The sequence below is a fragment of the Archocentrus centrarchus genome, chromosome 3, assembly GCF_007364275.1.
Source record: "Archocentrus centrarchus isolate MPI-CPG fArcCen1 chromosome 3, fArcCen1, whole genome shotgun sequence".
Lineage (NCBI taxonomy): Eukaryota > Metazoa > Chordata > Actinopteri > Cichliformes > Cichlidae > Archocentrus > Archocentrus centrarchus.
Window position 1 is genome coordinate 22,553,285 of NC_044348.1, and position 144,179 is coordinate 22,697,463.

The 144,179-nt window shown below is 39.9% G+C and overlaps 2 protein-coding genes across 5 annotated transcripts in view; both read right to left on the minus strand.

Annotated features, from left to right (window-relative positions):
• The window catches only part of ush2a (Usher syndrome 2A (autosomal recessive, mild)), a 233,943-nt gene extending 226,853 nt beyond the window's left edge, over positions 1–7,090 (minus strand). The window contains 4 exon segments of the mRNA XM_030720976.1: positions 433–598; positions 4,941–5,159; positions 5,394–5,608; positions 6,177–7,090. Of these exon segments, the coding sequence (XP_030576836.1) occupies positions 433–598; positions 4,941–5,159; positions 5,394–5,608; positions 6,177–6,893 (1,317 nt within the window). The 5' untranslated portion in view covers positions 6,894–7,090.
• A 17,084-nt stretch (positions 7,091–24,174) lies between these two features.
• Positions 24,175–103,300, minus strand: esrrga (estrogen-related receptor gamma a). 4 transcript variants are annotated; one of them, XM_030722465.1, is made up of 9 exons: positions 102,928–103,300; positions 91,836–91,994; positions 79,450–79,874; positions 72,917–73,033; positions 60,996–61,106; positions 57,925–58,086; positions 34,383–34,489; positions 34,051–34,213; positions 24,175–29,975 (listed from the first exon to the last, which is right to left on the minus strand). In XM_030722465.1, exons 1-9 carry the CDS (start codon positions 102,981–102,983, stop codon positions 29,731–29,733), a joined length of 1,545 nt encoding a protein of 514 aa, XP_030578325.1. In that variant the 5' UTR covers positions 102,984–103,300; the 3' UTR covers positions 24,175–29,730. The 4 variants fall into 4 exon arrangements, with proteins under 4 accessions (XP_030578325.1, XP_030578318.1, XP_030578324.1 ...); XM_030722458.1 differs by having other exon boundaries at positions 57,925–58,107; XM_030722464.1 differs by having other exon boundaries at positions 72,905–73,033.
• Between the last annotated feature and the right edge of the window lie 40,879 nt (positions 103,301–144,179).

Consider the following 144,179-nt stretch of genomic DNA (forward strand, 5'->3'; position numbering starts at 1 on the left):
CAAGCCATACATGCTTTTGAAATGTTGTGTTGAAAGTGTAAGGAAAGCATGTGTGTTTGTGTGTCTGAAGTAATGTGCATGCCCCTGGCCCCAGCAGCTGTTCCAAAACAGATGTTTTCCAGTATAATTACCACTAGCTCACAGAGTCGATGAGAAAAAGATGGACAGAGAATGAAAGAGTAAGACAGACACAGAGGATGACAGAGACAATATGACTATGATAAAAAAGAGGCCATTCTGCTTTCACAGCACTGCAGATAAAAACAAAGCCAGTGATAGAATGATTCAACTTTATGCACACAAACACACATGGTTGCATGCAAATACATGGTCAAAATCACGTGCCTGTGCCTCTGACAGTATCTGACCTTAGCATGGTTAACAGGACAATAGACCCACCGTGGGGATCCCCAAACTCTGGATATTACTTACCTGCAAAACAAAATGTGTCCACCTCTCCAGTCTTACTCTGGCTTCTGTTCTGAAGCTGTTCATGGAAGTCTGATTGCTGGACTGACTATACCGCAGAATAACAGCCTTCCCGGACACAGTGAGAGAAAAAACCAACCGCTGCCCTGAACTCTTCTCTAGCAGCATCCTGAGTGAAACAAAAACATACACATAAACAATAAGGATTCAATTATTTCAGCATCAGTTGACAGTCCAAAAGGGACCACATGAATATTTAGCAGTAAGAGTTTTAATGCTTTACCTCAGGAAACAAAGGGAAGAATGGACTAACACCCATGAAGTTGAGCACCACTACACACAGTCTCTCATTCTGACATTTTCACATGGATTATCAATATTTTACATGACTGTAAGGTTTCCGCTGCTACGCTGGGCACAGACAGACACACCCACCACGTGTCATATTAACCACCATCACTGACATTTTATGGGAAATCATGACTTTTATGAACCCAGAGCAGGATACCCTATAAATCATAGTTAGATGCATGCAAGAGAAAATGAGTATTTGAATGTATGTCTGCACAAGCATGTGGGTATAAATGTGCAACTCTGTAGAGAGATATAGACAGAAAGACAGGATAAAGGAAATAAATATAAAAAAGAAAATACTGTCAGCTACTAGTACTACCCCTCAGCCTCCTGGCAGTAGAATCTTTTAGTGGTACAAATCCTCTGGAAGTACAAGTTCTTGAACACATAATTACCAGGTCTCAGTAGATCTTAATGGGGTGTATATGAGCCTTAGTCACTTGCAAATGGCAAAATATATAAACTACTGACAATAATGTCACTTTCTGTGATTGGGATTATTATTGTAAGAACTACGTATGTCTGCTTTAATTCAAGAAGTTTATCAAAAATACTACATGAACTTACAGCCATTTGAATACACACACCCCCCATTTTCAGAAGTAAAATAATTGGTTCATATCCCTCGTTATTCCATGACAAATTAAGCAGATAAAATTTAAAAGTTCTGGAGTTGTGATGAACTTGCATTTGGTAGCTATTCACACAAACTCTCATTATGAGGTCCAAAGAAATGTCAGTGTAAGTGACATTAAGCTGAAAAACCAAACAAACCTATCAGAGAGATAACAAAACTTTAGGAGTGGACCTATCAGCATCCACATGTGGAACATATGGCTGCCAGTGGAATCGGGTGACTACTTTTTATTGATGTGATGCTGAAAGAAGTAGCAGGATGGATTCTGAGGTGTACAGGGCTATACTTCCTGCTCAGATTCAGCCAAACGCTACAAAAACTGACCAGACAGCACTTCACAGTTCAAATGGATAATGCAAAGCATACTGCAAAAGCAAACCAAGAGTTTATCAAGACATATAAACACTCTAGAATGGACAAGTCAATCATGTGATTGCAACCCAAGAGAGCATGTTTTTAGAGGCAAAACTGAAGGCAGAGAGATCCACAAACAAGTAGCACCTGAAGACAACTGCCGTTTCCCACCTTAAGATGGTCTTAAGGTGGGAAATGCAGCATTTGGGGATATCCATGGATTCTAGACTTCTAGGATTTTCATCCAAGTATTAAAAGCAATCCTTATATTTAAAACTGTTAATTTGTTCAATTCCTTTTGAGTCTCTGGAACAGGATGTCTAAAAATGGTTGTAATTTCTAAATAGTTAATGCAATACACCGTTAAAGCTGAAAGTCTGCATGTTAATTACATCTTGATTGTTTCATTTAATCCACTTTTATGGTGTACAGAGAAAATGTTTTTTGTTCTTTTAAAGTGTCGCTATCCAAATGTTTATGGACTTAACTGTATATGAGAATACTCAACATACACAACTACTACTAACATAATCAGTTTCTATAAAATGTTATAAAAACTATCGTTTGGAAGAACAGGTGGCTGGCTCTGTTCATTGTTCAGCGGGGAGGGATGTGAAATCACAGAGAAGGGGAGGGAAAAAGAGAGTGGGGTGAGGAAAGATGGACAGAGGTGAGGACAGAGACCTCCTTTCATCTGGCTTCTTTGATGGCAGCCATGATCATCTCTACAACAAAAGAATGACAGCCAACGACAGCAGCAGAAAGAGAGCAATGGAGAGAGAGAGAGACAGCGAGTGAGCGGGGGGAGATATTACTTCCATTCAAATGCATTCAGCCATACAGGTGTCATGTTCCACAGACCAAGACAAGACTTGTCTGTCATTTGAATCTCGAGACAGACAACTTTGCAAACAAAAATCACAGCGTGAAATTTAAAGGAAAGTATGATTCTCAATCTGAGTTCAACTTAACAGACGCTGACATTTAACTGAATATCCAGTGAGTTCCCAGAAAACGGATGTAACCTGTCTGGCGTTACACTAGTTTCCTTCAAACCTCTCACAACTGTAAAGATATCAGTCACACTTATCTTTTTGGTACATTGTTTAATATGTGAGTGTAGTGAATATCTCTTGAAAGCTCCAAAACTTCATAACAATCATATTAAAAGACAAAGAACAATGTAATGAAATTTTACTGGGTCATTTCATATGTCTTGATGAGCTAAATCAGTTCAGCTACATTACAGGTCTTAATGCAGGTGCTGAATTCTGACAAGTAAGCAAGTTTACTTTGATACTTTTTAAAACTTTTTTTTCTGTCCATTACTAGTCTGACAGTGTGAAAACAGTTAAGTGCTAAATCAGCTGAGTTCTGCTTTATCAGCTAAATTTCTAAATTCAGACCAAAATGTTAAGTTTTTTTTTGGATTACTTTCAATTTCTCAACATTCCATATTGTTCAAACCACCTGCCTTAAGTGTTGCTGTATGTAGGAAGAGATAGAGTTGCCAAGTAAAGCCACCGGATCTCTTTTAGTGTGGGCATGAGCCTTGTCTATGTGTGTGTGAATGTGTGTGCGATTGCAAGCTGATCTGAGAACATGTAACTCTGCACCATGCTAGCCTTGACTGGAACATACCAGCACACTCTCATCCACTCTCTCTCACACACACAACATGTCTATGACATGACAGACAATTGTTTCCTGATGGTGATACTGACCTGACCAGACCTGACCTGATGCTTATTACTGGATCAATATCACAGGCCTTTTACTTTCTTGTAAATATTTGAAAATCATATTTAAATGTTGCATCAGAACAGGCAATAAGATAGTGTAGGGATACTCTGAAACTCTACAACAGTAATAGTGACCATTACTAATAATACTTGATTATATTTAAATATAGTATGTAACACATTAAATGTTTATATCCATTGTATCTACTCTGCACTATTATCTCTTGTTGTTGTTGTTCTTTTCTTTCATAAAGCAGGTTTCTCATTTACCTGCTTTAAATGTATTTATTTATTTTAACTGAATAAATGACAGCTATTACGGTAATTATCACTGGTTGTGAATCTTTTTCACCTGTTGCAATTACACAAAGGGTACATGGGGCACAGACCTGCTTGTACTTTTCTTACTTACTGCTATGGTGATGGTGCTTTTCCTGAAACAAGTTTCACCATTTAGTTTTTTTGTTTGTTTGCTTTTTTAACTGGGTTTTTCAGGAAAATAGGTGCACCATGTTCTCCTGTTCTGCCTCTATTCCATGATTAGTTTCACTTTTTATTAACCAGCCTTTTCAATTACTTTTTTTCCACCTGATTTAATTGCCTTTTCTTTGCCAACTGTAAACATGCCTTTCAATCAAATAGAAAATATTTCAATCCAAATGTAATAAATTTTTGCTAAAGAAATGCTTTGTTTCCATCGATTACCAGCACTGCAGCACTTCACAGAAAAAGTAGTCGGTTTGAAGGGATGATGTACTTGAAAGAACACCAGCCAAACATGAAGCAGTGGAAAACATGGTGGAAATATGGCCTTCGTGTTTGCATTATTTAATAATTCAATAAAGGTTTTTGTCACTTCAGTGGTGCGAAAGAGTGACACATTACCTCCTCCACTGCAACTTGCAATTATTTATTTTAGATTATTATATTGTTGCCTTTATCTGTGTGGCTAAGTGACATTCCACCAAATTTTCAAAAAACATTTCTAATTGTGTGGTTTATAAAGAATCACAGATTAAGTCCTGCAAAAATCTAAGTAGTTGGAGATCAGTGACCTTCAACCAAAAATTGGATTTTGCCACTTTACAAAGTTACTATCATGAACTGCCATACACACAGAAAAGACTAAATAGGTGCCATGCACATTCACACACAGCTCTCATCTCTATCTGGCTCTTCCTTCATAGGAATTAGAATGTACAGCACATCTACTTATGTGAGCATGAAGTGTACCCACGAATCCTCTATTACTGTCAATCATCTAAACATTTTGTAATGCACAGTGTACTGTATAACACTAGTAATTAATTCATTTTAACAAGAGCAGCACTCAGCAGCTGATTATATTCAAAGCAGGATTCATCGCGCCAATTATGCAACAAAGATTATTCTGTATTCTTACAAATTACAAAATTCTAACTCACATCTCTCCAGTAGAGCTTGGTTTCATCCACAGTGCCAGCGTAAGGGAACCCATTGCTCCAAGTTTCTGTGAAGGGGGAGTGACCAGGCACCTATCCTGGCCTGGCTGAAACAGCACACTACCGAGTCCACTGGAAATCCCATCTGAACTGTTAGACGTTCCAGCTTCTGTTTGAGTACCAGGACGAGTGTCATTAGTGTCTTCAGTTACACAGGTACCCCTGGTGGAATGAAGTACAGGTATGTTAATATGTTCTCTCAAAGAAACCTTATAAGTCTTTTACATTTATCTATAAGTATTTTGCATTTATTAATAAGACACCAATTATATAAATATATTTTCATAAATCGGTAAATTTTCTTTTTTACATTTATTTATTTTGCTTGGACTTAAAGATCTCAAGAAAATTTTACTTCTAAAATACCCGACATTATTCTGAATTTAATGCAGCTACCTGTGTGCAGCCAGCAGCAGCGGTGCATATGGAGGTGTGGAGGATCTATAAGGACACTCTTGGACACAGAAGGCTTGATAGCACGTCAGCAGTTCAACCTGAGAAGAAGGTGACTGACAGTAGCTGCTCCGCTCTGGAAAGCCACAGGTGGAACGAGGTGGCGAGGTTGACACGGGTTTAAAGGCAGCAATGTTCTCCATTCGTGGGAAATGACCCTGTGAAAGATTTAGAAGGTCTGATAATTCCTTTAATCTGGGTGTCTTGCCATGTTTTTGTAGCTCTGGTGACTGCAGTGACAAACATTTGGATACAATATTAACTTGCAAGGTCATATACCGTATGTGAATGTCTTTCATAGAAATATTAAATAACATAAGATATAGTATAGCACAAAAACCTTTATACAGAAAACTTTTGCCATAAGGACCTCTACAAGTAAAAGAGCAAAAACATCTGGGCATTTTATTAGCATCAGTTCATTTTAGAAAAGCTTTTAATAGGCATTCTTTGCAGAAGATACAGTATTTATGAAGATTTTTTATGATACTTTTTTATGATACTCTGTAGGAAAAGCATAGGTCTATATAGTGTAATTAATAATGGTGGGGTTTTTTGGTTTCAGATTTATTTTGACTGCTGCCTAACTGCCACACTACCCCAACTTACTAGGACACTTGATTAGGACAGAGCCATTGCTAATGCCACTAGTTAACTGCTGAATATACTGGACTTCTCCACAGCCTCTGGATTAGAAACTAGAACTGACTCTCAAGCCACTCTTACCTGCGATGAAGCAGTTTTTGGACAGAGGCTGAGGAAGAGGAGCGGTAACCAGAGGAGGATACGATGCCACCTCATCCCCATGATGCTTTGACTTTTCATCTTTTGTTCATTGATGTTCTTCAGGGACAACAGCCACAGAAAGATAGGCCGGAGATTATTTTTCCTCTCTCTTTGTGTGATTCTACCCTCTCTTTCTGTAACTGACAACATCCCAGAGACATCTGTCTTGTTCTTCCCGTTTAACTTTTTCTTGCAACTTCCTTGCGTATCATTTCCATTTTCCCCTTTGCCCTCATTACAGAAGTTACAGAGTGCCTCTCTTCCTCCTTTCATTCTCTGTCTGTTGTCTCCTCTGCCCCATGTTTGCCTTTTCCTTTGCAGATTGTCTCCCTTCGCTCCTCCCTCTGTGTTCCAGTCTCCCTTCTCTTCAGTCGATCTCGGGCCTTTGACCCCATAACATTTCAGAATCAGTTTCTCTGAAGTATCCAGTGTAGTCCCGGGTTCTAGAATCTCAGGTCCAGACTCTGGAACATTCCTGGGGGCACAGAGATGTTTCAGAACTTGGATTTCTTTTGGACGAGTTCCAGAGGCGTTTGAATAAGTGATGACTGTCATGGTTCCAGGGTTACAAGAACATTTTTTACAGGCCAGTGCTCCTAGGCTGAAGCTACTAAGCTTTGCTCTGTTACACTGTCCCTCACAGGTGCACACACACATACACAAACCGCAACCAAAGCCCTCACAAGATAGGTAGGATTTTACAATCTAGAGAGGGAAAAGAGAGAAGGAGAGGGAAAAGAGAGAACTGGTCAGACCAAAATCCAACATGAGACAAATCTGGGGAGAGTGAAATGCCATGCAGGCTATTCCCTAGCCAAAGCCTACACTATCATGTACAGCTTGATGGAGGCACAGCTCAGCTGATACTGCTACATTGCTTTTTCCTTTTCTTCATTTCCCATTGAATTAAACATGCCCCTTTTCCTCTGACATCTGGCTCCCAGGTTTTATCCAACCAAACGGGTTTTCACACAAGTTTGTTGGAAATTGAAGCTTAGGGCAAAGCTCTCTTCATTACAATACTTAGCAGCTTCAATTTCGCATTTAGACGCACAAAAAGAGGCCAGCAGTGCAGTCATCGCTAGTGTTATATTCCTTGGTCCAGGCTTCAGCCTATGCTATCCGTAAGGAAATAGAAAAGCTTGCACTTTATCTAAAATCGGTAACAAGACTATGTGCTGTGCAAATTTGTAAACCTATGCAGATAACAGCCTAAAATATCTGCGTCTGTGAGATTTACCTGTCGCCGTGGACTCCCCGCACAAAGCTCTCGCCCCATCACAAGTGCACCGTCAACAAACATTCAACTTGTTGCTCTGACATGAGTCGAACAAAACAAGCTACCTGTTCCTCCACACACCTGTCTGTCAGCGGTAACAGACGCCGCTCCGGTAGAAAAAATAGTCCTTTCCAAACATGACTTGAATTATTTTTGCTCGTTACAGCCCAGAGCTCAGCAGAAAAACTGAATGACAGTACAACTGAACTTGACAGAGCTACTCTTTTTTTTTATCTCTCTCTCTCTCTGTCTTACCCTCTCATTCAGAACATGCGGCGCGGGCTGCTAAGGAGATTACAGCGAGCTGCCATCTGGCCAGCAGCGCCTGAGGCGGCAGGATACTGGGCAACAAGTAACGGCGGTGAAACGTTACACTGTTGAGGACCAAGTAACGGAAACTCGAGAGACCCGGAGGCGGCGTGAGAGCAAAAAGTGCGACATATCCGTTTTGCATTTATTACAGAACACCAAAGATTGTCTTTGACTGCAAGGCATTAATTTGCGATTTAAATAATTACCCCCTGCCTGGTAGTAATGCCCCCCCCCCCACACCTACGCGTGATGCGTCTGGGTTGCAGACAAGTGGCTCTCAGAGGAAAAGAGGAACGCTATCAAGGTCGCTAGGCAACGCTGATTGCTCCGGCCACTGAAAGAAATGTGGGATATCATTTTAAGACCTCATATAGTTCATATATTATTTATTTATTCATTTTTATTTAACCAAAGTACTAAATCACTATTTAAGTATGTAATGTGGTCTGTCACAGATAAACCAAGCAATCAAACCAATCAAACACGAGCCGTTAAAGATTGACTTGGAATCATAGCTCATTCATAACTTCTATAAAGGCCTGAGTGCAAAGAGTGTCAGCTACAGTTCACACAGCGTGGGGTGCTTTAAACAGGTTCATTAAGATTTTTACATGAAGACTACCAAGAGTCAAAATCTGAACAATGAAGTAGAGCGAAAGAAACGCAGAAACACTCTAAAAAAAAAAAAAGACAAGTCAACAAAATCAAGAAATAAAATAACAGAAGATAGTTCAATCAAATATATGTATTCCATCAGATTATAATGAAAACTAAAGTATGATCAATAGAAGATTGCTAGTAAACCTGTGTATGAATATGGACCGTTCAGTTCTAACTTTAGTATATTATTACTTACTGGTAGTCCCTGTCGTTTAAGTCACTGAGCTGAATCAACAGTTTTAATAAAGGAAGAAAATTATGAAGAACACTGAAAATTAGATGCAGTAATTGGCAAAAATTAGGCTGTTAAGGCGTTGTTCAGCAGTTTGATGTGAGTCAGCAGGGATGCACACTAACACTGAGTAACTCTTGATAAATATTAACAGAAATTACTTATTGCAGTAGGTCTGTCATGAAGCCATGTATGAAAAAGTAACCAAAGAGTGCAGTGTGTATTTTACTGTAAAAGCGCTATAACACACGTTAGTAATTTACATTCAAAAAATACATGTGCACGTGTGAAAAGCTGAGCGGACTAATGTTATTTTATACTATATCACAATTCAAATTTAAATAATCAAGTTGGATATGTAAAATGTGGATAAATTATTCCGACTCAATAATTGTATTTTTGTTTCTGGTTCAAATGCAAATACTGACAATGTGCACATATGACAATAAAAGAAGACCACTACAAGGCCTATAAAATAAATGTTGCAAAGCGCATTTTTACAGTTTTGTCCTATGGGCTAATCTAAGCCACTTATATGCAAAAATCCTCTAGTTCATCCACCAGCAAGCTATAAACAATCCCCTCAACACAGACACAGCAGAAGCCGCGACACAAGCTCAAGTATACAGTAGTTTATACTTGTGTACTCAAGAGCTCTGCATTTAAATTGTGTAAACATTTCCACCAAAAAAGAACCCTCTCTTATATTTTTCCCTGCCGACAAGTTTTTACGTTATCATACTAATCGCGTTTGAACAGCTGCAATTTGCTTTGGTTGAACAAAGGCATTCTAACTAGGTTTTAATTAAGTGTTCCTAATGACCTTAAGGAGATTAGAGGTTCGCCTTCTAATCAATACCAGGCAGAGAGGAGCAACGGGAGGGGAAAGGAGGAGAGGGGTGGTGGCTAGGGGCTATAGGATAGAGGTAGGGAGGAAAGGGGTGGGTAGGGAAAGAAGAGGAAAAGGAAGGAGGTAGAACAATGAAAAGTGAATGGAGGGAGGAAGGGGGAAAGAAATTGTGGGGGATGAGGGGGGGGGGGGGGGGGGGGGGGGGGGGGTGAGAGACTTGGTCAGATTTTTTAAAAAAAAAGAGGTTGACCATGATGGCAGATTTGTGGATTACCTGGCTTTCTCAAATAGCCTAGCAAACAAATAAATACATAAAATTATGCTTAAAGGCATTAAACCGAAATGGATTGCGTCATCCAGAAGTATTTTGTGCATCACTATACAAGCAAACAGTCACATATATGGTTTGGAACCTTGACTTTTTCCATCCCTCTTATTTTCCTCCTCTTTTTCATTTTCTTTTCCTTTGAGAGGGTGAAAATGACATTACACCACAGTGTCAGATAGACTGTGATCATCAAGAGCTTTGTTAGCCAAGAAGAGTTTCTCTTATCCTCTCTCATAAGACATTTGCATAGATTTGCACAGAGTGTGTCCACATGACAAAGAATCTAGTGATACATTGATTGCATTAATTTATTCAGCCAGGCGCATTCAGTTCGAGAGATTGAAGTGCTATCACACAGACGGGATTAAAACTGGATGACAGTCGCACAATTAATATTGCCTCATTTTCAAAATTATTTGTGTATGACTTATATTTCACTAAATTGTGTTTGCTGGTCTAATAACATTAAGGCTAATATGCTAAATGTAGGCTGTAAATGCATCATGTCTGTGAATCTTCAGAGGAGCATGAATATGTATGGAGACATCCCTGGCCTGGCTGCTGATTAGGAAAAGTGAAATAAATTGGTGGATGGGCTGCGTGTTTCATTTTAAGCAGAGCACAATATTAGGTTTTCCATATGGAAATTTTACATGTGCACACACACACACACACGCACACACAAGCAGATTCAGATACTTCTCTAACAGCATAGTGAGCATTACACAAGTCTTAATTTTGGTGTTGATCAAATAATTATTCAAAAATAAATAATTATTAGACAAACTTTAAGACCTCATGGGGGCATAGGAATCTACTAAACATGGTTTACATACATACATCTTTGTCCAAAGGTCCTCTGCCATAAACAGAGACAGAACTAGCATGGCTGTTTGGGAAAGACTGGATCGGGAAGAAGCTGGTTTGGAACTACACACTGTGTTCCTCAGAAAGGTAAACATTAACATATAGTCTCATATTTAGCTCCATGAATTTAGTTCTAAGAAACAACAAAAGACAAATAAGGCTCTTTCTGCTAAATTAAAAAAATAATAATCTCTGAAAAATTGTAATTTGAAAAAAATCCAAATAAAACAACAATACAGACTGGTTTACACATAACAAATACACAGTTAATATTATTCTGTGTCATACTGTATCCAGGAGACTATGACACAGGTTTATATTTTATTCATAGAAAATTATTTTCAAAATAAATTCCAATGTAGTTAAAAAAAGAAAAAAAAATCAACTTAAATGCCTTGTCAAACTGAAAAAAATAATGAATGAAATGTCCTGTATTTTTTCTAGCCTTCTATAATGACAATATTGTAGCTCCTGACTAATTTACCAACTGTAATTCACTAATGTAAATACTGTAAGTGGGCAAAACAAAAACCAATTTAAATTTCAAGATTAAATCTAAGTATTAAGTAATGAAAACTATACCACCAATAGTGCCATATAAATTTGAGTTCAGCTGGCAAGTTTAGATGTAGAACTCAGCACCAGGCGTGCTGATTTCACCTGAGGGCACAGTTGGTATTTAAATGTTTTATAACAATAAGACACTTTGCTGTTTTTGTCACATCTAGCACAAAGACAGAGTTCTCTAAAAGTCCACCAGTCTTCAAGAATGAATCATTTCTGGCTCTTAGAAAGTACATGTTAATAACTGTCATCTTTGGAGCATATGGTAGTGCAAAGCAGAAGACGTCATGATGAGAATCCAACTCCCTGGTCTTGCTCGAGAAGAGGCTGAAGAGGTGAAAATAAATAAATAAAAGCCTAAAAGCAGAATTAGATGCACAAGAAGAAAAGTCTCAAGAAATTACTAGAGAAAGAAGAAACCATTCAGGCAAACATCTGCATGGCCTGGAGAACTGGTGCAAAGAAGGTTCAAAGTAAATCCATGGTAAAAACCTGGAGGACTTTGAAGACCTTTCAGTTCTTATGAAATAAAATATAGAAGAAGATAAAGGAAAGCAGAAAAAGAATACCTGTAGAAGAATGCTTAAATAGCTGGATGAATGAATGATGAATCCATCCATGACTGTTACATAAAGAAAATATCTGAAACCAGCAGGTGAGACCAGGATGAGGAACATCAGTTTACCAAAGTAAGATAATCTTAAAAAAAGAACCTGTGCTATAATTCTTTGCTGTTGAAGTGATGTGAACTTTACACTGAGGGAGGAAAAAGGAATGGGCAGAAATGGGGAGCTGAACATGGTTTTGTCCTGAGCAAACCCAACAAGAAAATAAGCTTTTTAGAGAAGAAATTTCTAAAGTAGGGAGTCGCAAGGGACTTTAGAGAGTGAGAGCGCGAGAAAAAAGTGCTTTTGCGGGATCCTGAGTTACTTTTGTGAGATCCTGCAAAAGTTTTGTGAGATCCTACGAAACAGTTCTGGCCATTCAGGAATCAGAAGGGTCCACAGAACAGACACGAAGGAGGATTTAGAACTTTTCCTGCGGTCAAGAGAGGTTCCACAAGAGGACATTGTGCACATGCAATGAGATAAGGCATTAAAATTACCCGGAAGTGCGTGGCATTAAATAAAAAACTTATGCAAGATCTTGCAAAAGTACTTGTTTTTCTCCAATGTGTCTTGCGGGGCTCTGTACTTGCTGGGCTGCGCCTAAAGTAACCAGTCTACAACTGCCTGTAGCACTTTGGTCCAGACCAAACTATCTTTTTTCAAATATTAAAGAGCAGGTGGTGCCCCCCTCAGGTCAGCATTTGATTTATGACTAAATACTTGCAAAACTAATGACTTGTCCAGCCTCAGCTGTATGGTTGCTTTGTGTTTACTGCTGATCAGAACATCTTAGCACACAGAAAAATTCTATTTAGCTGGAAGAAAAAACTTGAATGAGTAATTCATCAACTGACTAACTGTTGCTATAATTAAGGGTCATTATGAAATAGTTAATATCTTTACAAACTATCTAATGGTCGGTTTCCACTGAATTTAACTTATTTTGACCCGAATATACAAATGTTGCATAAAGCATTTTCTAATATAATTTAACATTAGATCAAGATTTTTTTGTTGTTTTTTTTTAGAAAACAGATTAGGGGCATAATTTCTGGAGTATTTTGCTTCATCTGCCCTATAACCCATGAAATCTGCTTTTTTCACCACTACTGGGGTTTTTTTTGTTTTGCTTTTTTAACATGAGGGAAATTGTTTCTAAAATGTTACAAATCTACAGTTTTTCAGTGCAAAATGGCTCCTTTTACAATGAGCCAGCTCTGAAGCAATTGCATGAGCTTTAAATATTCCATGCTGGGCTCCCAGTAATTCCCAGACTAACAATTTTCGTTTTTAATCAACTTTTTGTTGTGGAAATTATTTTAACAATGGGTTTACCTTCAAGCAGAAATAATTCTTCAGCAGCTGCAAGTAAAAAAAAAAAGAATTTTAAAAATCGACACATTTGTCAAAACATCAACATGATATTAAGGAAAACAGATGAACACATATGTCACAGTAAACACAGTCATTCAATTCTGAAATCCCAGTTTCACACAGAATTAAGTATACTTTCTTTGGTCATCACATATTACATACACAGTGTAAATGGTACAAAGTATGCAATGTACCAAGTAGTGACTGAACAGGCTCAGGCAGTAGCAATGTTTATAAGTTTTATGCCCAACCTACATTCTTCTAATTAAAGCTACCCTTCAAAAGAGGAAAGAAGAAAAACAAACAACAACAAAATTATTCACCTTTGTAATGCTTCAAAATATCTTTGTAGACCATTCTTTTGAAAACCAAAATTGCCAAAAGTATTCACTCACCCATCTAAATCATTGAATTCAGGTCTTCCAATCACTTCCATGGCTACAGGTGCATAAAACCAAGCACCTAGGCATGCAGACTGTTTCTACAAGCATTCGTGAAAGAGTGGGTCGCTCTCAGGAGCTCAGTGGATTCCAGCGTGGTACTGTGATAGGATGCCACCTGTGCAACAATCCCAGTTGTGAAATGTCCTCACTACTAAATATTCCACAGTCAGCTGTTAGTGATATTATAACAAAGTGGAAGTGATTGGGAACGACAGCAATTTCATGCTCCCAACTTTGTGGGAACAGTTTGGGGATGGCCCCTCCCTGTTCCAACATGACTTTGCACTAGTGCACAAAGCAAGGTCCATAAAGACATAGATGAGTGAGTTTGGAGTGGAAGAACTTGACTGGCCTGCACAGAGTCCTGACCTCAATCTGATAGAACACCTTTGGGATGAATTGCAGCAGAGACTGTGAGCCAGGCCTTCTTGTCCAGCATCAGTGTCTGACCTCACAAATGGGCTTCTAGAAGAATGGTCACAAATTCCCATAAACATGAAAATTCCTAAACCTCGTGGAAAGCCTTCCCTGAAGAGTTGAAGCTGATAGAGCTGCAAAGGGTGGGCCGACGTCATATTAAACCCTATGGATTAAGAAAGGGATGTCACTCAACTTCATATGCCTGTGAAGGCAGATGAGCAATTACTTTTTCAATATAATATACAGTACCAGTCAAATGTTTGAACACTGTCCAAACTTTTGACTGGTATTGTATGTCAGCATCATGCCATAATTTAATCCCAATAATCAAAATAGACCTTCTTTTAATCTCTGTTTTTTTGTTGTTATTTATTTAGCTTTTTGTACAATGAAATTACAAATATCTCATCATATTTACATCATATTCTCATGCACTGAAAAAAGCTTTTGTACACAGTTTGGGAGTGACTTTGCTTTAAGGATTATTTGCATTATTTTAAAACAAACCAAATCATTAAACATCATGATTTGGGACTTTAGAAACAGTGGATCAGTGGGACTACAGTAACCAGCTTGGTAAATAATTTGCATTGCACTTTTTTTTGTAATAAAACTATAGAATTTATTGTCATTTTAAAGGCTGATCCTCACAGTTCCACACAGTAAGAAATTTAAGAAAGAAAGTGAATAATAAGTCATATAAAGGGATTTATAGTTTAATATGTCCCTTGTTTCATATAGAATAGCTACAGACTTGGAAATGTTTCCCTGAATATAGTCAGTTTGTTGTTGCCATGTTAATCTGTCATCAGTCACAACAACAGATTTTGCTGCATAAACCTTTTCAAATTTTGCATCACAGCACATTAGTTCAATATTCACTCCACTTTCTTTTTGATTTTGACTGCAGTGGCTCAAATGGTACCTCAAATCACTGGCTGTAGCCCTGTGATATTTACCAACTAGCCCAGTGATGACAAGATCATGAGAGTGGATTTTTATGGTAATTTACAAATATATCTAGAAATATTCTGGATAGGTTTATGAAAAAATGTGCTCTGTTTTCAATCATCATGTGCTTCTTTGTCCTCTGAGGTACACCAAATTGACAAAATTTTTGTTTTTGCAGTCCATGGTTGGGGCAAACCACCTTTTAACAATCCTCGCCAAATAGTAAGACCTCACTAAATAGAAGGGTCAACACCAAAAATTCTATCATGGCAATACCCCTTTCTTGAGGTCCTGTCAACATCAAACCATTTTAATTATAAATTTTGTTTTATTTCACTTATTTTATTCCAAGCATAAATGGTACTTCATGCAGTCTACAAAGGGACACCTATCGTTTCCTGACAGCAAGCACTGCGCTCATCATTTCGTAAAGTCATGTCCAATCTGCATCGTTGAGAATTAACTAACTACTTGTTACAGAATAGTGCATTGCAGAATAAATGTAAAAGTAAATGTAACTTCTGAAGAAAATGCAGTATTTACAAATATTTTCACCGTTTTTTGTAAAGCGTCTTTTTGCTTTCAGTATGATCAAAGTGGGGATGCTCTTCTCTTTTGTGTAGAAAAAGAAACCAAATTTGACTTATAAAGTTTCACGTCGACATTGGGGAATGTTTAATAAAACTGTGGCTCATAACTTAGTAGGTTTTAGGGTTTCTTGAGGAAAAAAAATATCCCCTAATATTAGATGTCAAGTATGACAGGTGATTGGTGACACTTATATTTTTGCTGCCACTATTCTATGCAGGGTCCACAGCGATAATCAAATTTGCAGTGTCTCTATAAGCAGTATTATTTCTCGATGCTGACATCCAAAAAGATTCCAGCTACAGAGTACTTCAGTGCCAGCACCATGTAATAGATTTTTTTTTAAACACATTCAAATTCTTGAGCAAATTTTGACTTGCCTTTTTAGTCCATCTGTCAAATGGTATTTACAGTAGCTGTCAACAAATACGCATATTCATCAAATCTCAGAAAAACCACAGCAACATGCATTGTTGTCACATTTGCTAGTGTGAGTAAAAATGTAGTTTGCTGTGCTGATGCATGGCTTATTTTTAGGTTATCTCTTCCATTTTCCTCTGACACTTGCGTCATCCTGCTGTCTATACTCTTTATTTCGGTCACTTCTCTCCTACTCCCATGCACCTATCCCACACATCCAACTCTCCACAGGCACCACTCATTCTTTCTTCATCTCTCCATTTCCCTCTCCCCTCCCCATGGCCTCAAACCCTCTTACTGCTCTCCATCACCGCTTCTCTCTAATGTCCTCTTCTTTCTTGTCCTTGTTTTATGCAGCATTTTCTATAAATAGATATATATTTTAATCCATGTTCATCATTTATCCTCCTAGGCTCCAAATGAAATGCACCAGAAACTAGATATAAAAACAATTTGGCTTTTCCCAGGCTTTTCACATTTCATACCCTCAAGTCACAATGTCCATATTGTGTGTCTGTGTGTGTGTGTGTGTGTGGACACGCTTTCTGTCCCCTATTGGGGTTAAGGCCAGTGACACCCTCAGGGCTGTGCTGTCCAATCCCCTCCATGCTGTGTTTCTATAGGATTGAATTAACCTCCTGCCTCTCTTGACAATGCACATACATATAATCATTCAGTCTCAGACACACATACACATACATGTGTGCACACACACACACAAACACACACACACTTTGTCACCTTTCCCCTGTCGAGGCTATATTATTAGCTTGAGGCACTTCAGAAACTATCATCACTTATATTCATCTATTAAAATCAACCTGCTGTGCTATAAATACACAGAATTTGTTTATTTCTTAAAAAGAATGAGGGGGACATGTAACCATTAAGCAGACAAAATGAACACATTCTTGATCAATCACTCATACATGAACAAACAGTGGCACTGGAACCAGTATGATTGATTTTTAAGAGAATTATTATTATTATTTTATTGTTAGTTCTGCTGTTTCAAAGAAAAATAGTCAAGCTATTGTCATAGCCTTAGTACTGGGGGCGACATCTGTTCCACAAAAACTTTAACCACTCAGTTGTTACTGGCTGTATCTGAACATCAATTGCTAACTTGTATTCAGACAGTTAGGCCCATAAATTTTGGGACAATAACACATTATTTATAGTTTTGCCTCTGCACACTACCAGAGTGGGTTTTCAAGTGAAACAACTAAGGTGTGACTGATTTAAGAGATTTTAACAAAAAATATTGGATTATCTGTTTAGGAATTACAAACATTTTTATCTATACTCCCCCATTCACAGAAGTTCAAAAGTAATTGGACAATTGATTGTCAAGTAGTTACATTGCCAGGTTGAGGCATGCTCCCTCTTTATTCCATGATTCTCCGTGACATAGTATTAACAGTTAAAAGATCTAGAGTTCACTGCAAGTGAAGCTTGAATTTTTAGCTGTTCAGTGTAATAGTATGAGCATGTAGGGGAGAGTGGGGTGAGTTGTGCCAGTTTTTACTTAAAGTTACTTTAAAGCAAGACCATGATAGTAATGCTTCCAACTCAAATATATATATATATTTCAGAATGTGGTGCATCCCTGGGAACAATCACTTTGGATCTGAAATATGGTATTTAAGAAATACAGCTTTCTGAAAAAAAGTGGTCTTGTGGCACAACTTGCCCCCGGTGCGGGGTAAGTTGTGCATTTGGAGATAATGCATTGGGGTAAATTGTGCCATTGATTATTCAAGTAAAACAGAATATTTTGATCTCAGAAACTGTAATGCTTTATAAAAGCTAGACAAATACAATACAAAATGACTCATTTAAGGTTTATTTAAAGTTATTTTACAACATCAAAGGCTACTTTTCTACAAGCCTATTGCACCACATGAGCACATCAAAGGTCAGATTTCTTAAACAAGGTCTAGCGCTTTATGAACACACCAGAACAAAGTTGAGTTCAAAATGAAAAAATGAAGAAAAAAATCAGCATCCATCACCTGCACATCCATCCATTGTACTGTTGAGGTAGGTTTTCATTGAGTAATAGTAATAGTTTTGTCTAAAAGTTGAAAGCTGTGTGTGATGGCAGGGTGAGCATAACACCATTTTCTTTAGGAGTTGTCAACGCCTTCAGTGAGATGTGAGATTCATGGTTGTCCAAAATGAGCAGAACTGGGTAATTGGTGGAGCAGTTGGTTGAACCCCTGCCTGTCTTCCTCTTATAATTCTGTGGCATTATGATCTATTTCTATTTTTGGTCTAAAATGAAGAATGTCACATAGTTTTAGTGATAAAAAAAAAATAAAACAGTGTACAATTACAATAAATAATAATGGAGGTGAGTTGTGCCACTGGCACAACTTAATCCAGGCCCTCTGGCACAAATCACCCCAACCCAAACTTTTTGGAAAAAATGCATCATCCAGCATTTTTTAGCTAACATAATGCTAGCTGTATAGACTTATAGCGTAGCATACCAAAGCAGTAAAACATTTGTAGAATGTTTTCGAACTTGTCTATAACTGTTCAGACACAACAATCAAAAATCCTTGATCATAGAAATTTTACTTTGTAGGGCAAAAAACATTTTTGAAGTTAAATGTGCTTACTTCTCATGCAATGAGGCTCTCATCTTTACAGGATGAGTAAAATGACTGACTCTTCAAAAATGTGTGGTCACATGACAAATTTCTTTTATGGTTCCCTAGAAACAGGGGGTGGCACAACTTCCCCACTGGCACAAATCACCCCACTTTCCCCTATAGCTGCCTGCAAAGCCAGGTCACTAGTGTTTATTGAGGATGTGAAGTGTTCTGAAGTGTACAGGGCCATAGTCTCTGCTCAGATTCAGCCAAATGCTGCAAAACTGATCAATCAGCGCTTCACATGACAAATGGATAATGACCCAAATCACACCACAAAAACAACCCAAGAGGTTCTAAAAGCAAAGAAATGGGATTTCCTTCAATGGCCAAGTCAGTCACATGATCTCAACGTTTATTGTCATTATACAGGATGTACAGTGAGATTGGAGGCAGAGAGATCAACAAACAAGCAGCAATTGAAGGTGACTGCTGTAAAGGCTTTCACTTTTTTTTTCTTACCAATTTGAAAAGAGACACCACACATTTGGGGTGTTACATCTCTTTGAGTTTGAAACGCATTCTCTGTAAACTCAAATGGGAGAGACTTGTTCTTTCCAAGACATATCCACTCTAAAGCAAACCCTGCTTTTTTTGTCTTTCTGGATGCTAATGAAAACCATAATTAACAAAGTTTTGAAACTTGCAACTGAGACCATAAACTCATCAGGAAATTGTTGGCATGGGGAGCTAAAGGGTTGTTTTCCCTGAGACTTCTATTCTAGCTTCTTTTTGCAGCTGCAGAAGTACCTCTCTGCTGTTCATTAAAAAGAATCCAGGTTTAAAGCACTCTGACATCCACTTATCAGCTAAATCCATCTTATATGTACAGAATATGGAATATGTACAGAATTTAGAATTTAGAAATGATGTTTCTATGAAATAATAAAGGTTTGTGCTTTTAATATTGACACAAGTTATTAATGTAAGTATTAACCCTTCTAAGGTCTAATTAGTTTTCTGAGAAAGAGTTACTGCTGTATATCAAACCTTCCAACTATCTATTGGCCACTGGTGGGGGATTTAAAGTGCCACTAATTCACTGGCCAGTGACACATCAGACTATTTATTAAAGTACACTAACTTAATGAATGGCCCATAGAATGGAGAGTTAAAACATTTACTGTCCTAAGAGAGAGATAGAGAGCAATAGACAGAGAAAGAGGCTGGGAATGGGACCAGAGAGAGGGAGTCAGAGAAATTAGAGTGAGAATAAATGGCCCATCGTATAGAGTTAAGACGTTAAAAGTGCAAATAGACAGCTGACCCTCTTATAGCTCGAACATGCAGCGCAAATGCACACAGCCACCAAGCCACTTTACACCCTGTGTGATTGAGGGATGGGGGAGAGAATAGGGAAAGAGAGGGGAAAGGATGGTGAATGGGATGACACAAGTGGATGGAATGTTGGGAAAAAAAACTGAAGAGGCGAGAGATAGAAGTGAGGTGAAGTGATTTATAGTGAGAGTGAATACAAGGCAAAAATAAAAGAATGAACGAAGGAGAGAGGCATGTGAAAAGAACGAAAGAGAAAGAACAGAGAAAAAGGACATTTTTGACAATTTGCACAAATATTGCAAGCAGAGTGGTCTGCTAATGTGAGTTCATGAAGAGAAGATGAAGGAGTAAAGAGAGAATTGTAAAAAGAGACAGAGGAGAAAAGACAGTAATTCTTCATTCCCTCTTGTTACATAACTCATTTAAAGCTTCTGGATTAACCAAAAGAAAATATGTTCCAGGGTTTGTTTGTTTTTTTACTATTTATTACACTCCAATATACAAATATTTGTTTGTTTTTTTGCTACCCATGCTCATATATGAGGGCTAGTAGAGTTGCGTCTGTGCACTTATTCTCCTTATCTGTCTCTGCTTGAGTGTATGTCAGGGGAGTTAGATTTTTTGAGAGGCCATTACCACCGTCAGTCTGTGTCACTAGGCCTGTGAAACCCGAGGGAACCCCACCACTGATACATGGGAATACAGGAATAAAACACGCACACATAGTGAAGCAATACACACACATTCACACATGCACATACATGTATGTGCGTGTGAGGTTAAGTAGCCCCAAAAACAGGCCTTTGAAACGCCATCAGTGTGATTAGTGCAAAGCTGCCACACATTAGCACTTTACAGGACCCATAGCCTAAAACAGATATGGCCACCCTTGGAGACTGACCCTGCTTGGCACTAGATTAAGAGGTGAAAATCACATCCAGGCTTCCTCTCAAATCCAATAAGAAGCCCTCCAAAATTTTATCAGAGCCCAGTATGAGGTCTACATGTAGAAGTCACTTTGTGTAACTTAAATATTTCCAGAAAATCTGAGAAAATAACAACAACAACAAAAAAAAGAATGTTTTTATACTTGAATTGATTGATATCACCACCACTTTCAAGCCATCTCCTTGATCATTAAATCCCAGTGTCCATTTATTCAAATGTACCCAGTTACAGTAAAATGTGCATTATGCAAATACTGGCAACTTTCAACACCACATATCTGCAAGGCACTTTCTACAGCTGTCTAGACTAATGGTGTCATTAGGTCTTATGGGCAGTTATATCTGTATGCCACTGGTATAACAGTGAAACTTTATGCAGGTAAATGGCAAATGAAATGGGTCTGAAAATGTATCTTAGTGGGCTCCCAAAAAATGTTTGCAATCACTTAGAATGACTGAGAAAGTCTTAACAGACAGGTGAGCTCTGAAAAAAAAAAAAAAGAAGCACTGCTTATCACAGTTATCAACAGTGACAGATCAGGGTTAGAGCCCCCTTTTAGCTTAAGCTCAACAGTCACAAAAAAACCCCCGTGTCATTTATTAGTCAGTTATGCTGAGTAGAGTAAAACAGACCAATGCTGAGTTTTATTTTCATGTAGGTAAAAAAAAGCAACCAATGTGAATACTAAACTGAGAAACTCGAAAAAATAGAGTTTGAAGCAAGTACAGCAGGAGTTTATGAGAGAAAAGAGGAGATGGTAAAGAAGAGCAGTGCTTTGAGAAGGGCAGAGAAGGCAGGAAAGATGTAGATGAAGCCAGAAGGTGGAGGAGGAGAAGAAAGGAGTTAAGTTGGCCATTAGCGATGCGCCGTGTGGAACTCACTCTTACATGCGTTCCACAAGGTTAACGATAAGAGCCCCTCGGCAGCTGAAATGCTCAAGTAGCTTTTATCGTATCATAATAATGAATCAAAGATAAAATAAAATAAATGAACTCCAAAATAAAAGCAAGTAAAATAAAACATATGTGCAGTGGGCTGAATGACCCGGCAGCAGCCCAAATGGAAAAGCACAAGAGGTACTGTAGAAAGAGAGAAGGAAAAAAAGGAATAAAATATTGGTCTCTTTCCACTAATATCTTCTTATGTCATCTGGTTGAAAAATATTTGCCTGCAGGTCAGGGCTCCCCCTGTTAGGAAAAGGCTTCTTAAAACGCTTCACGGCTCTTTGCTACATTAAATATCTGGCCTCTGCTTCCCATTTACTGCTGCTGGCTATTAGGGGGGGCCAAGAGAGCTAGAACGAGAAGACTAGGAGGTGTAAATGTGACAACAAGAAAGGGAATAAAAGGAAGTAACAGTGGACAAGAAAGGAAGCAGAATGTCTGAAAATAAGAAATTAAAAGGGCAGAAGCTAATGATTTAAAATACACACAAAAATGATTTGAACAGCCAACACTGTGTTGTTTTTTACTCTTACACAGCATGTCTTAATCCATGTATGTGTGTGTGTGTGTATGTGTGTGTCTGTTGGTGTGTTTAGTGCCCCTGGCAAGAGCAGATTTGGCCATTCAGAATGGACAGTAGTTAGCCACCCACAGAAGCAAGCTGTTACCACCTTCTCTTTTCTTCTCTCCTTCCCTACTCCTACTCTCTCTTTCTTTTCCCCTTCCTCTCACGCTTTATATCCTTTATTGCTCTCTTGCAGTGTTGTACTTGCTATCATGAAGCCTGTAATGATAATGTTATCATTTTCTGATTCTGATTAACAAACATTTTTGCTGTGATTACTGTTTTTGAGCTTGATTTCTAAAGCCAGTCTGCTAATCTATCCAGAAGATGGTTAAAGGGTGGATCAAAGTGGACTTCAAAGTGGAGGGCCGACTATGACCGATCCTGGCAACAATCATTCAATCAATCTCAATCATTTTTCTTAACTTAAAGTTAATTTAAACAACCTCACCCTATGGACGGAACCCACTGGCCACCTAATTAGTTAACCTTGCTAGTATCGGATTGCTTTCAGAACTGCTTTCATTGTTCATGGCATAGATTCAACAAGGAAAACGAAAGCATTCCTCAAAGGTTTTGGTCCTTATTGACATGACAGCTTCACACAGTTTCTGCAGGTTTGTCGGCTGCACATCCATGATGCAAATCTCCCGTTCCACTACATCCCAAAGCTGCTCTATTGGATTGTGACTGTGGAGGCCATTTGAGCACAGAGAACTCCTTGTCATGTTCAAGAAGCCAGCTGTGTGACATGGAGTGTTATCCTCCAGGAAGGAGCCATCAGGAGATGGGTACACTGTAGTCATGAAGGGATGGACATAGACAGCACATATTCAGCAGACTGTGGCATTTGAATGATGCTTAATTGGTACTAAGGTGCTCAGTGTGTAAAGAAAAGACCCCCCCCCCCCCCCCCCCCCCCCCCACACACACACACACACACCATTTTACCATCATCACCACCTGAACTGTTGAAACAAAGCAGGATGAATTTATGCTTTCATTTGTTTATACCAAATTCTGACCCTAAAGTCGCAGCAGACATCAATACTCACTGACCAGGTAATGTTTTATCCAATCTTCTGTGTCCAGTGTTGGTGAGTCTGTGTGAATTGTTTCCTATTCTTATTGCACCTGTGTGGTCTTCTGCTGCTGTAACCCATCTGCTTCAAGGTTGTAGATTCAGAGATGCTCTTCTGCATACTTTGGTTGTAATGAGTGTTTATTTGAGATACTTGAGCAGCTTGAAAGCAGTCTAGCCATTCTCCTCTGACCTCTGGCATCAACAAGATATTTTTGCCAAGAGAACTGCTGCGCTCTGCTTTGGAGCATTCTCTGTAAATCCTAGATGGCTTTGTGGTAAAATATACAGTTTCTGAATTACTCAGACTAGCCTGTCTGGTACCAACAACCATACCTAATTAAATTCACTTAAATCACCTTTCTTCACTATTCTAACTCTTGGTTAGAACTTGTCTACATGCCTAAATGCATTGAGTTGTTGCAATGTGATTGGCTGATTCGATATTTGTGTTAACAGGCAGTTGAACAGGTTGTACCTAATAAAATGGCTGGTGAGTGTACAATAAGGACTTAATGAAACACATGTTAGAAAACCCCCCCATTAAGAATCAGACACAAGACAGATTTCAAAACTGGAAGCCTGGTTTTTAATTGATATTGCTCTACTGTAATAATCCTGAAAGGCATAGTCTGGAGTAACACATGTAATGTTTTAACCCATAGTAGTTTAAGTTACAGAATCATAGGTCTCTCTTTTGCATTGAACATATATACAATGTGAAATAAATACATTTACACGAATGGACATTATTGTTTGAGCACACTTGTATGATACACATCACAAAAATATACAGGTAATTGTTTCTTTTTTTTTTTTCTCATTTACTGATGTGAAGCACATCTAAAAACCTACAGACATGTTTTTAATAACACTACAGGGACGTCTTTCATCAACTCTTCTTCCCCACTCAAGGGTCTTTTTGTCCTTAATTATGCCTTTTATCCAAGTGTTCCCAAACTTTCTCCCTTTCTTAAATATATTCTTCATATTTGCAAATTCAGGCTGCAAGGTAAGCTGCAGCACAGGTGGCAGTCACACCTGGGGATTAACTACAACTAAATAACCATACACTGTAGAGCTGTAGATAAACACTGCTTGGCCTTAGCAGTTTTCAGGGGCAGCCATGGAAAGTGGACAAACCTGCTTTGTTACTGAGGCTCAATAAGCCATCGTTCTGTTCCAGCTAAACTACTGTTACATGAAGAGTTTGCAGCTAATTGATCCAAATTATAGGAATAACATGATGCCCTAAGTGAAAACAGCTCAAACTATTTGCATCAGGGGCTCTGCAAAAACCCACACAATCCTTCATTTGCCTTTCCTTTAGTTTTGTACACTAAAGACAGAATCATTCCAAGAGATTATTTTAGTATTCGGATCAATGATCCAACAGAAACATGTGCAACACTTGCCTCATCATTGTACAGTCTTCAAAATATTGCTTTTTAACAAGAAAAAAAATGTGCATTTAAATAATATTGCGGCTATGAGCAGCAGGTTACATCAAAACCTCTGAAAGAAACATACAATCTCCTTTCCAGATTTTTGCTGGCCAAATTCAGCTTTATAGTCATCTGAAATGACAGCAGTGAGCAAAAATAAAGTGGCATCGTTGTGAACCATTTTCAGTTCCAATGTCAAACACGGCTATTAACCAGATTCAGCTCTGCACTGATCACTTGACAAGTCACACATCTTTCTTGGTGAATCGTTTCAGGAGTACACACAATTTTGGGGCAACTGACAAATAAATAAATAGTAATAGAAAACAGTAACAGAAAATAACAGTAAGAAAAGAGCACCTTTCTTCCATATGTTGTGTGTAGAATAATGTACAGCAGGCGGCAATGAATGCCATCCCTTTTACAGTGGGACACTGTCCTAAGTTACAATCAAGATACATATTCCATTATGCAATTGGAAGCTTGACCTAAAAATATGTATTCACCCGTGAAACCTTTTTTTTTCTCCTGTATATTCATCCTCTACAAAAGCTGTTAAAACCTTGGATGAACACTAGAATATTTGAAGTCGTGGTGCTTGTATCACAGCGTATGGATCCACAAATTTGTATTAACAGGTACAGCAATCACATGTTATTTAAAGTTGGGGAAAAGTTGAGTTTAAATATGAATTTTGCAGAACCAGGTCCCCGACAGTGTAATGAATATATGGCGTAGAGAAGCAGCAAGTGCAAATTAAACACGACCCGCATTTAAAAAAAACCAAAACATTTCTTTCCCATCAATCCACAAAAAGCTTTCACTGTTTATTGTAAAGCAAGATATTTTCCAGGAAACGGGGCCAAAAAAAAAAAAATCTGCCTAGTATTTTCTCTTTTCACCTGCTGAAACAGTAAAGATAATGACTGAGCTGAGCTGTATGGAAGGCAGTTATGTACAGCGAGTTTATCAAAAAAGAGTCACCTACAGTTCTGAAATACTCAAATGTCCTTTTCATTTCAGCTTTATTTAACCTAAAGATATACAATATACTGTTCAATCTACAGGAAAGTTACACAAATGATCCCTTTTTAAATACTTGTTAAGGTGTTTCTTCATTTAGATACTAAATATTTAATTATTTATGTATAGTTTGGTAAAGATGGATACTGTAATTTGATCCTGGTGGTCTAGTAAAATTTCTAGAAGAAGAGCCTTATATACGGTTCGGTTCATTGTGAGAGAATCCGGTGCCCAGACCCCCAGCGGACTGATCCGACAGACAGACAGACAACATGGCCTCTACTCTACTCTGTGTTGTCTAAAGAAGAAGCACACGGCACAAGAACGGGAATCACCACAAGAAAAAGTACACAGCAACGCCTCAGAGGACTCAACAGAGGAGGAAAAGTTCAAACATAAAAAAAAAAGACCTAAAAGAAAAAACAGATGAACTAAAGAGAGATTTTTTTCTTGATAGAAAAAACAGCAAACATGAAACACACAGGTTGAACTACATTTTTTCTTTTTTTTCCTTGATTTTTGTGTCCAATAAAATGTCTTATGTTAGAATTATAATCTGCATAATTTACAATATACAATGTTTAAGAAGGCTGAGAAAATACCCCTTACTAATAATACTGATGGTTGATACTGAGTGTGTGAAGTTAGAGATCAACTACATTTAAACTGCAGCACTCCTCCGCTGTGACAAGTTGCCATTTTATATTAGATTACACTGTCATCAGGAATACACATTTTGGCATCCTCACTCGGCTTTAGAAAGTGCATCAATACATATATATATTTAAAAAAAAATCCATCAACTTTTTACCTGTTAAAGCTGCAATAACTCAACCACACATAATGCAATTTTACTGTAACCGCAAAATCAGGGTCTCTTCATTTGACTCTAAAATGTAAGACGGCTGCCTGTCAGCTCAGCTTTTCCAATTTCTGTTCCTGGAGAAAGTATCTGAATTTTAACAAGCAACAGTACTGCTGTTGACAAATCAGTGTCAAATTATGTGAATTATTATTTTAAGCCTGTTAAAGCTACAGTTGAGCTGAGGTAATTAATGTCCCGTGATTAATTTCTACAGAAGTTGATTTTAATTGCACAATATGGTAATTGTACTACTTCAGATGGTGTGTGGTAGAATAGGATAAAAGCCTTAACAATTTCAACTCCTCAAAAAAAATAAAAAATAAAAAAATAAATCAAGTGTTTCAGGAAAGGGGACAGTGAGGTAACAGGACATTTTGATTTTTGCAAGCACCATTACCCCTCAGCACAGATTTTAAATTTAGTCAAGTTATTCTTATGGTCCCCACACTCAGTCACACGGCCAAAAGAAATGCACCTCAAGTTGCAAATGAGAGAAAGTTGTGTACTATTTAACAGTTTGTTTCAATAGAAGCATCGTCCTACTTCAATCAGATCAAATGTCACTGCAAAAAGAGCCTGGTACCATGGAAGGTGCAAACCTCAGAAAGTGATAACTGCAAACTGGATGCTGGATCTTTTTTGTTTTTAGTTCTCCCCGTTACCACATTTACACAGCTTTTATGTGAGAACACCAGTAACATTTGATCTCAACATTCCTGATTCATATTTTTCTGCCTAACTGTCATAAAAGGAAATGCCCAGTGACTGTTATCTAATAGCTTATGGCAAGTTACACAGAGAGAAGGAGAAGCTACACATTCTCCTGCAAATCCTCATCCTCTTTCTCCCTAATTTAAGACTGGCATGTAATGTTAATATTGCAGACTTAGTCCATATGCACAAACCCCTCCTTTAAAAACCACTATTGCTCAGAGTTTCTAAGATAAACGCTGATTTGTTAATACATTATTACTTGTTATATTTATATATATATGATAATTGCTGAAAGTGGTCAAGCTGATAGAAAAAAGGAAAGACATATTGATTGATTCAGTTTTAAGAAGACAATATTAATAACAAAAACAAAGCCATGTTATATGTCATATACAGGATGACAATTATTTACAACCCTAATATCTGTATCATCGCTAAGATTATTTTCAAAGTAGAAATTAAGAAAAAAAATTGAGGAAATTTAAAGTAACAATAGTTGTTCTTCAGTCAGTTTTGTCAGCACACCTTTCCTTCTGGTTTAAACTGCGTCGAGTGACTGAGGCTCCCCCTACGCTCCCTGAATGAGTCACAAAAATATTTCTGTACTGACGCAGGAGATGAGCTGAAAATTGCAAACACAACAGGGCAAAGAGGGTAATACAAAGGTGAAATTTGGAGGTTTTGGAAATTGGCTAATGAGCATGGGTTGGACTACTCCTAATGGCACATTGACAGACTTTAATCCCTACTGATTGGTATGTGAAGAGCTGCAAATCGGGGCCACAAAACTGCTAAAAATGGTTCAAATACAAATCTGAACACAAGAGGCGTTTTTGACAGAATATATACAGTATAACGCAGAATGTGAACTCAGCCCACATCTGTTTGTTAGCCAAGCATGGTTGCAGTCTTGACAGTATAGATCGAGTCTTATTTTGCTGTTAGTAAGTAAGAAGTCATATTTCTACTTATGAACTCTGTCAATCAGTCACACCTCATGTGGTTAGAATATCTGAAACCATTTTAAGCTTTGCCAAGTGTACAGACATTGATACTATGGCAAAACTGACAGGTCTGAGAGGCCAGGATGGCGAATCCTTAGCAAATACAGCAAACAGTAAAGGTACAGTTGAAGTAGGGGAGTCATGGGAAACCAGGAATTGAATTTAGGGAGAACCAGAAAGAGTTTAAAGCAGTTGTTTCCAATCCTGTTCCTTAAAACCCTAAGCCCTGCTGGTTTTGATAATACCCAGGAAAAAAAATGAAATAATTGTTGGAAGAGAGAACCAGCGATACTCTTGAGGCCCAGGACTGAAAACCACTGGCACATCAAAACAGAAACAGTTTTGGGTTATGACAGTAAAGTTTGCTGGCATCCTCTGAATGGATGATTCCATTCTTTGGCAGGGCAAATCTCCTCTTCTTTTCTTTCTGTCCATTGATTCAAATTTCATTGTACATGTACAAGGAAAATGTCATTAATACCTCCTAAGTGTTCATCTTTTCCACTCGTTGTCTTCTTGAACACTAAAAAACTCTGAGGGAAATAGGAGGGGGAAGGAGACACGAGTGCAGTCTTACAGTCTCTCAGAACTAAAATGAAGACTTTTCAGTTTCTTTTAAAGGTGTCCTCATTTAAGCGTTTGTCATTAATAACATCCCAATTGTTATTAACTGCATAAGTGTTTTGTCATCATCAGTGTTTGGAGTCACTGTGGGACCTTTTAAGCCACTGTTAGCAAATCTCTTCTTCTGTTGGTAAATGGGAATTACACAATCTGTCACCCTCTTTCCCCCAAAAGATCATCAAGTCAACACCCTTTTGTCAAAGACATGGTGTTTTGAGTTCAGGTAGAAGGTTTGGATATCTTCTTTATTTATAGCGAGATGTGTCAGCAGACAAACTTCATATTTCTGTGTGTGTGTGTGTGTGTGTGTGTGTGTGTGTGTATGTGTGTGCATGTGTGTGAGAGTGTGTGTAAAAGAGCAAGAGGTCATTCAAAGTTACTGTTCATAGTTCCAGTTGAAGCCCAGCTGGTTCAGACTCAAGTCATCCTTCCATCTAATCCCTGTTCTCAGACCTTGGCTTCCAGCAGCTCCAAGAATAGTTTGTGCATTGGGACTTTGCCATCCTGCTTGATGCTGTAGAAGTGCTGCACAGCCTTGGTGGAGGTCTGGCGAAGCAAGGGGAGGGTCATGAGCAGCTTGCCCGCCCGGCGGGGATCCTCCTGATGCTGGGAAGCCTCATAGTCCTGCAGAGCCTCATGGAGAACATCCTGGAGCTTCTGCACTGCATCCACATCTTCAATATGCATGGAGTCTGACGAAAGAGAACAGACAATGTATAAGTAAAATTCTAAAGAATGTATAGTAATAGCCACATCCACTGAGATTTAATTTCAGAACAGATCTCTCCCACAACTCTGTGAAATGTTTTAAGCAGTGTGTGTTTGTACCACTGCCACCATTGTCTGCTTTGAGTCAGAGTAGAGAAGTGTTAAAGATTAAACCAAACTTCCAAACAGGAACAATGTGTGGATGTTCCTGAGAACCATAAGTTTAGACTGAATATACTATAACTATAAATTCTACTGACCTTCTCATGCTTTTCATGCCTGCCGTAAAAATGTAAACACGCTTTGAGAATTTAGCAAAAAGCTCATTTAGTTGCATTAAAGGCTGTTTTGAACTATTTCTCAGTTCAAAACAGCACTCAGAGTTTTTTTTTTTTTTTTTTTTTAATACAGAAACAGGACTATATACAGAGTCTGCTTCATTTTCCGTCTTCAAAGCGTGGAGCTGTGGGAGTGATGAATGGCCAGGCAAAGAGACAAGTGGGTGGAGAAAAAAACAGACAGACTTGTAAAATGATCAAGAGATGAAGGAACACCTGAGAGTTTGTGTGTGTGTGTGTGTGTGTGTGTGTAGGGGTGGTGGTGGTGGTAGAGGTGCAGGAGCATCTGGCTGTACACATCTGTAATCTCTCTTTGAGCTAGTATGTAAGGTGTGTTTTAGCAGTGGCAGTAAAGTCTGACGATGTCCCTCAATAATAATGCTCCATATTGCCCCTGAGGGAGGCAAGGTCTTAATGTGAGCTGGCCTTTAGCTCCAAACCTCCGATCAATGTCTACGATCAATGACTACATGCATGTTAAATAATAATCACAAGACAACTATTGATAGTTTTCTCCCCCACTCACCTACCGCCACTCATCTACCCCCACCACTACCACGCACACACCTACAAAACATTTGATTTGCTTAGACATATGATTGCATGCATACAGTTAAATACACACACACAGACACTACAGGTGTGTACAGAAAGGACAATAATCTGATGTGCATTCACTATGTAAACTTTCTGTCAGCTGTGTGGATCTCTCAAATACATAATCTTTTGTTGTGACCTCCTATGGCCAGTACACATTATACACTTTAGATTTAGATCTTCACGTTTTACATCAGTTGTATCAACTGACTTAAAAGATGCATCAGCAACACATGTGTTTAATACTGAGTAGTAGAAATTCCTGGGCATTTTAGCTGTTTGGAGGTCTAGTGTTGTGTATGTGTGGTTGTTGCCTGCCACTGGTGGCAGCTTTTAGTGAAGGATACTGCAGTTCAACCAAATACTTCCCACTGGGTACTTGTTAAAGACAATATCTTTCCCAGACACACATGCTCACATCATCTAGGTGCACAGATGGGAATTAGAGCAAGTGTGAAATATATAAATTATATTGTTCAGACAAATAAAATCAACATAAAATGTGCCTGCAAAGCCACATACACACAGATGTGCACACAAATGGACAAGCACAATCAAATACGCTGAGCTGGATCTATCGAGGATAATGCATGTATCAGTATGCAGGACCAGGCCGGTTAGTGGGTTGGATTCTGTGAGAATCAATAGAAAATTCAGCTTCCATTGGTTCTCAAATATTCCACTTGTGGTCCACTGGTCTGAATTTTTTTTAGAAACTTTTCTCTGTGATGATATTTTCCTTAGTGGGTAACAGTATTGATGAGGGAGGGGAGGGAAGCTTAAGGTTAAGCTGATATTTATTTTTGTATATACAGAATATGACTATATATTTAACTTTCCCTTATACAGTACCACATTCATAGGGATTTTTTTTTATTGCATATGACATTAGGACTGAGTCCTAATGTCATATGCAATTGGATTGGGGGGCAAATCTTATCTTCTTTTTTCTTGAATTTGTAACAGGCTGTGTAGTGAATAGGCACAAGTTAAAGTGCAGTTTAATGAGTTTCACATTGTTTTTGATTAGCATTGTGTGTTTAGTATTTAAGCTGGTAGACACGGCTTCTGCCTGTTCTGTGACCCGCAGTAAACTCACAAGTAAAACAGCAGATGTTAATGAGCACAAGTACATAAGGCTGTTAAAACGTACATGTTAACATGGAACTCACAATTCGCACTCACACAAAAAGGAATACACACACACACATACATGCACGCATGCACGCACGCACACACAATCACATACCCACACATGTGCCTCCTGTTTCCCATGGCTAGTTTAGCTTTCTTTACATGTGGGGCACGTTTGCTAACATTTCTTAAGGCTTGGCTTCATTAATGCACAATTAGCATCCTGTGAATTAATTAGTGTCAGTGCCCTTCAAAATGCTAATGCTAGCATTCTGTTGTCTTGAAGAGCAGTTAGAGTGTCTGGGCAATGATACAAAGTTCTTATTTGGCCGTCAGCAATTTCGAATTCAATCAGTTAAAAGAATGATGACTTGAAATGTGAATTTTCTTGAGAGTGATTTTAGCTTTTGACAGAGTTTACTAACCTGACATTTCCATCATAATGAAGTGCATATTTTAGCTGGACATTTACATTGCCAGTGTCAAAATGGCATTTTTATACTAATGACACAGTACTCAGTATTGACAAAACTAAAAGGTAATTGTGAAAATAAACCAAATGTGTGCATTAATAAAATAATATGTAAACAATGAGTTTTTAAATATGGGTGAACCAACTATTGGAAACACAGTTCAACATACTGTAGTCCAATACAAAGCTATGCGATTTTGGCTCAGATGTGGATGGCAAGACTGTACCTCTTAAATTCATAATTCAATAGATGAAAGGATTAAATTAATCTGTAAAATAAAGATGCAGGCCAAGTTAAATCAATACATTTGAAACACTGACATTTAGCAGGTGTCCATGTACTTTACCTTTCAGTTAGGTGTATGTTTTTGAGAATGTTAACGAATGAGCCATTGTGTCTAATGTCAGGACCATTTCACTTTAAAAGATCATGAAATATTGCTACTATGAGATTTTCTTGTCAATGTACTGGATGTTTGCCAAATATTAATGATCCTTAATTCTGTTGTCCAGCTGAAATAACTAAAATGTTCTCTTTAACTTTCAGTCAGCAGCATTCATAGAATAACTGAAACACACACATGCATGGACACAAATGCGCACACAAGCAGAGGCAAGAGATTGATTGTCACACAAAGCCCACAGGAACAGCATGTCAATATTTTCTGCATGTGCATAGCAGAATCTAAGTATGTGTGTAAGCAAACATTTTCAAATGGTCCACATTTAGGTACATGCTAATGCTCTATGTTTCACTGCGTCTTAATATATGTACCAGATTTATGCTTTTTGATATTTGAGAAAATGTGTATGAGAATTTATTTGTGTAAACATGTGTATGTATGCCTTGATAGTGGCACAACCAGAACAAAAGGCCCCTCCCTCCTTATTCAAAGCTCTCCCATTGCATTCTCCCATTTAAACACATTGTATTGACAGCTCCCCCCTTGTAATTAAAGAGTACTGAAGAGCTGGCCGACTTCCAAGACAAAGTTCAAAAGACGGGTCATGGGAGGAAGAAGGCGTGTGTGTGTGAGAGAGTGCGTGTGTGCGTGCGTGTGTCAGTCAGCTGTCGATGCAGCTGGACACATCAGAGAGGGGGCCTTATCGACAGATTTTGGGTTCTAATGATTTCACCTTATTTAACAGGCATCTGAAGAGACGACTATGCTAATTGTAAAAAGGATCGGCACTTTGGTGGTTAGATTCGAATTAAAAATATGTGCGTGTGTTTTTGCAATGAGGGAGTGACTGTGTGATTATGTATGCATACGATATTTGTCGCTATGTGACAAATACTGTATGCATACATTTTGACACTTGATTAGAGTACGTTGAGGGAACTGTGTAAGCATGGGTATGTCACAGTTGTGTGTAGAGTACTGAAATCAGCCCTCTGATGGTTCAGCTTAAATGAGCCCCGTGGGACTGGGAATCCTAGGATTAACTGTCTTCCACCAGTACAACACAGATGTGCAGACAGACAAAAATATCAGCTGAGAGTGAAGAATTTCCAACCTGAGTTAGCCAAAGCAATGGCCTTGAGAGTGACAAATTCCTCCTTCTCTAGTTTCATAGTTTTGTATTTCTTAACCAGCTGAAGGATGGCATTGTTCAGGTCCAGAAGTCCAGCTAATTTTGACTGGTCCTCATCCATTATGTAGTCCTCGGCATACACCAACTACAGAGAGAAACAGAGATCACAGATAAAACATGTGGCAACCTCTGGACAGAAAAATTAAGTTCTTGAATGCCCACTTCAGGGTCGCTCCAAAAGTGAGTCATTCCCCATTGCATTAGGGTTTGAGGTATGCATTATGAGGGGTGACAAACACTGATGCAATACTTACCTTGTCTTCAAAGGGCAGTGAACGGTAGACAACGCGTAGGATCAGGATTTCCATCCATGCACTCTGTAGGAGACTCATCTGGTCTGCCAGAGACAGCGTGGAAAAACCTGGTAAACATTGAGACACAAAATAAAAGCAAGAGAAGGATTGTTAATTTGATTTATCACCCCAAACAAACCAAATTGTTAAGGGATTTGTCTTTCAGAAACAAAATAAAATTCAGTGCAATATTACCGCACAATATTAGAGGAAAATGCATCCTGTCTGTTTTTCTAAAGCAGAGTTTTTTGGGATTACTTTTTTGTGCTGGTGTCTAATAAAAAGCCACGCTTGTTAAGTAAACACAAAGTCATTTAAAAGTAGAATTAACAGGAAAGCAACAAAATGAAAAAAAAAAGAGAGCTTGTTTTAATGATAGTATGAGGGTCAAGACTCCCCTTCATTCCCTCCTTGCCCAACCTCAATCCATCCACTTGACTAGAGTCCTCCTCCTCCTCCTCTTCTTCTTCCTCCTTTTCCTTTCTCTCCTGTGCCCAGGGGTATTCTCTGGGGAAAGGGAGCCTTATCTTTCCCTGACACAACCTCCATGGATCAATGCTGGCCATCGCTGCTGCGCTGCTCAAATACACACACTAACCGCTGCCATGGCCTTAAAACTCCCGGTTTCTACGGTGTCAATCCATGTCTTTCTATTTGCCTATGTCTATATCTGTCTATCTCTTTAATCACAATCCATTCCTTTTTTATCTATCAGTGTCTGTCTATGACTGGCCATCTCTTTTCACCTTTCTTCCATTCACTTATTATTTTTCAGCTAGTGGGTTGTCTCTGCTTCAGTCAATTTGATTAACATTTTTGCATTTTTGCTTGATGCTTTTTGACTGCAATGTTTTCGATTCCTCGAGCCATATATTTTGATTACACTCTTACTTAAGTGCTTCACTTGTAGTCCATCCCTCTCAGTCTTTGTCTTTCTGTCTCTCTCTTTAATGGAACACCTGCCTGCTCACACCTTTCTTCACAGCTGTCCTCTCCTCACACACCTGTCCGTTCACACCTGCCTGTCTGCCTGTGTGTGTGTGTTTTTGAGTGTGAGCCTTCATAGGAAAGGCAGACAGTTTGCCATGCAAGCACACCTGTCAGACCTCGCTGCAGCCCTCCACTGTGTGTTTGTGTATGCGCGTTTGAGCGAAGCATCATGCCAGGAGAAGCAGGCAGATGCGAAGGAAGATATTTCTTTAACAACATCTGCTGCGATGCACCTCCTCTTGAGATGTTAGGTGCGCCAAAGAGTGTGTGTTGGTATTTCTGTGCATGCATGTGCAAAAGGGGCTCTTATCTCACTGTGTGTTGATGGGTAATGGCAGGCGTCTCATTATATCCAGGTTGCAGGCTATTGTTGTTTGTAATGTGCTCTAATTCATTCAATCTTCAACTGTTAACATTTCTAAACACACACACACACACGTAAAGATATGTGATATAATCTCACATATGCATAGACATAAATGCATAGGAACAAGCTGGAAAGAATCCAAATGTGTATGATTGATACACACGTGCGCGCACACACACACACACACACACACACACACACACACACACACACACACACACACACACGGCACAGTGAAGGGAGCAGTATCGTTGCCAACTGGCAGTGTCTTCTTCTACTTAATGAAATCATCAGAAGGGATTAGAGGTGAATTTCTTAAGGGGGTCTTCGTGCGTGCGTGCGCACACACACACACACACACACACACACACACACACACACACACACACACACACACACACGCACACACACACACACACACACACACACACACACACACCTTATTCACAGAGGCAGATGTCTTTAGGGGGTACTTAGGACTTTACCACTCATTGTGGGCTAGGGAAATATGCAATGGCATTGCTAAAATTAACCCACATTCACTTATTGAATCTGTTCAACCCTGGGGTCAAGTGAAGAGAAGATGACATGAGTGAGGGGTTAATATCATTTAATGGTGTCACTGGTTGTGTGTTTTAAATTGTCTTTGTGTGTGTTTTTGGTGCTCAGGTGTTCTGGGCATGACTAAGGTTTCGATCAATTTGCGCACATCCCTCTGGCAGAATCCGGTCCGGGACCAACAGGGGCACACAAGGCTCAAGAAGTGCACACACATACATACATGTGCAAGAATACACACTGAATTACATATACACAAATACATATGTACCATGAATGTAAACGCCACCTATAAAGTTTCTGTATATTAACAATGCTGTTTGTATATTTCCCTATTGCCCTCCTAGTAACACGTAAGGTGTGCAGACATGTGCAACACACACGCATGCACACACCCACACATACCCGGAGGACCCCCCCCCCTCCACACACACACACACACACACACACACACACACACACACACACACACACACACAGGAAACACCAATAATTAAAACCACAGTGATTAATTTATTGAGCTGAAAGTGCAGCTTTTCTTATTGAAGCACATCAATGATTTTTATCAGGATGGTCTGTGAGTGAACGGATGTGTGCAATATGTGAAACTATTTTGCATGCCTGTGTGAACGTGTGTGTACATAAATTGCACATTTAAACATATCTCTTGAGCTGCTGTATCATCAGCAGGTTTGCATTCTCTGTATATGCATACATTCCCATACATATGTTTGCATGTGTGTCTCTTTCTGTGTTTGTGTATGTGTGTGTGTGTGTGTGTGTGTGTGTGTGTGTGCGTGCACACGCGCACACTTCTCCCTCTTCCCTCCCCACCAGCTTGTCTGCGCCGTTCAGCCATCCAATGCCTCTTATCTGTCTGATTAATAGGCGGCCGGCTTCAGGACAAATTAATTAACAGATAACGCCATCTTTCCCTTCTTCCCTTCCTACATTCCTCCCCTCCTTCTCATGAAGCGATCGATACAACAGAAGAAAAGAAACATCAATGGGAATTTAGTGCTGATGATGGAGAGAGAGAGAGAGATATTGATGGAGAGAGAGAGTATCAGAAAGAGTGAGTTGGAGGAGAGAAGAAAGTAAACGGGGGAGAGTTGTTAGAAAGAGTGGTGGTGGTGGTGGTGGGAGGGGTGGAGACCTTTCTTTCATACCTGTGATTTCACTTGACAAAAGAAGGTTTCTTATTTGGCTCTAATTACATTTCCTTTCTGCCTATTGTTGATAAGGCATCTCATACTGTGTGAGTAAGTATGAATGTGTTTGTGTGGATGTTGTTTGCTGTGGTGTTGCGATGCCTATGCTGAATATATAGTAATGTACAACTAAACAAAGTTAAAATATTTGCTTGAAAATATTAGCAGGGACTTTAAAGTGTGCTGTAGGACATTATTATTGGATAAATGCTTGCATCTTTGGTAACAGCATGATTTGGGCTGGATATTAATCTTGCTGTGTTAAAATAGGAGGACGGTACAGATGCACGTAGGTATGTGCACTGACAGAAAGAGGCTACAGTGCAGTCATGCAAACTTAACCTCTACCTCTTGCTCGTGCACTCGCTTTCTTTTTCCTTTTCCCTTTTCTCTATCAGATAACCACATAAAAAACAAACACACCCACAAACACACGTCGATTCCCCAGCCACCCTGCGGCCTGTTTGTCTGCCAAATGAATCCTGACTGCACGTTTACACCCGAGACTGCACAACAGTCTAACACAGAGACACACACACACACACACACACACATACACACAGAATAGCCCTCTCTCACGCCCCAGTTGCTCCAAAGATGCACATGAACACACATATCTAGGAGGCCTATATTTGTTTTCGCATGGTTACAGGGCAAATGGGAACCAGCGAGAAGAGATTGTGATGCTTATGAGTGCCCATGTACTTGTGTATGTACACTGAGAAGTTCTTTGTGCGCGCACATAAGCCTGCGTGTTTGTATGATGGTGGAAATGTACATCTTCAACAACTGAAGCATCAAAGCCTAGTCTCGGCGTGTGCATGTGTGTCATCTAACAGGTGTGAAAACTGGTTGCGATGGTGATCTAGTAACTAGTTATTAATGCGTGACTAGTATCCACGTTCCATAACTCAGGTCTTTTTTTTGTGTCTTTTTTTCTGTGGGGACAAAAAAAAAAAAAAATGTCAACAATTTCAAGCTCTAATCAAGCACACTTAATAGCTTGAATATATAATGCAGTTTTGAAAGGTTCTCTGACAATTCTTTTAAATTTTTTTTTAAAGATCATTTTGTGTGGGGCTCCACTTTGAATAATATCTGCATAATTAATACAAAAAAAAATACATACAAAACAAGTTTATTGTTAAATTAACTTGATTTCATTTTCTAAATTGAGCATAAGAGAGTGTGTCTCCTGGTGAGAACAAGCAGATTTAACCCCTGGACAGATTAGGCCAAACTGCAGACCAACTGTATGTGTTAATTAAATATCCACCAGGTGGACCGGGTGTATTTTATACACATTTCACCAAAAAAAAAAAAAAATCTTCATCTGAGAATTATGGAATTATGGAAGATGGAAATAGATTAACTTATTTAATGCTTCTTATGAAGCTCCGGTGTCAGAGTAGCTCTTAAAAAGTCCCATTGGATTACAAATAGCTTGCAAATATTGCAACACATATGGCAGTCCTTCTGTAGTCTTGTAGTGGCCCTTGCATGTGTTTAACACTTGCTTGTTCTGTTAGCAGTGATAATGTGCTCTGTCCTTTTTGATCATGATCTCAGGACACATTTAGCAGGAAACTTCTCACTCTGTCTCAACAATGTTACAGCAACAGTTCACAGACTTATCAAGATTTACTGCCTTGAAGTTGTAAGAGTGTTTCACACACTGCCACTGATATATGTACCACTAGTGTAGACAAAGCATTATCCAACATTGCGGCAACAGTGTAAACCTGTGTAAAACAGAGAGAAGGCCACATATAAAACAGAGAATGTTAAATTATTAACTGCTGAAAATTGGAGAAATGACCGTTTCTTCTCAAAAGGATCACCAGATTTAGCAGTATATACCTGTAATTTTGAGTAGCAAATCTTTTTCTTAGGAAGCAATGAGGTGTGTGATGTTAACCGTTTTCTGTTACCAACAAGTTGTGCTTTTCTGGTGACAGGAGAATAGTGGATTGTCTATGTTCAGCGTGTGCATGTATTGTGTTCTGCAGGGGACAGATTTAAGTCTACTGGCCCACTGAGATAGAGATTGCATGAGGACACGTGAAGTTTCCAACAGTTACCAGCACCTCGCTACCCTGCGAGTGCGTGTTGTTCTGTATGCACACTGTGTTATGTGGCTCCCGTGCGCTCGCTGATTCCACTTTCTGTATGCGTTTGTGTTTAAATGTGTGCACATTGTTGCATGCTGTGCAATGCAAGTGCTCCCTTGTGGTGCTTTGTACGCGTGTGTTTGTGTGCGTGTGTGTGCGCACATCTCAAACTGTTCTGTACCATACGGCCAGACGCCGGCCAAAATGAACACGGACCCCCTGTGATGGCTTTGGCCAAGCTGAAACAACACACACAACATATACGCACAAGAGAAGCACACTGGCAAATGCTGCCTCACATACACACACAAATGAACACACATCCACCAGCTGACCCAATTACACAGAGATGCGCAACGAGATGGAAACAAATCTACCCAGAGAACCAGCTAATTTAGAGGGGCTTAAAGACACACTCCCACATAGGACACACACCCACCTACACACATATGTGTCTGGTTATCCGGACTATCAAAAGCATCATATATGGAAGTGCAAATCACAACTGAAGTCATATCTTATACTGTCAAAATTATTTCAGTGCATCAAACTCTAACAAATTCTAAGCTCATGGGCTAGTTTAAATCCATGCCTGGCCAGAATCATACTGTCTGTAATATAATGGAAATGAAGAATTTATGATTTCAAGGTGAATTTAACTTTTGACCTTTCAAATAATAAAATGTCATATTAGTGTATACATTCTCAAGTTATTGTCATGTCTTTTTTAGAAGTCACAGTGACCTTGACCTTTCACCTCCCAGTTCTAATCAGCTTGTGACGCCCAGGTGACGGTTCCTGCAAAATGTAAAAAATTCCCTGCAAGTGTTCCTGAAATGTCATATTTACAAGAAAGGGAAATATTCAGCAGTGACCAATGCAGATCCAATGAAATCATACTTGAGTCAAATTTGTCGGAAATGGGACAAAATTCAATTCGATTCAGTTAATTTCAATTCAATTCAGTTCTATAAATATTGCACCAAATCACAACACCCTACGAAAATAAAGAGAAAACCCCAAAAATCAGATGAAACCCTATGAGCAAGCATTCGGCAAGAGTGGGAAGGAAAAGCTCCCTTTTAAAATTAATAAATAAAAAAATTCACTCTGGTGAATGTATTTCAAGATAAACTTGCTATCTGCTGAACACTGCTCTCGCAGATCCAAACTGTCACAGCTGAAAAACAAAAATGGTAACATTTCTACACATGAACACTTTTAAAATGTGTTTAACAAAAAAGATGTGTGGGGGGATGTCAGCTTCAGTGCTATTGCTGCCTTCACAGATACACAAGTTACTCCTGGATTACCCATGTTCCCCAGGATTTCTAAAAAAAAAAAAAATCTAACGTTGGTTGATCGGTTAAATTGTTGAAGAATTTGCCGACTCCATGGTGCTCTTTTTTATACCCGGCCATGTTACTGTCCTGTTATGAATTAACATTGTGAGATGGTCCACCAAGGGAGTTTTTCTTTTTTAGAATACTGAAATTTTCCTTCATTTCTCGCTTTTCTCAAGCATGTTACTGGCATCGCAGTCAAACTGAGAATATATAATGGAAAAAGAAAATTAATATTTATTCTTTGTAGTATTTTCAATTTAATATACTGTTAAAGGGGGTTGCAGACTTTTATAAAGGATACTGCTGAAGTGACTATTATTTGCAGGGCTTCGCTGTTTATTTTATAATGCAAAGTTTTACTGAATATTGTTTGATACTGATTTTCTACTTTGTTACTAAAAATGAAAAATTAAATCTGCATCTATATTAGAGTCCAATATGCAACAAAAGAATAAAGGATATTTATTTATTTATTAGTTTTGAACAAATAAGGTATTAAGACACATATATTACACACAAAATCATATCACCTTTACTTTCAGCCCCCATCAGGCTGCTGGCTAAAATATCTTTTTCTGTTCCTTTCTCCTTCCTTACCCCCCCCTCCCACTTTCACCCTCCTTTCTCCGTGTGGCCTGGGGGAGAGAGTAGAGCAGTCATAGGGTTGCGGTAGCCTCTAATCAGTGTGAACAGCCAGCTAATTACCAAACCCTCAGCCCTGCCTGACTGTTAATTGCATACATTAGACACCATCAGCAGCACTGCAAGATTAACACTTAAAATCTTACCATTGCTGTAGTGGAGATGAGTGATCTGTGAGCATGTGTGTGTATGTGTGTGGTGTGTGCTGCCTCTGTGGTTGCGGGTGCTAATATTTAACACTTAATTAGACCCAAAATGGAAACGCTGCAACACAGGGATGGTTGTCGAGTGTTATAGCTGGGGTTGCTTGGGTGGGGGCAGCTGGTCGTCGAGGGCAACCCCAAGTCTCCGTGGAGACGACAGATGGAGTGACATTAAGAGCATTGCAGTGGAGCCATTTCAAATAATAAAATATCAATATTTACATTTTAATTACCCACTTCTAGCTCCACCAGGGCTATGTCAAGGAGTGTGTATGTGTGCACGTACACCGCAAGTTCCACGGGGGCCAAGTCTTCTTGATTTCAGAGGGAATGAAGAGCACTGCTCAAGAGACAGTGAGTGGCTCTATTTGAGAATTTCTCGGTGAAATAAACACTAAGAACTTTATACAGTATTGTCAAAGATTCTATTTCTTGTGTAGCTTTTTTTTTTTTTCAAAAAACTTTTTCTTCCACCGTCTCCATCCATCTTTTTCTCACCCTCTACCTTCCCTTCCTCCCATCAATATAATGCTGATGCAGGCAGGAATGACCACTCTGTGTGTGTCTGTGAGGATGTGCATGTGAGCACAAATCTGTCAGGGGAATTAACCATGTGTACACACAGCTGAGCAGCTTACACACCAACTCACTCTGTCTCTATATGGCACACAGAAATATAACCCACAAGTAACACTGCTGACAAACACTTTTAGGGACAAAAAACATTAAGAGCTTAAACTTGTAATGATATGTAAATATTTTGTGTGTATATATGTATGAATTTCTCAATTCTTCAATTAAAATGTACTAGGATACTGAATTTTTTGTTGTTTTATTTCGCTAATTGCCACCAACTTAAAATACACTATCTATCCATCGATCCATCTATCTCGGATGAATTTACTTTGTCAGCTTCTCCAATTATGTGACTTGTGACAGTCTATTGATCTCTTGGTGGATTATCTTTTCAAGACAATATCCTGAAACACTTCTGGAAAAATCCATAGTCCAACCAGCAAAAATGAATGCTTATTTAAAAAGTATGTATATGTAACAAATAACAACATATAGTTTAAAAGAAGTTAACTGTTTAACGGTCATGAAACACATCCAGTTTTTTTTTATGATATGCCCTATTGATGTATAAAGTAGAAACTTGCTGATTATGGCTTTAAAACAAAGCCCAATGGCCCCTGTCCACGCTTTGTGGCAGTATATGAGATTATAAGGCTGTGTTGATTCTATCTTCCTAATCCCCCTGTAGCTTTCCATAGAGAGAGGACCCCAGAAATTCCACAGGGATTAATTTAGCATTCACAGATTAGAGATATGGTCTCCAATATCATCATTGAGGACAAGCATCGAAAGGAAGGGCTCAACAATTTGAGCAATGAGGAGAGCGAGAACAGAGAATGAGAGAGAGAGAGACTTAAAAAGACTGAAAGAAAGACAAAGATGAAAACGAATGCACACAGGGCCTTCTTTCCTACAGCGCCATACCATAATGTTGTAGCTTGAAGACAAGAACATTAGACCTCATTCCACCTCCTCATCTGGGCCTGAAAAAGCCTGGGCTGAAAATCTTAATTAATTGTCCAATAGTGCTGCGGGGTCATTATGCATTGCAATAAAGAAGCGTGTAATTATGAGATTTAACAGCCATTACCAGGGCCAGGAACTCATATGTCATCATCAGCAACCAAGCCAATGGTTTGGTACGGCTATGTGTGTGGCTTGATTGACAGCACACATTCGCAATACACACACACATGTACACAATGCCTTGTTGGTCTATAGTGATTAGATATATAAAAGAGGAATGTGTTTACTCTTGAATAAGAAAACAAACAGTTGTTTATATGTATACACACCTGCATGCAGACTAACAGGGAAACGGAAACCGAAGAAAATGCATACAAGCAAGTGTATACACACAGACACGCACACACACACACACGCAGTCAATCAGTCTCACCCAGACAATAAGGCGGCCAGCTGTGATAGCAGACTGCAGATGAAACATCCCATCAAGATTAAATAGACACAAAAATACACATATTATTACTACTCTGTGTGTGTGTGTGTTCTGTGCATTTGTGCAGAGTGAAACACTGAGACCACAGGCTCCAGTCCATTGCCATACAGCAGGCTGATAAATGTATATCACTGAAAAAGTACTCAAGCAGTTCCACAACCAAAAAAAGGAAAAAAAAAGATAAAGTTCTTCGAAACTGGTCGGTGACCCCCTGGTTGTGTGTTCCCCGACCAGTTGGCAAGTTGTTGCTGTTGGTTGCCGGCTGTCGCTGGGTGAAATTGGTCACAAAGAGGGTGCTGCACCAAAAAAAACATCCTTGTAATTGCTTTGATCAGCAGCAGATTGCTGTGCTCATATGGAAGACGCTGTCTCGTCTGCAAACACTGGACGACTATTTGCTGAACATTAGTGAAACTTGATAAAGCGTGACACACACCAGAAATGAAGATACTTTGCCTTTGTTGTGTTTTACTGTTTTTGAAACCAGTGTATTTCAAAAGGCGCCACTTCTGCTCGGCAAGTAGCATGTCGAGTGTTTTCTGACAAGTCTGCATCTTCCTTGCAAATTATGGAAAACCATGGCTTTCAAGCAAGGAAATTACAAGGAGGTTTTTGGTGCAGTACCATATACCTCTTTATGACCAAATTAACCTAGAGCGACTGCGGCAAAGGCTTGCGAACTGGTTGCAAAATCCACATTTTTCCCTGGTGGTTGCCAGGGGGATTGCCCGGTGGTCTCTGGGCCTTCGTGACTGGGGCCTAACATGGCAGTCTGAACTTATTCATCCACTACATCTGATGTATTTACTTCATGGATGTATCAAAAGGCAAACAGAAATACAAGTTAATGAATCATCACAAAAACAAATGATTAAAAAAAATGAAACCAGTTGACCCACACTTTGGCAAAGGGACAGCCCTAAAATGGTGATTGTATGTGGGTGTGTTGTGTGCACAGGTCATAAGTTGTTCCCAGCTGGTGACAGGCACGCTCCAATTCTATTTTCCCACCTGCTTATTTTCTGATAGAAAGAATGAATCCTCCAGTCCTTTATTAAAGAACGATGGATGGAGGATGGAAGAGAGAAGGAACGAGGGAAAGGAAAAAAACAGGAGTGCAAGGGGAGACAAGAAGCAGAACAACAGTAAAACAAAGGGGGTAAGGAATACAAGAAACAAATAAAAAACATGAATGGGAGATAAGGAAAGTAGAGGAGAAAGAGAAGAAAGGAGGAGCAGTTGGAGTTGGAGAGGAAGGAAGTATTGAAGGAGCAATGATAGATGAGAAACATAGAATTAAGAGAGCAAACAGGAAAATAAGAAAAGAATGAAATGGAAGATGCAGACAGAAACCACAAGGAAAGGTGGACAGATAAGCAGAAAGAAAAGAGGAACTAGAGAATAACTATTTCAAGCCTGTCTGTGAACTTTGCATGAACCGACAGAAATAATGTGATGCCATGACAAGTCTGTCCCTCCTTCCACTAGATTTGTGGCAGGCATAGGTGTGTTATGTGTGTGTGGGTGTCACTGAATCCTCCTGTGTGTGTGAACTCTTTATATTGCTTTTGGTGTGTGCGTGTCTGTGTGTGTGTGTGTGTACATGTGCGCTCCAACAGATAGAATAGCACGATGATGATTTGAAATGGAGTTTGGCCTGTGCGTAATTATGATCATCTATCTTTATGCCCCGCCAGCATATCATATCATATCATATCACATCACATCATCTCTCTTTCTCTCGTTCTCGGACACACACACACACACACACACACACACACACACACACACACACACACACACACACACACACACACACACACACACACAAGCAAATTGAAAGTAGTAAAAGCTGACTGTTTGCTAATAATGACTTAGATGATGATGGGCTCAGATGGTGTGCTGATTTATTTGTTACTGTTCGTCTGATTTCACATAAAACCGGGCACGTCTGCATACTGTATGTGTGCATTTGTGTGCATTCACTATCTATAACTGCTTTCTTATAAATATGTGTATGTGTTTTTAGATGCGTATGTTTGTGTGGCCATGTAAGTGTTTGTGTATGCAGGCCGGTGTGTGCCAATGTATGCAGCTTCTTTCTCGTGTGTGTGTTGTGTGTGACAGATATTATTTGATGCAGATTAGTCAGTGTACTCAGATTGCGGGCTGTGTCTCAAAGGCTGATAGACAAATGAATTTGATTTGCAAATGTAATCAAACTAATAAGAAAAAAACAGCAATGGACCACTGAGCTTTTACTTGATCTGATACCCATCTATCCGCTGAAGAAATGTAAGAGTCTTTTTTTCTTTTAGAAATTAGAATCAAAATAATGAAAATTACTTGTAATGAGAGGCCGTTCGGACCCCCCCCCCCCGCCCCCCAAAAAACAAAACAAAAAAAAAACAAAAAAATAAAACAAAACAACAACAAAAAAAAAACCCAAAACATATTTTCATCAGACGACAGATTGACTTTAAAATCAGTGCAAATATTAATGGACAGCTATTAGTTTTCTTATTGTAGACTGCCATTACTCTTCAGGTAACATCTGTGCTTTTGATTTTCATTTTTAATTCAGGCCTTATTTTGAGTGACACATGCATAGATGTAGCCATCATGGTTTTAAAGCCATCCACTGGTTTTAAGGCCTCAATGTTAGCATTTTGCTAACACCAGAGGTGGGAAGTAACGAAGTACAAATACTTCGTTACTGTACTTAAGTAGATTTTTCAGGTATCTGTACTTTACTTAAGTATCTATTTTTCTGACTACTTTTTACTTTTACTCCCTACATTTTTACACAAGTATCTGTACTTTCTACTTCTTACATTTTCAAACAGACTCGTTACTTTTTAACACGTCAGAGAGAAGTTTGCATTTCCGGTCAGTGCGCCGTCAAACATCAAACGATCTGAGCCTAAACGGAGGAATAATAACACATAAGAGACAATCGTACTGGTGTATCCTCCATCACCGGGGCTGATCTCGTACAAAGGGATTAAATACGCAAACCCATATAATTAATGTATCATTTATAGCGCTATAATCGGGCCGGACCGAGTCCGTAAGTTGCGCTGCGGCACATAAACAGCTTAGCTAGCGCTACTGAAGAGGAGCGAGCATGAAGGGAGTAACGTGTGGCAGGTAAATGCAACGTTTCTGAATGCTCAAGAAATATGAGCAAACACACAAAGTGTGTGCAGTTTGTTACACAGCTAGCTAAAAGAAGAGCTGCTGTATTTCAGGGAGAGCAAAGAGAGAGAAGTTCACTCAGAGATGGAGAAAGAGGACAGGAGAGGAAGAAGAGAGGTTAGAATTAAAGGTAAGGACTGCAAAACAAACTGAAGTATGCAGACTTTGTGTAATTCAAAGATTGTATGAAAATACTGCACTTTAGTGTGTAATAAATAGGTTAGCTTGTTGTACTGTATTTACAGTAAAGCTCTGTGTTGGACTGGAGCACAGTGTTTGTGTTCATGGTCAGAGTTACAGGTTACATCAGTGCAGCAGAGATGAGTTTGAATCAAAGCTGCTGATGCTGAGATCACTGAATCCAACATTTCTACAGCCTGTATGCTGTCAGTGTAGGGGATGGAGATCAGCAGATAGCTGTGAAATACTGGGTTACATCTTTGAGTTCAGTTCATCCACACAGAGCAGTAAACCTCAGAGCAGCAGCAGCAGGTCAGCTGATCACAGCCTGCACACCAACATCATTTACTGCAGCTCACAATAGAAAGCTGTGATTCTTCTCCCCATGCAGAGCCGCTACAGCTGATCTTAGGGTTCCTCCACCTTCTGAATCCCACTGTAACCCCTGAGTATCCTCATGTTGGTGTTTAGGTGGAGGCACAGTCACCCTCTACTATGGAGGACACAGAGAATAGAGCTGTGCTTAAATTCCCTTTCGCAGTTTGTGTCCTACATAACAGTTTTAAGCTAAATGCATTCATTAGGATTAAAATTTAGATTGGAATAACATTTGTATTCTCATGTAATATTATTTTATGTTATTACAATAATATATAATGAGGTTCGGTTTGTTTTACACAAAAATAGCAGGTAGAAACATCCTCCAAAGAACTACTTTTACTTTCTTACTTTGAGTACATTTCAGAGCCTGTACTTTTTTACTTTTACTTAAGTAGAGAAGTTGAACCAGTACTTCGACTTTTACTAAAGTATTTTTTAACATAAGTACTTGTACTTCTACTTAAGTACAGAATGTCAGTACTTTTGCCACCTCTGGCTAACACTGAGGGTTTAAAACCACCAAGGTGGCTTCAGTCAAGGTGACCATGCCCCTAGCTTTAAGCTTGATAAATTTTAAACAGTGAGTTATTAACCACAATCTTCCCCCATGGGATTGTTATAAGGGGTGACATATCAATGGAGATTAGGGCTGCAACTATACTTGATTTTAGTAATCGAGTATTCCATCGATTAATTGAGTAATCAGATAAGAAATACTTTTGTCTCATTAACAGTTCATCTACATATTTTGACTTTCGTAGCTTAATTGCAGATTTTTCGCTAAGTGAAACAAACAGTGGTGGAAGGAGCAGCTACAAAGTTCTCTTTTCTTCACATTGCTGGTTGATGAAGGACCTCAAGCTGTTTCCCAATAATGGTTTTAATGGTGGTTACAGGAATAAGCGCTGGTGCTTTGGACAATAGAAAAACTTTTCCTTTTTCTCCACCTGAGCTCACCATCTCGATAATGGCTCCGCCTGTTTACGCTTGTCATGTGTGCAGCACCTAAGACTACTGCTGCTGTTGTGTTATCAGTGTTTTTGTTGAAAAACTGGGGGCTGCATGAGTTTAATGACACGCAACCGCCTAAATACGTTTCTATTGCAGGTCTATTTTAGCCCCTAATCAGGAATTAAAGCATAAAAAATATTTTGACGAAGCACCTTGGTACCAAACAGGTGACCGGGGGTTTCTGTCTTTACCAAACGATCGCTAGTGCTAATGGCGGCGCCCACTAGCAAACTATGGTTTTAGCGATCCGTTCTCGTAGCTAACAACTGAAATTCTCAGTACAGTGAGAACAACACACAAACACACACACACACACACACACACACACACACACACACACACACACACACACACACACACACACACACACACACACACACAATGTTGATCTATTCATTGACTGTAATTTAAACAAAGACTGCATCATTTAATACTACATCAGGATACTGTATTATATATAGTATATTTATATTTATACCTCTTACCCAAAGGTTCACCTTAAGATATTACACAATAACTTAAGAATGATTTTTTAACATATTATTTTGCCAAATGGTCTGATATTGGAGCATTTGTGGGATCAAATGGTGAGCTGCCTTTATCAAATAATTTGTTGGTTGATAATCTTACCACATAACTCAATCGACTGTATAATGACACATACAAAAGGAAAAAAAGTGAATAGAAGAAAAAGTGACAGCTAAGTAGACAAGAAAGAAAAAAGCAATGTACAAAGAAATGAAAATGCTTTCTCTCCTCTGATCTCTCCTATTGATGACATGCTTCCAATACCCACAGGCTTAATCCAATAAAGAAAGCCCAACTTAATCCAAACATTAAGCTCAGATATCAAATATTCTTTTCCTAATTTGATTTCATCAATATTTGTTTTCATCTGCAAACAGTGATGTGTTTGTTTGTATGGGCTGCAAGAGGAAATCATGGTGCTGGTGCAATAGAAAATAAGATATCTCTTTTGCATGAATGTGGACAACGAAACAGACAAACACACACGCTCACATAAGCAAACACATATACTTGAAACCAAGACCTCAGCCTCTAAATGTGTTATCTAGCTCAGGGATGAGCAGAAATGGAAATCAAACACGCCAAATAGAGCTCAGAGAAAATCAACAGAGACTGGAAACACACATAAAAATTGCGTACTAGAGACCCTTGATAACAATGACAACAGTGACCAAGGCAATGAACTAAATCAAATACAAAATCTAAATCAAACTCTAATAAAGTCATATTTATGAGTTTGACCCCATCAGAATATAGATTAGGAAGAGTCTTTATTGTCACTTTAAGTGAGTTTATAAGCACGGGAACAAAATCTAAAGATTAAATGTAAAATGTTTAATATCAACACCTCCTTTGTTTTCTGGCTAAAGGATGACTGGGGTTTACTTTCCTATCAGGCAAATCAAAGCATATTTTAATACATGCTAGTATCCACATCATATGATCAGAAAATCTATGCAAATCCCTCAAGATTCTTGGTAATTCACAGGGATTTTCTACCATAATACATTTTTTAAACAATTGCAGTTACAAATCAGGTTTTAACTTTCAGCATTTTCCCTACAAATGTTCAATTTTAACATGCAATGCCTATAAAGACTTGAAAGTTATTCTGGGAGTATATATGACAATGTAAGTTATGTATTGTCTGTGTTTATTTTTGCTTTTACACTGTCAAAAAAATTTAATGTCTCTATGGTATGCTATATGTGCATGACCATGTGAATGCACTGTATTTTTTGTTGTGTTGTGTTTGTGCTTAAGAAGGCACCCACCATGCTGTGGCTGTCAAGGTGAGCTAGCCTTAGCCGACAGAATGGGGGCACATTTACTTGTGCGTCTAGTTGTATCCATGTGTATTTCAGTGTGTTTATTTCATGCAATTTTAGGGGCAATATCTTCAAGAGGGAGAAATGCTGAAAAATTAAGTAGGGAACACACCATAATGAACACTTAGCAGGCAACAATAAAATTGTTTTAGAAGTTTTATGCCAACAGAGTTCACTTGTTTGTGTGAGTTGTTTTTCTTCTGATTTACCACTCTGTTACTAAGCAGAGCAACCTCTTTGCTGATTGATGACATCACCAGACTTAATCAGGAGGGCTATAGAGTGACATCATCACATCACCAGTCTGGGCTTTTACATCTGTCTCACTCTACTCATGCACACAGATGGGACCAAACCAACCACAACCACACACACACACACACACACACACACACACACACACACACACACACACACACACACACACACACACACACACACACACACTTGTTCTGCATCTTTTGGAGCTCACTGTGAAGTGTTAAAATGTATGCCAGTGTTAATTTAGTGAGCTGCACTTTCAGAGTCAAGCATCCTTGTGTGTGTGTGTGTGTGTGTGTGTGTGTACGTGTGTAAAGGTTCCCCATGACTGCTGAGACTCAACATTTGATTTGCTAAAAGGAGCAGGACACTTCTATTAATCAATATTTGCTGACTACTGGCTGCCTCTCTGGCTGATTGACTGGCTGTGTAGTTACTTGACTCACTGATTGGCTAACTAACAGACAGAAGGGCTAACTGCTTGACTGGTTGGCTAAATTTCTAAGTGAAAGCCGTTAAAAACATGTCCAAAAGAGAAAGGCAACAAGAGAAGAAGAATAGCTACAAAAAATTAGTTGCAGCTTTACTCTTTCAATGCTTTTTTGTGATATGCCAACGCTTGTACAGAGGCATATTGATGGCATATTGATGGATAAGGAGTCCATCAAACTGTTCCAATATCTAGAGCTCAATCTGGACTCACTAAATGCTGATTGTACACAGACAGACATAAGCAAAAAGAAAAAGAAATGGTCACTCCCTTCGAGGATGAGAGAAGAGGACTATGGGAGGGGATGGGGTTGAAAGATGAGGGTGACTTGATAATGAAGAGGTTAAGAATACCATAGAGAGAGAAGGTGGGAGGTCAGGTCATGGGAGGGGGAGAAAATGAGGGAGAAACAGAAAGAGACAGAGGGACAGCAAGAGAGAGAGAGAGAGAGCAAAAGGAGAAGGTCACAAAACAGTCTGGGGTGTGGGGGTGTGGGGGTATTTAGCCACTGGGTCAAAACAGTATTTGTTAAATGCGTTTTGGGAGTATCTAGGTTATACTACAGAGGGTTGAATTCAAAGACACCCCGAACTATTATGTGCCAATGTATTTGGCAACCCTGCTTTCCATTCTCATCCTATTTCCTGTTCTTTCCATGCATGTGTTATTTGGCACTTTTCTAGTCAGTTACTATAATATTTTTAGTATTTTTTAGAAGTTGGATGAAAAATATATTTTTTTCAATAATCACTGACACAGAACAACAGAAAAAAAAAACTAATTAAAAAATCAAAAATCTGTCAAGAATGAAATAAAGTCCATTAACACTTGCAATAAATTACAAAAGGGTAGGGTATAAGAATTAAAAATAACAAAAACAGTAAGACCTAACACTGATCCTTAAGGATCTTCATACGTAATATCTAGTAGAGATACCTAAAATATGTAAATAAGCCTAAAGAGGCTAATTTGCTGTAGTATTCATGTGTAAAACATAATTAATACTAAAAGAAAATTGTGTATGGTTGATATAGGTTGAACACCTTAACAAAAAAGAAGTAGAGGCACAAAGCACAGCTCAAGTACAACAGTGCAAAGACGCTATCACCTGGTAGCAAAAAATCTATGTTAAGTTTATGGGAATGTGATAAGAGTTGGACCTCAACTATGCTCGCGAAAGAGCATTCAACCCTTATGCTTATCTCCGAATCCATACAAGAGGAATAAACAGGAAAAAAGAGGAAAAAATAACAATGAAGAGACAGCAGTGAATGTTGAAGAAACAAAGAAAAGTATGCAGAAGAAGAAGCAAGAGGACTCCTCACCTGTTATCCCATCACCACCAGAGTCCAAACCCCTTCTCCTCTATCTCCATAAAGACCGATTAAATAAACGAACTGATGGCAAACCCCTCTTCACTTCCCATCCCCCATTTTTTTTAACAACTCAATCATGCTGTGTTACTGCTGGTACATAGACTGCTTATCCTGAGTGTCAAAATTGAAAGGGGAAAGAAAGAACGAGAGGGAGAAAGACTGTAAGAAAAGAAAGAGTAAGTTAGAGGAGATAGGGAACAAGAGAATAGTCGAGGGGACGTTGGGGGTGGCCCAAGAGCAATTTCTTTCTTGAATAAAGACAGAATAGGGGAGGTGGCTGTGGGAAAAAAAAAGCACTAATGGCAAGGCCTCTAGTTCTGTTAAAATAGACTGTGTTATAGGTTCTAGCTCTCATTCGTTGATTCATTCATTTGTTCCTTCCTTGCTCTTTCGTCAAGTCAAGTGCTCGCCTGTCTGTCTTGCTCTTTTGTGTTCGTGAGTCTAGATAAGAGCTGCTAGTATGACTGCCCGGTAGTCATTTAGCTATTATGGAAGGAGAGAGAGAGAGAGAGAAAGAAAAAGACAGAGAGAAAGAGAGTAAGAGGAAAGAAAAGAGGATGAAAAGACTAATTCTACTGACAGATAAATGGCTCATTTGAATGCCCTTTCTTTCTTTTAATTCACTCTCTCATTTGCTCCTGTTTAAATATTTGCTGTTCTTCTCCTGCTCTTCTCACCTGACTGCTCTTCGTTCCTTCTTCAAACACACACACACACACACACACACACACACACACACACACACTTGAAGATGACATGTAGCCTAATATGCAACTGGAGTTGTCTCTTTGAGAGCTATTAAAATGAGATCTTCTCTTTACTAATCCATATTATTGGACAGTAAGGCCTTTCACGCCCTCTGAATAATAACTTCTGATATTTCCACAAGCCCGCAGTTTTAGAGTGTGACGGTTTCCTGCTCATGTACTTTTGTGTGAAAATTTGTGCACACGTGGAGTCATTTGTCTGTGTGTTGTCACAGTTTGAATCAGCAAAAAGGCTTCTATTGCATGTCCGTGGTGATATATTTGCATCCATCTCTTTGAAACATGTGCATCTGTGAAGTACACATGTGTGATTCCTTGTGGGATAACCAGATACACGCAGTGTGTCTGAAACCTCATTTTCCTCTCCTAATGACATATCAAATGTTTGCATAAGGCCATATCAGTATGGAAATCAGCGTGCACACACACGTTAAGTCCTAGAATAAAAGAACCAATCAAAGAGATATGTGTGATATGTGTGTATATGTGTGTGTGTGTTGTCAAAAGTCTCTTAACATTGGGTGACTGTGTGTGTCAAACATGACACACACACTGACACACACAAACACACGTACCCTAGCCTTGTTATCCGGGGGCCTGTCTTGCAGGCAGCCTCTCTAACGCTGAGTGATGTTTAAATTAGTTTACAATTTAGGCTCCTCGCTATCCACAGACGGCTCTTAACTCAGTGTGTGTATGTGATGTGTTTTTCTGGGTGTGTTTGTGTGTGTGAGAGCGTAACAAATTGTTGCCAGTACGGCAGACATCTAATGACTTCAAATTAGCTGCCTGGCGCTCGCCTTGACACGTTGTTACCACTGTTAGCAGCCTTTGTGTGCGTGTACGGGTGTGTGCATGTGTGTGTGTGTGTATGCGGCACAGCGCAGCCATATCATGAAGCATAAATTGGCTTCACCTCCCCTCTCTCTGCCTCTGTCTTTTTTTTTCTTTGTCTCTCTGTCTCTCTCCATCAATTTGATTAAAAAAATTACTGTACCATGGAGAGCAAAGACTTGTGCATGTGTGTGTTTACATGTACAACCTGCACATAGTCTCTCACACACACACACACACACACACACACACACACACACACACACACACACACACACACACACACACACACACACACACACACACACAAAAGATGTGAAACAAGATGGCTGCAAAAAGGTTAACAGGTCTATCTGACTCTATTCTTTGCGTGCGTGTTTGTGTGTATGTGTGTGTAAAAGGCTGATAAAGAATGTTGAGGAGGCGTATTTCTTTCTGACAATCCTTTCCAACCTGAGTGAACAGTAGATCACGTTGTGTGTGGTCATGTATGCGCGTGCGTGTGAGTGTGAGTATTAGATAGGTGTTCAGCGTTGCAAACAGTGAGGATTTCATAAGGTGTTCACACACACACAGAAGATGAAGAGTTCTATCTTTCTCTGTGAGCAGTGGATTGCCTTCCTCGTTCATCTAATCACGCCATCTTCCCTCCTCCGCCAAGCAATCGTTGCGCTTCGCTCGCTTTATACAGAAAGATGCGCACACACACACACACGCACACACGCACACGCAAAGCACACATACACTAAACCCAGCAAAAAAAAACCTGCCTATCTTGGTCCACTCACTTGTAAAATGGGTAAGCAAAAATAAACACAAGCATGACTAAAAAACAACAAATTAAATCTACATTGCATACATGCCTGTGCCTACATTTGGGTTATTTTGTGCATGTATGCATTTTGTAGTATAGGCCCTGAGCACAGATCCTGCTACTGTATTGAAGCAGTACACAGCATAGTCCTGCTTGAAAACTTTCAAGCAAACTTTTCTTTGCTGAAACAAAAGCTAAATATTTTGTCCTAGTGCCTGTCTTGAATCATGTTTTAGTTCTAGTTTCATTTTCATTGTGAAAAACAGAATAAACGGATATCACTGTAGCTTTTGTTGACAAAATAATTGCTGGACCAGAGCTAAGGAATGAAGCAGAAAAGGGGAGGCAGTTTAGATGAAAGCATAGTATAGTGTTTAGGCTATATGCTGTTTTAAAAAAGAAACATGACATTTCAAAGACAAATACTTATTGCCCATACAGCAGCATATAGATTATTACACTAAAAAGAAGAGATGCATCTTTCCATTTCTCTTTCTCACTCTCTTCATCTTGTTTCACTCTTTCTCGCAGTTATTTTCACATTTATTGATATCATATACATATCATCTGAAGACTTAGAGATTGTTATTTAACACTGCTGACTTTATTGTTATAGATTTATGCAGCGTGACTGAGTGGTATTTATGTCTCTAATCTGTCTCTAATATGTCCCCCTCTATCCTTACAACTCCATATACTGAACAGAGACAACAGTAGTCTATTCTGTTACAATATTTCCTCTACAAGAATATTTCCGGCTGACAATGGGACTAGCCATCTCTCCTCTCTGCTTCACAGCTTTCTCACCAAGACCAAACAAGACTATAGTTTTTGTCTCTTTCCATCTTACAGCTTGTCTTCATTTTACCTTCTGTGGTTTGATGTATGCGTGATGTTTTGTTTTTTATTTACTATAGTTCTTGTTTTTGGCTCTGCCTTTATGTTAATTTTGTGATCTTGTAGCCCAGTTCCAAATTGTATCAGATTAAGTGAGAAAGGGGTTTAGTTTAAGAAGATTAAATTCTTAAATTCTTCACTTTTAGTAATGAAGCTGTGGATTCATACAGATGTTCTCTAGTCAAAGCAGAAATCACAGTGTAGACACATACTGACTATATGTGTACTGTATATGTATATATACTGCTCAAAGAAATTAAAGGAACACTTTGAAAACACAACAGATCTCAATGGGGGAAAAAAAAATATAAGAATGTGTTTGGAATAAAAGGATGCCACATCATTTGATGGAAATGAAAATATCAACCTACAGAGGGTTGAATTCAAAGCCACCCCGAACTATTATGTGCTGGGCTGCTTAATTTTGCTGAAAATTCATTGCAGCAACTCAAAATGGTACTCAGTAGTTTGTATCCCCCATGTGCTTGTATGCATGCCTGATGTTGGACATGCTCCTAATGAGACAACGGATGGTGTCCTGGGGGATCTCCTCCCACATTCAGACCAGGCCATCACTGAGCTCTTGGACAGTCTGAGGTGCAACCTAGGGGAGTCGGATGGAGTGAAACTTAATGTCCTATAGGTGGATGTAGGTCATGTGATGTAGGTCACGTGAGTCTGTGGGCCAGTGGTATCAATTCCTTCATCCTTCAGGTACTGCCTGCATACTCTCGCCACATGAGGCCAGGCATTATCATACACCAGGAGGAACCCAGGACCCATTGCACCAAGGATCTGACAGTGGGTCCATGGATTTCATCCCAATACTCGTTGCCTAGCCTATACAGGTCTGTGGGCCCTTCCACGGATATGCCTCTCCAGACCATCCCTGACCCACCACCAAACTGGTCATGCTGAGCAATGTTACAGGCAGCATAACATTCTCCACGGTTACTCCAGGCCCTTTCATGTCTGTCACCTGTGCTCAGGGTGAACCTGCTCTCACCTGTGAAAAGCACAAGGCACCAGTGGTGGACCTGCCAATTCTGGTATTCTATGGCAAATGCCAATCAGGCTCCACAGGGCCGGGCAGTGAGTACAGAGCCCACTAGAGGACTTCGGGCCGTCAAGCTGCCCTCATTAAATCTGTTTCTGATTGTTTGGTCAGAGACATTCACACCAGTTGCCTGCTATAGGTCATTTTGTAGGGCTCTGGCAATGCTCATCCCATTCCTCCTTCCACAAAGGAGCAGATACCAATCCTGCCAATGGGTTAAGGACCTTCGGAACTTCGATGGCCCTGTTCAGCTCTCCTAGAGTAACTGTCTGTCTCCTGGCATCTCCTTCATACTCTTGAGACTGTGCTGGAAAACACAGCAAACCTTCTGGCAACGGCACACATGAACGTGCCATCCTGGAAAAGTTTGATTACCTATGCAACCTCTGTAGGGTCCAGGTATCGCCTCATGTTACCAGTAGTGACACTGATCCTATCCAAAAAATGCAAAACTAGTGAAAAAACAGCGAGAAAAGATGAGGAGAAAAAAATGTCAGTGGCCTCCTTCTGTAAATTGATTAAAAAAGTGTTGCTTTTATTTATTTATTTTTTTGAGCAGTGTGTGTGTGTGTGTGTGTGTGTGTGTGTGTGTGTGTGTGTGTGTGTGTGTTGTGATGCTAGTGAGGCTTGGTCTTTCAGTAAAGTGATGAAGTCAATATTTCACACTGTGTGAGAGTAAGGACTAAGGGTAAATTCAGCACCTTTGCACCAAGTGTATTTACATGTACACAATGTAAGTGTGCTGAAACTACATCCAGAGAACCTGAGTCTAACCTCAGACTGTGCCAATTCACATGTGTGTTTGTTTATCTGTATGTATCTGTAGTGTATGTGCTGTATGTGTGTGTGTGAGTCTCAACATAGACTTAGGTCAAGTTTAGCGTGAGAGACAGGACTCAGCAGTTTTTTTTCTCCTACCTGGAATATGTTTAGCCCAACCAATGTTGACCACCAGTTCTCTGTCCGCCAAGTCACACAGCGTAGTCAGGGCCTTGATGTCGCTGTCTGGTACTGTTGGGTCAGGCATGGCATAAATCTTCTCTGGCTCGGCCACCAGCAGGTGAGAGACGATTTTGTTATCTGCAAGGCAGCCAAAGGCAACTGACATGACCACCAGACAAGGAGAAAGACACAGAGACAAAGAGATGGTGAATGTTTGCTGTGTTAGGCTACAAGCTATTCCACCCCAATCTGGTGCAAAAATATGAAACGTCATATGCAAATCTCTGATGATGGCCTGCTGGTAACACATATGTCTTAAGATATATCTAAGACAGACACACACAGTGGAGAAATTAAAGGAAAAATCTGAGCCTTTGCTACAATAAAGGAGATCCATTGGGTCTCTTATGCTAGGGGGTGCATTTTGCTGGCATTAGTTGGGTCAAATGCACCCACAGGGCACAAAAGGTCACTAAATTGTTCTATAAAATGATGTGACTCATATGCTGTGACCTTGCTGTCATGGGATTGGAACACAACTGAACACTTATTGACCAGCATGTTACATGGTGCTCTTTTTCCCTTTAATTTATCACCTGTCTGTATTCTCATATGCAGTAATAAGGCACCTGACATAAACACTAGACTAGGAGAAAGAAACAAAGATGCACTGCATGAAATTAACACACAGTTCTCAAATCGTCATGTTTGGAACTAAGAATTCTTTTAATAAAATTAAACCCATAAAGCTGTCAAACGGCACATTTCCTTCAAAAACACCAAAGACAGCAATGTACTGAGAACCAAAAGTCAAGTGCTCATCTGATCTGAAAAGCAGCTTTTACAGTTTAACATTTTAATGCTATTTCATAACAAACATGAAGTCACTATTTGGCAGGACCAAACATAAAAATGGATTATACAAAATAAAAGAAACAAGAAATGTTTACATATAGTTGATGCTCCAGCATATGGTTAAAGGCAATTACTGCCAGTTGATCCAAGATGCCCAAAACTGTTGTTTTGTAACACAGTCTTAAGAAGTTTCACTGACACATACAGCAGGGAAAGATAACACCGAAAGCCAAACAGCTCAGCCGGTAATGGTGACATGTGGTGATGAGACCTCTATGGCCCATTAGTAACAGACTGATACCCTGCTTCCAAATTAATCCACTGACTAATCAAGCATGGGAATAATAACAGAGGACAGAAGCGCAAGAATGAAGTGAAGGATAGAAAAAGAGAGCAAGATTAGCAATGAAAAAACAGGAGAAGATAGAAAGGTAGAAAGAGAGTCATGGACAGATTGCAAAAGACGGACAGGAGGAGTCCAGAGAGCGACAGCTAGATAGAGATAAACAGCAACAGAGAGTGAAACAGAGTTGTGGGGATGAGTTGTGTATTGATCTAATACTGTCCACCACCCCCAATTCTCTTACATACACCCACACATCCACAGTGTGTGTGTGTGTGTATACATATACTGCAGTATCTGTGGGTAAATCTTATTTAATGTTTCCCTAATTAGAATCAATGGAAGCCCATTTCCAAACCCTGGGCTATTGTTCTGTTCTCACACAATCAATGGGGACGCTGAAACTAGGGATTGGGCAACAGATAGATAGGCTGTGTGGGTGTATCTGTGAGAGAGACCGAGGGACAGAATGTGTGTGTATTGACTGTGTGTGTGTGAGAGAGAATGAACAAGAGAGATAAAGTACAAGTCTATATCAACCCTAATTTGTTTTTGTTTTTTTTGTTTTTTTAATGCGCAAATTTGTTTTTCAGTTGGACAGATTCATGTTAATAGAAATAATAGTAAATATTAAGTAAAAGATGTAAGGAATTTATACTGAATACATATTTTGTCCTGTATTTTCTTCCAAAATCTGATGTCTGATAAGAACAGTAACAAGACTAAAGAGTTAAATATAATTTAAACTGTTTTAGAAAAACTGGTGAGTAGCCTGCCAGGGAAGACAGATAGCTTTGTGTAAGCATACAGTACACACACACACACACACACACACACACACACACACACACACACACACACACACACACACACACACACACACACACACACATTATCCCATCATTTCAATGATTAGTAGTGCAAAAGTCCCAGTAAGCTGTCGTGCAGCCATTCAGCATATTGGCCTAGACCAGAATATGCTCCAGCTTTAAGCAAAATGGGCTTTGGGGACCAAGCTGCTAAACACTGCTCAATCTGCACTGCATGTGTGTGTGTGTGTGTGTGTGTGTGTGTCTTATGTGTGCAGGCAGACGGTTAGCTAGAGAGCTAACTCTAGTTTGATGTGGTTGCCAGATTGGATTTAATCCGGATTAGGGCTCTGGCTGGTCTCCCTCCCTCCTTCTCTCTCACCCCGCTTCCCTCCTCTCTCTCTGAGAAACTGCCTTATTGAGGTTCAGTCATTCTCCCTCTCTGTCTCTACCTGTCTCTCTGTCACTCTCACTCACTCTCTCCCTTGTTAATTCTAACTCATCAGGCTTTGGCTGTGGTTTTATTCTTTAAAAAGTGCAGCCAATCCAACCGGTGCTAAATGAATACCTTTATGGTGAAATATTACACATATAAAATGTTATGATCCCAAACTGGTAGCAGCAGAAACAGGGAAATAAACATGGTCCCAAACAGATGGGCTTCTCACTACTGTGTGTCTGCTGTGTATGTGTGAGTCTGTGTGCCTGCTGAAATGTTTTTACTGTCCAACTGTCTCCATTAGGACAGAAACTGATGGAAAAGCAGTTCTTTCCACTCTAAACAATGACTTCTGGTTCTTGCTTGAACAGTACCTGCTATGGTGACATATTTTGTTTAGGATTTCCCTTGTATGCTTGTCCACTGCACATCATTTTGTGTTTTTTTCCCATGTGCAACATCAGCTGCTCTGCACATGTATTTGTTAAAGACAGTGTGCACATGTCCTTGAGAATCACACATCAACCTTGTAGAGAAAAGCACTATTTTCCATGCTGTTAGTGGTCAGAGCTCATTTGTTTGCATGTGTGTGTTTTCTTACATGGTTTCTTGGGGGGTAGAGCCAGCTGCGGGTTCAGGTACGGGCTGTTGTCTGCATCTATCCGGCGTTTATACTTCTGCCTTCCACCACGAACCCTGTCCAGACGAACACCTGAGAATTGACAGAGGAAAGTATGTATCAACATAGTGTGCATTACGTAAAAACAAAGACTTGAACTTTTTTGACTAGTTAATGAATAAAAGCAGAGTAGCAATTAAAAGAGATGAGAAGCGTGGAATGAAAAAGGTCAGGGTGTGTGTGCATGTATGTGTTAAGTGTCCACTTGTTCACCCTTATGTTATTCTTAGGCTCAGTAAACTCACTTTTTCCTTTTCTTTTACAACAAGACTAATTTATAGATGTCATTTTAATAGAAGGCCTCTCTTGCTCACTTTGTCTATCAGGCTTTCTGATTCTTTTACTGTCTCTTGCCCAATCTTGGTCTCTCTGTATTGCTGTCTCCCTCTCTGTCTCGTTAATTAATTGACACAAAGGAGTCCTAATTTAATTAGACCTATCTCTCAGGGGATTGGATGTTACCGTGGTTACCACTTAAAGATGGATAAGAAAGACAGAGGTGTCATGTACCCTGGAGGAGGAGAGTGGAGGAAAGGAGAGGAGAAAAAAGGAAAGGAAAGGATAAGAGGGCTTAAGGGGATGTCAAATCTTTAGGTAAGCCAAAGCTACTGCTATTAAACAATGAAATCAGTAACTTTTGGAGGAAATGCAAAATTAATTACTAGAATGGCTACAGAATGAGATTAAAAAAATTAGCAATCAGACTTTTTATATAATAATTTTAATTCAAGATTTTAAAGCAACTACTATGTATACGTCTGTGTAGGTTCTCAGTTATCCAGGTCATAGTACTCTCTGGAGCTTGAAAAATATATATACAACTATATATACAACCTTCCATCCATCCAATTCAAGCTGCAGGTTCCAATGTCAGTAATACAAGACAAAATAATGTCAAGGCAATAATGCTTAAAAAAAAAAAAAGACATTTAAACCATCCACCACTGAGAAATCATCTTAACAAATAAACATTACATAGAAAAAAGTTATCCCAATGTGGAACTAAAAGACTGACTGCCAGGGTCATCTAAGACTTACAAACTAAAAACTGCCGGTGCTGACCATTTGTAATAACATCCACATGGAAAATGTAAAAATGAGAAGGTGGAGAAAGCATTTTAACATGTGTAATTTAAATAACTTAAAAAATGGTTTCTGGTTTTATGACCATTCAAAGCTAATTGTCATTTTCAAAGTTATGAAGTAGTGCATTTAAAGCAGCAAAGATTTGCTTCAGGTCCACAGTTGGAGGGAGAGAGAGAGAGAGAGAAGAAAAGATGGAAAGGAAGGCACTACGGGTGTGAAAGCAAGAGAGAGATTTGCTCACACAGAGAGGTTTAAATCCTCTGAAAAATGTGCTGACCAGATTCATGACAACAAACCTAAGAGATTTAACAGAAAGACTTCTATTGGCAGCAGGAGAAAAATGTCAGGGAGCATCTTTGTGCATTTGTAAGTAGATATGTTCTCATGTTTTCTTTGATTGTTTTAATGTGTACATTTTGAAGATTGCTTTTATTTCGAACATATTATAGTGGAGTGAAAGTACATGGAAATATATTCATTTAGCAATCTGTAAAGAGCTCAGGCAGTCATCAAACCAGTGAACTGAACGTTACACGCATCTGTGTGTATGTGTGAAAGTGCCTGAGACAGAGACAGGTAGACAGAAGGGCTGACAGTCCAGGTACAGTGGGGGGGCCAGTGTCAGCAAACGGTCAAGAGACTCTTAACACCAGGGGGTACAAACCACTCACACACCCACTATTTGCTTTTTCTAGCACATACACACTTACACTCCCTAACCCACACACCCATGTTGTGTTTAGGTAAGTCCAGACTAGCAGCTTTCTCAGTCGCTACCTGCATCAGTGGTTTGTCAGAAAATGGGGTGACAGAGAGAGAACAGAAACAGAGGACAGGGAAAATGGATATGATACGATGAGAGGGACAGCTAAAGACTAAATGAAACAAATGGGAAATAAAACAAGCATGTGGAGTCAGGGCTTTAAAGCTTAGAGGTTACAGATTCATAGTATAATGACATATATTCAAACAGACTCAAAGTAAATTATGTTTGATGCATCTCTATCTGTGTGTCTATTTATGATACACCCATAACTCCTGCCCAGTCAAATGTTATACCAATCTGTAAAGCAAGCCACCACAAAGTACAGCAGTGGCACAACTAGCCATGTTACTAATTTAAGAAGGCAGCATGATATCAAAACAGAAGAAAACAGTGCTAACCATAATGTTGCTCATGGGAGCAGTTAAACTGCTGGCAACTAATATGGCACCTTCCAAGTGAATCATGTCCTTTCTTGTCAAGAACGGTAACCAAAAGTAATAAGCCTTAATAATTTCTGCCCAGAATTGTGTCATTAGATAGTAAAGTTGGATTCTAAAAGATTAAAAATAAAAACACACACACACTGGGGCATTTTGCTTTGTGAATGTATTTACATCACAGTAATAAATGTTTTATTTTAATGTAAAACTACACTAAAAAAAAAAAAATACCAGGTTGCAAGTTCACATAATAAATTCCAATATTTGAAGCAAAGGAGGACTTTTTTTATGCTAAATGTAACACAGACTGGAAGAAGCTGCTAGTCTAGTCAGCGTCAATTACACAAAAATAAAAATGGCAATGACATTTACCTTAAAAAAGGCAGGACAAAAACCTACAAACATACACACCTTTTTTCAAACCCAAACTTTCACACCACTTTCTGAGGCTCACTGAGGCTTTTTCCTCTAGCACATAATATAAACTCTTACATGCAGACTCTTAAATTTACTCTTTCTCTTTCCCATATACCTAAAAGACCCAGTGCTGGGCTAAGCTCACTTCATAAAGAGCCCGCTCTAACTACCTCATCTATTTTCCACCAAATTAACTCTCTCTCAGCACTGATTAATGATCAAATCTAAATGAATCAAATTAAAAATTGAAAATTATATTTCCAAAGCCCACAAAAGAGAGACAGGAGGAAGCCAGGGGAAGAGTGAGAGTGGGCTACCTCCTTTTAACAAATGAGCCTTCAAATCATAAAGAATGGGCAAGAGGGAAGAAGAGGAAAGAAAATGTGGGGAGGGGACAAGAGGAAAAGAGCAGAGGGAAAAGAGGAAGAAAGGCAGAGCGAAAGTAAATTTAGGGATCAGAAAAATTTAATGCATAAAGAAGAAAAAGAAAGGGGCAAGGGCATGGAAGAACGGTGTAAGGGGAAGTGGGGGGGAAATGGAGTTAAACATCTGAATAAATAAATGATAAATACATTAAGAGAAGATTATTACAAAATAATGTAGCAAAGGGGGAACAGATAGAAAAGAGTAGATTACAGGCTGTGATATTGCAGGAGAAGGAGAGAGGTAAGCTTTAATATATTAACAGTGCACCTCAGTCAACTACTTCTACACAACTGCACACTCAAACACACAAATAAACATCTAGCAAATGCCACAATTTTTGTGCTTCAAAAAAAACACATCTTTTACGTATGTAAGAAACATATGAAACTGCATCGTTAATATTGTGTATTTTACCTGTTCAAAAATGTTAACATAGTGTTTTCTCACACCCTGATTGTACCCCTTTTGTCATATTCTGCGCACACAGTCATACATACACCCCCCCACTCACTGACAGTGATGAAGGTGAATCATTCCTATCGTGGGAATATTGCTGTCTGTCAATAGCACGATCTGCACTGATCACATCAGCATAGATTTTTACACTGCACCGGCGTCACTCTGTGTCAGCGAATGTGTGTGTGTTCTTGAACAGTTGAAGGATTACAAGGGAAATGCCTCTGACATCTAAGTGTGAATGCAAGAGGAAGACGGAGGAAAAGACAAAAGAGGATGGACGGAAAAACACAATGTGGATTGATTTCAGATGATCAATGTCATGATAAGAGAATGAAAGAAGGAAAAGAAGTGAGAGGTACAGGAGAGAGTGAAGAGAGGAGTAGATAGACAAATAAAATACATGGATTTTGGTTGGTCACAGCAAAGAGAAAGAGGCACGTGGGGGGGGCATAAAAATGGTTGAGGCAAGGAAACTGGGCAAGCATAGTATAGAGTGAGAGAGGGTGCAGTTAATTTAAAGCTGTAACCTTTCTCCCTGCTTAAACTAGTTTTATACAACATGTTCCTGTTCGGTTGTGTGTGTTAAACTAGATTTTCCTATGTAGGTTTAAGAACTAGTGGGTGAGTGGATTGGGAAAGACACCAGACCTGTTAGATCTAGTGTATGTTTCAAAATGCGATATATATGATCGGGGACCTGGCAAGTCCTCAAAATGTTTTAGGAATATAAACAGGTTTAAGCCTAAGCCTTAAACTCTATGAGATATGGCAAAACAAGTAGTGCTTATTATCAGGATAGCTTAAGTCCAAAGGAAATGAAAAAAACTGTCATCACACTATTTTTATTATCACTATACAAGCTACAGGTGAAAATTGGGTTACAATGTAATTTCACATTGCTGTCGGGGTCAAGATCTGTGATGTTTCTGGAGGTTATGACGCTCAAGTTAACAAACAAAAACAAAACAAAAAAAGCAAGAAAAGAACAATCAGAGTTAATGAAAGAAAAATAAAGAAGCAGTTTGGAGGGGGCGAAAAGCAGGAGGAAAGTGTGTGCAGTGATGTTTGTTTTGACCAGAACAGATCAGAAGAGCACCGCCCAAGGCAGTGGACAGGTGGCTGTCACTGGTGTGTGAATTTGTGAGTGCATTTGAGTTCGAGTGAGATCCCTAAAACAGGGTGCCTTTTTTTTGTTTTTTGTTTTTATCTGTTCACATCTTCTGTTATTAGTAGTAGTTTCTTACCTCCTCTTACATAAATAGCTTTTTCCTTGACAGTTGGACACTAAAACACACAACCACAGCCTTACTCTTTCGTGTCTTATTCATTGAATGTGTTTCTGGATTCAGTTTCTGCCTCCTCTCCTCTCCTCTCCTCTCCTCTCCTCTCCTCTCCTCTCCTCTCCTCTCCTCTCCTCTCCTCTCCTCTCCTCTCCTCTCTTAACCACATGCAAGAGCATTACTGCTTCATTACTGCACACAAGTGTGAGTAATTACAGTATTCGAAGGTGGTTGGTGAGTGTGTGGAGCTGCTGGGTGATTTTGAGACATTTGGATTGTGTTTTTCATATATTTTTTTATCTTTATATCCTGTCCTTGCTGAGAAGGTAAGAGAAGCTTATCTTTGATGATTTGTTTTTGCTTTGATTTAATTTTGCCTTCAATGCAAAACACCATATCTGGTGTCTCCCACTTCATCCCTAATGAACTTCCGGAAAAAGAGCATACCCTCTTTGAAATCATTGTTAGCAGGTTCAGAGCAGTTCATCTCGGCTGCAAAGATGCCAGATTACAGCGCTCAGTCTCTCTGGAGGCAGGTGTTCAAGTACCTGAATGACCCTTCACAGATTCTGGAGGTATCTTTCAAAGTTATATATGAAAATGCCTTATACATTGTTAATGCAACCTTGGGCAGCACGAAATGTTTTGAATGCGGTGATGTTGGACACAAATGTTCATCCTGTCTGCACAAAGAGTAGGGATTGGCAGTGGTACAGGTGAGCAACAAGTTCAGGCTAGTGGCTCAGGTGAGCAGCAGCAGGCTGTGGATGGTGGTGCCAGTGACAAGGCTGCAGGCAGTAAATGCAGATGAGCAGCAGGCTGTGGGTAGCAACCCAAATAAATGGTGGGGGATGCAATCGGCACCCAAAAACTGAAAAATGCTCAAAGTGGGGAACCTGTCCTTGATCTAAAAAGCACCAGGCAAGGATGTCCTCTACCTGGGATGCTGTATGCTCTGGCCATTGAACGCCTCCTTAAACTAACTAAGGTCTCACAGGATCAACCTTTGCAGGCGAAGTAATAAAGACAGTGAGCTTGTCAGCATAGATGACACGACAGTCTTTATAATGGGCAAAATGAACAGAAACTGGCACTACAAGAAAAATCATCTACAACTAAGGTCAACTGTCAACTGAATACTCAGTATTCAGAGAATCCTCATAACAGTTGGTCTAACAAAGCTGGTGGGTCTGAGGTCAGCAGGGCAGTGGAAAACTGCTGCCGGGCTGGAGTGAGATTTCTGCGACTTCTGCAGAAGCTGCTGAAAGAAGTTATGAATGGTCTTCCTGATCTCTTTGGGGAGGCAATGGGGACTTGTTCTTCAGGTGACCAATTGATCTCGTTGCCTGATTTTCCATTATTGGCCATTTGTTTTGCAGTGGAGGAACAGGATGAGGAAAAAAAGATCACTGCTATCTTTTCAAACACCTGAACTGTGTGAACTGTCTGAGATGTTGAAGAAGGCTCTGTACGCTGTGGCTGAGAAAGTCTTCAACAAAGCTTCATTGGCTGGTGTCCAGGAGTCGAGGTGGTTTGGTGTATTGGCACCAGGGTCATCTTTTCAAATCACCCATAGAGAAATGCAGTGCAAATCGCCAGTGGAGAGTGGTGAATGGAGCAGACATTCAGATCCAAGAGCAAGAAGTCAGACTAGCTCCCCTTTTATTTATTTTTTTATTTATTTTTTTGCTACAGCAGTGGCTCAATAGTTTAGGGGTAATTTTAGAAGACAGTCTTTTTATTTTTGGTCCAAAGTACTCTGCAGTGGAGTGTCGGAAGGTGTACCTGGTTAACTTTCTAATAGGTCAGGCTAAGATAAGCACGTGGCTCACTAGGAGAAATCAATGCCACACTTACATTCAGAGAATCTGTGTGTTATTAAGAATTTGTTTCTGTTTGGGGAGTCAGTGTTGTCCTGTGCACTGTAACTGGAAAAAAAAAGTCACACTATATGTCAAATATATATTATTTTTTCCTCTTGTAAATGAAAAGTTGAACCAATAAAGGATGGTTAAAGGTCTCTCCTCACCTCTCCCTCTCTTTTCCTCAGAAAGAAAGTGTATGTGAAAGAAAGCAGACCACTTAGGCAGATCTCTCGTCACACCATTTCCATTATCGCTCCTTTCTAGCTGGGATGCAACTAGATGCCACTTGCACACACAAGCACTCACACACACTCATGGAGGACAGACGCTTCAGGGCCAGATTTAGCTACAAGTTTCCCAAGGGGGAACACCAGACGCCACCAGTTGTCTGGCACTCCCCTCCTTTGTTTCCCCTCTCTTCTTGTTTCCTTCCCTCTCTCCCATCATCCACTCTCTGCATCTCTACTTATCCTCTACTTTCATTTTTTTCTCTTATATATAATATAATCCTATCTATTCACTGACCCTCAAACCGCTCATGGTCATTTCATAATTTTTTTTTAACCTTTTTAATCACTTGCATCTTTCAAGGAATGAGTCTTTGTTTTTTTAAAGAATGAAATGATCTTCATGTTTAGAATGTTTATCAGCGTATTGTCTTCATCACAGTGTGTATGAATGCACGTGTGTCGAGTGATGAAATTGGACAGCAGCAGTCAAGATCATTGAGCTGTGAGGGGAGTTATGATGCACACTACACCAGCTGCATATACACACCAAACACACCCTCACAGACTGGGGCCTTCCACCCGATCTCCCTCATTAGGTCTTAGGGGCCATGGGGAGCATGGCCAAAGTTGGCTCAGACTGTTAATGTGTGTGCATATATGTGCATGTGTGGGGCATTGTGCCAAGGTTTATATTTGCAGTCTGTGGACTTGTCCCTCTAGTAGTCTACCATCTGAATCCAGCTTGCTGTTAATGGCATTATAGAAATGGAGGCTTTCGTTTTGGATTCAACACATTCTGTCTGTTTAGCTGCGATTCATCAGATGTGGCATCATCAAAGCTGCTGTTGTAAGGGAGCAAACCTGTCAGTATGAGCATATGTACAGTATACACGCCTACTGAATATTGCTGGCTCCTGGGTTGTGTGTCTCTGCCAAAGCTTTTAATGTTCAAATGCTTGATCTGTGTTTTGTTGTCCGTGATAATTCTATGCATTACTGCTGACGTTGAATGTATTATTTCTGTCTTGCCTTGTGCACAGATGGTAAGAACTGACAGTGACATTGTTATTGCTGATGCTCGTTTATAGATTTATTTTTAAAATGGCATTTCAATAAAATAAAATCTTGTGAGATTGGCATTTGTTAAAAATCTCTTTCAACCCTCTCCAGTTTTTTATCTTTTTAATTATGAACTTTTTACCTGCTATCACACCTTCATTCTCACTACCCCTCCCTTCTTGCTAGGCAGATTTAAGTCCCGCCCCATGACCTTTTGGTCTTCAGCTGACGCATCATTATGACCTCATTAAAAATGGACAGACAGCCATTGCCAGAGGGGTAGTTCTCATAATATAACCAAGCCATTTAATTGCCTTGCTCCAGAAATTAGCTGCTACATATTGGTGGGTGGGTGCCCTGTATTTGTTCCTTCCTTCAGTTTATCCCCTGCTCGCTTACTCCTCTTGCCTCCTCTCGCCCTCACAGCAGTGGCTGAGAAAATCCAATATTTCAAATGGACAAGTGTGAGTGTATTCACATGACCAGGTGTGTGTTTAAGAGAACATGTAAAGAAAGAACTCAACTCTGAGTTGGTTTACTGACCCTCTGGCCTCTTGTTCTCCCCCTCTTTCTCAATCTCTCACAAACACACACACACTTCCTTCCTGCCTCACTTGCTCTTCATCTCACCCTCTCTGTCTCCCAAGGCGACAAAGCTAATTTGAGGCAGATCTTGCCCTAAGGGGTAAACTACAGCGTCCACACACACAGACAGACACACACTACTGCATGTTCTCCTGCCCACTCCACCCTTACCACTTTATCTTCACCTTTCTCCCGTGAGCTTGCCCCTGACAACCACAGTTAGCCCTGATACTAACTGATCTAGCCACTTACCATTATTATCTATGCAGTTTTGCACTAACACTGCTTACAACCAGAAGGGCAGTATGACACACAGTAGGTAATGTTTCTAAATTAGTGGGGGTGTTATTTGTGTGTAAACTAGATTGACTGTTCGATTTAGTGAGATGCTTAATCGGAGAGTTTGACAATCATTTGCACACTGGTCTGTACATATTTCTAGCCAATGTAAAATGATGAGAAGATGCACTAGACTTCTAAAAAATGTGCATCACTTAAGAAACTCTTTAACAAACTCAGCTTTTTTGGAAACAAAGCAAAAAATAACATAAATATTTACATATTCACAAGGTTTCACAAAAGGAAAAAAGTTTTCTTTTACAGTTTAGCAATCAAAAATATGACCTTTTTTTGTTTCTGATATTGTATGAGAAATATTTTATGGGAATGGGTCATGATGGGTTTAATTTCTCGGCCAAATTAGCAAAGAAAAAAAAATCAAGTGGATGTTGGCATGATTCATGGATTCTTTAAAATGACAATAATTTGTATATTTTAACTGAACACCTCCAGCAGAATAAAGCTAAGGTGGAAGGAAAATATTCAGTTCTTTTATACAGCTGTTGATCATTTCAAATTTCCCAAGGGTTCAAAAGGAATTAAAACATGGAAATAGAGGGAAATGGATGTATCAATTTTCCAAATGACTTTTAGTCATATGTAGACCGGGAACCCCTGTATTAAATTTACACATTGCACAACAAATGGGGTGGCTGTGGTCTGTCATGTTGATGTATAGATATGTGGGCCAATGTGTGTGTGCATGATATATATGTATAGAGTACAGAAGCAGAGGCAACAAAAGGCAGCTATCTGTTTGTCTGCTTGGGACAGAAAAACACAGACACAATGTCCCTCGGCTACTTATAGCACATTCCTTTACAATAAAATGAGCAGTTCTCTTTGAGACTTAAGTACTTGAGCATGTCAGCATCTCTAGTTTTGTTTCCTCCAGATTCAAATATCTACACAAAATCTGTGTTAAAAAAAATAAAAATGTTGTTTTAATAGTGAAATATTAATGTAAATACTCCCTTGCACATAAAGTGCTTTGTGCGACTTTTGAGACAAGGGTAATGCGGTTTCTGTGTCAAGCAGGAGGATGCAGTCTCAGCTGTGTAAACTGGTGAAGCTGCCAATAATACATGCTATTACACGTGTGTGTGTGTTTGTGGCCACATACACATACTCGAGACAAAACAGGAGATGAGACATAGGTTCTGCCTATGTCAGATCGACTGGGAGAACAAACGCTACGACAGCAGCTTGTTGGGAGAGTGTGTGTGTGTGTGTGTGTTTGTGTGTCTCTTTCTGTGAGTGTATGTGAGAGAAAGAAAGAGAGAGAGGCAGAGATAAGCATACTTCAACACTGAATAGAAACTTGGGTAGCTGGCAGTGAGTGAGAGAGACTCACTGTGAAAAGTTTTATTTATCTCTTTAGTTTGCAAAATTAAGAGAAATAATATATGTTTTACTTTTGCACTTTTACTACTTTATTATTTATGTGGGGTCTTTATATACAATAAAGACAATGTTCTTTTGAAGTACCACAATACACTCAAAGTCAGATTTTTATGTATGCAGTTATATTTTCATACTTCTTTAAATTTAGTGCCATGCCTGGTAATTTGATCTTCGGGCTGTCAAGATGTAAATCAACAGAACATTTGTACAGAAAGCTGAATGCTGTGTCATGCTTTTGTTTTCTTTCTAAAACAATTTACATCAAACTGTAACGGTTTCACATTATGATGTCTGAATTGATAAAAACCAGCAGATATGAACAATATGGTCCTGACAGGATACAAAAAAAAAAAAAAAGAACAGCGAATGAAGAGGACAATGGATGAAAGACATGAAAAAAGCATCAGAAAGAAAAGTACAGTAATAATGAGTGGGAGAATAGTAGAGACAGATGAAGACAGGAATGGATGGAGGAAGGGCTGGCAGGCATCAGCACAGGCATGCTCCCTGACCACTGTAAGGAAGGGGGCGTAGGCCAGGTCTCCCATCAATTACAACCTTGACCCTCCTCTCTTCTACTCTTTCTCTCACACACACTTTCTGCTTCATTCAACCATCCTCCCCCTGCCTCTCATCCTCCCTTGGTCCCTCTCCTGTGCTCCTATAAATCAATCTCTTACTCCCCCCATCCCTTCCTCGCTCTCCTCCCCTCGGTTTCTCCCGCCTTCCCCCCTTCCTCTATCCCTCTTTCTCTCTATCAGCCTTCCTCCTTAACGCTCACCACTCCTCTCTCTCCTTTCATCGTTGGAAGTGCAGTGGGAGTAAAAAGGTCAGAGGTGGGCAGACAAGAGGGAGAGAAAGAGGCAAAAGGCAACAAGGGAGTGTGAAAATGAGAGAGTGAATGTATTTAATCAAAGTGGTGTGGGGGCAGATAATACTGCTTGTTTTTTTTTAACCTTTCAACACCACCGAACAACTGCTCAGTGCTGTGGTTAACCTGAAATTTGGCTCTTTATTTGGGTAAACTAAAAGTAAAGACATGTTTGTAGGCAGCGTCAGTTAATGGGTCTCTGTGTGTACGTGCCCTCATAAACCTCTGTATGTAACTCGTGAATTTGGAAGCCAAAGGTAAACACACATGTGCACAGAAAGCAGGGAATAATGCAGCTCAATGATATGTGATAGAGAGGCAACAAGAAAGTTCAAATAGAAACAGATTCCAAATTATCATTTAGAAGTTACACGTTCAACATAAACACGGTCATACTAATGTGCACTTTTGATATATTTTATTTTAAAGAGTGAATAGGCAGCTTCCAAAATGCAGTATTAAAACTGCAGATCTTTTCAACAAAGGCCTGGTTTATTTAAAGTTAATACAATATGAAGTGAAAATGTGCTTAAGGTGCAGAATATCTAATTGATGTTAAAATACTACATGTAGCACATTTAGCTGAGAAATATAAAGAAGAGACCTTTTCCCTTACCCTCCCTCAGCATGCCGACAGTCAGACACTTCATGAAGCGGCAGGCCTGGCACGACTTGCGTCTCCTCTTGGTGATCTCGCACTCATTGGTGGCTGGACAGCTGTACTCAATGTTGCCTGTGGCATGTAGACATGTTGGAAAAAGATAGACAGAAAGGTTTCATTTCAGATAGATGCATCAACACACACAGAGGGAACACACACACACACACACGTATACAATAAATACAATACAATAATAATAAAATAAACATAAAATGATGAATACAGATTGGTCTGGTGGTGCACTGATTAGCACTGATGCATGACAGCAAAAAGTCCCCTGGTTCGGTCCTTCTTGATGGCTCTGGCCATTCTATGTGGACTGTGCATGTTCTTTTTGTGCCTGTATGGGTTTCCTCCAGGCACTCCAGTTTCCTTCCAGAGGTAAATTGCTGATTTTAAATTTTCCATAGGAATGGGTGGTTGTCTACCTTTCTGTGTTAGCCCTATGACTAGGGACCTGTCCAGGATGTACCCTGCCTCTTGCCCTGTAGCAACTGGGATATACTCCAGCATCCCTTTGACCCTAGCTGGATAAGCAGTTAAGAAAATAGATGGATGGATAGACGGATTGAGCTACCGCTGTCTTGAACTTTGACAGTTCTGCCATATTTTGATCTGAAAGTGTACAGACATTGCAGGCTGTGTCAGATAAAACTAGCATATAACCACTTGACAGGAGCAATGTGTCAACACATTCTGCACAGACTTACCCTGCAATGAAAGAAGGCTTTGATGCTTGCATTGCAAATGTTAGTCACAAACCATCTGATCTCATATGTGTGCAATGTCATGCAGAGCACCAAGTGATTTAAGTGATTGAAAAATACAGTTTGGAGTGGCTTTTAGATAGGCAAGGAGTCAGATAACTGTTTACCAGTGTTTATTAAACTGTGCTAAAGTTTGACTATTTTCTAAATATACTTTCAGTTGATTATTCAGCTTTTTTCCTCTGTCTTAATTTGCTAGAAAATTAGTTGCAAGGAACATTGCATGTATTGTTTAAAAGACAGACAGATAAGTGTATCTGTGTATGCGCAAAAGGTGATGTTACAATGTTACATGAGACTATAAAGCCAACTAAGACTGTGTGACTTAATGGCAGCACAGGCGGTGACAATTTGTATGCAATGTTAAAGGTAAGATTATTAACCTTGTTAAGTCTATTAACTTCACAGCCGTGGCTAACAAAAACATCAGCCTTAGTGTGAGTCTAATAGCACGTTTGCCTTAAATTCAAGAGTTTCTTAGATTTCCTTCTATATTTTTTGTGTGTAATTTACTTGCTTCTCTTTCTCAACATACTTCTTCACTGTCTTCCTATCACTATACTGTCATATCATTTTTCATCCTCTGCACTTTACTACAATATGTATCTAAACAAGACATTTTACCATATACTCAGGCTTCTGTGGCCATTCTCTCTCATTTTTTTCATTCTCGCTTGTGTTAGTCTTCTCATTTGCAGCTCAATTTCTGCTCATTTCCTCCACTTAGTGATTTGCTTACTCCCAGTTCAGAAGAAAACACAGTTATGGATTTGTTGGAACAGCTTGGATTGTTACAGACTGCCCAACTTGTTTCTATGTTCAGGTTTATTTAACAGTATTAAGGCCTGTGTTCAGATGTGAAAAGAAATATATCCTTTTCCTCTTTCGCCCACCTGACAGCTACAGTATTCCAGCAAGCCAATACATCTCCCTCAGAAACAGAGTAAACAGTGATTACTATTGACTGCTGCTGTGGAGAGGATGTTTTCTCATTACTGGCCTGATTAAGGGGCTAGTTAGCTTGGGAAAACGCTAAATGCACAAATACTTCTTAATGGGTAACAAGACACCCATTAATTGGCCTTGTTAGTTAAAGTAAAGGCTAAACATGCTAAATGCTGAGGGAACCCTTACAGTCTAATGGGCACTATTAGTGGGACTAGTTAGCTTATACGCAACCTTTACATGCTGATGATACATGAAGAGCTGAATAATTCAGCAATTAAGAAGGACACTTACTTAGCACTAAGGCTAAATGTGCTAATGAAATAGAATCTGAATGAGCTAATAGGGCTTGCCATTTCAAGGAAACACGCGAGGGCTGCTAAATTGATAACTGCAGTAAAGAGCCACTTATATAGCTGGTACCATTAAGAATAAATATTTTAAACCCTCGCTCTGATGAAAAATGTTGACAGCTACACATGCTGATTAGTACCATGGAGGTAATTATTAACAGGCAATAATAAAAACCCATATTATTTGTTGATTAAAGTGACAGCCATGACAGAAACAACATCTGTGAAACTTCAGGTTCAGTGGGTCAAAGAAAGATCAGTTTGCAAAAACCAATCAGTATTTTACCTCAACAGTACCTACTGTAACACAAATGTTGTGGAGTTTAATAACATGCAGTTTACGTAGGTCTAATTCATCTGTATTCAAATACTTTTTGGTAGTCTTACATTACGCCTATACATTTCACGGTGTACTAGTGAAACATACTGTGTGCATCATCTAGCTGTATACCTTTGCAGGCACATATACATGTATCAGAGTAGGTCTATAGGGCAGGAATTACATTTGAAAGGTTTAGAACCGAATCTCATAGCTCTCAGTACACGTGTCTTTATTTCTGTCTTTATGTGCCTTACTGTGCATAGGAATGAGCTCAGATCAGAGAGGTTCTTGGAGGATCCTGTGTAAAACCAGTGGGCTTGTATGTGTGTGTTTATGTGAATGACAGGGATATATGAGGGCCTTAAATCCCCTGCAATCTCCTTTGAGATGTGTGTATGTCCACCTGCTGCATGACAATTGACCGCTATTGTACTGATCATGTAATGTGAATGTTAGTGTGTGTTTTGGCTTGCCATCCTCTATGCTGTATCTCTTCTGTCTGTCCTAACATCACACCTATAACCCCCTTTCCCATATGCCTTTTGTCTTGGTACTTTGGCTTTTTATAGAATAAGCAACAAAAAAAATACAGGTAGGAGGCAGAGTAGAGCTGAAAAATGGATAAGGGTTCTCAGGCACATTTTTTTAAAATTAATTTATAAAATACAACCATACAAACATGCATTCATGCCTTCTGAACTATTGAGGTATGTGTTTATTAATGAATCAACATCTTTAAGTCCATATGAAAAGACTTCTGTTGATACCACCTTAACGGTTTCCTGAGTATCCCACCTACCATTTTCACTGCCCATTTTGACTGTTCTTTTTGTGAGTATCACTATCGCCTTTCCATTCCGCTCTTTTCTGCTCTCCACCACCTTTGGTTTTTTTTCACTCTTGTTGGCTCTATTTTTCCATTTCATTGCCCTATACCTCCCTTTTTCCATACTTTGCCCTCCTCTTCACTCCCCTTTATCCCCCTCTCTCAATAAGGGAGTGATAGATGCAGGTTGTCAGGTGTCGCTGGACTGACGCCACAGAAACAGCAGCTGCCAGAGCCACTTCCTCCACGCTGCGACACACACATGCACAAACGTGCCAGCACACACATACCTCTAATTCCTTCCTACATCCATGTGCCCAGTCCACCCTCCCCTTTCCCCCTTTTTCTCTCATTCCTTGTCTCAACTTATTGTTTATCTGTACCTCTTCTCTCCACTCTTCTCCTTTCCTCTCCCACCCCATGCTCTCCTCCCTGTCCAGCTGGAGGTGTTTTTTTGGTGATTACCTGTGGTTTTATTGGCTAATGGGTTGAAACATACCAATATGTCTGCTGCTGCCCATCTGAGGCTAGCCCTGCTTTCCTGCCAGGACACACACACTAACACACAACCATGCATAGGAATATGTGCACAGACGTGCACATAAACTTGCATTTGGATGAACAGAAGCCCCCACACAGACACTGAACATCCACAGTATCTGAGGATGAGTTGCCGTGTGTGGTAGCCAAAGATAATGTCATGACCCAATTGTTCCAGTGGATCAAAGAAAGCTCAGTTTGCAACAAATCATTAACAGTAGTGCTGCAGCACAATAAAAAGGTAAAAATCTTTTCCTAAAAATACAATGAATTAGTACATTTCCTTATTAAAATCGGAACAAAGTCATGTCTGTCCAAGCTTGGAAAGTGGCTAGTGTGAATTTATTGCAATAAATACTAAAACTCCAACCAAATCATTGGATAAACACAGACATTTAACATTGAAATTGATTTAAAAAAGTAAAATAACAATGATAGTAGTTTAGTCATGTGAACCATTCAAATATCAATATGGTGTCTTTAAGATGAGAAAAATTCTCATTTGAGCTTGTTTTAAATATGGCTTTCCATATTTTCCCTCATGAACAACTGTAGCCAGTGTTTCATCAAAACCTTTAATGATGGTCCTGATTTACTTTCCCAAAGATTTGACCCACAACCTCTAACTTCGACCTTCATAATGTGTTAGCTGCAACAGTAAAAGGTGTATTTCAAATACCGTAAAAAAAAAAAAAAAGCCAAAAAATTAAGTTAACAGAGAGCGGGATGTTGCATTGCTTTAGAGCTAATTAACGCCACACTTAAAAGCGGTTTTCCAGTCAACACGGCATCATTATCTATATGTTATCTGGGCTATAATAATCTTTAGCAAACTGCCTAAAAGAAAAAGATGCACACATTTGGTCGACTATTTGACACCACAGCAGTGACAGACCTATACACAGAAATATTACAAGGTCAAGTGTGTGTTGATGTCTATGTTTGAATGAGCTTCTGTGAGTTTGTGTGTGTATGCGTGTCTCTGCCTTTATCTCTGCATGTGTCTTCTCTAATCTATTTGTCAGGACTGCACTGTGTCCTGATCTCATCCCATAATAAACACATACAGGTCATTTCTAGGTAGTGGTGACCATCTTGTAAATGTAGGACTTCCACCCCCCTCACATCTTTCTGTCTCTCTGTCTCTGGGGCTTTACTGGGAAAGCTGCTTATCAGAGGCAAAAGAAAGCACCGACAGATAGGTGGATGGATGGAAAGGCAGATAGATGAATCCTGTCTGATATGACTGACTGACTCAATGGATCGATGATGGCTGGCTGACTAGAAGTTTGGTTATTGCGGTAGCAGACTGACTAACAAGAGGGCTGTCCTGCTGACAGATGGCGCCTATTAGTTATTTTATATTTATATAAAAAAAGAACAACATGGAAATCATCAGTCAAGTTGTAAATCTTCTCATATGTTTGTGAAATTACATAGAAATCATATTTCAACATTATTAAACAAATTCTTTAAGCCTTAATTCTCAGTTGTTGAACTTTTATGGGTGAACAAACAGCTGACTAACCGGTATGCTTGAGAGGAAACTCTTTTTTTTTTTTTTAGAATGAAGAATGCTGATCAAGATAAGAGTATAATTCATATATATCCAAAAAAAAAAACAAAAAACTGGAAAAGTAAAGTCCAAATACCTGTATACATCCCAGAAAAAGTTCTAGCAGAAGAGATGAACAAGGGATTACCTGCTTCCTTCCTGGTACTGCTCTCATCATGTGGATTATTCTCTATCCCTTCTCACCTCTACCTATGAACTCCTGACCTTTAGAAAATGACCCTTGACCTAACCCTGACACTACGTTATCTCACAGACAACAAGCTTATACGTAGCTAAACTGCTTCCTGTGATGCATAAGCAGCTAGAACTGGGAATGCAAACACTACTCCAAAATTATTCTTTGTTGCCGATGAAGAACAAATCAAGGTTGAGGGTATAAATGAGTGTGGCATCTGGGGGTTGTCTAACTTTGAGAGTGTGTGTGTGTGTGTGTGTGTGTGTTCCTGTGTGATGGAAAGAGAATTGGTGAAGGGAAAAAGAAGAAATGGGCTGTGTGGGTGTCCTGGTGGCTCACTTAGCAGAAGAGGAGGAGACATGTACCTTATAAAATCTGGGTTTACATCTGGCCTGAGGCTTTCATCATATGTCCTGAATTTAGTTCAGGTATGCGTGCATGTCTGAGAGTGTGTAATTTGATTAGTCTGCTCCTTTTTGTTAAAATAGCATAAATATTAATTTTTACCAAATCAAGGCTTTAGATAATCTATGTGGAGGATTTTTATGAAAGTTTTCAAGGAGCCCATTTAGGTCAATATAGAGAGCATTAAGCTTACCTTAAACATTTGACCTTGCCAACTTTGCAGTCAACCTATTTTGTTTACATTTTTAAGGTACTTACTTATGTATTATTAATGTGTATTATTTATATTTTTTACTGTTTTTAAGACATCAAATGGATCACATGTTAATGTTTCATCTACTTTTTAAAAAGACAAATATTCTAGTCTAATCTTAAACAATACGGACAACCATGATTTCACTAATTTTGATGAAAAGGCTGATGGGAGAAAACACCAATTATAAAAATAAAGCAAAATTGAAAAGGACAAAATAGTCTATTAGCCAATTGATGGCGGAGCTTAAACAGCAAGAGGCAAGACAATGAGAGTGAAATGTAAACAAGGATAATTGCAGACACAAACTTTAAATAGAAACTAACCTTGGATGGTACGTTTGAAGAAGGCCTTGCAGGCCTCACAGGATGCCACTCCGTAGTGGTACCCGGATGCAATGTCCCCGCACACGAGACACAACCTCTTGGGCATGGAATTCAACATGTATTCGCACTTAATTTGTGAATCTTCCCCAATAGTTGATGAACAGTCCTCGTAACGCTTTGACCCAGGGCCACCAGCAGGTCCTAGGGGCCCTGCGCTGGAGCCATAAAGGCTTGGGGAGTCTAAGCCATTGGGGTGACCGTTCATTGTGGACGAATATGAACCTGAGGCGTCACTGGAGCCACCAGGAGAGTGATGGTTTAGACTATCAGTCAGGGAGGCAGGACTAGACGGCTCAGTCTTTATATAAGAGGACGGACAACTGGACTCAAGGTGGCGCTCCTTACTGGACATTCTGCAGAGAAGCCTGAGAGAGTGAGACAGAACAAGAGAAAAAAAAAAAGCATTACAAGAAAATGTAAAATTGAGAGAATCACGGGTGCAGAAACTTAGAGGAATTCCATATGAGAAGGGAGAAGGTCATATTTAGCCATATTTAATGATACAAATACATTGTGGTTCATTGTCCTAAGGTGAGCTCGGAGAGGACAGAAACCTTCTGTGGAGCAGAGTTGATGTTGATTTTCAGTATGAATACAGTCGGTGAAAGCGGAGCCTCACGAACCTTCTGACTTTTTGGGTTATAAGTAGGAGGAGGAAAGTTACCACAGAGCTAACTGGTTTGTGGTGGCCGACGTCGATTTTTTTTTAATCCTTCAAAGTCGGCTCTTCCTATCATTGTGATGCAGAATTCCAAGCGTTGGATTGTTCACCCACTAATACAGAACGTGAGCGGGGCTTAGACCACCGTGAGACAGGTTAGTTTTACCCTATTGATGATGTGCTGTTGCAATAGTAACCCACACGCATGAGAGAAGTGGAGCGGCATCTATTGTACCGCAAACACATCCCCATGCTTGAGGCTGAGCTCATCCGTCACCCTCCAGTCAATAGCAGCTTGTTCTACATGAAGGTAATCAGTAAGCAGCTCCTCTACTGCTCAGTCATCCCAAAGACAGCACATACACAAAGATACACAGATTCATACACTGTCATATTCAAGCACAGTGACATTTATACCTTCAAAAGTTCCTCAAAGCCGTGCAATACAAAACAATACATTTATGTATATTTATATATGTATTAAATAAATCTCTAATCAGTACCTGGATATAACAGTAGTACTATTCTTACATTCTCCTTCCCTTCCTATCTCCCTCTTTTCTCTCTTGCTTTTCCTTCTTCCTCTCCCTAAGGAGGCTGGTGTCTTGTTAATGGCAGTTGTAATTAACGGCTATCTTCTCTCTGTCCATATCTCTCCATCCTTCCCTTTGTCTACCTTACTATCTATCTGCCTCTCTCCCTATCACTTTCTATTCACTGCCATCTCTGACTGTCTCTCTTTCTCTATCTCTGCCCACTCTTTCTCTTCCTCTACGCATTACTACTCTGTCTCTCTAACCCTGCCCTCCCTCCTTTCTCTCTCCCCTTTCATTGTTAAAAGCAGAAAGCACAAAAGGGGTTTTTAATTAAGGCAGGATGCTGCTAAACGAGGGGCTTCTAAAGTCCAGTCGGCCTGTAAAAGATCCCCGTTCTACAGGGACCCATAAAACACAGACAGTGCCTGGTTGGAGAATGGGGAGCTGTTCAGGTGGGGGGAATGAAGAATGGATATAGACAGGAAAACTGAAAGGCAGACAGGGAGACAGCTAATGCAAAAGACAGACAGAATGGGAAAGAAAAGAGTAGTTGCAGAACTGCAGCGACAGATGACTGTCAGCTGACAAACAGCAGTTTTTCTTTTAATTGCAGCTCAGCTTTAATGTGTCTGATATGCAGAAAGAAGGTTGATGAGGCTGACCTCTTCCTTTTGAAACACCTACAGATGTGCTGTGAGGTAGGAAACACTCTTTTCTCTTAAAATTTTCCCTTTCAAAAGAGTGAAATGACATTTATGATATTGAATGCTTTGGCCCTTTTCACCTTTTTCATCATATATTAAACCATTTCTGCAGGTTCTTCTAATTCAGTGACTCCATTTATTGTAGCTTTGTGGCATTCGCCAGTGTCTATAAATCCATTTATCTGATGCTAAGGTGGGCCTTCAGTTTGGAATGAGGCTGACACTGTGAGAAAGGTTTGGACACAAATCAAGAAAGAGAAAATTAGTTAAAAAAGGATAGGGAGAGAGTCTACGGAAGAATACAGAAGGAGAGACAGACGCACAGACAGTATCAGGTGCTAGAATAAGCGGGACAGCGAAAAATGTAAATGGGGAAAAGCATAATGGAAAGGAAAGAGATCACAAGAGGGTGTCTATGTTCTATGTCTATGGGAGAAAAAAACAGTGGTGACAGAAAAAGAGAGTAGAACCATTTAAGTAGATGATGTGATGGTGATGATTTAATCTCTCCTTTCTCACTCTTTATGCTCTTTTGTGGCCCCTCCTTTTGACCGTCAATCCCTCTGAGTACCATTAAGCGAAAGAGTTTAAGTGCCAAAAGATCTCAGCCGCTTTTTTCCTTCTCTCTCAATTTCTCATCTATCTTTCCATTCTCCATCCCAGTTTCTTCTCCCTTTTTTCCTCTATCTTGTCTTTTTTTCCCCCCTCTCTGCTCTCTCGCGCTCTCTAACTGTGCTTATAAATGAAAAATAATGGCAGTCGAAGGGGGAGGAATAAAAAGAATAAAAAGGAAGACACGCATGCAGAGGAGAGGAGAAGAGGAAAGAAGATTAAGAAATCACAGCCAGTGCGCTGTGCCGAGCGAGAGGTTGAATGCATTTATGTATGTATGTTATCAGTATAATTATGGTGCTATGTAGCGATGGCTCAGTGCTGAAAGAGCAGTCTTATTGTGCTTGTCTGCTCTTCAGATGAGTGTGAAGAGAGAGAGAAGGGGTTGGGTCTCTTTTTAATCAATTCTTTAGGTTTTTAGGTGTTTAAAGAAATGTATATAAAGTGGAAAGAGCTTGAATGTGTTTCCCCTGTTCTTTACGCTTATTCACAATGGGTTTAAAGATGTAAGCAGTGTGCTATGAGATGATTACAGTAAAACTCAAATAAGTGAAGTAATCACATTTTAGTATTAGCTGTTGTGCTTAGTTCTGTTAAAGAATATGATGTTAAATTTCATTTTCTTCTTGGCATCTTCAACATTTTGATGCTCTTCATAGAAATATCAGGATATTAAAACTTAATAGCATACTAATAAAGTCAAGTAATTAGCAAATAAGTTTATTGTTTCATGTTGAATAGCATAATGTATCACGTATTAAGTAGAAGAAAAGATATAAGTACTAAATCATCATTTGCACTAACAAACTTACTGAATGTCATGAAAAAGGTTTTTTTTTGTCTACTTGTTAGATATTTTGTATAATTTTAGGGAGAAATGGCTGAAGCTTCAGCTTTTTTCAACTGAAACTGTAAACAAAAAATCCATAGTAAATGAGGTTAAACACTTTACTGCAAATAATGTTAGCTGATATATTTAGGTTTATATTTTAGCAGTAATGCACATGATAAAACTGACCATTTGTGGCAAAAGTGGCTGTTTAGCTCCTGCAGACATCAAATATTCTATTTAGGTGTCTCTTACTGAGGGAGAATGCGCGCACACACACACACACACACACACACACACACACACACATGCGCGCACACACACGCACGCACGCAAAAATGACTGCCTTTGCTTGTATCCATTTCCAAGTCGATCCCTGTTATGTTCTCTTTCTTTTCAATCCTATTTTTTTCATTGCTCACTTCTTGAAGTGAGGCACAGATAAATATGTGGAGGCATGGCGAGAAGAGAAAGAAAGAAAGAAAGTCACTTTTTTCTTTGTGTTTTGAAAGAAGGTGGGCCACTTTAGTATGACAAGCTGTCATTACAGTGGTGGGCTGATGCAGTGGCCTGACAACTGGTAGGGACAAACATACAATCATCGTATTAGAGAAACTACCCTGCCTCACTCTATGCTGCTTTTGCCATGTGCTCCTTTAGTCTGTGTTTCTGTGTGCACTTGCACTGCTTTATTATATACAATCTTTGAACAACTACCTCGCTAGATGGCAGCCATAAACACAAACTGATCCTCAAACAACTCTAAACTGTTTTCACCCACCCCCTCTGGGCTGAGGAAGAGAAGAGAAGAGAAGAGAAGAGAAGAGAAGAGAAGAGAAGAGAAGAGAAGAGAAGAGAAGAGAAGAGAAGAGAAGAGAAGAGAAGAGTCCAACTTTGTCTTTTTAGTCATTTTAACATCAGCTCGTTGCTACCAAATCAGATATCTCTCAGTTTGTTGATAACTTCTCTGATTGTCTGATTGCTCCATTGGGCTCTTTTGTCAGCTTTAGCCCCGAATCTCAGAAATTGCACTGCTGAGCAAAAATGCTACCATAACAAATACAAATTTCAAACAACCAAAACACATATATTGTATGTAAAGATTTAAAAATGACAAAGCTGCATTTAATTATACCTTGCCAAACTTTGGTGCCTGTAGGTGTAAAGATATAATGCCTCTTATTGGCCTATTACCACTACTTTTATAACACATCTCCAATGACCCCCCCCCCCCCCCCCCCCAAAAAAAAAAGAAGCTAAAAATAAGAAGTGAAAAAGAAGAGGAGAGAGAAACAGAGAGGAAGGAGAAGTGGTCGCAACAGAGACAGACAAGGAAGAAGTGCTGACAATGTAGCTACCTCGGGTTGGCTAATACCTTTCCATCACACCAAGCATTGTGCTCTCAATGCTGATAAGAACACACAGTCCAATAAGCAAAAAGAAAAAAAAGAGAGAGAGAACCTTACACAATTCTATCTAGATGATACCAGAAATGCTCTGGGAGGGAGAGAAAGTGAAGGAAGGATGGAAGACATAAAAGAAAATACCCTGAATTAAAGAATGGAGTAAGGAGGGGGTTAGGAGCAAAATGCATTTACATTTCCATAGTCAAATGAATACAATGATTTCATCAATATATTGAATTGCTTTTTTAATGCTTACACTCCTCTGTTTGCTTTTCTTTCTTTCCTTATTTCTCTCTATTTTAAACAGTCTCCTATCTTTGGATGGTTGTTGAACTCTATGTCAGCTTGTTAGTTTGATACCGCAGTGGATGTACTTCTACAAAAACATATGCACACAACAACTACACCCAAGCAATTTTAAAGGAGCAAGTGACCACTGTTAATTACAGCACGAACACACGTACACTTTCGGTTTTCTGGTTGCTTGAATGACATATCAGTCACATTCAGCAAAATCCCATGTGTGTAACCTCTTTTGGATAAAAATTAATTTAACCTGTGTTTTATTGCATTGTGGAAGATAACTGCATAGTTTAAAAGCAGTGAATAAGAGCTCAGGAAAAAAAAAAAAAAGTCTGCATTGTGTCAGTGTGGGTTTACGTGTCTGGAATCGCAGTGTGTGGGTGATTATAGTTGTCTTCAGGGACAAAAATGAATAAAATAAAAAATAAAAACTCCAACAGCGACAGTCAATCTAAACCACTCTCCCTCCTACTGTGCTCTCTCTTGCCCTCTCTTTTCTTGCTCCCTTTAGGTCTCAATCTCTCTGTCGTCGTTTCTACTTCTCACACACAAACATCCCCTATCATTATTTCGCCGTCTCTCCATCCTGACACACACACACACACACACACACACCAGGGAGCAGATCAATTGTTACAGTGTTAGTCAGGGCAGGAAACCTGTAATTCACTTCATTGGCTGCAGAATAAACCCCTGATTACATACAATCAATTTGACAATGGCTAAAACACATTCTGCCCGATGGGCTGTTGGGCTGTAAAGACTGGCAGAGGAAAGGAGGTGCGAGTGTGTCTGTGGCTGTGTGTGTGAGAATTTAGACACTGTGACTCCTAGGTATGAATCTTAATGTGACAGATGCAAATACACTATCCACACACAGTTCATAAACTCACACACGTGAGAAAAAAAGTGGGGACGAGATAGAGAGATATTCTACTGGGTCCAAACACACACGCACGCACGCACGCACGCACGCACACACACACACACACACACACACACACACACACACTCTCCAGATGGGAATAGATAAACAGTGGGAGGCAACACATGCAGCGTATTCTCAGCCAAACTCCATTGATTAAGAATTATGTGCTTTTCAAACCGCAAGCTATTCAGGAACATCACGTTGCGTCTGCTGATATCAATACTTTTCATGTGTTTTCAATCATCAACGTCCTGCTTTTAAAAGAGTTTACCATTTGCCTTCTCTGCTTGTCCTTGTCTCTCGTCTGTTTCCTTGTTTAAAGAGAAAATTTCAGGGGATTTCATTCTTCTCTCAAAGTCCTATGTAGTCTGTATAAAGCATGATTTAGATCAGTTAGAGTCCAGCTGTGTCAGTGTAGTTATTACCAAAAAAAAAAAAAGTGAAGAGGGGGAGCATGTTCAGGGCAACAATGGAAGTCAGTGCGCCACTAACTCTTTGTGTGTGTATGTGTGCGTGCATGCGTGAGCGTGTGTCAGATGGGAATCTTGATGATTTAGGTCATTTTCTTGCGGAGCACTGGCTGATAAGTATGTTGCTGCCAGGCACTATCTTTGTCACCATGTCTCTCTTTCCCTCTCTCTTTCCTCACCTTTCTGTTTGCCTCTCTTTCTCCCTTTCCATCTCCTTTATCTTCTGTATGTCATTGTATTTGTAAGGATGGTTGTCTACTGTAAGAATGGCTCTTCAAATCTCTACAGCTTCATGCAGCGCCCAGAGTGTCAGTTAACACAAACAAAGAATTATAGTAACTATATCAATATATTTATTTGCCTTATATACAAATACATGAACTACTGAAAATTAGATTTCTACTTGAGTTCTATTCTTGGACTTCAGTTGATGAAATTGCATATTATGGGCTGTGAAAGCCGAAGATTGAAACTGACTACACATCGTCTTCTTGGGTAAATTCTATGCTGAATGTGGCAACTTACCAACCCTTCTTTTCATGAAAATACGTAACCAGCAATATATGCATAGATAACAATATACACGCTAAATTAAATACAATTAAGTACACAATCACACCGCTTATTCACATGATATTATTGGGAGTAGTTTATTTGGGAGCATAAGCTTTATAAAATATAGGCTGGCTCCTTTATAAAAGAAAGGTCATCGATCAAGGTTAGTGTTCTCGCTTTCTATGTGTGTATGTGTGGACTAGCAGTGTTATCACTTAGCATTAGGTGTGCAACAGCCCTTCCAAACACTTACTGACACTTGCTGTTGTCACCGACACGCATGCATTGTAGCACACGCCCAAACACACATATGCTCACGCTTAACTATAAGTGTACAGTGAGAAGTACAGCTCTCCTGCTCTTGCTCTCGTACGGAGACAGAAAGAGATCTGGGCAAGGCGCCACATCAAATCAAATTGTGGAAAAGTATAATAAAAAGTGTTTAAAAACAAAATATGTCCCAACGGATTAAAAGCACATTATATTAAGCAGATGGTGAAAGAGGATTTCCACTCTAGTAAATATGACAGGGCTTTCAAATGTGACACAGGAATGAGGCAGCGAGACAGGAAGGGGCGGAAGGGAGAAAGAGACAAGGAGGGGATGGGAAAAGAGCGCAATGCTGCAAAAGTAGAGAGAGAGTGTGTGTATGAAGTAAAATGGTCCTCAATCTGAGAGAATGACGGGAAAAAAGTGTAATAAAGGGAAAACGGAATGTGGGAGAGGAGAGGAAAGGGAAGGAGAGGAAAGGAGACACAAGTAAGTAGAGCGTCAAAGCTGCATTCTTTAAGCAGATCAGATTTGGGGAAATTGGGCTGTCACTACAGGATTGTGATGATTTACACCTATCCATCATAGGGAGAGGGAGAGAAGCAGAGCCAGAATATGTACAATAATCCACAGCAGCTGTGAAAATGGAGGAAATCAATCCTAAGCAGGCACCGTCCCCTGTGTACGTTTCAATTTTTAATTCAATATTCTACAAATAATATGTCTGGAAAATCGCATTTAACATTACATATGTAATACAGCTTCATATACAAACGCAACAATTGGTAAAGAGTCACCCAGTTCATTACTTTTACTTCTGTATCAAGTTATTTCACTGATACTGTAGGTGGAAAAAAAATAAAGTGACTGACCTAAAATACCATTCCGCCAACATCCCCTAAATACACTGAATAAAAACGTGAAACAAGATTAATTCCAATGGAAATACATTTCACAACTGCACATTTTGACCTGCCACAAGCTGCTGTTGACACTCGTCTTCACAGCCTCCTGGCCTCCCTCTCTCTCCCACCCATGCCCTCCATTCTCCCCCTCTTCCCCCACCCCACTGCTGGCTGATGCACCTTACAGTCTCGCTCCTGGACCATCTGTTAGGGAATCTAATTCACATCCAGTCATAATCAGGTTTGCTGCAGTGCCCACTGTCTTTGGCCATCTCCGTCTCTGTCTGTCCCTGACTGTTTCTTTCAGTCTGTTTTATATTGCGTGTTTTTGTTTGTTTTAATTTAATTTAGTGTATCTAGAACCTTCATAAAAATCTTCCCCTTAAGTTTCGTGTATTTCTATTCAGTAAATTAGGTACGCAAATCTTAAAACTGGCGTACATGTGTGAATTGTGACAAAAGGGAAATTTTCTGGTCTTGTCACTAAGAAGTTTTTTGTGTTTTTAAACAATGTAGCTGTATTATAATTAAGTGACTAACCCGATACTGGTTTTGTTGCAGTATTCTCTTAATTTCAAAAATTTTTACGTTTGTTCCTGGACTTTTACTGGAAGCTCACCTTTAAAACTTATTGCAAATGACTAAGATTTAAATACTGATTCAGCACATTATTGGTAAAATATAAAAAAAAAAAAATGAGCTGCTACACTTATACAAGATTTTAAATGTGCATATCTATGTGTGCATATTTGTCCGTGATTGAGAATAGGGCGAGTCGAGGTGAAGAGGGTGGAAGTTAATGAGAGGTGAGTGTCTGAACCCCCCCCCCCCTCTTCCCCTCTCTCGTGCTCTCTCTCTTTCCGCTCCTGCAGTAATCCTCTTCTATAAATCTGCAATCCAATCAGCGTTGTCCACACTTACGCACACATACACACACACACATACACACGCAGAGCTTTTGGGAAGCCCATCTGTGTGTTAAGGCAATCTGCTTTATCATTATGATTACATTGGGCTCAGTTTACAGCACAGTGTGTGTGTGTATTCAAGCGCAGTCTAGCTGCCTGACATTAATCACATTCCCATGGTTTGATGGCCTAAATAAAAAGAGGAATAATATTGTCGCTGTCCAATGAAAACTGCAGATCTCCAAAAGCACACAAGGAATTTCTTTAGAATTCAGAAAAGTTTTAATTCAGGAAAAGTCCCCTGAAAACAAAGCAAATTAAAGTTAGTTCTTTGTTATTTTATACAAAACAAGAGCTCTGTGATCTGAAAAAAAAGATAATTCTTGGAGATAAAATCAAATTAATGCTATAAATCTAAATTATTTTACATTCATTTCTAAATATTGTACCTTGTGAATCTGTATTTTTTTTTTCTCATTTCAGCTGTGTGTTTCTGTGCGTGTGTGTTTCTGTGCATGTGTGTGTGTGAGAGAGAATGTGTATAAATCACAACCAAATCCCATCAACACAGTTAGAGGTCAGATATCCTAAGGAAGTGTCCCTGTGATCTTACAGTGCTGGTGTGTGTAAGAACGTGTGTTCCTTTTACTGTGTGTGCAAGTGAACTTGTATGTATGTGTGTGTGTGTGTGTGTGTGTGTGTGTGGTCGTGTGTAGGGTTAGGGTTTAACTGAGGTTAGGTGACTTTTTCCTTAATATTTACTGTTTACCTTATTTAAGGCTTTTTTTTTAAGAATAAGCTATTTTTACTGGATGTGTTGCTTTGTTGTACATCGACACACACAAGTATAAATAATTCAGTTAAAGTGCTTCAGATTTAGGATCCTTGTATTGTGTATGTTGGCCCACTGTTACGTCATACTGGGACACTTTTCCAACAGTAAGCTAGACTGTCTACTGTGCTTCTGTGCTCAGTTTCAGGAGAAATAAATGAGGATTTCTTTTTTACTTTGATTACACATCCCCACATTGTAGAATTTCAGTATAAGTCTTGAGGTAAAACCATAAGTTATAAACTTCAGAATGCTGAAATTTTTCTTCTTTTTTTCAAACTAGGGGACACTGTTATGTCATCATGTAGGTCTGGCATATTTGCAGCAGTTGAATTCACAATAACAATATAATTTGCAGTTTGTTTTGAACCATAGAGGCGAAATAATGCTCCCCATTTCAGAGGGCAGTGTGGGTCTCTATCTGTTTGTACAAATGTACTATGTGACTTCAAGCCACGGAGTGACTCCCTAGCCCCTGGCAAACCTTTACACCTCTCATCACCAGACTTCACTGTCTGCCAACACACTCACATTGTGCTACTAACACTCCTCCTGGTGACTGGCCGAGGGTCTGCGTGAGAATGGCTTGCCAGACCTCTAATTGGCTTGACCCAGACTAACCCTGAAATCCTATTGGACTAAAACTTCCCAATCTACAGCGTATACAGGAACACACACATTTAAAATTAAAGGGCTTTGCAAGAGCCTAACAATGCACTAATCAATAATGTTCCGAGAGACTGTGCAATAATATAACAACAATAATAACATAATAAATGACAGTAACGTTCATTAAGATAATCATGTCAGTCAGTGGGATCTTGCAGCATTAATGTCCAACATCCAGAGAGAGAAAAAGCATATCATAACACATAGATAAAGTTTGAGAAACCCACTTTTAGTTACACTAAGATCTAATATAGTCTATTAAAATTATTATCTATGTTCAGCTGTTTCTGAGGTAAGGGAATGTACAACAAGTAACGGTAAGCACACTAGTAATATACTTATGTGCATACAGTAGTGCAATACCCCTGGATTATTAAAATTATATAGAAAACGCATACTTACAAAAATAAGTTCGTTTTCAGGACATGTGGTGCTATCTCCCGTCCTGAGAAACTTTTAACAGAGGAGGAGGGAGGATATGATAACGTTTGTCTACATTTCACGCGTCACACATTTCCTGTGTTTTAACATGAAACAAGCAGCGTATTTACAGTTTAAGCTCTAAAAATAAAGCAAGACAGCCCTCGGCAAAACCTTCCCCCGATCAACATAAAACTTAGAACTGATTTTATTGGAGAACTTTAAAGTGGAATTTCACTTCGGTTGAAGCTTTTCATGCTTCAGGTTTGATTGCACATACAGATGGCATGGAGAATAATTGTAATGGTAAAAGAGAATGTCCTTCAACAAAATGATGTGATTTAAAGCCTCTGCACTGCGGCGCATTTGCACTACTGAAGTGTCCTTGAGCCACAATTTGAATCCCAATTTCTTGTGATACTCTACATATTCTGTGAAAAAAATAAGAAAATGAAGATAGGGCTATAAATAAATGAAAAATAAATAAGGGTTACCCAGGTATGAGTACATTATTTTGAAATGTTTACATTTTTACAGTAAAACATAGGAACAGACTGTAGCAAACATAGCTCACAAATGCATTCGCATACATATACACATGCAAATACACAAACTAGCAGAAAATAAGGGATTTTCCTCTCAGCTTCGTTACACTCTTTAATTGTAACATACAGTTTGCATTGGATTTGTATATTCCTCTTTTCATGGTGTTTACATGAGAATTATTCCCTGAGTGTTTCCCAAAATTTGAAATAAATAAGAGCAGATGTTGAAGGCTTGGCCATATCATGGAAACATCCCCTCTTGATCCCAACTGACACCGATGATCACTCTTAACTTGCACTTACAGGATATTATTTAAAGCATTGAGTTGGGAAAACCATTGACAGGTTAAAAAAGAAACAGATGGGTATTTTTTAAAGACTTTGTAGAAATGTAGCTCCTTGCATACAGTGTCATGAACACCGGGAGCTGATTGAATTAGAACATTAACAAATAAGACATTATGAAAGAGTAAAAAAAAAAATACACAAAGAGACACACATGCACACAATCCTTCTCCTCACATTTGAATAGATTGTGGAGAAAAGTTAGTTCTCTCAGAATGGTCTCAAACACTCACACATGCTGACCAATAAAAACATTGGCTTTTTATGCCTTTTCTTCCTCTTCTTCCGAGGTTTATAGAGGTCAAGTGTGACTTTTGTAGAAAACTCAGCCCAGATTTATAGATTCACAGTTACTTTTGTTTTGCCCTTTTTAAGTCACTCCCCCTTCTCTCTTTTGTGTCTGTGGTGTTCTTGTCATTCTGTCTTACCTGGGGTTGTAGAGGGCATGTGCGTCTCTCATGTGGTTGGCCTCCAGTGGATCGTAGCTCTGGTGCATCCTCCAGGCGCCAGCGCCGCATTTACCAAAAGATGACTTGGGGTTATCTTCACTGCTGCTGTTCACCAATGGCCCCTTCGATAAGTTCATTCTGTGGGCAGGGGCAAAGCGAGAAAATTAAGGATGGCAGCGAAAATGCAGCCAATACAACAGAAAAAAAGAAGGAAAGGAGTAAGTGGGACAGTGAAGCTAAGACATGGTTTCTATAATGTCTTTCAGCATGCCTGATCATGTGTCATACAATTTCACTATCAAGTAAAAGACACAAAAAGTGTCTAAGGACACAAAAATCAGTTGTTCGGGGGCAATGTAATAGCACAAATAACAAAATGAAACTTAGAAAAAAAACAGAAAAAGTGGCAAATTACATTTTCCTGTTTCTTATCAACAGAGTCACATGGAAACAAAAAGTAAAAACAAAAAACAAAAAAAAAAACAAGCAATAATGCAAAAAAACAATGAAGTTAAATTTACAATTAATGCAACAGATGACAATCAACTACAGAAAGTTCTATAGCTATATGTAGTTCATTCACACATTTTTAAGTAAATAAATGTGTTTGCTCTCAGTCCATGCAAGAAAAAACTGCTTAGCACAGTTAGGACAGAGAGAGAGGCAGGTTCTCAAACAGAGAAGAAAAACCAAAAACATGAAGAAAGACGCAAGATTTATACAAAAGGGCAACCTCCTGAGGGCATCTCCAATTGGCAGAAAAATGGGCAGCTTTCAGACAGATTCACAGGGGACAGCGCAGAGCTTTAAACTAATACGCAACACTTTTGTTCCTGAATGCATTAACAAATTTTAATCAAATAGACTATCTGTGTATATATGCGTCATAGGCTGCGTCAGGGGACTAAATTAAGCACATTCCGACTGTGCTTAATGTCAGCGGAGTTTTACCAGTTTTAGCCTTGAAAAAGTTTTTTTTTTTTTTTTTAAATGGAGGGAATATAAAAGTAAAAGGAGTAAACGCCATCCTTCAGTCAAACCCAGTGCTGTCGTCAGAAGAAGAGCTGTCTTTAGGGTGATTAGGTCACCGCAGGCAACAGAATCAAAATCATTCATTACAAAAAGCAAATTAATTAAATGTCATGGAATGGCAAAAAAAATTAAAAAAGAATCATATGATGGCTGGGTGTGTAATAAAAGTATCCAGATCCCCTATATTTAAACTATCAGAAGAGGAAGTGGGGTTGGTGGACAAATGATAGCAAATACAGAAACCAACTCAGAGTTGGTCAAAGTTGCAAGAATGCATATGATAGGAAAGTGATGCTTCAAAAACAGCGCAAACATAAACGCATTTGAGCATTTATGTTTTTGCTTAATGAGAGATCATAATAATTATGTCTGTTTATACTAACCCAATTAACTGGAGAACTATCAATTTAACGTTAAAACTTTGCAAAGAAATTCTACAGCTGACGCAAACTAAGCTTCTCATGCTAAACATGTAAAAGTAGAAATCGTGAATCTAAGCTAAATGAATATGAATAAATGATCTTTTTCCTTTTTCTTATCTTTGTGTTGATTTTTACCATCACACTCCTGTGTGTGTGTTTCCTCCGACAAAGTGTATCGGTAAACAGTGCAGGATGTTGGTATGTGTCGCAAACTGATAGACACATGTTTACCACACAAACAACCACCACATACGCACGTGTGTCTGAGTGTGAGATGTTGTCCCGCTGCGGGTTCCTGTTTATGTGAGGGCTACGTAGACAGACAGGTAGACAGACCAATGACTTGTCTGACAGCCATCCCTCTATCCATCCACAGAGCTGGGTTGCCTCAGTGAGAGGTAGAGGACCAGGGTGAAATATGTAGGTTTTAGTTCCACTCTGGTGAATAGAAAGAATCGATATCTTTCTGCTGCTGCTGCTGCTTCAGACACTTATTGGCTTTGGTTGCAGTGTCACAATGCTATATAGACAGCCAACAGTTAATACTGCTGTTTTTTTGGGGGGGGGGGGGGGGGGGGGGGGGGGGGGGGTTGCACTAAGGACTTGGGTATGTCCTTAGTGTGCCCTAACAATTATAAATAATTAATTTATTCCCTTTGCCACCAATCAAAAACTTTCTGGCTGAACAAGTAAGTCAGGTTTGCGCCACGCTGTAACAACAAAACAACATCACTGCTTCCAGCTGGTGGACAGATCTGCCCTCTCAAATTCCGAATGAATATTTTTGTCCTTGCGCACCTGCGTGTGCTAACTCTAAACTTTTCATTTGTGGCTAAAATACTCCAAATACTCTGTTGTCGGTTGCAAGACCGAAGAAAAGATCCACTTCTGGCATCTGAAAAACAGAAGACCCAGCGGTTTACTGTTATTTTTGATGACAGTATCTCCACAACGATGGGAAAACCTTCAGCGGCATCAGTCACTCAAATGGTAACAACGATATTACCGTTACTCTTAATTGTATGCCCATAGGGACTATATTAAAATTGAAATACATGAGGGACGTATGATAAACAAACACTGGGTGTACGTCAGTTTTCATGTCGCCTTTTCTGCCACGGTGAAACATAAAGTCAGCTGGCTTTTTAATTAGCACTCCCTAACTGAATGAAAACACTGTACATTGTACAACACCACAAAAATACTGTGTTTTCATCTTGATTTGGGTTTAAATGGTACAGAATAGTTTAAGTCATGGGCAGCAGCTCAACCGCGTAAAAAGTTGTAGACCAGCTCTGAAAACAGGGAAATATAACCATCAGTGATATTGAGCTGAAAAAGTCTGGGTATATGCAAGATGGAAATTAACTTGTCAAACATACATATTTGTATTTTGTGATATTTAATTTATTAATATATCGTATGGGACCTTTAAATCAATCCAAAGGCCAACATAACATCTAGTGACTATGCTGTAACAATGAGTAAGGATGAAGGAGCGAGAGAACGATGTGATTTATTTATTTAGCTTTAAACCATAATAACCATGAACTATGAGAATTACATCTGAAAAGAAAATCTGAGTTGACAAAGTTCTAAAAGTCAATAATATAATATTTTAGGGAAACCACAAAAGACTTTGTCTGACATTTGTATTAACCTGGACAATAAAACTGCTAAGAATTACCAAAAGAGATTCTGCTTTATCACTTTATAACCACATAATCTGACATTTTCCTAGTCCTTTACTCATTTCAAAAGCATAAAATTCATTTGAAAGGCATCTTAAAGCCAGCAGACAAACCTTTACATCAGGCTTTCTTTACCAGCGTCTTTTGGTATTTAATTCAGTACATGTAAATTGTACAAGAGAAAAGTAAAATACACACACACACACACACACACACCGCTGGTAGAGTATATGTAGATGAAAAATGTAAAATTTTACACATGAAATATTTTTCTCTACTTAAAAATATTGCTCACTGAATAATGAGCCCGTCGATTTAAAAATTCAATCCCACAAGTGCATTTATATAAAAAAATAAAACGCTCACATCATAAATATTTATATACACATATAGAGTAAAGGAGAGAATTAACTATGTGATTCTACCTAACCTATTTCATGCTCCTGTCAGCACATGTAAGCAGCACAAGAACCAGCACATGCAGACACACGGTGGATGTGTGGCACTGTGTGTGTGAGTGTGTGTGTCTGTGTGTGTGTGTGTGTAAAGGTAGGGAGATCGTTGATGTCTTTCTGATGCTCAGTGACTCGCTCATGTGTTGCTGGCCCATCTGTGAACAGAATGACCATGCCATGGTATGTGTGTGTGTGCATATGTGTATATGTGTATGTGTGTGTGAGACATGGTGATGCAGTGATTGATGAGACAGTTGCCATTCTTGCTAATGCAAAACGCACCTATCCCTGAAGGGAGCAAATGCCACAGCGCGCGCGCGCGCGCGCGCGCACACACACACACACACACACACACACACACACACACACACACACACACACACACACACGAAGTAGCAACTGCCCTACCTAATTACTCCTTTAGTCAGGGTAGTGTGACGTCTTGCAGTTACACATACAATATATATCCATAAATATGGATGAACATACAGAATGCTAATAACTAAAGACTAATCAATCCCTTCTGCTACATAAAAAAAATCCCCATAATCCCCTTTTTTTCTCCCTTTCACCAGTAGAATTGTGGGTCTTGAGTATTCTCATTACTGGACTTCTTGAAAAGGTGTTACATTATGACTGCTGACTTTCTCTATTGTTTACTTGGTTTTTATAGTATGTACTTTATACTCCTGATAATGCTTTGCCATATACTCGCCTTAATGTGAAAGATCAAAAATGCACGTATCAAATCAACAAAAAAAGCTTGACACAGACTTTTTGATATTCGTACGTCATTAAAAATAATCATTAGATTATCACAAATACTGAGTGGATGCACACACTGATATACAAATATGTGTGACGATGTTGCTCTGCGCGTGTCTGCACGTGCATCAGGGCAGGTGGGGTTGAATGCAACCCTCTGTGTGTGACTGAGCGGATGTGGATGTGTGTGCACGTTAGCGTTAGCGACGGGAGCTGTTAGCGGGGCAGGCGGCAGATGGGCTGTCGGCCTTAATAGGGACTGAGCGGGTGCAGAAAGGTGACAGTTCCACAAGGGAGGGGGGTGTGGAGAGGGAGAAGAGGAGTGTGTGTGTGTGTGTGTGTGTGTGTGTGTGTGTGTGTGTGTGTGTGTGTGTGTGTGTGTGTGTGTGTGTGCATATGGGTGGGTGGAGGGGGCTGAATGGTGAAGGAAGATAGGGATAAAGGGAAAACGAATTATCTACGGCCATGAATAAAAGTGGGGATATGCTGCGCAGAGGAACACCCATCCTCAGGAAAAGAAGTGTTTTCACTGTTCAGAATTATATTAATATTTTATTAATTTAAACATAATTCACACAAATGGTCACATGTATAAATATTTTGACATCTGGTCTTTTCTGAAGTTGCCAGTGATCAAAGTGCGTTAATCTGTTTCTAAATAGAGTGATATTTTAGAAAATCAATAAACATATGTGAACTATTTTATTTCAGCTGCATTAAACTAAAAGTGAAAGTTTTTGCAATGCCAAGTACTATTTAACTATTTTAAGCCCACACTTGTGCAAACACAGTTAATATATGCACTCTCTCTCTCTCTCTCAAATACACACACACACACACACACACACACACACACACACACACACAAGGAAACAAAGTTTTAGTCACAAATGTAGTTTTCTTATTTTTACATACAAAATAACTGAACTGAATGTAAACACGTGGCATGTTGTCACACATGTCCGGGTGTGTGTGTCAAAGCTGAACCTTCGGGACAATTTGAGGAAACAAACAACGAGTAACATCGTTGGGCTTGCTTGTTTTGTCGAAACAAAACTAAAACAAAATAAAGATAAGAAATAAATAAATGTTTTGTGTGATTTGTAAGAGACATTTTCCTTTTCACAAAAACACCACAGACTGTAAATAATGCTCCAGATTTTGTGTTAGTATAATACAGTGGGGTGGGATAAACTTAATTAATGAAATCAAATAAGTTAGGGGCAAGATAAGAGAAAATGTAAAAATCCTTTCTTCAGTATTTTCCATGATAAAGTTGCTATAAGTGCACACACAGGAGACAGAAAGAAAAAGAGTGAAAAAAAACCCAACAAAAAAACCAGAGACCTAAACCAAGAGGTGGGGTGTGGGCTGGTCTGTCATTCTCTTTCCATCAGGCACACACATGAAGCATGATGGGAGGATGAGAGGAGGAATATTTCACTGTCAGTCGGAAGGCGGCACGGCCATTCATTTCTTTCTCTCTCTCTCAGCAGCTATCCCTTTCCTGTTCTACTGTATCTTTCCTTTTCCGTCTTTTTTGAACCCCTCTTGCAGCCTGTCGAAACAATGACAATTTAATCATACTCTCGGCTCGGGCACGTACAGGGAGAGAACAATCCAAGCACTGAAAACTATAGGGCTCTCCCAACGGACAGCACAACAGAAAAAGTGTACAAGACAGACAAGGGGTTTGAACCTTCACCATTCTCACGATCCTCTTTAACTCATGCGCACACCTTTACACTTTACACACATGTAGACACACACATAGACACATACACACACACCTCACCTCTCCATCTAAATCTGCTCTATTGTGGCCCGCTCTGTGCTGTCTCCTCCTATTAGGAGTGAGGAGCAGCATTAGAAGCCCTAAGCACAACACGATGGGCGCGCTCACACACACACACACACACACACACACACACACACACACACACACACACACACACACACACACACACACACACACACACACACACACCAGTTATCTCATCTAAAGCGCAGCTCAATAGTTCATCTAGTGAACTTGATAAAATTCACATTTTAGTGACTCCTTTACTGACACCCACCTAACTCATAGTGTCAATAGCAGTTCTAAATAACACACAAATTAGGTAAAAGCAAAGTTCCCTAAAATCAAACAGGCAGCTCTATAAAGAGACTTGAATGCTCTTGACACAGTTCATATTTGCAAAGGTACAGAACATCCTCTTTTTATTCTGCAGTTCCCTAAACTATATACTTCAAGGTAGCAGGTTAGAAAAGACAGAAAAGTCAGCACCAGTACGGAGAGTAATTCTCAGACGAAGCATAAATGATTTGATAGAATGTGGTAATAGTAATAATAATTGAATTCACATTTTGATGTATGGATGACGGAGATGTATGGATAATGGAATGTGGGGAATGAGAGGATGAGCGCTGTGGAGAGGAGAAGAGGAGATGAGCGACATTGCCTCTCACTATATATCACTCTCTCTCTTTTTTTGATCACCGCTTTGGCATTCAACCATGCATGGGGGCGCGGGTGCACACACACACACACACACACACACACACACACACCCACACCCACTGTGCAATTAGCCATTTCACCACACTGGTGGTGAATCTGTGTGTGTGTGTGTGTGTGTGTGTGTGTGTATGTATGTGTGTGTCACATCTGGTACAGCCTCCCTTACTGCTCCTTCAACACATAAAGGCCGGCACTGACCCGTGACATACTCTCACACACAGAGCACTGATGGATTGGGCATAAATCAGGCAAATTCACATCATCAAGGTTCATCCCATTTTGCGCTGTCATCTCTCTGTGGCGCTGTATACAAATGTGTGTGACATAATGTATTTTTAATATCTACATCCATATGTGAAGATGCATGTGTAAGTGTAAGAATAACTGCATTTTTTGTAAAATTTTGGTTACTTTTATCGACACATGCTTAAAACTGTGTGTTTATTGCTATGCATTTGTGTTGGGGTGTGTGTTACTATGGGCATTCATGCTTACATGTGTGTCCAGTGGACCTCCTGAGTGCTGGTGTCAGACAAACGCAAACCCCCTCCCTTCCTTCCCACTTCTCGCTCTGTCTCTCTCATTGCATCTCTCTCTCTCTCTCTCTTTATGGGACCAAATTACCACTGGAATGCCCGGACCCTTCACATGAGAGAGAGGCCGCCGTAAGCATGAGTGTATGTGTTTCTCTGTGTGTGCGTAGTAGGCCTATACAATGCAAAAAACTGACAGACAACAAATTCCATAGGGACAGACAGGCAGGCAAAGAGACAAAAAGAACAACACTTCCTCATACAGGCCATCAATAGGTCACACATACAAAATGGGAGCATGCAGGCACGAAAACCACGGATGGCAACAAACAGATGCAAATGCATGCTCACACACTCACAGACACACACACACGCGTGCAGCCAGCAAATCAGCACAGCACATATTGACATGCTTTGACAGATGAATTAAGTAAATGATTTTATAAGGAGATTAAAAGGATTTTAATTTACGCAATCTCTCTTTGGTCCCCCCGTCCCTCCCTCCAGCCAGCTTTACCTCTCTTTCTCTCTCGCTACTGCACATTCCCCCTCATGGGCTGAAAAACAAGGTACAGAAGTGACTAAGATAAAGGCGAAGAAAAAGATGAAAAAAAGCAATAAATGCTCTTCATTTTCTTTGATTAAAAGCAAGTAATATTTTCTCTTTATTCTCAATAACTCAACATAGGTGTATTTTGTTGTCACACATTTAAACAACGAAAAAAAGCACATTAACAAACGGCCAAAGTGTCAGCAGACGGTTGGCCTTCGAGCTTGATTTTTCTCCATTTAATTTCTTTCGCCATTTCGTCTAAAGTGGGTTATGTCACCAGGAAAATCCCAAAAAAGTGAATCACCGTATGATGGCCGGTGCATTTTTCCAAAAATGAACTCGAACAGTGGCACCTGTCATAGCTGAATAAGATGCAACACTCTGCAACACTACATGTGAAAATTCAGTGCCTGAATCGTGATTTATGCCCAAAGAGAAAATATATATTACAATAAGTAAATAATTTTTTCTGGCATGTGTAAATTTAGTCTGATGAACTACTTCCAATGCTACCTCAACCAGATTTTTTGTTTACTCACAATCACAAAAATAATTAATTTCATTTACATTTCCATGTTATTAAAAAAAAAAAAAAACGAATAAATGATTAAACTCAGATACATCAGATTGGAAAATAATTTCTAATGAAATGATTTGTGCTCCCTTGTGTTTCTCTTCATTATTGCACTGCAAAACCTTTGCCTGAATGATCGGCCACTGTGCAGTTCTCACCACCCGTCCGTTCTCGCTCACACCCAATGCTAAAAACACCAAATTCTCTAAAGTCACTGTGGGAAATATATTTTAATGATATGCAAATGTTATGTATATGGTGGCATGAGGGGAATGCAATTATGTTAACAGCTTAAGTGGTACTTGTTGTTATTATTATCAGTACGATCATCATTATCCCTAATATTTTAATTAGTATAGGAAAGCAGTGCCTGAGAGTAAAGAAGCAAAAGCCTGAGCCGGGAAAAAGGAACGGTGGATGGATGGATGGATGGATGGATGGATGGATGAAGGAGCAGACGGACAGATGACTGGACCGGAGGGCTCTCTAGAAAACGTTTGAGTGGCAACAGCTTACATACGCTTGCTGAATCACATGCAGGTAAAGCAGACACATCTCACTGCCAAACGTCTGGCAGGAAAGTGTGTTTTTCAGTGAGTTTATTGATGCTTAATTTCAAAACAGAATTTTCACACTTCTTGACCCAGTAAAGAGCAAATCAGGTTCAAAGTATTTGAATTCAGTCTAATTCTGAAGAGAAAGACTCTTACACCTGAGTCGTTATAGGTGCTTAAAATTCAGCAGACTGTTTTGCAGGTGAAAGACAAATGCAGAGAAAGCTTGTTCAGATGCAATGCACAGCGTTAAATCCTTGTAAAAGTGTCCTAAATTCAGTTATTCCCCCTAAAAAAGGAAATCAAAGTGCTTAACATTCTTGGCTTTAATCAAAAACCTCAGAGTCATTAAAAGCTTGATTTGTCATATTGCATGATAATAAAATGATCATTTAAAAAAAACTTTTAATCAGTGATCTTTAAGCATTTACTTGTTCAAAAGGGGTTATTCTGCAGATGCAGGCAATTTCTATTATTTGCTGAAATTGGCATTTTAACAGAAACAGATTTGAAAATTCTGTTTGAATTTTCAAACGAAAAATATAATAAAACACAAATTAAAATCAAGCAGTGGTATCATTTCTCTCAGGTTTATTCTCTTAAAGACGCCCCTCTCTATTCAACATGCTGCATAGGTGAGAAGATTTAAAAGACTGTGGGTGCGTGTCTTTTAAAACACAAAAGACAAGAAAGGTTGTAACCACATAAAAAATGGCCTATTCTCTTTAAAAATGATAAGGATATCATTTTGGGAAATACTACACTATATAATTTTGCATGAGCTTCTGCTCTGGCTTAGTTCTTTTAGTTTTCCAGTTCTGACTCTATCGTAAAGACACTTAAACTGTGGCTTTGATTTAGTGTCACTCATTCTAATTTATCTTAAGTGGCAATGGGTTAAATCTAAATTAATATTTTAAATCTATACTTATATATAAAACCATAAAATCTTTGCTTTGATTATAAGCTTTTCAAATCTGAAAGGATGAGTGTCAATAATTTCATACCTACCTATGTGCAAAAAAGATCTGTACAGCTACTTAATCACACATACAATTTCAGAGGAATGTTTTATCTTGTCATATTTAAGAAAAGAATTATGCAAATACTACTATATTTAATCCATTAGTTTGTTGGCTTTAATTTTGTATGTTTAATAAATGTGCACACAATAATGAAGCACACTGCTGTCCGCTCTGCCAATCAGTTAATCTGCATTTTGCAAATACATCTAAAAGAGCAAAGTGTTGGCGAAAGGAGCAGCTCAGCAGCACTCGCATGTTTGTGTGTGTGTGTGTGTCTCTGGGTGTGAGAGTGTGTGTGACTGTCTCTAATTCCTGTGCGGGGCCACACGCTGAGCTGCCCGTCTGAAATTCTACCTCCTCTGGCATTTAAGAGCGCAGCTCTCCCCCTTTTCTTTCTCCCTCCTCTCTTACGGGCCCTTTCCTACACGTTACTCCTGTAACCTTAATGCCCTGTTATCTCGCGGATTCTCTGCTTGGATGAACACGTACTTAAACCACACATGCATAAGCATAAACACATGCACAGGTACACACATGCGGACGTGTACTGAGAAAGTTTGTCCCATGAACAGTCTGACTCAAAGTAAAACAATTTCTTGATAACAGACAGAGTGAAATAGGATAAAGAACGTGTGTTTGCCTGCAGGTGTATTTGTGCATAGGTATGTCACTTTCAGGTGAAGGGACAGAAATTCCCCTACCCACTGAGTAAGAGCTGGTGTCCGGATACAGCAGCCACACACACACACACACACACACACACAAGAGTGAACGCGTGCTACCTGACAGCAGAAACAACCTTGACATGGTGCCGGCCACCTCCGCTGCATACCAGCACATACACTCACTTACTGAATCACACACAGTCACTTACAGTGGAAGACAATGGCAATGAGAAGTTGGATGATCAATAAAAGGGTAAGAATAAAAGGTAAAATTTACCTACTCTTGTTCAGAGTGCATTAAAAAACACTCAGATAACGGGTGTCCTACCGAATCCATCGGCGATACCGGGTCATTGTCATGTCAACCTCCTCAGGGGAAATGGCAAGAAATTAAAAAAACAAAAAAAACAAAAAACAAAAAATCAAAGTTTAGTTTTTTATATCTCTCCTCTCTCTCCTTTCCTCTTCTTTCTCTGATCTTCCTCTCTCTCGGTCCTTCCTTCCACTTGGAGGGAGCAATACAATTACCAGGCTCTGCGCTGCCTGCACTGATCAGCTCTGCGTGTGTGCGTAGAAGTGAGGGAGCATGTGTATGCTGTGTGTATGTGAGAGTGAGAGAGAGGGGGCTATAGGCACACACACAGCCAGCTAGTCAGGGAGTTGGGACAGAAAGCTGTGCTGCTGTCCTAATCAACGACTTAAAGCCCCGATAGCGGCTCATGAATATTAAGCAGCATTTTGCATATGTAGTCCCTCAGGTCCCGGTTGTACTGTGATTGGTGGGTACTTCACCAATAGCTGCAGGCAGAGGCGGAGAAAGAGGTGGAGACAAGAAGGGAGAGCGAGAGAGAGGGAGAAGAGCAGGGGGAGAGGGAGGGATCAGACAAAGAGCACAGAGGAAAAGAGAGAATGAGGGAATGAGGAAGGAAAGGAGGAAGCATAGAGGAGAATGAGACAGGTGCAAGAAAGGTTTAAAGCAAGACAACCTGCACACCTTCTTACTGTATTTCTTTCTTTCTCTCTTTATCAAGCCATTTTTCTGACCTCTCTTCACTAATCTTTCACTACCCTCCTTGCTCCTGCTCTCTTCATGTACCTCAATTCGTAATTACATTCTCACATAAACTGCAATGTTAAAAATTGACAATATTCTTCTTTCTAACAATGTAAAAAAAAAAAGCTTTAAACCAAAACTCTTGCAAGTTTTGGTAAGATGCAGGTTACATCACGTTGTTGCATTTTTCAGAAAGGAAATACTGATTTGTGCTCAAATGCAAAACACAAAACTGACCTAATCGAATCCAGTTCAAAGGAACAAGTGTAAGCCTGACCATGAACCCAAAGCCTGAATAATGTGTCACACCGTAAACACACAGGCACAGCACAGCAGAGACCATCACAGCTCAGCAGTAAAATATGAGATTATAGCAATTCCAGAGTGCTGTCCTTGTTGTGGAATGATTTGGGCATGATTGGAACAAGGTTTTCCCTGCTGCTTGCTGTTTTGTCAAGTTCCCTTTCATCTCAACACCAGCAGGCTGTGTATTCCCAATATTTCCAAAGCACCTTGGAATGTGAGTATAGGTGCTGCAATGGGATTCTCTAGGAAAAATTAGCTCACCGCTTCTCAGTTTTAGAGCAAGGAGGAGACGGAGGAAAAGAGAAAAGGGAATGCAAGGAGAGAGGAAAGGGACTTCTAAAAGGGAAAGTCGGAACCCTGTAGGGACACGCCGAATGATACATGCACTCTTCTTTCTTCCTTCCTTTCTTTTTTACTAATGTCTTCCTCCTTTCAATTTGACTTTTTCAACACTCGGGTACCCCTGCACATGGGATGGAGGGGAAGAGAGAAGTGTGGATGACAGTGAGAGATACAGAAAATGAAATCGGAGGGGTGGAAGGGGTGGTGGTGGTGGTTGGTGGTGGTTGGGGGGGGGGGGGGGGGGGGGGGGGGTGTGAAGATGAAAGAGAGTGGTTGTGATTAGCAGCTTTGGAATAGCACAGATAATAAAATATTTCCTGAAACCAATCTCAGCTTTGATGTACGTGTGCGTGTATGTGTGAGGGTGTGCAAGTGTAACTACAGCCTCGTTTTCTCTGTTTTTCTTTGACAAGCATTGAGTCCTATGTTTCAGCTGCTTAACAGAAAAATTATGTTAGTAAAATATCCAAGTGAGAGCACTAAATATTCTTCATAGTCTTCTTAGCACAGGATATGTGTATTGGTTTTGCTGATAAAGCATCACTGTGTAGTTACATGGAGAACCCAGTAGGGCCTGTTAACCATCGTGCTGTTTGGCCATTTCAAAGATACTATGGTTATTACTTGGTTATTACTTAATGTCTGTGACCTGAAGAAGTTGTGGCATTGTGGTGCTGAAATACCCTCTCACACTTGGCTTAATTGCCTTCATATGGGCAAAATCAGGGTCTTTACAAGAATTAATATATAATTATATATAATAAATATATAATTTAGAAGTTGTTGCAGAAACAGAGAAAGGAAAGATCCAAAGACCACACACAAACACACACTCACTGACACACACTACTAGCACAGATGTGTATTTTCCATTTACACAGTGGGAGATGAATTCAAATACATGTATATACAGATGCTGTTAGGTTCATATATACACACACACACATACACACACACGCACACACACATGCATGCAAACACACATACACACAGTTATGATGTATCCAGAGACTTATAAGCATCGACAAGATGAGTGTGAATCAATGCTGCCATCACTACTGTGCAAACAAATCCTTTACCAAAACCTCAGTGTCTAACACGCTTGTGCGTGCACAAGTGGACACACACACACACACACACACACACACACACACACACACACACACACACACACACACACACACACACGCGCATGCGCTATTTCTGTTTCAGTGCAGAAAGACCAAGATATTCTGCCTAACATAATATTATTTAAAATAAGAAATTGTTCTGAGGGAAAAACTTTGCAAAAAGTAAACTATAAGTCATACACTGAGTTAATTAAACAATTAGAAGCCTAAATGTCTACGCATCCTAACATATGACTACAAATATAAATATTTGAAGAACAGTGTTTCGACTTATACAGAAATAATTAATATTTGTCTATGATGAACTGATTGTGTTTATAGAGGCGTATTTTTGAGTTAGTTTACTTCAGAAAATCTCCAGTGATTATTTTTTCTCTGCATTCTGTAATTTATGCGATGTTTGTGAGAAAATGATTTTTAGGACACTGACTGACAGTTTAAGTACAGGCAGCCATGTGTTAAAACACAAGAATGTAGTCTAAGAAACAGGTTTCACTGTGTATGTGTGGTGAGTGATGCCTTACAAAGCTTTGTCTTTTATGTAAATATGGAAAAATTGTTATGTGAGACACTAAAGTCCTATCACGCACACAATCCCATAAACAGAGCTGTATTCTTTAAAATGCATCAACATGCGCACACACAAAAGGCCCATATGGTCCTAAAGCTTCTGAATCTTCTTTGCAGATCACAAAATTAATTTTATTTTGGTTGAACCCTAAAACAGCTATTATTCTTTCAGTCTTTCTGCCTCACTCCCCTTTTCCTTCTCTGACCCTTACCCACCCCCACAGACTATTGATTGACTCTCAGTCAGTGTGTATGTTGACAGTGACCCCTTTAGGACACTTCTCTCTATAACTGGACAACCATAAACATCTTGAGCACAAACCCAAAACTGGAAAAGCCAAGAAGATACCTTGCATGTCCACATGAATGTGTGATTGCTGACTTCCTGGCAATATTTCCATGATTTGCACAATGCTGCAGATAAAATAACTACAAAATAACATAATAAAGAAATAAATAATAAAACAAAAACATATGTAACCCAGTCACAGCACCCTGCAATAACAACATTTTATCATAATTAATAATCATATGCATGTGTAAATGGGCTTGTTGGCATAATTTTTGCAGCTAATTTACAATGTAAAACCTATTGAGCTCAATAACTGCTGGCATCTCACTCTTTTCTCGTCTGCCAGCGTGTGCGAATCTGTGTGTGGGTGTGTTTGTGTGTGTGTGTGTGTGTTTTGACCCTGCAGTGGCAGCCTGTTGACATCTATGGAAGAATTATCCATTGCAACTCTCACTGACATCAATCACACTACTCAATAGGCCACAGCAAGTTCATTCAGAGCCTTGTATTGTGAGTGTGTATATGTGTCTTTGCTGGTCAAAACAATCTTTAACAAATTCAAGACGTGGCCACTTAGGAAGCTGACCCCAGGCCTCACATTGACACATGCGCCAGTCATGAACAAAGCACTAGTCTGGGGCAACAACTGCAAACAAAGCACTTTCAACAATAATAAAATATGGCATTTGTCATGAAAATTTAAGAACATTTGCTGTTTTTATAAATATTCAATGATAGGTATTTTAATTAAATAAGTAGTACTCTGGGCACAAACATTTGATATTTTAATATTAGAATCAGGACTAAAAAGTTAAGCTGTACCAAAACTGAAATGAAGCAATTTGGAAATTTCATGCATTATTGAACTTTGCTTTAGTAGAAGAAGAGAGGATGAGGCAGAGAGAGAGAGAGAGTGAGAAATTGTACTTCACTACAAGCCAACAGAGGGAGCTATGGACTCTGGTCAGTTTACAGCCCACGGCAGCACAAAGACAAGTTGTGTGTGCATGAGTGTTTGTGTGTGTTCTGTATGCAAAATTAAGTCACAATATCATTCACTGTGAAATTCAACAATCTCAATTAATAAAACAAACAAACATATATCAAAGAATATAAATCTCAAAAAACACACACTATGCAAAGCTACACTGACAACAGAAGCAGGAGAGATGGAGCTAAGTTATTTGATAGCTTTGTCAGCAGGTACAGCAGAACACAGTGTGGATATGGACAATTTGAACAGAGACCCCTGCCTTTTCCTCCAACCTGAACCCAAAGAGAGAGCAAAAGGCAGTGAGCAATGGACAGTGAGAAGCAGACAGGGAGCAAGACAGAGCAAGAAAAGCCAGAAGGAAAAAAGTGAGATGTAGACCTGAAAAGACATCTCTGTCACTAACATGACTGATAGCTATAATAGCAATGAAAGGTTCTGAAGTCACAAGGTGTTATTAGATAAACAATGAGCTTAAGCTGCACTTCATTTCAGGGTGTGTGTGTGAGTGTAAAACAGTAAAGCAAGATACTTTCCTTCAGGGTTATATATTTTATGTTCGTTGTATTACAGGATAAATCCCTTTAGGATAATCAGGTTGTTTTAAAAGCAGAAAATAAAATATTGTAGCAGTCATAAAGAATTTAAATTAAAAAGCACAGCAAGATAGCTATAATAGGGATTAATAATATAGAATAAATATAGGAAATTATTTTTAAAAATATGTTAAAGCACGTCTATGTGAAATTATTATTATTACTTAATAGGCAAAATTTTTAGATTTGCCCAAATTACTATGCTACATCCTTCTTACTTCGTAGTCCTTAACTGAAACTTATACAACTTATCAAAGTAAACCTATTCCTAAATCTGTAGTCAGGAAATAACCAACTACAAATGTCTTAACATTACGCAGCTTTCTTTACAGTTATTGTGATAATATCTGCTCCTCACAAAGGCAGCAGGTACAGACGCACACAGACATATTGGACAAATGTATAGCTCGCTCATAAAGCCACATTATTTCAGTATATTCACACACTTGGTAGATATGGCAGCACAAGTCTGAGGATTTAGCTTTACATCTACTATGATCACACCAAGTCAGTTTGGCAGAGGTTTGGATTTCCTTCACTTTGCAGATCACTTGTTTGTAAATGAGGGGATGCTGAGGTGGAACAATTTGGCTTGGTCAAATAATCAACATTTTACAGGACTACATCAACACTGCCACATAGCAGCCACATGCTGGTAAAATGAATAATTTGATGAAAATTAATTACCTGACAAACTGAGTGAACTTTTCAAAAGTCAAGGCTTTGGTCGCTAAATCATTCTGTGTGTGTGAAGGGAAGGAGCAGTGATGGTGATCGAGGCCAAGGAGAGAGCACCAGCTGCTGGGAAAAGCTGCTGGGTTTAGGGGGCTTTCTGGAGCCTGTCACCAAAAGTCTGTCTGGGTAACCTTTGGAGAAGGGTACATGAAAGTTACAAACACACACACATGCACGCACATACATAAAACACACTAAAGCTTATGTAACCACGACAGTGTAGTGAAGTGCCATTGCAACACATACTACATATACAGTACAGGTAACAGATTTGTGTGGAAGTGTTCAGGCAGTTTCGAGAATGCAAACACACTAAAGACATGACGCATACACAGCCTTCTCACTTGTTTGCACAGTTACACATGCTTACAAACTTAGGGGTTGTACACTGTGGTAGTCAGGATTTAAACAGGCAGTCATATGACAGCCCTGTTATTCCACACAAAGGTCACGCAGGCTTCACACCTACAGTACAAAGACAGAGGTTAGATTAAGTCTTCAGGAAATGAATGTAAGTCAAAGTAATGTCCTTTGAAGCCATGAAAACACAACTGCACATCTATGTGTGTAACACAGTAATATACACACAGATACTACACAGACAGGGGAGTAGATAAAGAGAGAGATATGTAGAATAAAAAAAACTGAGTTTAAGAAAGAGAGTGATAGATATAAAAAGGAAGTATTATCAGCACTTTCAGTACACGCATGGGCCCCAAGTGTCCCTTTTTTCAAGTTAAGTTTACATGGAGTACAGAAGATTTTTTTCATATAGATAGAAACGTACTAACAAAGGCTAGGTGAGCTGTGGTCATCATCCTGTCACTGGTCAGATTGAAGGTTGGGTGGACAGTACCTCATTGCAGACTTAAAGGAGTGACCTCAACAAGTGAGGACAGACAAAAGGGGAAGACTTTGGATTGGACTGAGGTGTAACCTTGTGAAACATAAACAGACAGGGCAGACATGAAGAATATGTGTGTTAGTGTATCTCTGTGGGCACATATATTCCATTCAATCAGCGTGCCTGCCTCCTGCTGTGAGCATACAGAGACACGCATATCCTCCGAAGCCAAGGGAGACTTCCAGTCCAACTCACATTTTAGACCCAAGATGTCTCCTGCACAAGCACACTAGAGACTGTCACTGCCTTTTTTCCTCTGTCAAATGAAAGCAAAATACTATCTTGCTACAAAGATCAATTGTGTGTATTCATCCACATGTTTCATACTCAATTTCTTTGGAAAGGAAAACTGAAAGAGAAAGGGAAAGGGGCTATGAGAACTTTTTAATGGGGCAGAAGTAGGGGAAAAAAATTAAATGAAATATATAGGCAGACAGATGGGCAAACACAATAGGAAACAACAAACTGTTTATGCACCTAAAAATAAAACATAAATATTTCAGTTACTTTATCATATTGTTTTCTTTCAAGTTTTGACCTTATAATCTCTCCAAAACATCACTGCTACCATTTCATTCTCTTTTTCTCCTCCCTACCTCCTGAAACATCCTGAGGTTTTGATATATTCCCAGGGATAAATTAGCAGAGGGATGTAATTATATACAGAGTGAATTTTGCCTGGGTAAGAAAGCACTGAGAGCGTGTGTATCTGTGTGTGCGTACATGTTTCTCACTGCCTGCATGTCTGTATAAAGCAGTGTTTTGTATTGAAATAGGTGACTTCGGAGAGGTGCGCTCCTTTAATTACGCCGCTCTCAAACAGAACATGAGTGGGCTATTCCACTGGGATTAGTTGTCTCTCAATGCAGTCTCTTTGTTAACGCAGAACACACATAACACACATGTACTCTCGGGCACAAATGTATGCCTGCCAAAAAAGACCATCTCTCCAATAGTTCCACACTCAATTTATTCAAACTGAGGTGTAAGCCAAGTGAATAATTCCACTACTAATAAAGACGGTAAGAGAGAGTGTGTACAGGCGAGATGAAGGGGGAAAGGGGATAAAACAGCATAGAAGAGGGGGGAACAAAGGGTTGAGAGGAATGGTAAGCCTACAGAATAAATGTGATGTTCAAGGACAACAAAACATGAAAGCTAACATCAACATCACTTGCAAGTTTCAAACTTGGGAGTGTGGATATTTAAAATGTACCAGTTTCGTTTATGTATATTTGTCCATAGTAAATATTTATTCTGGATATAAATGCCAGTATGTAACTTTTCTTCATAGTTTTCAGTCAAAATGTACTTCAAAACATAGCTTATTTGGCACTAGATTTATTTCAGAAGTTAACATGGCCAAAAAATAAAAATAAAAAAGTCACTACCTAGGAGTCAAACTGCCAACCTTATGGTTTTAAAGCACCTACTGCTCAATGTTAGGCATTTAATAATGAGGAAACAGCATGATGTGAAATGGTATGTGAAAAGCTCAAAATATGTTCACACAACACACGATGTGAAATGTCCCCTTAATAAACAGGCATGCTGTGATTTAAAAGTTAAAAGAAAACATTCACAAACTACCTGCCAAGTGGTGGTGAAACTGTGAAAAGTGTGATCCAAACTGGAAACTGAGGATGTCCAACTTCAAAGTAAAAAAGTTGCACTTTTTGAAATGTGCTGGTTGCACCGGTAAGGCACAACTTTTACTCTGAAAAAGAACATTCTTCATTTCCAGTTTGTGTTGCACTACAGCTTGGAGAGTAAATGGCAAACGTTTGCACACAAGTCAGCATCTTCCAAACAATCAAAATGAGGTTGTTGGTACAGCACCCTCTTTACAACCAATTTGACCTGCTGGCTGCCAATAACCACTTGTTAGCTGGTCAGGGAATACACATTTTTCCCTAGTGATCAGAGGTGATCAGAGGTCTCTAGATCATAAATGTTTTTGAGACTCAAGAGTCTGAATGAAGAATTGAGATCTCTGTTTCACCACTGTTGATACAGATATGCCCATGATCATTACTTAATTTGTAAAATAAAAAGTAAGTCCAAAGATTCTGTTTTATGCTTGCTTAGTTTATATCTCCAAGTTCCTTGAGTAAATGGGAATTTACTACTAATGCCACTCCTACAAAGAAAAGGAAACAAAAACATTATCCCAGACAAGCCCTGTGAGAGTACTTGGCAGCGTTGCACATAAACTAGAGGCAAACTTTGTGTTTCAAAGTGTAAAACTCTTTCTGTACAGTGGCTTAACTTTATGTGTTGCTTATACTCATGCATACTGCTGAACATGAGATTGTGAATGTTTAAGGCATGATACAAGTAGTGCTTAAAATACAAATATCTGACTGGCTCTTTTTTTCTTTACATGTAAATAAAGCCCACATCAGTAACAGCGTTGTAACCAAACCTTCAAAGTGCAAAGGCAAAATTGGGTTACTATTTCAAGCTCCACTTAAAGGTTATTCCAATCATCGACCAGCATGCGACTGAACAGCAGTTATACATCAGATCTGACACACTTGCTTAATGGAAAAGAACAAGATGACAATGTGAGAAAAGAGAAAGGGAAAGTGATAGCAGGCTTCACTGTCAGGGTAGAACAAAAATGTTAAAAGTTATTGATTATATATTTTTTTTCTCATCTTAGCCTCAAATTCATACATCTGGTGTATCTCTGTGTAGATTTCAAAATGGGGAGATGCAGGACAGAAATGGTGAGTGCAAGGCAATGGCCATAACTAACTAACTAACTATTTGAATATTCCAGACCACCTCAACACAGAGCAACTAAGGAAAAAATGTTATAACAGGAATCACTCTAAAATATTAATTTCCACATTTTTCTCTGTTGTTCTTAATCATTTTTAGAACACGTTAATTGCCCATTTCTTTCTAACTATATTTAGTAAACTATGCTGAAAGAGATCCCTCTCTGTATTTCAATTGAATTGAATTCAATTTTATTTACCAAGCACCAAATCACAACAACCAGTCACCTCAAGGAGCTTAATTTATCAGTTGATATTTGTAGTTCAGATACTTGCCTGGTGCTACTAATTTTACTATCTGTGCTGTACGATGGTAAAAAAGCAGTTGATTTGTTCAACTAGACGGACGATAATACGGTATCCAAAGAGAAAAGGGGACTACAGTGCAAGATACACAGAACATAAACACACTCCACTTCATCTGCGTCTGTGTCTAATGACGTGTGTGAGTAATTACTTTAAGCCCAATGTGTGCGGGTGTTTAAGTGTCTCTGCTCATGTATGTTTTTATCTAGGCTTTTGTCTATGTCTGTGCCTGCAATAAGTATGTTTAATGGTGTGTGTGAAAATAATCACTTAATCGTCGCTTCCTCCATTTAAGAGGTGTGTGTGTGTATGTGTGTCTGTCCAATGGTTTCACTGTAAAATAAGCTGAAAGATGAAGACATAAATGGGAAGGTCTGGAGATGTAAAATAGTGAGAATGATTGCAGAGAGGAGGTGAAGAGAGAGATTTCAATGGGAGAAAAGAGAAAGGCAAAGAGAAAACAGAGGAAAGGACTGAGGGAGTACATAGGTAAAAAGGCACCCCCTACCCTTTATCTCGCTCTCTCTAATTCTCCACAATAAGCCTTCCTTCCAATGTTGCTCTCCAAACCGTCGGCCTGTGAATTTATAGTTGGCCCAATGATTGCTTCTCGGGCCATGATGGCTGTAAATTGCTTTGCCATTTGGTAAATGTTGGCAGTTAGAAGGTATACAAGTAATTATTTCCGCTTGTGCTGATTGAGACATAATTCCAAGACGAGGCCCTGGAAAAATGACAGCATTTCGAAACAACTCTGTTTTAATTTCCCAGCATTCCTAATTAGAATCTGTATGAACATGGGGAGTTTTTTTTATGTGGTTTCCTCCAATGGGGCCAGAAATAATTAAACTGTCAAGGGGAAATAAATACGTATAAACAAGGCATAATTTTTACAGCGCGCAGCACCTTGTCAGGCCATGACTTTTTGTGAAGAAAAACAATGTGGGGAACAATACAGGGGCATAGAGGACACACTGATGCCAGACACAAGAACACACACACAGCAAAACACATACAATATTGGTGCATTAGATAGAAATCTACTCTTATTTCGGATGAATTTGACCATACCCCTTGATTGATTTGTGCCACAAACTCCTGCTAACTTTTACATTTTGGGAATTTAAAATAAATAGACTTGAAATAGACTTGTGGAGGTACATCGTAACATATATAGGGCACTTCCAAGTCCAACTAAAAGCAGTTTTACAAGTTTTAGACAGTAACTGAATATTTTTAAACATACTGGTAAACATACTGGTAAGGCCAGTTGTAGTTTTGATAGTCTGACTTGGAATATATTTACTTTTAAAATTATAACTCCTCATTGATTACTGCAGTATTTTGTATATAGGCTTATTAAATAGTTGTGAATACCTGCAGAGAATCAGTTAGGTTCTTTCAAGCAGTGAGTAGGTCTTAATTTCGCAATTGTTTGAAAAACAATTGCGAAATGGCTCCAAGTTCATTTGGCCCTGATAAAAGGTGAGAACCAAGGTTATTATCGTTAACGAAAATGAATGAAATAACGAAAACTGAAATTGAAAAAACATTTTCGTTAACTGAAATAAATATTAACAATAATTAAAAGGAAAAAATAATTTTTTTCCCGCTCTGGCAGTTTAAGCTGGGAGCACCACAACAGCAACAGTCTCCCATAGAAGCGAGTGTCTTGTTGTGGATTATGAAAAAATGTGCGGGACACTTCCCAAGCGGAAAAAAAATACCAACATCAAAGGTCACCTGAGAAGCATGCACAAAGTGGCTAAGGAAACCCAAAGAGGGGAGAAAGTGTGCTGTGTGTAAATTAACACACATAATCCAGCTCACACAAGAATAACACGATGTCAGCCACTTGCAGAAGTTGTGTACAGAGGCCGCAAAGACCCAACTGAAGTCTAATTAGCGAGCATTTAACCAAGCTAGCTCTCTGAGCAGCTCCAAAACAGAACCAGGTTCATGTGGTGGATAACATCAGGATGCAGCTGGATTTGAGCTTTGACTCCTAAAAGAGTTCAGTTTGTTTTTGTCAAACATTTGCTGCATTCTGATGTTATACACCACATGTAGGTGTTGTTAATCTACTGCACTCACCCTGCAGTTTATTGCAGATTTTATTATGTTTCGGGTTTGTTTTGTGTTTCTCCCTGTTGATGCTCATGTGTGTCAATATTAGTTGGCTGTTGAATACAATTTTTAAACGGTATCTTTTATTACACACTAGTCACTCTTGCGCCTTGAATCTTGCACCTGACAAAGTATGAAAAAAGTAAAACTAATACTAAAACTAATGAAAACGAAACTAAAACTAAGCATTAAACCAAAAATAAAAACTAACTAGAAGCACTCAGAGAGTGCTTCTAGTTAGTTTTTCCCAGACAACAATAACCCCTTATCCTGCAATAGTGAAGAATCCTTAAAAAAATTCCTGGATCCAGATCGTGATCCGGATCACCGCCAAAATTTAATCACTTCTTCCTCTTGTTATTTCCAACCACTCCACAAAATTTCATCAAAATCCGTTCATAACTTTTGGAATAATCCTGCTGACAAACAGACAAACAAACCAACGCGACCGAAAACATAACCTCTTTGGCGGAGGTAATAAAAATGACCAAAACCACTCTGGAAACGAACTAAAATTACCTGAATTAGAGGGGAAAAAAGTAAAAGCGAACTAAAACTAAACTATAATGTAAATTCCAAAACTATGATAACCCTGGTGAGAACACGCTGTTTAAGGATGTGCATGACAGAAGAGATACTGTATGAGGACTTTAAGATGACAGGTAGTACAGTCTGTCTATTCGAAAATTTCTTATAAAAGTTACAGTGGTAGACAAGAAAGCCAATCAAATCTTCCTTAGCATACTCCTCCGGTGCTGTTCTATACTTCTCCATTATCTTCCAGTAATCTTTTTTTTTTTCTTTGGTAATTCAATTATGTCATATTACTCTTGCTGTTTAACATCTTGTCAGGGCTGAAAGAAGCTACAATTTAATGAAATTGCAATATAACTAGCTTGATAGAAATTTTGTTTAGCAGATCTTTTAAAAGTCTTAAAAGTTTTAAAAACACACAAGCACCCATAAACTTGTTTCAAATCTCACAGTTGAACTTCTGCAGTTTCCCAGCCAGTTCTTGAGAATTAGACACAGTAGGTGAATTAGATCCTCAGCGTGAGCTCACACTGATAGGGAGCGCTAATGGAGATGCATTTGAACTAGAGTTACTCAATTACAATCTGACATCAGATTGTGGACCCAAGCTTTGCCCGAATACACACACACACACACACACACACACACACACACACTGAGGAATCACCACACTAAAGGCTAAATGGATCTTGTAACACAGCAGATATCACAGGTTTCATCAGGCTCTCAATGAAAGAGGTATCAGACAGAAAGTGTATATTCTGCTGTAACCTGGTAATTCCATTTACAACTGCGCATTTAAGTGACATTTTTATCTAGTGGGCAACAATAAATTACAAATACAAATTGTTTAAAATTATTATTTTTTCCTGCCACAAACAGAAGCCTCATACGGAAGGCAGAAAGTAGAAATACACACGTTCTTATTTTATTGTCTCATTTTTGTCTTGGGTAGGCGTGATAATCTAGAGTTTTAGGATGGAAGGGCTTAATAAGGACATTTTGTTAGCTAGCAGAGTTCAAAGTGTGTTTTACATAATTTAGTGACAAACATCAGTATGTTTACAAGTTTCCCTATACTGGTTACGTTTTTAATACTGAACTTTCTGGTTGATTTGTAATGTAGTCACATTATTCTTCTCAATCACCTTCATTGCTTAGCTGAAAGAATGATTATAAGAAATATTTTTAGGCACTGGTTGCACATGCGTGATTTTTTTTTTTATTTTAATTTTATTGACTAAGGTGAACAGATTTCTCTACTAATGTGGTAACATACACAATTGCAAATTCTGAGAGCAGGGGCTTGAGTGTGCAGACATACACATGTACTCTACATGCCTCTGCAGACTAAGGTCAATGGTGCGCTCAGATACAAATGATTCTCATCTAATATTAATAGGATATGCTAAGAGGTAACACCACAGCAGCTCAGAACAGAGCAGCATCTCTGACTGAGTGTGGATACATACATCTATTTTTCTTGCCAAGCACTGAGATAAATCCCACTGGAATGGGAATAAATGGGAATAAAATTCAAGAATATTAGAACTCACTAAGATAACATTCCTTTAAAATATAAGTAACACTGCCCTAAAAGATACTTTCAGTTGCTCCCTTATTTACAAGAGGCTGCCATAGCTGGTAGTTCCACATATTTGCTTTGGCAGATTGTTTTGTACTTTATTTTATACCAAATGTCCGTCCTGATGCGACCCAGAAGGAACTTGTGTCTCCTCCTAAAATCCAACTGAATATCTTTTGCTTGTTTGGCAAATGTGGAAACCACCACACTATGAAGCCATAACAGTAACATTGTCCTTACCAGAAAAAAAAAAAATAAATAACAATAGCAATTAGGACTCAAACACAAAGTCTGTGATTTTTATCTATCATCATCTTGAAGGCAATGGTAGTAAGTGGATGTTGTTATGGGGATGGAATAGTTCTTAAAGGAGATGGTCAGGGTGGATGCGTCAAATTTGCACTTGCAATCTGTACGTACTGCATGTAGTGCTCTTCCAATAGTTGTGAATAGGCACTTTAAACAACGAATATGCTCCTTCTATAGCCCTAATATAGTTTTAGTTCCCCATACCTAACAAAATATTAACAATATCGGTTCCAAAAAAAAGTCTTAATAATATTTACAGTGTATAAATGTTAAATTGTACCAATTCTAGAAAAAAAGGTGTTCTGCAGATACAAAAAGTTGCCAGAGTAAAGTATTCAATCAAAGAAACAGCTGCACTGATACTAATAGCAGTACTGTGTGGTTCAATACTGTGCTATTCATATTCACAAAACTACTCCAACACAAATGCACCTAATAAGGTAACATAATGTTGACCTCTTGTTAGCTGAGGAGTGACAATGTCAGAAAGCTGAAGTATTTTATGATTAGCATTAGATAACAAAACCACTGAAGAAATAATGAGTACTATTCTAGAGTATGTATTTGAGACCAATTAAAAAAACAAAGCAAAAATGAAACATTCTTATTGCATAGGAATGAAATCATGGCTATGGTTAGGTGGTTAGGGCTGAGGTTGTCATCGATGATGACTCAGACCTTACAGGGTTAATACAACCAACCAACTTTTTAAAACATTAGAAAAAAAAATAATACAAGAGCAGAATTAAAGGTGTGCTAATTCTAGGAATGGAACTGAACAACCAACTCTGCAGCCAACAAGAAAACTAAAAAACTAAAACAACAGAAGCTCTTGATGACCCCCCCATTATCAGTTGTAGATAATACAGGATTTTTAAAAAATCTTTTCAGGATCCTGGAACCAAACTAAAAGATCCCCAGGACTCATCAAATCCCAAAAGGTAACTGCTACAACTTTATGAAAACTTTATCAACAACCTGTTGCAGGAAATTTGGAAATGAGGTTTTAAAAGACTAAGACCTATAACTTTTCATATCTTCTTACTTAACTTTCCATATAATTAACTTTAATGTCTAGATTTCACAAAAATAAAGTAAGAAATATTCATCTTGCATTTGGAAATTACAATTCTTACAATACTAAACCTCTCCAAGCACTCAAGAGGGATAGTTTGTGTTTGAAAGTGCAGGTGCTTACATACAGAGTGAACTCTGTTGTCTAATATGCTCATGATCACAATATGAGACACTAACATGACAGGGGTGCACTTTAAGTATGCATACATATTTCCCATTTAAGAAAAGATATACATCACATTTCTGGTACCAATTACACAGTTTTCTACCAGCAAAACTGATGTAAGCACATGTAATCAGGAAAGGAAAGCATGCATGTGCCTACCCATCTTTCTGTGTCTTTATGCATCTAGTATCTGCAAATGTGTGAAACAGTCACCCGTTCTTTGAAACAAAAACAACCACTTAGGAATGAACAGCAGCGCTTGGGAGACATCAATATTTCAGTCAGGTGTGTCGAGAAAGAGAGAGACAGAGAGAGAGAGAGAAACATGAAAGCAGGAGTGCGGGGAGGGGGAGGGGGGGGGGGGGGGGGGGGGGGGGGGGGGGGTTACCATTCTAAGGCATTCCCATGACTGACGGAAAGTAAGGCTGTGTGTGTGTGTGTGTGTGTCACTGTTAGCGCATGTGCCTTTCCCCCATACTCACCCCACCCCAACACTCACCATTGTGTGTACCACCTCTGTCACCTTTCCTCTAATCAGGAGTTTAAATCAATGACTTTGTCCAAAACTATAATTGCCACTCCTTAAACTGCTTCTCTCGCAATATGCTTTCACCAAGAAACCACTCGGCAGCAGAAATACGCCTCTGTGTGTCGTTGTGTGTGTATGTGTGAGCTGGATTAAGAGTATTTTCTCATTACGCCAGTGTCTGAATGAGTAGAAAGTGCTTCTCACATTGTTTTACAGCATCCTGAAACCTCAAAGCTCAGCACTAAGCAGTATAATACCCGATAGTCCTACACAGATGCCTTGGCCTAGAACTCTGTCACGTCACAAATTGTTTATAAGCCAGAGTCATTGAACATAATTTATCATGCCATTCACCACCCTGCGCCATGCTATGACACCAAAAATGACGTATTCCTTTGGAGCTCCACTTACTCAAAAAATGTTCTCAGGACACCAGTTTGTTTGAATACTGTGCTCAAATTCACTGTTTGTCTCTGTGAGTCTAGAGTAGTGGCTCTCAAACTTTTTCTACCATGGTCCACTTCAGAAGCTGAAAAAAGGTCACATCTCCCACATTAAATCTCTCCACAATTGTTAACAACAATGAGAAGCCAATATTAATTCTAGTAAAACAAAGGTCAGCACATGAGCATCAGGAAGCTTTTGTTTATTTGGTTTCCCAACATAAATTATAACTAAATTTCCCTTCATATTTTTCCCATTTTTTTCACAACCTCCTTGCAGACACAAGCTCATACAGGTGATCATTTCTCTCCACGACTCACATTCATAGGCATGTTTTGGAATTTACCTTTCATTTACCATTCGTGTTATTGCACACACACTCAGACACACCCACTGATGGTATCCAGCTACCATGTACGGCACTGGCTTGACCATCAGGAGAAAGTGAGGTTCAATATCTCACTCAAGGACAGTTAAAAGCTAAGCCAGCCTTGGCAGTCCTCTTGCCATTCTAAGAAATCCAACTGTGAAATGCAACACAGGCCTCCACTGTGAAATCTAGAGTATGAGACAAGTGTGTGTGTGCTTTAGCTGCCACTCTCTGTTAACCTTGGTTGATGTTCCATTAACCAGAGACAAAAGTTTCCTTAACCTGACAATGCATTAGCAAGGGGAAAACACACATACACACAAAATGTTGATCAAGAAAAGGAAACATCAGTACTATATATACTGCTGCAGACACAGATCTCTACAGGTAGATAGATAGGTAGATCATTGGCTGATTTGCCTGATTCTTTTTGTGTGTCTAAGGAAAAAGAGGGGTAGATAGCAGAAAGTGACAGAGATGAGAAAGCAGGGTGGAAAGAGAGATGGAAATAGAGATGGAAAGAGAGATGTCTGGTTAACAAGGTGCTGAGCACGACAAGCCCTGGGGAGTCCACGCTCCCTTACCCTCTAAGATTAGACATCTCTCTCTCTGTCGATCCCACTCTCTCTCTTGTTTCGACACAAGGGGAACATGCCACTATCACAGGGGGGGACGCCCCGGGAACCATGTCTGCCTCTCTTTTCTCTGATATAAAATTGCTAGCTTTCTTCTTACTTCACAGTTTCCACTGTCTATTTTATTTTATTTATTTTCTAACATGTCATCATGGTTCATTTGCATAAAAAAAATATGTGTATATGCAAATGGAACATATTTGTGCTTTCATTTGTGCTGCTGCTGTAGTGTTAAAAAAATGTCAATACAAAACATGAATGTAAAAGATTTCATGACATACAGAGATGTCTTCATGATGCTACGCATTTGCATATGCATCTGAATCAAAAAACGGGTTGACTCCAAACTAGCTGAGTAACTGGATCATGGTGGAAATTAACTGTTCTTAAAGTTTGTACCCTTGCCTTTTTTGTTTGAAATTTGAAAAGTGTTCTTCTTTAAATCTATTTTAGTTGATTAAGCATCATTAAAAAACCCCCATATATATATATATATATATATATATATATATATATATATATATATATATATATATATATATGTCCAGAAGAGCGCAGTCCTGGGAACAGCTAAGATACTGTACAGGACCCTGTGGGAGTCACTGCTCTGAGTGTTCGAATTACCACAGGGTCCACTGTTACCTTCACCTTCCACATCCTTTCTAGCTCCTCTCTGAGCCCTTGGTATTTATCAAGCTTCTCGTGTTCCTTCTTCTTGATGTTGCCATCACTTGGTACTGCAATGTATTCATGGATCTTTGTTGTTTCATCTCAGATAGTAGTTCTGATACTCACTAGTCCTCAGCCTCCTTCCTTCCACTTAGCGTACAGTCTCAGGGTGCTGGATTTGGGGTGAAACGCTTCATGTATGATAAGGAGTTTTCTTGTCTTGACATCAGTGGCTTCTATTTCTTCCTTTGGGCAGCTTATTATCCCAGAAGGGAATCTGACAACTTTCAGAGTGTAGGTGTTGATTGCGCAGATCTTGCCTTTCCCATTCAGCTGACTCTTCATGACTTTCCTAGTGGTCTCTTTATGGTTCCCATTTGCCTGTGGGATTCCAAGGTATTTGTAGCTGTCTTCAATCTCTGGAATGTTACCTTCTGGTAGAGCAATCCCCTCAGTTTTGACTACCTTCCCTTCCCTCTCTTTGTTACCATCCGACTACACTTCGCCAGTCCGAATGACATTCCAATGTCATTGTTGTAGGTCCTAGTGGTGTGGATCAGTGAATTGATATCTCCTTCACTCCTGGCATACAGCTTGATATCATCCATGTACAGGAGATGGCTGTAGAGTCGGTATCTGTAGCCAGTCTTATTGATGATCTGGCTGAGGGGGTTCAGGCCTATGCAGAACAGCAGCCAGGACAGAGCATCTCCTTGGTGAATTCCGCACTTGATGGTGACTTGTGCAATTGGCTTCCCATTGAGTTCCTGAATGAAGGCTCTTAGGATCCTGTTGATCTTGTATAGTTTTAGGCATTCCAGGATCCATGTGTGCGGCATCGAGTCATAGGCTTTCTTGTAATCAATCCACTTAGCTTCTTTAGCCAGTAGTTTGCTGTGGTCTGCTCTTAGATCCACTAGCCATTGAGCATTGCTGTTATGTGTTATATGTTGAATCCTTATCTCACATTGGATTTAATTATCCTTGCCTCTATTTTGGATCTAGTCTGACGATTCTCACCGAATAGACACCAAAGTTTTTCTTTCTTAAGTTTTTAAAGAACCAATTTTACATTCAAATCTTAACACACGTAATTTCCTTTCAGTGTACCAATATGCATTATGTATAAGATCTTCCTCTACTTTCTTCTGCCATTCTGTACCCTCCGATTCTTGTCTGTCCTCTTTCTTACATCCGCTCTCTCTCAGCTACCTACAAACCTGTCTAGCTCCCTCTCCTAGTTGTTTGACACCTCTCTCCCACCTGAGCATCTCTATGTGTCAGGACAAATTGGCCGAGACTCACATCTTTCTCTCTTCCTCGCTGTCTCTCCCTCGCCCCTTGTCTGCTCACCACTCAAGCGGAGAGAGAGAAAGAGCAAGCAAGAGACAAAAAGAAAGAGATTGATAATGTGTGGAGAGTGGGGGAGGAGGAACAATATGCATCAGAGGAAGGCTGGGATGGTGAAGGAAAAGATGTTATGATGAAACACAAAAGAACAGGAGGGGAAGACTCTCCAAAAGATGCAGAATATGTTTTTCTTCTAAAATAAAAGTACAATTGATTCAAAATTAAAGTTACTTCTGCACTTGTTCCAAAATAGCCAGTTTCCAATGACAGTTTTTTATTTATTTCTAAAACACTGTCATCATTATTTTGTATTTGGCTCACCAGCCATCACCAGATAAATGAGAAAATGTGAATTATCTGAAACTTCTTAAGTTTAGAGGGGACTTTCAAGGTGTCTTACCAACAGGTACACGCCAAATTTCATCTGGACAAAACTGGGTAGACCTTCATCCAAGAGAGACTTGTGATGTGAGGTGGCATTAATTTATATCAATATATATTTCTTTTCCCACCAATATTGTTGTGCATTTTATTTATTTATTCAATAGCTGGGTTTATCAATTTAAAATAAATAAATTCACATTTTGAAATTCACCTACTTTAATGCTCTCCCTCAAAACTCTGACCTCACACGTAAATCCCTACTTGTGTGTAAATTTACTTTAGTCTTGCTCAGAATGGTAAATCTGTACACACATATACTTTTCCTTGCACAGAATTCCTAGGCTCCACTGCATTCAATTACTTCTGTCAGCTCATAAAACTTTTGCTCTTGTATTTCAGCTCTTGCTTTTGGACTTTTGTGACAGTTGGAAAAAACCAGTATCCTAGTATTCATGCCATGTGGGTGCTGGTCACTATTTCCGGATGACTGGACCTTTGCTGCACGTCATTCCCATGTCCTCTTGCAGTCCACTGTAGACCTATTAGACTGCTATAGTCCACATTAGACACTGCATGCTCACATGCTAATACAGAGAAGAAAATGACATAACACTGATATAGACATAGGTCTACTATATGTAGTCACTGATGAAACATCCATAAGAGATGCATAGATCTGCCAGACCAACTTTTGGTATTTGTGCCCATGTGGTATATGCCCTAGTCACTCAGCCATCTGAAATTCCACCTGTTAGTTGATACGAGGAGCAGAGATTAGAGAGCATATGAGGGGAGTTAAGTTGGAGCTCAGGAAATCTACACAGGCCACAGTACATCTGAGCATGCACGTAGTTTGAGCAAAGGCAGAGCAAGTCTGTCCATGCACAGAGAGAACTGGAGTGCAAGGGCATTGGGAGAACATTGCAGTATCATTATATGATAACAAGAAATCAAGTTCTCAAAGAGCATGCTCTTAAATAAGAGCTCTTACTCTTTACATGTTCTCACCCCAAATATTTAGGGCAGAGGCCCACATATTTCTGGTTCTTAATAACACTGACATTTTTGATGAAACAGAGCAGAACAGGATCTCAATAGAAGATGCATACAAGGATGTGTCTTATTTTACAGGCAGTCAAGCTACGTTTTACAGTAAGCAGAGCAGTTTGCAGTGTTTCAGGTTTTTAGTCACATTTCTACATAGAATACACAATGAAATGTCTCTGTTCGTTCTTTCTTTTTTTGACTTCTCTCTGTTGGAGCTATTGTATAACTGTCTGTCAAAATCAGTGATTGGGACCATGGCAGTGTGACAGGAAAATGTCAGAATTTTACCATATGGAATATTGACATTAATAAGTAACTACAGCCTCACAAATGCTCAGCGTAAAGCAGATAATCCATAAGTTGGAGAACAAATGGCGTCTCACTAATTCAGCAGATCTTCATTCATGAAGCTAGGACAGCTTACTATCATCACTGATTGAAGAAAATAAGAACAACCCCAAGTTTCTTTTCTCTTCTTTTCCATGTTAGGACCAATTCTATTTACATTATACATGCTTCCCTTAGACAGTATTGTTAGAAGGCACAGCATAGATTTTTATTGCTATGCAGATGATACAGGGCAGCACGGTGGTGTGGTGGTTAGCACTGCTGCCTCACAGTTGGAATAACATCTAGAAGGCCTGGGTTCAATTCCACCTTCTCCCCTCCGGGTACTCCGGTTTCCATCTACAGTCCAAAGACATGCACTTACTGGGGTTAGATTAATTGGTCACTCTAAATTGTCCAGAGGTATGAATGTGAGTGTGAATGGTTGTCTGTCTCTCTGTGTTGGTCCTTCAACAGGCTGGTGACCTATACAGGGTGTACCCTTCCTCTTGCCCTGTGTCAGCTGAACACGACCCTGAACAGAATAAGCAGATGAGAATGGATGGACGGATGCAGATGATACTCACCTTTATCCATCCATGAAACCAGGTGACACATACTACCGTATTTTTCGGACTATAAGTCGCTCCGGAGTATAGGTCGCACCAGCCAAAAAATGCATAATAAAAAAAAAAAAAACATATATAAGTCGCACTGGACTATAAGTCACACTTTTTTTGGGGGGGGGGGGTTATTTGATAGAATCCGAGACTCAGAGCGGAAATTCCATCTTGAAAGGCAATTTAAAATAATAATGGATTAAAGAACAGGGCGAACACGGTTACGCCTACGTTATGCTAACGTAACACATTCAGCTACATGACGCACAACGAACAGAGTACGTGTCTGGTATGTTAACGTAACATTAACAGTTATTCAGATAACCATAGCATAAAGAACATGCTAACAAGTTAACCAAACCATCAATCCATTGAATTCTTCATCCTCGGTGTCACTTCTAAACAACTCCGCACACTCCGTACGTAGACGAAGCGCCGCTTCCTCTTCTGTGTCGCTTTCGTCAGACTCGTCGTCAGCTGCAGTTCCAATTATTCCAGCCTTTCTGAATCCCAACAGGATGGTTTGGTTGTCACTGAAGCCCATGTTTTCTTGATCCATCCAGTGACTTCCAGGAAAGTTGGGTGGCGCATTCTCCTAGTTGCCGTTAAGCTGTGCTTTCCGTCCATCATTCCCCTGCGCCCACAGGTTACGCAAGACTGCCTTAAAGCTGCAGTTCACGGAGATGTCAAGTGGCTGGAGTATTCTGGTTCATGTGTTATAAATTTCACATATAAGTCGCTCCGGAGTATAGGTCGCACCCCCAGCCAAACTATGAAAAAAAGTGCGACTTATACTCCGGAAAATACGGTAATTGATTGCAAAAACACCAAAGACCGCAGGAATGTCATAAAGACCTGGATTACCTCTATAATTTCCTGCTTCTAAATTCAGATAAAACTGAGGTTATTGTACTTGGCCCTACAAATCTTAGAAACATTTCGTGGGACTCGGCTAGCTTTAGAGGGTCATGGTAGAAAGTGTGGACCATACTTTGCAGGTCCCAGTTTGTCAGCTACTTCCTCCATCTGCCATGGGTTACCTGCCTGGCCCTGCTTTCTCCAACTCCTCTAAGAGAAGGCAAGGACCTTGGCGACACTACTCTTCAACTTCACAGCAGCAGTAGCACCAGCAGCTCCACACACAAACCTTGTAGCAACAGTCCGGCACCCAAGCCAGCTCCTCCCCAGCCTTCCCGCCTGAAGGAATGAACATGAAGGCATGTATAAAGAGTGGAAAAACTAGAGGGACAAATATGTTCGCACCTGAAATAAAGTTGACCACAGCAAAGAGCGAGGACCTAGGAGGCAAAAAAGTCCCAGCATGTTTTTTGTTTCTGTCAGCCAGCACTGCATGTAAAACACTGGGACACAATCACACAGTAAGTAAATGAGGCCTAAGACTGCTCACTGTGTTTTCCAGCCAGCACAGCTTAAGACTGCTAGTTCTCCTGAGCCAATCACAAATAAAACTCTGTAGTGTTTCTGAGCTGGCAGAGTTAGCATCTTTGATTTCTGTTTTTAAGACAAAAGATTCAGAGACTATATTTTGCTTCCCTGAGCCAGCCCTCCCAGAGCCAATTTATGTTTCACAGCCTGCACCACAAGAGACGATTAATGGTGCAGGTGTGCTAGTCCCTCCAAAGACTGTTGGTGTTTCACTGCCTGCATTTCAAGAGACTGTTGCTCCATGGCCTCCGGGGCCTCCCTAAAGACTGTGTACCTTGCACCCATTCCTGTTTCCAGGGTGAGGGTGTCCTGGGCCCAGCCTGTCCTTGTACCTGTTTCTGTTCCCAAATTGGGGGTGGCCAAGACCCAGCCTGTTTCTGCACCTATTTCTGTTCCCAGGGTGAGAACACCCAGCCCCCAGCCTCAGATTCAGCCCTGGAGTCAGCTGTGTGCCCTGCACAGCCTCAACCTGTGCAACCTGAGCATCTGGTGCAATCTGAGTATCCTGTGGATCCCAAGTATACTGTGCAACTTATGAATCCTGAGAGAATACTGTGCATTCTGAGCCTGGGCTAAACCTGCTGCTGTCTGAGCTGTCAGAGGAGACTTCCTTCACTGATGAGATGACTGTGTGCCCTGCTGAGCAGCTGTGGAGAATCCATAGGAGACTGTGTCCCCTGCTGAGCAGCCCTAGAGAATCTATAAGAGACTATGCCTCCAGAGCAAGTGGGCCCCATTTTGCCTGAGCCTGTGCATGAGGCCGAACCTGTCCAAGTGTTCAGCGCTGCCTAAGTTAGAGGGTCTTACCCATTGATGTTGGCCTCCTCCCAGGCATCCTGAGGTGTTCTGCCACTATCACCAATGCCAGCCTCCATTCTAGCCATCAAAGGGTCCTTGCCACCACTGCCTGGCCCCCAGAGAGTCTCCTTCACTGTTGGCCTATGGCCAAGCTACCAGAAGTGTCCTGTCACCTCCATTGACATCAGTCGATGTCAGTCGTCTCTGTTGCTTGCAAACCTGGAGTTTGCAACAGTGTCCATGCAAACTATGGGTAACAGCAGCATTATGCTAGAGACCAAAACATTCACAGTGAGTTTTTTGGTCCAATTCACTCTTCGAGGTCAAATTCACTCCGGGACATCCAGCAGCCTACAACAACCAACTGGTCAGGGAAAAAACATTTGTCCCTTGCTACTAGAGGTTGCCAGGGGTCACCAACCGGTCTGTATACCTGTGTGACTGAGACCTGAATTATCATGTTTTCAGAGAGAAACTCATGAATAAAACTTTTGCTTATACTGTATTTTTTCTGCTGGTACATTACTCACTCCCTCTATGACCCACTAATTTTGCACTGCTCTTGGTAGAATGCTGGTCATTATTGAAAAGAACTGACTGCATTCTTGTTTACAAATTAGCACACACTTCGTAGATTGACCACAGAACTTTACACTCTCATCAGTGCATTTTTGTGATTGTGGCATAACACTAATTTGCCCCAGTTAGTAAACAACGCCTTAATTGAGTGTGTAGCTGTGTGAATATGATAATGTGCAATATATGTGCATATGTTGAGATGCAAGATGCTGTTGAGATTTCACAAAACAAGAAAAAAAATTTATTATGAAGTCCTTCACTTTCACACACACACAGACCCTGAAGTCCATTGCACATGTTGTCAAGCAAATGCTTTCACTCACACTAGCATTGTTACAAAACATCAACAACAAATATGCTCTTTCTGTCACAGACCTGTACTTTCTCTTCCGTACTTCAAACACACACACTGGTACACACAAACACACGCGCACACAGGCCTATAGCATTGCGACAAAGAGATCAGAGAAACGGGCAGAAAATAATAGAATCTTCATCCCAGTAATCCATATTCATTCTTCTCATCCCTCCTCGCCTCATTCCTCCCTCCCTGCACGCCACGCTTCCCCGTATCTGACATTCAAATGAGTTGTCTTTTCTCCCTTGTTAGACACATACACACTCACACACGCATAAATGCATAAACACTCACTCACAGTCTCTCTCTCTCTTACACACACACCCAAACATACACATACGCATACTCATCCTCTTTCTTGGATACTTTCTGCCCCGTTGCACCCGTGATGGCAAATTGAGCGCCTCCCATCTCTCTCTCTTCCTCTCACTCACCCCCTCTCTGTTGACTCCTCTCATCTTTCCTCCATCTTATCCTCTGCCCCCCAACCCCTCAGACCCTCTCTGCCTTGTGGTGATTTTACTACAGTGGCAGGTAGGGTTGGATCACAAGCCAATGAAGGGAGGGAAAAAACCCTTTATGTGGTGAAGGGGTGCGTGTCTGACACACACTTAATACATCTCACTCACTGCTATACATTTTCAGAAGAACACCAAGGAAAGTGAAAGAGTTTCTTTAAGGGACAAACCTTCCTGGAAATTTTTATATAGCAAAGATGGGGATTTTTTTTTCTATCTCTCAATCTATCTATCTTCCTTTCCTCTCCATCTGTCTGTCGTGGTCCTATTAGTGGAAGATGAAGGTGTGATCATGGTTACTGTGTGCTAACAGGGAGCGTGCTGCCATGGATGACAAATATCACACACACACACACACACACACACACACACACACACACACACACACACACACACACACACACACACACACACACACACACACACACACAGGGAGAAAACACTTGGTAGATTTCATCACTGCTTGTAATTATGATCCTGTCAAGTCCACAATGTGGCAATCCATAACGACACATGCACTTGTGGACACGCTCATATTCTCTCAGACACACGCACACGCAAAACACATACACACAGAAACAAAGAGTCACTTAACATATCTATTCATAAGTTCTCATATTCACACTCTGATAACATACTTATTATTCAGTCCTAAGTATAACTATATAGACAGTCATAGACAAACAGAAGCTGGCACAAAGACACCAAAACATAGTGCAGCCTGTAAGAGTTGATTGTCCTGTTATAAAAGATGAAACACATACCAGGAAAGTGCAAAATATAGAAACGTAAGAAGAAAAACACACAAAACAGACAACTTTAATCAAATCTGCACTTATACGGGTGTATAGTGCAGTGGCTGTGTGTAATGACAGTTCTTGTGTAATCTTATTAATTTATACTATTGTCTTTGCATGAAATTACATCAGGACATGGAGTCATGGCTGGCTCTGTGTGTGTTTGTTTTTGTGTGCCCATGTGTGAGTGTGATGACATCTCTGTCTCTAGTGTTGACACTCCATGTGTCAGGGGAACCTATTAGAGACCCTCACAGCATAACCCCACACCTGACCCCCACCCTGATGTTTGTGTGTGTGCATGTGTGTGTGTTTCTGCTTTTTCTTCTAGCCACAAATGTTGCTATTGCGTTGTCTATTTTTTTTAGTTTTCTTCAAAAAAAAAAAAAAAAAAAAAAAAGACCAGTTAGTGATATTTTATTAATTTAATTGTAAAACAATTCCTAAGTGCAGCATATTTTACAGTTGAAGTTTTCTGTCCAACAGACGTGTTAAAAATGTGTGTGTAAGCATGTGTGTGTGTATGCACGCCCCTGAACTTTTAAACAAGCCTGGTGTCTGGGGTCAGGTCTCTGGTTACCCCTGGATATCTGAACCAAAGACCCTACTGCCACATATAAATCTATTGGGGAATGCTGTGAGTGTACTGGTGTGTATGGCCCTTGTGTAAGTACACGCTTTTGTCTAAATGTAGGTGTGAGAGAGTGTGAGTGAAAGACAGAAAGAAAGAAACACAAATAAGAGTCTACTGAGTGTATATTTAAGTGTATGTGTTGTTATACATTTCTATTCCTTGCATTTCCTTCACTGCATGTTCTTCTCTTGAAGGTCACTGAAGAATAAATATCAGTTAGGGAAAGGCTTCTTGCTTGTATTCTTAAGCAGCCGGCAAAGGAGAATAAACAGCACTTTTACCACATGTAGATAGTGTACAGGGCTTAATGTGTTGAATGTCAGTGGATATCAGTTGGCAGGTCTTGTGCTTCACTCTGCTCTACACAGTCAACACTGCGTTTAACCCCTAGATGACATTAAGAACTCATAAACTCACAGGTGCCCTGCTGTATATGCTGCTATGAACTATGCAGACACAGAAAATCTTGACTTCAGAGCCCCCTTATCTGATGTAGGGAACAGAGAGACTGAATTGAAATCAACACATGAACTGTATTAAATATTGTTATTAAAATAACATTTTACCACCATAAAGGGATGCAATTCAATTCAATTATTTATATAGTGCCAAATCACAACAACAGTTCCCTCAAGGCACTTCCAACACAACAGGGGTGAAAAACATGATAAAGATGAACTGGGGGCACTGTCATGTAAACATAACCCTGTTTCCACATCCACGTGGTGTCACATCCCTGCTAATATACAAATATTTGCATCAAAATAAAACTGGTCCTCCTTATTCACCTAAATCCAGTGCACCCCTTAGAAGAACAATAAAAAAATATTAATAAATACAAAGTGTAAAGTGTTTATTCACATGACCTAATTGTATCTCTTAGAAGCAAAATATAAAGTCGTTCACTGCATTCATTGTACCTGCATAATGGATGTGAACAGAACTTGTAGCAAAGCACTCAACAGCTGTGAGATGTTTTTTCCTCTGCAATGTTCTGCATACAGAGCAGGTTTTGCCACTTAGGAAAAATAATTTTGCAAGGGTATAACAAATCTTTTGTCCAGTAAGTCCAGTGTGTTAACCATTTTCCTGAAGCCATTTTCCTGTTTCACACTGTTTAATGGACACTTATCTTTGGCCAAATGAAATGTGACTGCTGTGGTGATTTCAGTTCATCTTTGTGAGTTTGATGGATACACTGACGAGCTGTACAGGCTCGCTTTGGTGGAAGTCTGAGTCGATGCTGGACAGTTCACACATTCATGCATTAATTACACGACAGTTTGTGGTGTGTTTTCAGGCAACTGAATAAGTTAGTTGTGTTGCTTTGTGGTGCAGACACAACTCTACACTTTTTGCATATTATTTCTTCTTAGTTAACCGATCCTGAGCGCTTCCAAACAACTGATGATCTGCTTCGATGGACAAGCTCTTCACGTCCTTCAAACTGTGTAATGCAGGGAACAGCTGTGACTGGCACATGGAGTCATGTGGTCAGGCGGTGATTTAGGCTGTATTTGATTTGCTTTTGCATTGCATTCTGTTGGTGAAGAACACATTTTCAATATCGCTCAATCTTGTTGTGGGAAGACAAAATCATTAATTAAAAATTAAAATTAATTAAAATCCAATTAACTGTGCAGCCCTAGTTTAAATGACCAGCTTTAAAATGTGAATTTACAGTTCCTTTCAGGATGAAGTGATAGAGAAAAAAACTCACAGAATTAATGTAATCTTACTACTACAAAAGTAAATTAAGTCACACATCAACTTATGGCACGTAGCCCCTTAACTGGCAAGGGCCCGGTGACGGGCCGTTTGTAGTCCCTTTTATATGGCAGGCTAGACCCTCCCATTTTTATTGACACGTCATTCGGCCAATCATGTAACTGGCTGCACCAAATCACCTGACAAAGCTACGTGACGCCCTCTGAGTATTATTGGCTCTGGGAAACCCATTTCTTAACATGATTGGCCGAATGAGGTGTCAGTCAAAATGGGCGGGTCTAGCCTGCCATATAAATGCACTTCATTCGGCCGGCGGACCAGACGCAGCCAGTTAATAGGCTATGAAATGGGTTGTTCAGAGCCAATAATAACCAGAGGGTGTTATGTAGTTTTTGTCAGGTGATTTTTTTGCTGCCAGTTAAGGGGTTAAATGAGCAACAGAAACTACTGTATTTTTTAAGAGCCAACATCATCTCTCAAGAAAATATATAGATATATATAGATAATAGATAATATAGTATTAAAATATTTCCTACTCTCAGTTATGACCTGCCAAAGCTTTACCAAAGCTTCCCAAAAACAAACTGTTCATTTTTCACTGCTTTGTTTATGGCAGAATTTTTTTTTTTTCCTTTCTAGATTTTAAACAGAGGTCATAGTTTTCTGATCATTTCAGTAAACAAAAACTCAGAAACATTCAGATTTGATGCATTTTAGTACAGCATCAAACACACAGGAACAATCCCAGAGTCAACAGAGATTCGGTTGCTTACTCCAAAGACACTTTATCAGGATTTCCATCCCGAGACTTGTCCACGTTTGACATTTGGTTTGACATATTTGACTCTGTGCAAACCTGCAAAGGTTTAAAAAAAAATGTTTTTTTCTTCCCACTTTCCCTACTTTCAATATTCCTACACTTTTTATGTTGCTAGGGTTTCGCTTTCTGGTAATAAGTCAGGAACTGTGATCATTAGGTAAATTAAAACAATAGCATCACCCTAATAAGCAGCTTAATACAATCAATCCAAATAATTCAAGCATGACTTCTATATTTTTTCTACTAATGGCTTCACTAACTTACATGCCTTATCACTTTATCCCTCCTTCTTTTCTCTACCCCATTTCCCTTAAACATTCTTCTCCTCCTCCAGTCCCTTGCTCCCTTACTATATCAGTTTCATTCAAAATTTTGCTAGTTTGCTCAATGTTTTCTTTGTTAAACCTGATTTCCTCTTTCTGTCCCCATTGTTCTTCTAAACTAATTCACTCCCACCCTTTCTCTTCTGTCCCCCTGTCTCTCCCCTGTTCCCCTTTCCCTCATCCTCCCTCGCACAGACACACACATGCCCCTCTCCCTGTCTTGTCTCTCCAAACTCGCTCAAGCACAACTAAGCCGAGGGTTTGAGTCCCAATGAGAGCGGTTAGGGCAATCAGTGCTTTTCACACCCTCTGATGTTCTTAAAAGGTGGAGGGATCAGACGCCCCTGCTGTATCACGGCACTTCACTGACATAGCACGAAAACACACACACACACACACACACACACACACACACACACACACACACACACACACACACACACACACACACACACACACACAGAAATCAACTTAAATGCTAACATACACAAATGATTGCACAGATACTCACAACATAGTACAGCACACTCATGCATCCACACTCACTTGAAATCCAACATCCATACATGTCCAAACAAGGTCAAATAAATATACAGATATATCCACTGTTGCGCTATAATGAGCTGGTTAATGGAGACGGAGATACCGAGAAGACAGATGAACAACAAAACAACAATATTAGCTGCAGGATTTTGCCCACCATTTGGAATCCGTTTCAGACTCTGCTTTTATTAAATACCACTTCACATTAGAGAATACAAGTGCCCTGAAGAACTGTTTGCCCTTGCAGCATTATGAAAAAATGTCATCATGCCAAAATATTTTCTTTCTGTCATGTATATTTATGAGCATGTTTCAGTATTAAACCTGAGCTACCTAAAACCAGACAAAACACTCAGTATAACCAAAGTAACATCATTATTTTAAAACTGTTTTTAAATAGGAAAAGAAGGGAATATACAGTACACAAAGGAAGTAGACCAGCAAGGTTTCAAGTGAAATGTTTGAGATAGACCTTCCTGGTGTATCATTCAGGTCTGTGGGATCAGGTGTGCATGATGGTGTGATATAGAATGCAGTTAGGAAACTGGATGTACAGCTCCACGCTCCCCATAATGCGGCAAAGAGCAGTGACGCTATCAATTTACACCGTAACGGACAACACAGTCACTTTGCACCAAAGTGAAAGACACCAAGACACACACAGTGAAAGACACACACAGAGCACAGGCACAAAGTTCAGGGGGATTAATTCACTGCATCATGTCATCAATCCTACCTTACCCCCTACTGTCAGAAAGGGAATAAAAATAAAAAAGGAAAACTCAAGTGTAGTGCCCTTAATAAGGTGCTAATATCTTTACCTTCTCTCCTCCTTTCCTTCCTTCTTTGTTCCCTATTTTCTCTTTTTAGTTTTACCTAATTTTCTCCTCCCTTTCACTCTCTTCTACTTTTCTATCTTCTCTTCATCAATCTACCCTCTCCTGCAGTCTCAGCCAGTGTGCCTTGATGAAGGGAGGCTCTTAGTCACATTGGGGTCAGTCTATACACATACACACACCTGCATACACAAGAAAAGGGTCATCCTGGCAGGGTTACGCTGCACAAAGTCAGCTTCCCATAATGTGGCTGCTGTCGCCTGCATCACACCCTCATGATCCAATTAGGAGCCTCAATTCCTCCAATCAGCTGCTGTTTCAACCAACAGGGTAGGCGAGCAGGAAGAGGCAGGCGGGCAGCGCCAATCTCGTAAGTGCTTTTAGGGGATTAGAAGGTGGGTGGAAAGTGGAGAGGGAGGGGAACAACTCTCTCCTCATCCTTGGTGCTTTGTTGCTGAGATCAGAACAGTACAATACCTCTTAATTTGTCACACAAGTTCTCAGTGCAATAGCTGCTCTTCCAAATAAAAATAGAATGAACCACAGTTTGAAATGGAGAGGAGAAAAGATATAAGTTTAGGAATAAAGAGAATGGGAGATAATTTTGTGTCTAGGGTGACTGTGAGTGGAGAACAAAGAAAAGGATGGAGAGGTTGTAGAAAAGAAAGAGAGGAATTAACAAACCTTTTAAGGAAGACAGGGGTGAGAAGAGGATGAATTAAGACTCAGGAGGTGCTGCAATACCTTTTGGTCTTGTATGATCTCTTTGAGTGCTAGCAAGTACATGGAAAATATGAATTCAATGAGGTAAATACACAGCATATTTAAATCAGATCATTTTAACAGTGTTTTGGTAAAGTGCTAGGAATAAATTTCAGGAGTCTTGAGCATCAATGTGCATGCACAGAGAATGTTGCTGTATGAATGTTTTTACACATGAATTTTTGCAGTGTGAAAGCTTCTGAACAAAGTGAAATAAAAAGAGGGACGGAAAAGAGAGAGAGAGAGAGAGAGAGAGAGAGAGAGAGAGAGAGTGAGAGAGAGAGAGAGAGAGAGAGAGAGAGAGAGAGAGAGAGAGGAGAGAGAGAGAGAGAAAGAAATCTTGATAAAGTTCAGATACTTGTTATCAAAGCTGTTTAAGAACACAGAACACAGGAAACCACAGACACAGTAAAATAGTAATAATCTATCTACAATGTGCCTACTTTTTTTGAAAACACACACTAATAGGACATAAGAACATTTCCAGAAAAAAATGAAAAAAGGAAAATACACATTTATATATGCAGATATGAAGACATAGCCTAACTGTAACCACCCAAAAAACACAGCAATACACACGCCTGACACCCTACAACTTTACATGCCTCATGTGTTCATTGTGTAACCTGTGCAGCAAGTCAAATTGCTATCGTGTGCTATCATGTGTTATCTTAAATAAACAATTTAGTGAAGGCCAATATGTAGATCTTTGAAGAAAACAATAGATGTTTTTTTTCCCAAGGCTTTTAAGCATTATCCATAGATAACACAACTTATTTGCACACAAACTCATGTGTAAGAGAAAGAAAGAGCACAAGGCATAGAGAAAAAAATGTGTGTTAAAATATCTTTAGTTAAACATGTACTATCTATAGTTGATAGAATGCAAAATGTTTTTTGTGTAATCTATGACCTCTGCTGAGACCTGCACATATCTAAACTACACTAGCAGAGCTGAAACCATTTATTGCTCCTGACCTTTAAGTTATGGTGACTTGCAGTTGACACAACATATCAAGTGACATTTTACAACACAGTTAAGTAATCTGATCTATTAGAACAGAAATCCAGAAGTCATGAATAGATAGGTGTGATGTTCAGTAAAAACAAGCAATGCTTTATCATTGCTCTGATTCAGCAGAAGATTAAGGGTTTTAGTCACCATGTCTAAAATATAAATGCATCAGTAATCACTGGGGTGAAATTTTTTAGCACTAATAGGAAACATCACATCAACAATAAGCCAGAATAACATTTATCAAACAGAGGCTGGTCTTTGGGGTGCGTTGGATTCAGCTGACTGGGACATGTTTCGCAGCAGTGCAGGCAGAGACATCGAGGAGTTTACAGAAGTGGTTGTGGGATTTATTGGAAAAGTTGTTGATGACACTTTGCCTAGGAAGATCATTGGGACTTTTCCCAATCAGAGGCTGTGGGTGAATAAATATGTCTGCAATGCCCTGAGGTCCCACACCACTGCCTATAACTCTGGGCTTCCCTATGGGAACACTGAGGATTACAAGGTTGCCTCCTATGATGTCTGCAGAGCAGTGAAAGAGCCTAAACACTGCTATGGCCATGGACTGGAACCACAGTTACAACAGTCTGACTCCAGGGGATTGAGGCAGGGACTACGCACTATTACAGACTACAAAGCATCACACATACCCCTTGTGAGTGCTGATGCTTCTTTCGCTGATGAATTGAACAACTTTTTTGTGCACTTCAAGTCGGGAAGCTGACAGCCCGCTGTGCTCCCAGCCGGAGGGGAGGAGACATTCACTGTTACAGAATATGACGTGAGGAAAGTGTTGAGAAGTGTAAACACCAGGAAAGCAGCTGGACCAGACGGCATTAGTGGACGTGTCCTTAAGACCTGTGCTGACCAGCTGGCACCTCTGTTTACAGAGATATTCAGCCTCTCACTGAAACAGTGTGTGATTCCCACCTGCTTTAAAAAAGTCTGTTATAGTCCCTGTCCTAAAGATACCACTCTCCTGGAGTCTCAGTGATTTCAGGTTCATAGTGCTCACCTCTGTGGTGATGAAATGTTTCAAGAGACTCGTCAAGATGTTCATCACCTCCTCATAGCCCACTAGCCTTGATCCGGTACAGTTTGTATACCAGGCGGACAGATGACGCCATAACCTTTGTCCTCCACAAGACCCTTTGTCATGTGGACACTAGTAAGGGTAACTGTGAGAGTGCTGTTTGTAGGCTACAGCTCGGCATTTAATACTATAATCCCCTCCAGACTGGTCTCTAAGCTGTTAGACCTCGACCTGGACTCCTTCCTGTGCAGGTGGGTCTACTGCTCCCTGACCAGTAGACCACAGGTGGTCTGAGTGGGTCACCTCACCTCATTCCCCCCTCACCCTTAATACTGGATACCCCCAGGGCTGTGAGGCTACATCAGAGTCCAATGTCGTCATAAAGTGTGCTGACAACACTGCTGTTGTTGGATCATTATCCCACAATGACGAGACAGTCTACAGGAAGGAGGTCTCTCACCTGGAGGATTGGTGCTGAGAGAAGCACCTCCTGCTGAACATCAGCAAAAACAAAGGAAGCTTCAGCAGGAAGAAGCAGATGGATTACCATCGACTTATCGTCAGTGGTACTGACGTGGAAAGACTGGACACTTTCAAATACCTGGGAGTGACCATCTCACAGGACCTGTCCTGGACTCATCACATTAACACCACTGTGAAGAAGGCCAGAGAGCATCTTTATTACCTCAGGGGGTTGAGAGACTTCAAGCTCCTACTCAAGTTGCTCAGGAATTTTTATACCAAAACTGCACCAAACAGGACTTCTTGGCCCTTAAAAGGGTGGTCTATTCAGCCGAACAGACTATCAGAACCACCCTCCCCAACCTGCAGGACATTTACCCCAAGCATTGCAGGTTAAGGGCCAAGAAGATCCATAAATAGCCCAGCCACCTCAGACACTCTCTTCTCCCTGCTCCCATCAGGCCAGTGTTACAGTGGCCTGAGAACTAAGACTGCAAGTTTGAAGAGGAGACTTTATCCACAAGCCATCCATCTGCTAAACTCTGAGCCCTAAATTGGACTATTATGCACAATGTAAATTATTCTGTTGTTTGATTTGCACTTTACTGACAGAGCTACAATAGCATGCCCTCATGTAAATACTACAATGACAAGAATTTTATATTCTTATCTTTAATACTGTATATTTATATTTTTTTATTTCTGTGCTGTGATGTTTGAATTACTGCTTTTTTTTGCTACTGGCTGCAGGTACAAAATATATTTCACTGTGCACTGTAGTGTGTATAACTGTGCATGTGACACATAAAGCATATCTTATTTTATTTTATCTTATCTTATCATTTCAACAACATTATGACACTAATTTAAAACTGTGTGTGGACACCAAATACTTGAAGTTGACTGTTCACCTGAAGAGCCAATCTCCAAAGTTATGCCTCAGCAGGCAAAATGTTTTTATACTGTTGCCTTTGTAATGAAGAGATAATGGGTCATACAGCTTGGGTCAGGATATTTCTCAACTTCAACAAGTTTCTCCTCACCTACTGTTCTACACCGTATGTGAGGAGAGGAGGGACAAACCAAAAAGCAAACAGAAGAAAATAGATTTTTTTTCTAGGATCTGCATGGCTAGAGACAAGACTGTGGCGTAAAGCAGGGGTATTCAACTCCAGGCCTCAAGGGCCGGTGTCCTGTAGGTTTTAGATGTGTCTCTGCTTCAACACACCTGAGTCAAATATAGAAGTCATTAGCAGGACTCCGGAGAACTTGACTGCATACTGAGGAAGTAATTCAGCCATTAGATTCAGGTGTATTGGATCAGGGACACATCTAAAACCTGCAGGACACCGGCCCTGGAGGCCTGGAGTTGAAAACCCTTGGTGTAAAGTATCACAAGGCAATGTATTGTCTAGAGAAAATAATTCAGGTGTCTGGTTTGCAGCACACATTTGTTGTCAGTGGTTTTTGGCCTAAACAGCACAAAGCTGTTATACATTTGTTTTCTGTGCACCTTAAGTCTGTAGAACTCTGTAAAGCATGTTCGACTTCATCCAAACCCTGAAAAGTCTGATAAAAGTTACATTCATCCTAGTAAGACATGTGAAATACCACTATTAATGAATATTAATTTTCATCACACTTGATGGGCAGCAAGCGGCCTGCCTCATTATCAGCACTGCTTGATGTCCAACTTTTATATTTACTTATAAAGGTCTCCATTGTTGTGTTTATCTGTGTGTTTGTGTCTTTCTGTGTGTCTGTCCATGTAGGCTTATACTTACCACTACAAGTTTTATCTTTCTCCTAAGCATTTTGCTTAAGGCGTCAGGACCTCAATTAAAGAGAACTGCTTGTAGCAGTCATGAGCTTGATGCGAGCAAGCGCACGCGTGCGCACACACACACACACACACACACACACACACACACACACACACACACACACACACACACACACACACACAACCTCTAAAGTATGAATATTTCACTATATCTAAGTCCTTTTACCTTGGAATGACCTGATTGTCCACCTATATATATGTGTGTTTGTGCACGTGTGTGTGTGTGTGTGCACGTGTGTGACTTAATTTCCATAGAGGTATGTGGAAGTGCATTCAATCTAGTGCTTGAGCAAATACATGGAAACTAATACAGGCACAGAGGACTTGGTCCAATGACACGGAATATTTAGAACATTAACACTGTCCTTTTTGTTAGTTTTTACATCTTGGTCTGTTCTGATGTACTGATGTAGTGTTTTTCCTAAATTCACCACACTATGAATTGAAATATCTATCTATCCATCCATCCATCCATTTTCTTCCGCTTATCCGAGGCCAGGTCACAGGGGCAGCAGCCTAAGCAGAGAAGCCCAGACCTCCCTTTCCCCAGCCACCTCCACCAGGTCATACAGGTGGACCCCAAGGCGTTGCCAGGCCAGCCGAGAGATATAATCTCTTCAACATGTCCTGGGTCTGCCTCATGGCCTCCTCCTGGTAGGACATGCCTGGAATACCTCACCCAAGAGGTGCCCAGGTGGCATCCTAGTCAGATGCCTGAACCACCTCAACTGGCTCCTTTCGATGTGTAGGAGCAGCGGCTCTACTTTGAGCCCATCCTGAATGGCAGCACTCTTCCCCCCATCTCTAAGGGAGATGCCAGCCACCCTTCGGAGGAAGATCATTTCTGCCGCTTGTATTCGCGATCTCATTCTTTTGGTCACTGCCCAAAGCTCATGACCATAGCTGAGGGTGGGGATGTAGACTGACCGGTAATTCAACAGCTTCACAGTCATACTCAGCTCCTTCTTTACCACGACAGACCAGTGCAGCGTCTGCATCACTGCAGATGCAGCCCCAATCCATCTGTCAATCCCCTGCTCCCTTCTCCCCTCACTTGTGAGCAAGGCCCCAAGATACTTAAGCTCCTCCACCTGGGGCAGAAACTCATCCCTGAGCTGGAGTGGGCACTCCACCCTTTTCCAGCTGAGAACTATGGCCTCAGACTAAGTGGTGCTAATTCTCATGCCAGCTGCTTCACACTCAGCTGCTGCGAGCTGGAGGCCCCGATCTGATGAAGCCAACAAGACCGCATCATCTACAAAAAGCAGAGATGAGATTCTGAGCCCACCAAGGTGGAAGCCCACCGCCACTTGGCTATGCCTAGAAATTCTGTCCATAAAAATTATGAACAGAATTGTTGACCAAGAGCAGCCCTGACAAAGTCCAACACCCACAGGAAACAAGTCTGACTTATTCTCGGCAATATGGAACAAGCTCTCACTGTAGTTGTATAGAGACTGAATGGCACGCAACAATGGGCCAAACACCCCATACTCCCACAGCACCTTTAACAGGATACCCCAAGGGACGCGGTTGATTGCCTTCTCCAAGTTCACAAAACACTTGTAGACTAGATGGGCTAACTCCAACGCACACTCAGATCTCCTCAAAAGAATGAAGAGTTGGTCCAGCATTCCGTGACCAGGACGAAAACCGCATTGTTCCTCTTTAATCTGAGGTTCGACTAATGGACTGACGCTCCTTTCCAGCACACTGGCATAGACCTTACCAGGAAGGATGAGGAGTGCGATCCCCCAGTAGTTGGAGCACACCCTATGGTCTCCCTTCTTAAAGATAGAGACCACCTCCCCGTCTATCAATCCAGTGGCACCGCCCCAGATCTCCACATGATGTTGCGGAGGCATGTCACTACCTCTGTGACTGCACCCCAATAACAAAAACCATTCGGGTTCAGATCAGGCAGGTCGTTCCTCCCAGTCACGCCCGTCCAGGTCTCACTGCCCATGTGAGCACTGAAGTCTCACAGGTGGAGTCATTGAATGGGTACCCTCGAGCACCTTGCCCAGCGACTCCAAGAAAGGTGGGTACTCTGAACCGTCATTTGGCTAATAAGTGCAAACAACAGTCAGGACCTGTTCCCCAGCCAGAAGGCACAGGGAAGCAACCCACTCGTCTACTGGTGAAAGCTCCAGCGTACAGGCAGCAAGCCGAGGGGATACAAGAATACCCACCCCAGCTTGCTGCCTCTCACCGAGGGCAACTCCAGACTGGAACAGAGTCCAGCCCCTCTCCAGGAGACTGGTTCCAGAGCCCAGGCCATGCATTGAGGTGAGCCTGACTATTTCTAGCCGGTATCTCTCGACCTCACGCACTAGTTCAGGCTCCTTCTCCACCAGAAAGGTGACATTCCATTTCCCAATAGCCAGTCTCAATAGCCGGGGATCAGCCCACCAGGGCCTCCGCCCTTGGCCACTGCCCGACACTCTTTGCACCCAACCCATATGACACCTCCTGTGGGTGCTGGGCCTACAGGAGGGTAGGCCCATGACTCCTCCCCAGGTGTGGGTCCAGGGTGGGGCCCTGGTAACCGTGTCCTGGGCAGGGTAAACAGTTCTTTTGGTGACTCTTCCATAGGGGTCATTGAAAGATAAAAAAAAAAATTAAAGGAATACATTTTAATCAGAGGATAGCATCAAGTCAGTTAAACTTCTGGGATATTAAGTATCAGTTTCATCTACTTTGGTGTGAATGAAATTAAGTACAGGTGCACTAGAGGGGGCAACAGTGAGACAACCCCCTAAACTTCCTTCCTCATCTTTTCTGACTGTTTTTTCACTAGTTTTGCATTTGGCTAGGGTCATTGTCACTACCGGTAGCTTGAGGTGATACCTGGATCCTACAGAGGTTGCACAGGTAGTCCAACTCCTCCAAGATGGCACATCAATATGTGCCATTGCCAGAAGGTTTACTGTGTCTTGCAGCACAGTCTCAAGAGCAAGGAGGAGATTCCAAGAGACAGGCAGTTATTCTAGGAGAGCTGGACAGGACTGCAGAAGGTCCTTAACCCATCAGCAGGATTGTTATCTGCTCCTTTGTGGAAGGAGGAGTGGGATGCACATTGCCAGAGCCCCACAAAATGACCTCCAGCAGGCAACTGGTGTGAATGTCTCTGACCAAACAATCAGAAACAGATGTTATGAGGCTGGCCTGATGGCCGGACATCTGCTAGTGGACACTATGCTCACTGCCTGGCATTGTGTAGCCCAGTTAGCATTTGCCATAGAATACCAGGATTGGCAGATCCACCACTGGTGCCCCGTGCTTTTCATAGATGAGAGCAGGTTCACCCTGAGCACATGTGATAGATATGGAAAGGTCTGGAGAAACCGTGTAAAATATTATGCTACCTGTAACATCGTTTAACATGACTGATTTGGGGTTAGGTCAGTGATGGTCTGCGGAGGCATATCCATGGACGGACAGACCTCTACAGGCTAGGCAATGGCACCCTGATTATCATTAGGTATCGGGATAAAATTGTTGGACCCATTGTTAGGTCGTACACTGGTACAGTGGGTTCTGGGTTCCTCCTGGTGCACAACAATGCCTGACCTCATGTTGTGAGAGTATGCAGGCAGTTCCTGGAGGATGTAGGAACTGACACCAGTGACTGCCCCCCCCCCCCCCCCCCCCCCTCCCCACTCACCTGACCTAAATCCAAAAGAACACCTCTGGAACATAACGTACTTTTGAGCAGGGAATTTTTTGAAAACTGCATTTACAAACATGATTTTTTTCAGCTGATCAAAAGTTTAAGACCATAGCCTTTAAAAGCCAAAAGCTGTGCAAAAATTTGGATTCCATGTCAAGTCTTTACACTGTCAAGACCTCCTGATGGCAAAAGCAAAAAAGCTCACTGACTATGAACATGGTAGGATTGTTGAGCTGATACCAACGTGCCATCGCTGCTGAGGTTGGACACAGTAAGACAGTCATTTTGCATTTTTTAAATGATCCTGAGGGTTATGGAACAAAAAAGTCAAGTGGTAGACCCAGAAAAATTTCACCAGTGCTGAGCCACAGGATACGATTGGCTGTCCGTCAAGACACGGGACGATCCTCTACCCAAATTAAGGGCATTACTGGTGCTGACTGCAGCCTAATAACCATCAGACGGCATTCTGCGAGGTAAGGGCTTCAGAAACAAAAAGGCCCAGTTTCCCATACAGGGATTATGTCTAATCCTGGACTAAATACTTTTTCCTATTGTGGTCTTCATTGACTTTTTCCTTTTAGTCTAGGACCATGCTTAATCCATGACTGGGAAACCAGCTGAAAATGTCTTCAAAGGCCACGTCTTCTTCTACATCACAAAATTGCCGATTTGGATGTTGCAAGGGTGCACCAAACATGGGACATTGAAAAGTGGAAGAAAGTTGTCTTCTCTGATGACAAAAAAAAAAATTTAACCTTGATGGTCCTGATGGCTTCCAACGTTACTGGCATGACAAGGAGTCCTACCTGAGATGTTTTCTACACGGCACAGTGATGATTTGGGGTGCGTTTTCCTTCAATAGAACAATGGAGCTTCAGGTTGTGCAGGGTGTCAAACAACAGCTGGCTATGTGGAGATGTTGCAGCGGGCATCCCTGATGACTGAGGGCCCTCGTCTGTGTGGTAATGACTGGGTTTTGCAACAGGACAATGCTGTAGTTCACAACGCCCGCCTGACAAATGACTTCTTCCAGGAGAATAACATCACTCTTTTGGACCATCCTGCATGTTCCCCTGATCTAAATCCGATTGAGAACATTTGGAGATGGATGGCAAGGGAAGCTGACAAAAATGGACATCAGTTCTAGACAGTGGATGCCCTTCATGAAGCCATC

What these genes read in the sequence shown, in the direction of transcription:
- esrrga (XM_030722448.1), bottom strand. Translation starts at nt 102,983, where the DNA reads ATGGATTCGGTAGGACACCCGTTATCTGAGTGTTTTTTAATGCACTCT. An exon ending in TTAATGCACTCTGAACAAGA is followed by an intron (nt 91,995 to 102,927) that starts GTAGGTAAATTT and finishes CCCTGCCCACAG; the next exon opens with AATGAACTTATCGAAGGGGC. An exon ending in CTTCAAACGTACCATCCAAG is followed by an intron (nt 73,034 to 79,449) that starts GTTAGTTTCTAT and finishes TACATGCCACAG; the next exon opens with GCAACATTGAGTACAGCTGT.